The sequence below is a fragment of the Pseudoliparis swirei genome, chromosome 5, assembly GCF_029220125.1.
Source record: "Pseudoliparis swirei isolate HS2019 ecotype Mariana Trench chromosome 5, NWPU_hadal_v1, whole genome shotgun sequence".
Lineage (NCBI taxonomy): Eukaryota > Metazoa > Chordata > Actinopteri > Perciformes > Liparidae > Pseudoliparis > Pseudoliparis swirei.
In genome coordinates this window covers 18,878,502-19,022,680 of record NC_079392.1, presented here as the reverse complement: position 1 = coordinate 19,022,680, position 144,179 = coordinate 18,878,502, and the positions used below count along the sequence as shown (strand labels likewise).

The window sequence follows — 144,179 nt, the reverse complement described above, 5'->3', positions numbered from 1 at the left end:
TTCAAGTAGTGTTTCAAGTCCAACAATGTAAAACCCAAAGATATGCCATTTGCGTGTATCATATATGAATAGGTATATCAAATCCTCACATTTGAGACCATGGAAGCGTTTAATAGTGAAAATTATGCATGAAAAATCACACAAACAATTAATCAATAACAAAAATATTAATTTTCTGCTGATATACTAATTGAAACATTTCAGCTAAAGTGGTATGAAGACATTACCACAGGTCAGAGCAATGGCGTTTACTACCGTATCAGAAGGCCAGTTAGATTTCTATTATATGGTTCTGCCACACCGAACTTTATAACCTGACAAAGAATTATCACTTTGTGGAATCAAAGTGGCACACTGCTTCGCTCAGGACAAAATTACCAGCAATTGAGGAATCAAATTCAGAAATATACACCACAGGCAGCAGGACTCAAAGGCTCAGTTGTCAGGTATCAACATCGATGGGCTAAACTCACTGGTAAACACAAACTGGTCGAAGCAGGGGAAAGCTACACTGGCAAAATCCACTGGTGAGCTCTTTGGTAAGAAGCGAGACGCACTGGCACAGAACAAAGAGTCGACACAGACGAATGGAACAAGCAACGGGGCATAGGTGGAAACAATCAGGGCGAGGATTGCATCCACAGGAGGAAGGCACACAGAAAGACTAGGTGAGTGAGAGAAAACACAACAGAGCCTGACAGCGACAACAAAACTACAATGAAAGGTCTGGACGTTACAATAATACAGAGTCTGTATGAGGTTGATATTTAACGTGAAGATATCTGACTCACAGGATCCCGCTCAGCACAGTAGAGTTTGGGAACCGACGATAATAAAATCCTCCTTACAAAACCACACGAGATACAGAGCGAACAGAACGGAAGCTCCCACTTGGTTCGATGCATTTATGTTATGATAGAAATTGTAAAACAGGGTTCCGCTTAAAGTTGTTGCTTTTGAGTTCAAATGTTTATCAAATGTAGAATGTATGGGGAAAATGTGAAAAAGATTAGCGAACTTGTTCAACAAGTGCATGTTGAGTATCTTGCAAAGCCAGTAATAGTAATCAATCCATGAACCCAATGTACACTAGTATCTACTACTAGAAACTAGACTTAGCACTGAATCAATAAAAAACATGAGAGGTACAACCTTGTTGGAAAAGACATGTTGGCAAAGTCCATCCTCTTACAGTCTCTCCCATGGAATCAGCAGTGGAATTTGAAGTCATGGTCCATAGCGGCCAAACCGTGTAATTTCAACTTTCTGGTCTATCATGTGTCGCCATTAAGCCCAGTATTAGGAAACAGACACTTGTGTCAGCAGATAATATATATATATATATATATATATATTTCTTTTTTTAGGTCACTTGTCTTCCCAGCACAAACACATGAATAGCCCTTATTTAAACTTAGGTTCTAAAAATTGTAAGATGCACAAATTGGCGAATCCAGAATTAATTTCCGATAAGCCGAGACCGAGAGGCCTAGATGCATTGTGAAAAGAAACCGTACTTGCTTTGAAGATCCAGATACATTTATACTCGGCAGTCGAGACATTTAGACATGTCATTGCAGAGTAAAGGCAGGTGGGCCAGGGCCCTGGTATTGTGCATGCTCGCCCACTGGAATGGCTGTTACACACTGAATAGAACTAGGTTAGCTAGGTTAGTGCACCTTAGATAACAGCAAATAGCAAAGGAAAAGGTAGGTGCCAGTAGATATGAAGCAAGAATAAAAACAAGAATATAAGATATGATAAGATAAGATAAGATAATCCTTTATTAGTCCCACAGTCGGGAAATTTCAGGATCACAGCAGCGGGTGCACGTTAGAGCATTAATAAAAATAAAACACAAAACACAATAACAAGACTAAATACTAAATACTAAAACTAAAATACTAAATATACAGAGGAAACAAGGGGAAAACAAAGTAAAGTGCTGAGTAAAGTGTTGAGTTTGCCAGGATCTCCAGCGATCTACTGCAGTTTGTTGTGCAGCCTGATATCAACATGTGTTTGAGCACAAGCAGAAGATAATGTACTCACTTGGGTCAAATAAAGTAAAGTGAATCCCCAGGAACTCAATGAAGAAACCCTCCACAGACATCTTTGTATTAAAGAGACGTTTGAGGACGACCATTGATCTAAGATAGCTAATGACGTCATGAAGGGGTTCACTGACAGCTAGCTTCAAAGCAAAAGCAGCAAAGAGCACACGGTAAAGACAAATATTCGTGCAAAAAGCTATTTCCTCGCCACATTATCTGACCTTTGGTCGGTCAAGTTGATGAGATGGTCACGTTCATGAACAGTCGTCAGCGTAAAGAATGACGTCAAGAAGTGAAGCAAAAGTCAAGTCAGTTTCAATAAACGTTTGATATGTGCGGGTGTACCTGCCACAACAAGGTCAGACTTAATTCATAATGCAAAGACTTCAACTGTCATCAGGAATGATAACCCAATTCAACAATATTTCATAATTATTCTATTCAGTTTATTTTATAGTTTATATACAGACTATTTACTTCTAACTAAGGTATACAACCACATGGGGACATGTGTGGGCACATAAAGAAGTAACCAGGAGAGGGTTAACTCTCGCCTCCTTCAGAGAGTTAAGGAAACAGCAGTTGAGAGGGAGCTATTAATAAGATGGGTGAGAAAGGGAAGAAGGTCAGGAGCAATAGCCTGGAGAATGTGAGACGGGATGGGGTTAAGGAGGCAAGTTGGGCGGACATGTATGTCGACGTGTACATGCATGTTGACGTGTACATGTATAGCATATAATGTAAAACACCAACAAACAAGTGAAGGTCAAGGAATTGTTCATACCTCACACTTGTTTTCTTCACAGTGACTGCAGACAGAGAAGGATGTAGGTGTGACTTGACAATGAAGGATTGTATGACGTCCATTCTCTGAATGGGAAAGGTATCTAGGCCACGAGAGACAGGGATGAGGGACAAGTGGGCTAATAGATCGGACGAGGACACAGAAATGGTACTCCATATACACAAATACAATTCTATCAGTTTCTATTGTTACTGTTGTGGACCACAAACAAATGTAATCAGAGAAAGTAATGACTTGTCTCTCTTCTTCTTTTCTATTCAGCTTGATGTTTAATGCGTTTATCGGTGTACACAAGGAGTAATCAAATATTATTAACGAGTAGATGACAACCCTGGTCATGGTAAACAAGTCCCACTGACCATAAATGTTGCAGGCAAAGGTGCATGGATGCACTTTATGTTGTCTATGCACTTTATGTTGTCTATATGTTCACAAGTTTTTTACTATTTTTGCACTCTATGTTGTCTATATGTTGCACAATTCACTTTATGTTGGACAGAAGAGAAACGCAATTTCGATCTTCTGTATGTTTGCACATATGGAAAATTGACAAATAAAACTGACTTTGACTTTGACTTTGATGAGATATTCTAAGGCCCATTAGGAGTTCATCCGTAAATGTAGATTTCATAATACAAAATATACAAATGGCCACCATTGTTTTTTAAACTAAATCATTGCTTTCCTTATCCAGTCCGGTATTAAAGTGAAAGGATGCATTACCCTGCATATCTTGTCGGAATTTAACATGTCATGTCATAGTTTAAAATGTTTGCCCAGGACATTTTATTTTCAAATATAATCGGATTTATGGGGGGTAGAATATAAAAAGCTAAATATTAACAATACATCCATTCCACACTGACCTACATTTTCTCTGTCATAATATATCTTTCTCATTCACCTGCACATCTGTGACGGCAGAAGCCCATTTGATAACCCAGATAAAAAGTGTCCTCTTGTTTACTGACCCACAATAAGAATAAAACAGGATTATTTGAAATGTCTTTCTGAAAAGAAAAGATGACTTCCATTAACAAAAGCTAATATGTTGTGGTGTAACAAGGTGGATTACTTGTGATTGTAAACCACACTACCATGTTCAATAATATACACACACAGAACAATGAATTACAATAGTTGGTGGTTCTCTGAAAGAAAAAAAATAGAAAGAAAGTGTCCGCAATCTGATTTGGTAAAGTATCAAGATGAAAAAAAAGAAGATTTTATGAGTCATCCTTCATGTGTGGAAATTTCCCTATGTGCTGTTGACCCTCTCTGCAGATGTTTTCCCTCTCTGTTGTTGTTGTTGTTGTTGGTGGTGGTGTTGTGCAGAGCTGTATCTTTATAAATGTTTTTTTTTTTTAAAGGAATCAGGTGACTATGACTTTTATATGTAAGTGTTTTCCAAATCTGTATTTCACAACATGGCTGGCATATGAGCCATCTCCTCCAAGCTGGTACAAGGGGTTACTGTCCAAACACCGGCTGCTGGTTTCCTAAGTAGGTACCGTTACTGTTTTACCGGGCAGAAAAAGTGATGAAGTTATGTTGTGAGTATCGTTTTTAGCCAATGGAGAATAGTATCACAAACATGAAGCACTCGGCAGGAGGGTTGTCTTGTGACAAACTGGGCTGCGATAACAAGGATCTGAATGTGAACCACCAACTACACCTGTTTCTGTGGAGGTAAATCGACACCAGCTTCAGATATTGATAGGACTCAAGGGTTCCCTGACTGTTTGACGAACAAGAAGCTGTTGAATGTCTGCAATTTATAAATGCAGACTTAGAAATCACATGTTCTTGTATTTGATGCTGCGATTCAGTTTCACATCAATTGCAGCTTAATGAAAACAAACTCTCATCTAAAATAAAAGGGTACTTTGTATCTGCAAATATCAAGCACAGAAACCAGCTTTCTCCAGAGTTTCTTCTTAATCTTTTCCTTTTGCAGCATAATCCAAGTGCATTGTGAGAACACAAGTCCAATATGTACTTTCTAACAAATTAATTGTTGCCCTATTCACCCAATGAAAAATCTATCAGAAGAGGGAAATATATTAAGATATAGTCTGAAGAGCATACTGTAAGTAATGGAAAAAAAAAAAAAAATTTAGAGCAAAGCCTACTTTTTCTTAACTTGATGTGTGCTTTACCTTTTCTTAATGTGCTATACTTCATCGAAAAATAACTCCTGAAGTAAACAACATCATTTGATAATGTAGACTGAGGTTGACTTCTCTCTCAAATCCAGATTTTAAAAGCATTATTGTGACGTAAAATTAACATCAGATGGTTTGATATTCATGGGCTTCTTCTTCCAGGAAGGGATGTCCGCGTGCACAGCGAGGTTTCTTTGGACACAGCAGGAAGTGAACAGATCAATAGAAAGCTCCTCGAAGCCGTATCGTCTGACGCATGTCTCAGCACATCTTCCAAACTGAAAGATTCCTGGAAAAGCTCTTAAAGCCAATACGAAGTGAATCAGACCTTGTTGATGCTGAAGAATTATGTCCAAATTAAATATAATTCTGCAGGGCATTGTTTTCAACAGATCAGAAAAGAATTGATGAAATAATAAATTAAGAAGAAATTCGTGCTGGCTGTTACGATGAGATTAAATTGGACAGAAGAGAGTCTAGCATTTCTGCCAGCAATAGTTTTCCATTGAAAAACTGTCAGCCTGTGTGTATGGATGTGTGTGATGATTGATCGTGTTTAGAATAACAGCTTAAGTCAGTGGGAGCTGAAAGTGGTGAGAATTTTCTGGATTTCTAATAGTTTGTGTTGTGTGCAATAGTGAATGTCAACGAGATGCTAAAACAGGCCTCAGTACTCACATGCTATTAATGTTTTAACAGATTCTTTGTTTAATGTTACTGATGTTCAAACAAAAGAGAATGGTAGACAAACTACATCCGAAATGGAGGCTCATGATTTATTTAAAATTGTGTCGAAGGCACTGGATGCAAAACTGAAGACAAGGTGATACACCTGTAAATAAAACAAAAACATTCTTAACCCTTGTGTTGCCTTCGGGTCAATTTGACCCGATTCAATGTTTCACCCTCCTGTCGCCTTCGGGTCAATATGACCCGATTCAATGTTTAACCCTCCTGTTACCTTTATATTTACTAACATATTTTACCCTTGAGGTCAATATGACCCCAGCTATTAAAATCTCCAGAAAATTATTAGAATTAATATTGTTTTCCAAGTTTAAGTGTGAGGTACTTTATGTTTGTTTGTTGACTCCCGAAAGAACACCGACATTAAACATTGAATCGGGTCAAATTGACCCGAAGGCGACAGGAGGGTTAAATATTGAATCGGGTCAAAATGACCCGAAGGCAACACAAGGGTTAAACATACCTTTCTTTAAGGTGTGATATTTGTGATCGGCAAAAAGTCAAATCAGATCATAAAGGAAAGATTCTGCCACTTTTATGTGAATGATGAATCGGTGTTGAAAGTATCTGCTGAGTAAAAGCTGAGTTTTACTGGTTGTGGAGCCGTGCTGCATATCCAAGTCAGCCAAAACCCTGTAAAATGTATCCACAATCATAATATCCTGTGCACTCATATATTTGGAAAGTCATTTTTGTTGGAACCATATCGAGTTTACAATACAAGCACACAGAACAAGGAAGTTGTGTTTGTGAGCCGCCTCTAGAGCACGAGCACCTTCAGAGCGGTGGCTAGAACTACAATTCAATTCAATTCAATTCAGTTTATTTGTATAGCCCAATTTCACAAATTACAAATTTGTCTCGGAGTGCTTTACAATCTGTACACATAGACATCCCTGCCCCAAAACCTCGTATCGGATCAGGAAAAACTCCCAAATAACCCTTCAGGGGGGAAAAAAGGGAAGAAACCTTCAGGAGAGCAACAGAGGAGGATCCCTCTCCAGGATGGACAGGTGCAATAGATGTCATGTGTACAGAAGGACAGATATAGCTGATATAGCTTGTAGTTCTTTCTTTCTTCCAACTAAATCACTGTCACGTCAAACCGTTGGATACAGGAAGAACAGCAGCTTTTGCAGATGTGAACTCGGCTTTCGAGGTCAACATAGCACGCCCTGGGTCATTTATTACTTTAATCGATTACATTTTCCAACAACAGTGATTGGAATGTGGCACATTTTCTTTTGTGAGGAAAGAAATGATGATATATTGTGATTGCAATTAGAGAATCAAATGAATTAACAAACAAATAAACGAAATCAACTCATTTAAAATGTATTTGTGATACATCAAACGCAAACATCAAGACAAATCACGATGCAATTTCGGTGTACAACATGGGAACCTAATTTTTAGGAGACAGGGCTAAATAAGAGAATATTAATGTAGACAGGTGAAGGTTAAACGATTCAAAATTGTCTTTGTTGTTTTGTTTCTTTTATCTCTCTGTAGTATGTGGATGGAAACAAACTTGAGTGTTCATACAAAGCATTGTCACAACCCATTGCTTATAACCAGCACATTATCTACTCTCCATGTTCTCCGAGTGGACCGTTGGGACGGTTTGCTTGAGCCAGAAACATGTTCATGCAGCACCCTTCCACTCAACCTCACCTGCATCCCAGCAGGCGGAAGTAGCTGGAGGTTTAGAGTGGCCCGTTTACCTTGAAAGTGAAGGATTTATACACTTTGTCAGAACATCTCTCTACAAGGGAAGATACAAAGAAAGCATGAAAACCGAGAATACAAAAATGTGCACAAAGTATATAGAAATAGTATGGTATTGGTCTAGTCGTGTGTATGCTGGCTGTCACACTGCCATGACCTCCTGGGACACTTGAAGAGAGCAGATCCATTGTTCCAGTTTAATTAGTAACACCTGTCCTGTATACTTAAGTGGCCGTAACCTTATTTCAAGGCTTCTTTAATTAATGCACCTTTCTTCATTGAATCTTCGCTCCTGCCTATGAGCAAGGCATTTCTCCACAGCGAGTGGAGCTGCTTTGCTGGATAGCTTAATGAAAATGAAGCTAGGTAGTGAAGATACAGAAAAATGATCTAAACATATTGCAAATCTTGGAGAGACGGTTCCATGCAGGTAGTCTGGTTTGACGTGTATTGACACAGAGTTATTGATATTGACATTTTTTTGGCAAAGAGCGTTCACTTATGGTTTTAACAAGATTAGACTGATGAGGTCATACATAATCTATAAATGTAGAAGTGGAAGGTTTGATGATCAATAAAGTCCTGAAATGGAAAGTCATCCTATTGGCCCAACAGTCCGAATAATCTGCTGGGACGTCGCTGGTTTGGATCTCAGATCCAGTTTGGCTCCTTCAAACGCACTGGTATATACAACATGACACAGAGACAATCCCTATTCTATGTGTTTCGCCAAATTGTGCTCAGTTAGAGATTTGGCAAGGCATTTAACTTCCTGCAGAGTCTGAGCTATTCTTTCTCACCGTATATTTATCTCTGGGTTCGATTTTTCTACAGCTGTGTGTTTAGATTTAAGGTCACCAAACTGCTGAACTCCGAGCAGTGAGATGAACAAACTTGTTCTGTATTAGTTGTTAACTTGTTCACACATAAATACCATCAGGGGACTTGTGTAGTTAAAGTGCTCAACTGATGTTTTGATGGGAGATCTTGATCTGAGCACAGTTTGTCACACAGATGGAGATTGTGACCTTTCTTTTTTCACTTAAAGTTTCGGGAGTAGTTTCATAGTTATCTTTCTTATCTTTTACTTTTCTCTTCTTATTTTACATGTCTTGAAAGACGCATAAAGTTAGATAAAAATGCAGTTTTTTATCATCTTCAGATTAGTCTTTTTCTTTCACATCTCAGCTGTCCAACAAATCCATACATCTGACTTTTGTCTTAATTTCACAAAACCTTTCCTTGTTTTTATGAACTTGTCTCTCATGATGGTTATGCTCAGACAGTATTGTTGTGAAAGTCTGTGCATTGCCAAACCCGACCTGGGTATCGGGACCTTCTCCATGGCTGCCCCCTCCCTACCTCTTTTTTCACCATGTAAAGTGTCTTTAAGAACCTTTTTAAGCGATATACAAATAAAATTTATTATTATTATTATTAAGTTGGTCAAATCTTTTTTATTTACTTTTTAAAGGCTTCTACCTCTGTAATCTTTCCCGGAGTTAATGTCTCCTTCCTTTGAGTAAACATCTGCTGACTGTTCATCAAGTCTGTTGGCTTTGGCTGGAGATGGACCTCTGCTTATCAGAGACAACAAGATATGGGTGATTACACTTTCCTGGTGGTAGATTAACCAAAGCCTTGCTATTATCGCTGCCTATACCCCACCAAGCTTACCTCCAAAATGAGCTTTCCACTGAATGGTGTAGTGGGTAGAGCAGACATTAGTGTGTGTATCTTTTACAAGATGACCCTTCTCTTACAGTCTGTGAACACTCAAGGTCACAGTGTCCTCCAAACAAACTCAACTGTAATGTTGTTTCAAATGCTGCTGAACAGATTAATGCTTGCGGAGCCATCTTGTATGCATCAAACACTAATTTCCATGCCGACCTTAGAGGTGCAGTTTACGTCTTTGCAGAGTTCAGCAGCTGTAATCAGCTTGGTTTCAGTTACAATAGAACAGTGAGCCAACTTCACGGAGGAAAAACACATTAACCCTCCTGTAATGTTGCGGGTCAAATTGACCCGTTTCAAAGTTTGAAAATCTAGGAAAAATACTTCTAAGTACTCTTTCTGTATAAAACTTCTTCTGCTTACCTTATTTAGTGTAATCAACGTAAAATAAATACAAAAAAAATCATGTATTTGCAACCCCCCCCTGCAGGTATATATAACAGAGATGATGTTCCCGGGTCAATTTGACCCGGCTGTGAAAGTGAAGGCTAAAAGTCATCAGAAGAGTCACATTTAGACTATTTCTTTCTTTGTAAATGTAGGACAGTCTTTCTTACTCCCTCCCACCAAGTTTCAACACACACACTCACACCAACACACACACACACCAAGACACACACACACACACACACTAACACACGTGCGCACAGACACCAACACACACACAAACACACATATCAGCACAAACACACATATCAGCACACACACACCCCGTTCACAACCCCATATATAAAGTTGTACACATTTCAAACTTCAAACAAAAGAATCAGGTGGTTGTTATGGGAACCATCTCTATCCTGCTGTGTGCCCATCACCCTACATGAGAAGCACACTTTACAGACTAAACAATGTTTAACTTCCCCCTAAATACACCTTTATTGGACATGGGACACTAATGTGAGGGTTTCTTTCATGTCACAACTAATACATATGTAGTAGGCCTATAGTACTTCTAATATACTGTCTGTCTGACTGGGAGAGACACACACCCTGTCTCATCCCAATCTCAGACCCACACACATTCTCTTTCTAACGACCCCAGCTGTGCGAGAAATACAGATACTATTTTGACGGGAACCTTTATTTTTCCCTGCGGGAAAACTCCACGCACGCCTTAGCAGGGGAGGGCCAAACATACAAAATGGTTGCTGAGCAGTCCTACAACATTACACTCTGCAGATACATACGACTGCACCAAGAGGATGACTGTGTGCTGGCCTTTGGTCATCTTTTATCATATAATTTATGCATCTTAACACTAAAAATAAACATAACTAAAGTTTACTTTCAATACAAATCCTTTATGACTCATTTGGCTTGATTTTTAGAGGGCGGGTCATTATGACCCTGAACAGCACAGGTGTCTCATCTCTATTTATCTACATCATCCCATGAAAAAAATTACAAAATGCAAATAAAATTTAGGAGAAAATACATGTTATGGTAGACTAATGCAATTTAGATTTAGATCCTTTCAATGTTCCTAAAAAATTGTTTGAACATGTATTTTTCATTAAAACGAGTGAGTGCTCCTGATTGAACTCTGATCTATGGAGGGGTAAATAACTCAATTCCACTAAAAACTGATTTAATTGTTAGTAATGTTGTTGGTGATGATGTACAAACTATAGTTTTTAGAATTTTTTGGTTTCTGACCACTTTTGGATGATTCAACATTAACCGGGTCAAATTAACCCGGGAACATCACGACTGTATGTAAGAAATGAACATAACAGGAGGGTTAACACATCCAAAGAAACATTGGAAGAAACTCTGCCTGTTAGGGTTCCTGTCTGCTCCTAGTGTGTGATTCCCTGTCTTGTTTCCCTTCTGTCTGTGTTGTGTTGTCTGTCTACTCTACAGTATCCACCCCCGGTTTCCGCCCACTGCCACGCCCATAGACGGATTAAGAAACCACGGGCCCCTGGGCCTGGACATGACAAGGGCCCCCCCCCCCCCCCGTCCGTATTTTTTACAAATACAATAAAGGTTTAAAAAAAAAAAAAAAAAAAAAACCTTATCGTGAACTTGCCTGTCTCCAGTTTACTAACTTTAAATATTCGATAGTTGTAACTAGTGTTGTCAGTTTAACGGTGTTAACGCAAACCCATTTTAACGCCGTTCATTTTTTTATCGCGAGTTTACCGCAAGATTTTTTTTTTAATAAACTGTTCAAAATAGTTTTTTTAAGCTCATGTAAGGAATCTCACTTGTCCCAGTTAAGGCCTACCAGTAAAACCTATTTAAAGGAGCATACAGTGAAATGTTATGATGTGTTATGATTGAGGGGCTCCATTCAGACAGATCAGGGGTGGATAACATCATAATGGGGTCTTCATGAAGAACAACTTTACAGAAATACATAAACAGCGCATTTGTGTGTGTTGGGGGTGCTTAGACAGAGCTCTACTGCTATTGTTTTGCACTTGCTTTTTGGATTTCTCCCTACAGAGTTGAAGGGCCCATATTGCATGGAGTACTCAGCTCCTCTAAAGTCCTCTAGATAAACTGAGGGGATAAACACTCACTTGAAAGGTATCATGATGGTTTCTTTCTTGTGACATCTTCAAAGTGAATGTTTAGGCTATTCTTTAGTTTCTCAGTAGGACAATTGGGGCCCTGTTACTGACATGAATGACTTAAGCCTGGCATATACCGGCTACGGCGCATCGTGTCATATCATCATATTCATATCAATACAATGTTAATAACAGCGACGTCACGCGCGGAGGTTCAGGCCCAGGGGCCCCCTGAGCTCAGGGCCCCCTGAGCTCACGGGCCCCCTGAACTCACGGGCCCCCTGAGCTCACAGGCCCCCTGAACTCACGGGCCCCTGAGCTCACGGGCCCCCTGAGCTCACGGGCCCCCTGAACTCATGGGCCCCCTGAGCTCACAGGCCCCCTGAACTCACGGGCCCCTGAGCTCATGGGCCCCCTGAGCTCATGGGCCCCTGGTGCCGGTAGTCTCGTTGGGTAATCCATCCCTCAGTAGGACTATTGGGGCCCTGTTACTGACATGAATGACTTAAGCCCAGCATATACCGGCATACGGCGCATCGTGTCATATCATCATATTCATATCAATACAATGTTAATCACAGCGACGTTACGCGCGGAGGCTCAGGCCCAGGGGCCCCCTGAGCTCATGGGCCCCTGGGCCTGGGCCCGGTAGGCCCGTTGGTTAATCCATCCCTGGCCACGCCTGCTTCCGTTGGACCAGCTGTGATGAGTTTCTGGTAATCACCAGCAGTGGTTATAGGGACCATGTCTTTCTCTGGCGCGCTGTCAGGTCGTTCCGGTAAAACCAGTCAAGTGCCCCCTTGGTTCAGTAGCAGCACACAGGCCTCGATGCTAAACTAAAGAACAACATTTTGGCTCCAAAAGTTTAAAAAAATTAATTAAAAAAAACTTGATGTTACAGCCAATATAAAACATATTAAAATGAGGGGTAAAATATATTGTTCCAGCCACTTTGTTACAGTAATTATCCACTTCTACTGCATATTTTATTGAAAATATAATCTAAATATATCATATATTTGGATTGTATGTTGTTACCCTAACAAGTTTTAAGTAGACTTAATAAAACTTAAAAAGACTTAAAAAATACATTTTGCTGATTTTCTATGTTTGTGCCAATAAATGAAACCAGTGTGCTCATTAAAAACACACACATGCAACCACACACATTACAAATACATTATTAAAAGGTCTTCACTTCACGGAGAGATGACACCAACCCCTGTTGTATAATTTTCATTATGTGGCTCAGCTTCACCCGTAAAGTGACACCAGTTCTTTGTAAGGCCTAAGGATGAACAGCAGCTTTAAAAGCCCAGTGAAAAAGATGATATGTGTTGTTTTCATCCAGTGTTACATAATCATATAACAAATGTAGCACTGAATGGACACTGGCAGTGAGGCCAGTTAGTGCCTTGTTTTCATGAATTCTGCATCAGATTTGGACAAAATAAAGATATTATTTCTAGGAAACTAAGAAACATGTTGACAGCTGGACTATTTTAAAAAAGTATAAAAGTAAGGATGATTTAACCATATTAATTGATATCAAAGAAATGTGTTTGCAAATGAATAATGCATATTAGTGGAGAGAAATTATTAGTGTGATCAAATAAACCATTGTAGTAATAACATGCATATTAGTGGAGAGAAATTATTAGTGTGATCAAATAAACCATTGTAGTAATATTGGTCACTTCCTGTTTCTGTATTTGCTGCCAACTTTGTCCAGTTTTTACATTAGAATTGTTCATTATATCCTCACCACTCCAGGAAACTGATAAGTGAACTGTTTGTAAGACAAGATCATAATTCATCACTCAGTGTGATGTACTAAATTATTGTAAATGTTTTGTACGCTGATTTATAGAGCACAGTGTGTGAACCTGTCAGTGTTCTGTAAAATAATGATGAATTGGCCATAACAAATGTATGTAATAAATGGTACAGTAGGCCTATATCTCAATTAAAAAATGTTAACCGATACATCATGAATGTGTTACTGAGAACATTGAAGTTTTAACTTGAAGTTCTTAAGTTTAGTGTGTTACTTCACTAATGCCGCCCCAAATGAAGGCAACAGTATTGTCCTGTCTACAAAGACAGAAGACAATATATGTAGGGAGTGACTGATGAGCTCAGAGTTCAGTTCAGGTCCTCTCCCTGTGTATACTCTCGTATATTTTGATAAACTCATGTCCCTCTCTGTTGATAATACACATACCAGGCACCTTAGCTGGCCTCATTACATGAAAAACCTTTACCCCATCAGTTGTTAATAGTAAAATATCCACTATGATGTCTCAAAGTGTGATGTGACCAAAAGTGCAACATGCTGCAAAGTACCAACAATAGTGACATGTTTGGATGTTACTGAAGTCAGAACCACCTGTTCTCACAGGTTTGGTTTAGTTAAGAGCACTGCAGGCGTTTCCCAACATGTTTTTAAATATTGAGAAAGCCTCATTCATGAAGTTCGCATCACCAATATCCATCGTATCCAGAAAATAAAACAGGAAGTGAATCAAAATATCAGTAAAAGAGTTGCTAATACCATAGAACACTCCTCACTGGGCTGTTTCTCTAAGACGTACAACAGGAGGAGAGACTTGGCACAAATACTGAAGAAACTAAAAGACCAGCAACAATAACACAGTCAAGGCAAAAGTTGGGGTACTGATGCAAGGAGAATATGACGTTACAAGAACAATGATTGTGTTTATCAGAGGTCGCAAAGTTCTGAAGCTCTCCAGACAAACAGGTGGATGTTCAGAGTCATGGATCCATTCTCTTTATGTGATTTGTAGCCTTTAAAATAAACATGTGGTTTTCACAAGTGCAGTTTAAACACAGATGTGGTATGTTGAAGAAATGTCGAACTGATGTTAATGTCCAAAAATAGACGCAGCCAGAGAAATCCCACACATCATAAAGTGTCATCTGGTAAAAGGCAAGTTGGAATTTGTAGAAGAGACCTGCTCACTATCACAAGACAGCAGTGGTGTATAGTAACGAAGTAGAAGTACTTCGTTACTTTACTTAAGTAGTTTTTTTGGGTATCTGTACTTTATTTTACTACTTATATTTCTGTTTACTTTTACTTTTACTTCACTACATTTTGCAATGAAAACTTGTACTTTTACTCCGATACATTTCCCCTGAAACAGTATCGTTACTCGTTACTACGGAAAAAAATAATCATGAGAAACATCGGGGACTGTTGTGGAACACACCGCAGCGCACCTGAACGCAGCACATCGGGGACTGTTGTGGAACACGCCGCAGCGCACCTGAACGCAGCACATCGGGGACTGTTGTGGAACACACCGCAGCGCACCTGAACGCAGCACGAGCACCAGGTTGGGGATCAGGGTCCTTGCCGCGTGTTTTCTATTCCCAGTGATGCCCAGGATGCTAGCGAGCGAGCGGCTACAGATACGACTCATTTCATGTGGAGCAGCAATGGAAGCTACTCGAACAACCACGGTGACCAAGATCAACGTCCGTGGCCATATTTGGGCGAACTCTTTTCTTTTGTTGGACTGAAAGTTGCTTCCTACCGGATGAAGTGCCTCTTATGCCGACCGAAAGCTACGGAGATATTGGCCTTCAACAACTCACCAACCTCAGGAAACACATTGAGGTAAATTAAGATTAATCCCATGAGCCGCAACGTTAATGTTTAGTCATCATAAACCTGTTAAGATATCTAGCAGTGTTGTCCTCAGGATTGTAGTAAGTTATATCTTTGGCAGCAGAGGGGAAGACAGGTGTCTGATTGTCCTACGCATGTTGTACGTTAGGCTAACGTTCGCTAGCTATCGTCAATTAAATGAGACAATTAGCGTGAGTGGAGTAGACGGATCTCTAGCGAGTTAATGAGCTGAAGAAGTGTTGACAGTTGTGAGAATTTGTTGATTTGAGTCGTAGCTATAATATAATGCTAATCATTACAGCATTATTATAATTATTTGTATTAATATTATAAGAGTGACGGTCCAGTAATGGCGACGATATTTATTTGGGACTGTTGTTGTGTTTAACTACAGAGATACAAGTACATATTCACAAATCAACTCTGGATGCACGGACAGTGCATGAAACTAAATGTATAAACTTCAAATTAAAACAAACTATTTTGTACAAAACTTTAGGTTGGGGTCATGACATGTTAGGAAGTGTTATTAATTATATCATGTCTATAATACTCTCACTTTATTTCAGGAATGGACTACATCAAGCAGCACATGGAAGAACCCTCCCTGCAGCTATGTGATGCCACCAGGTCCAGTTCATCTGATGAAGAGGACTTCTTCTTCATCTCAAGCACGTGACAGCAGCAAACAGCTGGATGGAGACGTGGATCACGTTGACTTGCTGAAATGCTTCCCAACTGTGTGCTGCTGTCTGTGAAGCTAGACACACTCTACCTGCATCAGGGCCTGTGAAGCTAGACACACTCTACCTGCACCATCAGGGCCTGTGAAGCTAGACACACTCTACCTGCATCAGGGCCTGTGAAGCTAGACACACTCTACCTGCACCATGTGAACGGCTCTTCAGCATCGCAGGACTCGTCTTCAGCCCCAGAAGAGCGACACTGAAATCTGTCCATTTTGAAAATCAACTTCTTTTGAAGATGAACAATACATTTTTCACTTTAAAGTGATGATTCTGGTTGTTACTTTTGGTTCTTCTTTTTTCTGTGTTAATCGTGTTTTTATATTTTAGTAATTTCATAGTATTCATATATTGCAAGTTCATCCTAGCTCATACTCCTTGTTCATGGCGGCCACAGCACCCCAACAAATAAACTTCATAATTCTCAAAATTCTGACCCTTTGTTTTTTTTATTAACAGCATTTACTTTTACTTTTACTTTCAATACTTAAGTACATTTAATATCAGAAAATTACTTTTGATACTTAAGTTAAAAAAAAATCAGATACTTTAATACTTTTACTCAAGTAGTATTCTCATAGGTGACTTTTACTTTTACTTGAGTAATTTTCCAGTCAAGTATCTTTACTTTTACTCAAGTATGACTTTTGGGTACTTTATACACCACTGCAAGACAGCTTGAATCAAGGATTTACACAGAACCGAGAGGAAGACGTCATTGTCCATCTTTACTGGAAATTACTGGAACAAACACCAGGCTTCTGCAAGTCACTTCGTCTATGTTTTTAATGGTAATTCTTCCTGTAGCCGTGTTATGTATCTATTGTAGCGATGACTGTATTGGGAGGGACGCTATGTGAACCAGACAGCTTCCACTGTCATTGTGCAGAAACAAGTGTGTTGCTATGTGCAGCAAACATGCGGCACCCTGCGAGCCCGCTGGCGCCGAACCAATCCAGTCACACTGATTATCGAGTTTTCTTACAGTCAGCAGAACGTCCTGGTAGCCAGCAGGAGGTAAACGTATTTTATTCAGGCCTGCCAGAAATTTAAATTTCTGTTATAACAAACACAACAGCAGCCAGAGCTGATGGTATTATTCACATTGCAGACTGCCACCAGAGCCAGTCATGGTTGTCTGCTACCACTCTGTAGGAACAATACATGAGCAGGGAAATGACCAACAGCATGAACAAGTAAAGTGATGCCAAAGAGGAATTAATTTATTCCTCTGTGCTGTAGATCTCCATTGTTGTACAAAAACGGTGTCAATGAGCCTTGTTAGCATGTTGCCTCATCACGATGGACATCCTTATGAACCCCGCACTGTAAATACCAGTGTTCCTCATTGAGTAATGCTTAAGATGACGTGACCCAGGGGGATTAATAGAGGCCCGGTGGAACCCAAGCAGGTTCATTGCATGTTAGAACAACAAGCTGTGTTTGGGAATTTATTTTCTCGAAGGAATAAAACTATTGCAATGTTATGTTATTATATGCAGCACTTTCTCCATCAATAAAGTTATGTGTTGCTGTTTTCTGTCAATGCAATGAGTAATGTTGCCTATACTCGGTTGAGGAAAGCTTTTTAAATTACTAATCTGAGGCAATAATACTGCATCGGATGTGGTGTGTTTTTCCTGTAACAATTCCAAGTGCAAAGACTTTTTTTGCTTTTGATTTGATTGGATTAGACAGAAGAAGAACTGGGGCCATGGGCTACAGTCGCTGAACAGATGAGGAACAGCACGCTGAAAACACTATCAGCTGCCTGTGAAACAGAGATGATCTCTCACATGTGGCAATGTCAGTCGTCATGTTTCAAAGCATCACAAAACATACACACTGATGTTTCTTTTAAAAGTGTGAGGAACCATCGACCGTTATAGTGCACTCTATATTATTAGTATTAGTATTCAGGGGCTTGACTGCTTCTGACATCTTTAAAGGTTTATTCCTGGAGTGTGTTTTATACTAAGATAAGTCTGCTGTGATTATCTTTGACCCTTAGTCCTCTACTTAAAACTGGCAGCTGGTTAAAAAAAAATACCAAGTGCAACCTTTACAGATGCTTTAGGGACACAGCCCTAAAAGCCATGCAGCTGACCACACACACATATATTTCCTTGGAATGAGGGAAGGTTCTGGTAAACTTCTTGGTGACTGTGAATGCGTCTGAATGACACAGACATGATGCGATATGCCAGTGGACTGGAAGCTCGCCAGTTCCAAGTGGACGTAACTCAAAATTGTTTGGAAACCACTTCATCTGATTCTAATTCTCTACTGAGGAACGTTTGAAAGAATAAAAAATAGCTCGAAAGTTCAGTGAGGAGGGTGCAGTAGAAAAAGTCCTCTCCCAGGACAACGTCTGCTGAGGTGTCCTTGGGACCCTGTGTGTTTGTGTGTGTGGAAATGTCAAACACACTTACAAAGGAAAACAATTAGTCAACTTAAAAGTAAAAATCAAAAATACAAGAAACAAGAGGTTGAAGAGACCTCGTCCTTTTTATATTAGTTCAACAAGAAAAGAGGCCAATGCAGCTGTACTGCCAATGGCATCACAATGCCCAACATCCGGTGACATCAATGGCCTTTTGTGTTGAATTGAATCAAAAGGAGCGATCCATTCCTATCTTCTTTTGAACAACACTGAGGAATTCACGGCCAGGTTATTGTCTTTCAATTCAATTCAATTCAGTTTATTTGTATAGCCCAATTTCACAAATTACAAATTTGTCTTGGAGTGCTTTACAATCTGTACACATAGACATCCCTGCCCCAAAACCTCACATCGGACCAGGAAAAACTCCCAAATAACCCTTCAGGGGGAAAAAAAGGGAAGAAACCTTCAGGAGAGCAACAGAGGAGGATCCCTCTCCAGGATGGACAGATGCAATAGATGTAATGTGTACAGAAGGACAGATTTAGAGTTTAAATACATTCAATGAATATGACAGAGTGTATGAATAGTTCATAGTAGGCATAGTCCACGATGGAGACCTCCACGATCCATCAGGCAGATGGCGGTGGGGAGGAGGAGTGGGCGGAGTCTCAACAGTGGGCGGAGTCTCAACAGGACAGTGGCGTAGTCAGGAGCAGGAATTCCACGATCCAGACCTCGATGATCCATCAGGCAGATAGGATCTATGTCGTCTCATAGGGTCCGATGACCCCATGAGACGTGAAGTCAAAAGGACTCCGGGAGAAAGCAGAGTTAGTAACGTGTGATTGAGAGATGAAAATTCATCCTTAAGGAGAGAAAAAAGAGGAGATAGGTACTCAGTGCATCCTAAAACGTCCCCGGCAGCTATAAGCCTATAGCAGCATATCAAGGGGCTGGACCAGGGCAAACCTGATTCAGCCCTAACTATAAGCTCTGTCAAAGAGGAAAGTCTTAAGTCTACTCTTAAACGAGGTGACTGTGTCTGCCTCCCAGACTGAAATTGGAAGCTGGTTCCATAAAAGAGGAGCTTGATAACTAAAGGCTTTAGAGGGCGCTCTGATTTAAACACCTTTTTTCCCAGAGGACATGAGCCAGAGTCCAGGAGTAGAGTGGAGGCCGGATCCTCTGCTTTCTTTCGTCTTGCTCTGGGCTGCATCCTGAGGCCACGCAGGCGGCGGCTGGAAATAGCCCAGACATGCAGAGCACTGTTGGTGTCGTCTCCTCCTCCTCCTTCCTCAGCCGGGCTGCTAATCAGCGGAGACAAAGGAGGATGCAGGGCAGGAGCCAGACACAGATCAAGCTCCACTGGGTTGGGCAGGCGTCAGCGGTGTGCATGTGTGGACGCATGTGGGTGTATACCTGTGTATGCAAATGAGTGACTTTGGAAATGTGCGTAGATGTTGACAGGAGACATGGGAGTGGCACGATTCAACTGGGGTCCTTTCATCTTTAACACGCCTTCATCAATAAAGCAGTGTAATTATGCAACATTTGTTCCTTTTGTTCTTCAGAGGGAACACTTTTTACACCAATACATTTATTTTATGAACGTATGTATTTTTCTATATTACAGCAATGGTTCCAATGTTGGTAAAAATATTTCATTGGGACAAAACAGTCTAATTGGGGCCTCTTGTCACATGTTTACGTGTTGTTAGCTCAATTAATGAGTGATATCCCCTCTTAACTTCTTAGATGTTTTCATTTTGTCCGAGTCTCAGCGCTGATTAAAGAAAAGCAAAACAAAAGAACAAAAAGCAGCTATTTTTTTTCCATCAGATCTTCCTGCCCTGAACTCTTTACATAATACAATTTACACTTAGCCAGCCAGGAAAGATGCTGCATACACATGGATAACTCAGTGTTATTATTAATACATTATTAATGAACCCTTATTAAATAATACACAATCAATAACAATGTAATATAATAATAATAATAATAATAATACAGACAATTTTGTATGCACAGTAAGTACTTTTACTTTTGATACTTTAAGTACAATAACTGGTCATACTTCTGTACTTTTACTTCGGTAGGCATTTGAATGCAGGACTGGAGTATGTTTACACTGTTGTTGGTACTTTTACTTCAGTGAAGGATCGGAATTATTATTTTACCGCTGCCGTAATCAGTGAAGGACTTAGTCATCAATGCACGAGGCTGCCAGCATAAACGGACTCTGGCATGAAGATTTAATTACCCGTTTAATCATTGTCATAGCAACCCACAAACATTACTAACACTTACACTATGTACTTGTTCAATTATACTTGACTGTGTGTTTCCACACCCTACATGTAGACAACAACAAATTATTTCAAAGTTCAGCTTCCTTCTTCTTTTAACACCTGTAGTCAGTTGCCTGAGCTTTTAAACACTTAACTTTAAAAAAAGGGTCTGATCTTTTCCCCCCAGGCATCTCCTTCTAACATTGACATCTGAAGGTATTGGCTATTCTTCAGCTTTACTTCTCAATTCATGAAAATTGCAATTCATAATACTTTGGTTTTCTTTTCACTTGCTAATTTAACTGATGTGAATCTTAAAGGTTCCCGGTTGAGTTTTTGACCTCTAGCAGTGCTATCGAATAACTGTGGGTCTCCATTTGTTTGTCTCATAAACATGCAAGCAATACAGATTCAGGCCAAAGATCTTTCCCTATTCCCCTGATCAAGACGTGGTGTAAATGCACCAAGAAAGGCAGCAATATGCCAGCAAAGTACGAGAACAAGAAGCAAGCGAGTACACATCAAGGTAAACCATGCAGGATTTAAAATGCCGAAGAAAGATATCTTTGCAAATGTTTTATTCGGAAGAAAATCCCTTCAACACTTTTGTTAAACCTCAAGGATAAACACAATAGTGTAGTTTGCTGATTAACATTGAATGTAAACATAACGTTTTTATGTTGCAATGGTGTTCAGATATTGTTCGTCAGCTGACTAATTCATATTCATATTCTAGCTTCATATTCATCATACAATCATGAAAGTCATCTTCACATTTTTCACAAATGTTGCTATTCCTTTAAATGCTTCTGTTAGTTTAAACATAACTTGTTTACCAATAAGAAAACTCCATCGGACATCTTTGAGATTTAAAAAAAAACGTATGTAGCCTACACTGTGTTCGAGAGCTGAGGTCTGTCTCACTTTGTTCATTTCTTATCTCAGACATCACTCTAGATGTGATGGATTGTGGTATTTCAACACAGCATTATTACTAATTAGCCCAAGCCTTCAGAGTGTAGGTACACTGCATGATCTGTTCATTTGTTTATCTGCATGTCAGATATGATAACAGCACTGGAGTATATTCCATAACAGCACTCGATGTAAATCACTGATAAGACGAAGCCAAGTGAACAAAAGAAAACAAAGTGAGGCCGAGGCTTTGAACTCCTTTACTACTTCCTCGTTGGCTGCTCTCCAGGATTGCCAACTCTGTTTTTGCATTGGTGCAAATATTTTCAGAGGTCTTCTTTGTAATAATCCTGAAAATCCGTTCCCCGAGCCATTGTCTCATCTTGTTGACTGTTCCAAGACGGTGCAGCACAATGTACGAGTTGAAGTTCAAGTTTTAAATTTCCAAATAGTTGGTCGCCACATCAAGCTGACGCTGCAGCAGGGTGTATGAGGTCAGCGAAACCTCTTTGGAGGAAGGGAGGTCAAGACATACAAAAACACACACACATCCACACACACACACAGACACACACACACTTAGATACCAACACACATTCCGATTGGGCTTCTTTCTCTACACTTAGTGACAGCAGCGAATGTGTGAGAGATGACAAATGAACTGTGACATAACGTGAAGAAGAAAAACAGAGGTGGCCGGTGACAGGGCAGAGGAAGTTGAAAACACACACACACACTTACTTAAAACACACATAGTAAAACCTCTGTCCTGCATCCTGTTTACAGCGATGTGATGGCTATTGTTGTCCACTAGATCTATGAAGACAGGCGTTCAACTTTAACAATAAAACCCTTACCTGAACTGACATCTTGGGAAATACACTTATTTGCTTCCTTTTCAAGAGTTACATGAGTAGATTGATGCCACTCTGCTATGGTAGATATGTTAGCTTAGCTTCGCATAAAGACTGGAAGCAGGTGGAAACAGCTAACATGGCCGTCTGATAGAGTCTGTCACAATGTCTCCCTCACTTGTGCATATTGCTCCTCATCATCTTTTTCTCTCTCCTCATCCACATTATCAATATTCCATAGGCCCCTTTATTTGGCTTTTTACTTCCGTCCCCCAGATGCCCTCAGACCTCCCTCATCACCTGACTGGCCCACCCATCGACACACCTGTTCTCACTTCCCTCATCTGCTCTGCTGATCTAGCTGGCTTCCCCCCCCCCCCCCCCCACCTGCATCTCATTCCCTCACCAGCCCATCTTTTGTTCCGCTATCAGTTCATCAAGTTGCATTGTGGTTATCTGTTGCTGGTTGCCCGTCCACCTGTTACCTGTCTGGCGGGGCAACTGCTTACTTTAGATAATTGCCACTTGTAAGATATATTTTCAACAATAAAGTGAGTGAATCCTGCTGCCGCCTCAACTGTCTGTATCCACCAACCACCATCAGTTACCGGTATTCATCTTTTGGTACACTTACAAATGCAATATCCACCAGATTTAGATGTGCTGCTGGAATTTATTTTCTTTCGAAAGAACCAGACTAGCCATTTCATCCTGTTGCTAGTCTTTGTGCTCAGCGAAAGTACCTTTATTTATTTATTTATGTATATATAGATTTATACAGCAAAACAAAATCAAACATTTGAAAATGTGTTTCAGGTGTTTTTAATTTTAGACGATTCAAGTGATTTGTTTAATACCCTACTAGTATACTTTTTATGATATATATTTAGAGATAGGATATTTGAGTTTTGTAAAAGCTAAAAATTTTAGTTGAATTTCAATGAATCCAGAATGCTGATTTTTTTTTTTTTTTTAAATGCATTAAGAAAATAAAGAAGAACATAAAATAATTTTAATTTTCTGAGACAGTCCTGTAGACATAGACATATATAGACATGAAAGTGAATAATGTTTCACAAAAATATCTTTTAATTTTTCGATGTCTTTCTTCTAAAACCTAAAATACCTGTGCAGGTATGTGTGTCCTAAAGCCTGGTGGTATTTCCCATACAATTTGAACCACAGTTCTTATCTCAATCATATTGGGCCGTGTTTCTCTAATTTGAGAAACGCCAATGGTATGAAATGGGAACTATGGGAAGTAAGTGAGAATACATTCATGTATTATTCCTAAAATCATAATGTTACAGGTTTCAGGCTGTCACTAGTAGGTTTCCCCCCTAAGCACCAAAGGATCAGCAACAAGAGGGATATTTGGCAATATCTTTTATTATTTTCCCGCAGACTGTGTCTCTGCTCTCCACCTCTTTGCTCCTCAGTCCCGACTGCTCCATTATGGATACATACATATATGCACACAGATTGTTGTCAGCTTGTGGCTGATTACTAATCAGCCACGATCAGACATCGTTCCCTGACCCCCCCCCCCCCCGCTCCACCCACTCTGCAGCTGAGCCTAAACACACCTCGCTGTCACATACCCCCACTGCCGCCTGCATCCCTCCCGAGCTCCCAGGCTGTAGCCATCTGGTGGTGGTGTCATTCAGCTGGTGTGCTGGTGTCCTCGGGCCCCAGCGTTGCCTCGCAGAACCTCCGCTGGTGGTCATGCGGGGTCAGTCCCAGCCGATCTATGACGGCTTTACATAAGGCCGCGTAATCGTGGCGAGCTGTTGGAGGCAGCCCCACCGCCGATGTCTGCGCCTTCCCGGTGAGAAGAGGCAGCAGACGGATCGCCCACTCCACCGCCGGCCAGCCAAGCGCCTCCACCGTCACCTCAAACGTTTCCAGAATTCCAGAAATGATTGAACGTTGTCTGCCGCCGGCATCTTATGGACCTCCACCCCCGCCAAGGGTGAAGGGTTTGGGCGAGCCGTTCCAAGGCTTTTGTCTGCCTCTCTGTCTGGGCCAGGAGTGCCCCCCAGATCTGCCGGTTCACCTCCGCCTGGTCCGCTTGCATAGTTGCAATCCCCCCCAGTATCTGCAGAGGATTTATCCATGTTTGGCTCCAGTGTAACAGGTTTCAGGCCTGTTACACCAGTAGGTTTTCCCCCAAAGCACCAAAGAATTAGCAACAAGAGGGATATTTGACTATCTTTTATTATTATCCCACAAACTGCTCTCCACCACCTCACTCCTCAGTCCCTACTGCTCCATGATGGAGACGGACACACAGATTGCCCTCAGCTGGGCTGATTACCAATCAGCCACACACTGAGAACAATCAGACACCGTTCCCTGAACCACACTCCTGCTCCACCCACTCTGCAGCCGAGCCTAAACACACCCCGCTGCCACAAATAATATAATATCTTCAATTTTAAATGTCAGTTTGATCAAATTAATTTGATATTTAATATTTCTATTTACTAATGGTTTGATGTAAACTGTCGTAACACAAAATTGTTTGAAAACCACTACATCTGATTATAATTATCGAGTGCAACACCTGAGAAACATTTTAAAGAATGAGCCCTCATGGAGCGATCGACTGATGTTCTTATTTTCTTCTTCTTTGCAACAGAAATTGAAAACAGAAGAAAGGAAAACATTCTCACTTTATATTTGGGGGGGGGGGGGGGGGGGGTCAAAGGTGAAGGAGGTTGAAGAGCGCAGGTCACTGAATCAAGGAAAACATGTCAGTAAAGAGGTCTGTTCTGGCCCCACTGCCATCCGCCATGACGCCTTTTTATCCGTCACACTTCCTGTGTGGGAGTGTGTATTTGCGTGTGTTTGTGTGTGTGTCTGGGGGGGGGGAGTGTGTGTGTGTGCATGTGTGTGGGTGGGTGGGTGTGTGCGTACATGCTGTATGTGTGAGTGGGTGTGAGTGTACATGCTGTATGTGTAAGTGTGTGTGTGTACATGCTGTATGTGTGTGTGTACATGGGTCCATTTTTATCTAAATCTTTTTTTGTTTGCGAACATGTTGCCTTGTCTCTGCTCCCCCTTTCTGCATCTGTTCTATCCGTCTCAATCACACACTCAAACCCACCCACTCACACATACAGCATACACACACACACACATACAGCATGCACAAACACACACACACACACACACATTCCAACTGATAAATCACAGCTTTGTGAATGTGTTGGTTAAGACAGTTTAGACCTAGAAGGCTGCACAGTTCTAACATTTCTGAGAGGACAAATAATTTGAAATGACCCCCCCACACACACACCCACACACGCACACACACACACAAACACACACATGCACGCACACACACACACACACACACACTGAGACACAGATGTACTTTTAAAGAAACCTGAAAAAGACATCCAAACTTCTGTATCGACTGAAGTATAAACAAAGCACACACACAACACACACTCTCTCACACAGATGCAGGACAGTGCACACATACATGATACAACCAATAAAATGTATACATATCCAGTATTTGGGCGGTGGGGATTTATCTTGTTGCTGATCAGGGGCCATACACCATTCAATTACAAATCTTCCCATAGACTCCATGCGCCAAAGACTCTTCCAAGACTTCATCTTCACATATCACCTGTTCATAAGATAACTGGTCTCTCCTGATTGAAATGTTGCACATTTCTATTTGCTACCTGCAGGATAACTTTAATTTTCAAATTTTCCAAATGAGTTTTTATCTCAAATACAAGCAGAACTATGCTGGTTGTTGTTTGCAGCAAAATCCGTCGAGAAACATGCACTCTCCTTCACCCTCACTGTCTGCTGTGTTCTCTCCCTGTTGTAAATATTGTAGCAGCATCTCCGGCTGTTGCTCAGGAGGGCTGTTTCTATTGACCACCGCCTTGTTGAAGTGTCCTTGAGCAAGACAATGTTTCCGATAGTTGGTGGGTTCTATGTTAGCTCTGCCTCTGTAGGCCTGGGAGAGCTGGGTCTAGCGTGTACGGATGGCCATGAACACAGATTATGAATAAATCGATGCACATTTGCCTCCTTGTGTCAAAGGCTGGACCTTTTGAGACACAGCCAGAGAAAGCACCCGGGGGATCACCCGCACACTCAAAGAATCTTTATTAAACCCCCTTCAACCACTAACCCCACCCCATCATTCTTTTCCCACACAGCAGCCAGAAAAGGCTGTATCTCAGTGACAGGCTGCTTCAGATATCTTGTGTTGGGTATCTATTTTTAACCACACGCAAGTGTATTGGGCAGCGCGCTGAGCTCCGGCTTTTGAAACACAAATGCTCTAAACCACGTTTCCCATCCAGCCACAGAGATAAGAGGGTTTCTCTATTTGGGCAGACAAGGCAGCCTGTACACAACAATGAGCCGCGCTGGAGACACTCAGCATGACACACATGCAAAACAAACATGCACATTCTCACACACATTCTTTCTCTCGCTTTGTAGACGTGTGAAAGCACCTGTGCATATTTTGTTCTCTACGAAACACACACAAGCATAAATAAATGAATGCACTGAGAAGTGTGCATAAAAGGCTTCACATGTTTTGTTTTTTGGACCAAAGCTGCTGATTTAAAGTCCTCTTTAATTTGACCATTTAGAAAACAATTTAAATTGAACTGTTACATAACCTTTAACCTTTAATTATACTGATTAGCAGATTTATTCAACGACATAACAGTTTAGACATTTATTATATGAGTTTAAACAGTACAGACGGTGGCACAGGTATGAATAATACATGCATACCGGCATGCACAGGCATGCTTTGGAACTTCATTCTTCAGAATCAAAAATATTTATTAAAGGTGTGATGAGTGACACCCAAGCAGCAACAGAGCCAAAACCTCCGTTCTCAGGGGAGCACGCCCTCGTCGCTGAATCTCACCCCACCAGGTTGCTGTTGTTGGAGCTGCAGCTGTTTTTAATTGTCTCTATGCAAATGCTCCACATGACACAGGCTTTTCTGACCTACTTTTACCTCCAGTATTTTCTCATTTAATACATATCTGACTCTCATTCATCTTGCTCTCTCTCTCTTTCAGGTTCGATGAAGGATTAATGGCGGGGACAACAGAATTTGAAGAATTTGGCAAGTGACTAAAGCCATGCATTATGATTCAGGACATTCCTTGAAAACATAATCATGGCCATGCCATTTCTGTGTTTCAGGGTTAAATCTCAAGGGAGATGCCTTGATAGCTTGTGATCTAATGTGTCAACCCCCTGCAGATGTTCTCATTTGGAAAACATTGCAGCTCTACTGCAGTGCTGTTTGTATGGATAGTAAAGTTCATTCTGTTTCACTTTTCTATTGACTTATTCATCTTAATTTATGACCTCTTACGATCTTATCTCTACAATGTATCAATTATATCGGCTTATAGACCCACATTTCATTCATTGGTTCGATTTAAAGAATCGTGTCTTTTTCCTGTTTAACTGCAGCTTGCAAACACAACATGTTGGAGTCACATGTTCCATGTTGAGAGTCTCCCTTTATCTGAAGGGGCATTTCACTTTTCTGCTCCAGAGAAAGTCAGAAGTCCATCTGTGTGTAAATGAGCACTAGATTGGGTGCTCATTATATGGCAGCCTCTGCTATCAGTGTATCAATCGGTGTATGAGTGGTTGGACATTGGCTTGTAGTGTAAAGCGCTGTGAGTGGTCAGAAGACTAGAAAGGTGCTACACAAATGCCACATAAGTCCATTCATCATTTACCATTTCATACTTAGAATAAGTATTTGTAAAAAGTTTCGAAAACTACTGTAAATCAAATGTATGCTCTCAGACAACTGAAAGTATATATACTCAGACAAAAACATAGTGACAACTTTGACAGAAGTGTTACAAGAAGCCCAATATAATAATAATAATAATAATAATAATAATAATAATAATAATAATAATTTCCCAGTTTTCACCCTAGTGTTTCTATGCAGATGAAGGTAAGATCACAGTGTGGTTTGTGGATCACCAACAGAAACCAAAGCCAATCGTCACATAGAAAGTGTTGAAATCAAGCTTGAAGCTTGCATCACACTTGGCAGCTGCTGCACTTTCAAGTTTGGCAACGATGAATTCACATAAACAGACTACACAAGCCTTCTGTTGTCTTTCTACCGACCTCTCCTTGCTTCAGGGTGACAACTTGCAGGAAGTTGCATCTTGAAAAAACCTCACAGCTTCACAATTATATTGCTCTCTATTTCCACCTAAGTGAACCCCAGCAATCTATATAACTATTTGTTATGCAGAAAATACTAATATTTTGTCTGCGTCTCTAGTTTGACATTGTCATTTTTTGTGATTTACTTGTATAATCTGTCAGCATTATTCTTATGAACCCTGGGAATAAATGATTGTCCCCATCTGCCACTCAACCACATTGAAACATATCATGACAGTGTATGAATTCAGTGTTTTATTGCTTCCTTACAGTAAACTCTATACTGTATGGATTTCTGTAATATATCTAAACAGAGACTCCCTGAACTTGAATTTCTCTGTGGATCAGGCTCTGACTGTGTTTTGCTCCTCACCCCCTCCAGTCCCAACCTCTCTCTCCTCCCTCTCTTTGAACTACTCGCTCGTTCTTTTTTCTTTCATCTCCCTTTCTCTCATGCAATTGGAGGAATGCCTTCAGAGAGGCGATATGAGCGCTGTTGCATTCCTGTCTGCTCTGCTGTGTCGAGGTGGACAGGTTTGACAGGCGGGTCGAGGCACGTGATTCTTCTGGTGACAGATTGGAACAAGATCCAGAAGAATCCACCTCTGCCCCCACAACCTCCAGCCCAAGCTCATCTCACGGGAGGATTTCAATTTCTCCGTTTCTTATGCACCCGGTACTTATGGTTTCATTTTAAGGAGAGAAAGATGCAATATAGTTCCCTGGCTGGACTCAAATGTGTTGTGGTTCATGATAACCAGCTCATCCAAATCTCTTAACTGTGCTTTTTTCGCTCTCTGATCAGTTTTGAATATTACAAAGAAAATAATGTGAGACATGTCCTTTTTCGTAAGCATTTATTTTCATAAATATTTGACCGTGACATTAATCAAGTGCATTGAGTGGCCTAAACATCACCATAAAAACATGAATCATTCCTTAGTTTTAACATTTCCAATATATTGACATGAAGAGTGTCATGTCTCGTCGATTGTGTTAAGTTTTCGGTTGAAGTCCTGTTTTCCATGTCTGCTTTTATTTTGTAGTAACTGTCCTCTCTCATTTCAGAAACTTTATTTCCTGCACTGGTGTTTCCTCGTTAGTGTGATTGTCTGCTCCACCCCTGATTGTGTCCACCTGTTCCCCGTATCCTCATGTATTTAAGCCTGTGTCTACCTGTGTCTTGTGTCAGATCGTCTTGTCTCTTGTCTCGTCATGATCGGTATTTATAGTGTAGTTTTTTATCCTAGTTTGCTTTTCTAAAATAGTTGTGATTTTGTTTTGTACTTTGTTCAAAGTCATTTTCCAGCATAGCTGTGATTTTCTGTTTTTCTTATAAACCCTTTTTTATACCCCTGAACTTTGGAGTCGTGCTCTTGGGTCCTGCTTCTTGAGTCGTGACAGAGAGAACCCTTCTATGTGAATATTTTGTGTTGGTAGTAAACTCTTTGCACATATGTTCAATATACATTTATCCTTATGACACAAACACAATCTGAGTGGGGTTACACTTCCTAATTCTTTCATTTATTTGCAAATTACTTGTATGAACATCATTCTTAGGAGACTGGGTTGACACAAACTGTAGTATTTTAAAATAATACCTTGTTTGTTATTTGTTTTGTTTCTTTGTTATTGTTTTAGAAAAAGTTAAATCACAGTACCGTTTTTGTTGTGTTTTAAAGGGTTAATGCAGGTTGCTTTAAAATGAGGTTTGTGTGAGCTTCTTTTGAAAAAGCCCCTAAACACGCACAATACACGCACAAAGCTATGTCCCTTTCACCCTTCGGTTGTGAAGTATGCACACACACACACACACACACACACACACAGGGTCGTTTAGTGTACATTCCCATTTAATCACAAGAATCCCGAATGGGTCCATTCCTGTCACACAGAGTTAGTACGATTTGCTTATTAGAGCAAACAATGGTATCTGTCAATTTAATTTTCATAAACTGAAAGATTATAGAGCGATGTGCTTATCCTCTGTATCCAGTCCAGTGCACTCCTCTGTTTTCCCACGTCTGATAGACACCGTGTTTGATGTGAGTTCAGCAAACGGATTATCAGGTGGATTCAGATCTGCTGATGTTTCCCATCAAGGAGAGTTGGACACGTTCTAGAGTAAACTCTTTACCGACATATGCGACGGAAACATTCTATGCAGTTTTTAATAGTTTAGTGTAAAAGCCCAAAAGAGGGTGCTTTTTATTCTTCTAGGTCACCATGGTGCAACATTTCATATTAAACGACATCTTCTCAGGTGTTTTTGCTATTTTATTCAAAGAGAATGTTGAGACCTGCTGACTCCCTTTGTAATAAGCACCTGAAGGTCTGCAGTGCTGTGTCATTGACTACATGCTGATTCAGAGCATAGCAAACTATTGCGTTGCAATACTCCTGATAAATGATTACAGTCATGACACATGTGCTCAAAGTGTAATTATATGAACAGTTGTATATGCACTGAAGTGCTGACATATTTACAAACATGGACACTCATATTCTTAAATGTTGTCAATTTGTACTGCAAACCCTTAAAAATAATATCACATCCACATGTACATGACCATTATTTGCATGTAGAAACATATGAATGAATATGAATGAATGGAAACCATATTCATGCTGTGGACGTTTGCTGCGAGGCCGGATTTTGTTTTTCTGAAGATCCTGCACATGCACCTGCATTGCATAGTATTTGCATGTTCATGTAAATACTTTTGTGAGCTTGTTTGTGCGGTGTGTCAGATTCTTTGTGTGTGTGTGTGTGTGTGTGTGTGTGTGTGTGTTTGCAGGTGGAGGAAAGAGGGGGCAGTTTGCAGCAGGGGACCGGAGAATTAAATGAAGGAAACAGGAAGGAAATGCCGAAGGCTTTCTCTCTGAAACCGCAAAACTGCCACTCTCCCTTTGTCGTCCTTTATGGAAACTTGGACTCACACACACACACACACACGGTGCGTGTTGTTGTTGTGACTGTGATGAAAACTCGGGTACACAGGATCTGAGACACAGGATGGTAAACAATGAACTTGAATTGAGAGAGAACGAGGGGGAAGAAAAAAGACATGGGTTAGGTAGAAAAACTTTAAGTGGAAGAGAAATAAGGAAAGATGTGTGCAGACAAGGATGGGGGGAATACATATATATTTTAAATACTAACCTGACTGGTTGAATGCAGAGCAAAAGTAAAATCGCAACTGTCTCATACTTGTATAATTCAATCTGACTTTGCATTTACAAACGATGCAGTTCTTTCTAAGCAGAAACTTCATAACAGCAATCTCATAAATCATGCGCAAATAAAATAATTATTGCAAATGTGTTGCCTGAGCAGTGGCCAAATAAAGCTTTAATGCGCATTAATTGAGAGCGAGGCAGCGTAGGAGGTACTACTTCCACACCGATCGCTGATAACCGACAGGCTGGCGTGGCGACACAAACATCGCTGTTACAGCCACAACACGACCGGCCTGGATCGAACTGGACCGGGTTTCTTTTATTTGTTTTAACGGATGCCACATCAGCTGCATTAGCTGCTGAAATGAAAATCACAGAAATAATACATTGATTTCAGGATACTTCTCTTTAACGTTCAGGAGGTCAGGGACAAACATGGTACATCTGCAGGGGCTCGACACAAAAACAACCAAGGATCGTCAAAATAGGGTCAAAGGGCACTGCAAGAATGTCATTGTCATGTTCGTTATCACATATTTTCACACAAATGCGCATATGTCGGTGTATGTGCGAAGACTCCTGCGCACTCACACACACTTTTTAAGAAATCTGTGTCTTATCTTTCAGCTCAACAATGTTGTTTTGTTTTAGTTTGTCTGTTCTGGGAAACAATGGCATCCAGAATGAGTTTTTATCATTCCTGTAACAGAAAAACAATGGTCCCCCAAGGGCTTACAAGCATTTCAGATGTGACATCTTGTTTTACTTTGTGTGTATAAGTATGTTTTAAGGAGTGTGTGTGTGTGTGTGTGTGTTTTAGGTCATCACACTTTTAATCATGTGGGTGTGGCACTAATACAGAACATTACATTCTGTTGTACAATGATCACACTTTGTGCCACGTGGATATTTGGCTCCAGAGAAAAAACAAAGACAAATCAAATAAAGACATGAGCAGGGGTTATCCTGAGTTTGCAACAACGTAAAGAAATCATGTTTTGAAAAAGATAAATCTGTTTTCGGCTGATAGTTAAAACAACATAAAGTCCACTCGAAAACGTGGTCATCTCGTCACACAGTTTAAGGTTGCTCTTTCACATGAAAAATCCCCTGGTGAACAGGAAGTGATGTGTTTTATGTTCTTGGCAGCAACAGCAGCTGGATGAAATACAAACATTTAAAAACACTTTGTAGCAATAACAACCATCAACTGAACTCAAACTTATGTACAGTAACTGGGGATAATCTATAACATGTCTAACTAACAGCAAGGAACACCAATCAGAGCCTTCAGTCATATACTGTCACTTTAAGCTTCAGGTAAACTGGGCGACAAAGTGGGCATAGCAACAGCCAAGGGCACCGTGCATTTCCTAGACGGTGCGAGACCCGATGACATGCTATTTCCATGGAGACAGCGTTCAAGGGAGGCTGAGATTACAGCTTGGCAGTGGCAGTCCAGCGAGGTTGCTCTGTTGTTTCCTGGAGTTCCTGGCCTGTGTTTTAAGAGGCTTTAAAAAGCTTGGAAGAGATGAGCTGCCATATGGTGTAGTCCCAAACAGGCAGTCCCATGTGGTTGTGAGTTGGTTGATGTGGTGTAATGTGGTGACTGAAGACATGACTTCTGTTACCTGAGACAAGATTGTGATAGGCTGATGCAGGATGGTGAACCATGAAGGGTTTAAATCTGAAATAAGTCTAATATGCAAATGTGGTACTTTTGTTTTTGTTATAGCTATTTACATGTGCACATCACAAAATGTCAGTCTCTTTACCTTCAGAATATTATTCTTGTATTTATTTTTGGGTTTTAGCTTTGCAGCCTTGGCTTGTTCTAACCATAATTCAAGTTACATTATCTGAAATACTCCACAGAACAGGGAGCTCTCAGAGAGTAATACAATGTAACAATCAAATACAATTGTCATCATGATATAATTGGGGAAAAACTAAATAAACACTGTATAAAAGTAATTTCTGCAGACAGCAAGATATTTCCGTGCTGTGCTGGAAAACATGTAATTAGTAATAGTATTAGTATAACTGAATATTAAGCAGGAGCAGTAAACGTGCCATGTTGCAACATCGGTTTTACATACCTCAGCAGTGATTTGTTCTTGCAGCATGGTTGGAGGTGTCAGCATGTTCACACGCCATATCAGTGTCAGTCCCAACCTGCTGGCACTCATCACCACGCATGTCTTTAAAACCAACATCAGAGACAACACTCAAGTTGTTACACTTTTCATTTTTATATGGTTCTAAGAAGTGGTTCTTAGAAAGAGCAACACATGATAGATATTGCTGGCATTTTCGCAGGGAGACACACGCACAAACACACACACACACACACACACACACACTTTCTGCCTGGAGCAGAGACGCACAGTTACACAGCTGTTTTGCTCCTAAAATGCAGTTTATTTTTGGATCTTCAGTTCTGAAACCTCCTGATGAAGGGGAAGAGGTCAAGACGTGGTATCCTTAGCCTTTAACAATATCAGGTTGTGATGTCAAACGAACAAAGCAAGCATTTGAAGTAGCCATGAGAAAGGCATCCAGTCCACAGAAGGGTTGCTCTGTGGACGACAAGAGACGACTGTTCGTATGCTGCTGAAAAGGACACACATGTTCTCTCAAATGATCAAAGTCATTGAAAGAATCGTTGGTTTTAAGTCAAAAATATGTACAGTATGAGATGTCCGATACGTCAGGAATGATGCACTTACTGACCTTGTCATACCTAAAATGTATTATATATATAATTTTACCATACCTAATTCAACAAACTACAGCCTCCAAATTGGTCGTAAAGTTGAATAAAAAACAATGGTCATGAAGGAGGGATTTATTGCATGACTGTTGTGTGGGACTGGATTGGTTTTAGCTTGGTGTACCTTATAAACTGGTAATTGAGTGAAATTGGAAATAAAGTATTCATCAAATGTGTTACTTCACACCCATCGTGGTCATGAGCTGTATGGAGTCAGCCTTTTCCTGCTGATGTTTTTGTGTATAGTTATTTTGTCACATGAAAAGCAAATAACTTTTGCTTTTTTTCAACAGGCACTAAAGTACACAATCTACTTCAATCTTTTTAATACAATGTTAAAACTAGTTTTCACCTAACAGACTAATGGAAAGGTAAACTGTATAATATATACACACATTTGCAGGAAAATAACATGTAATCTCTCTTTTGACACTCTTATTTTGTCATCCAGTCCACTCTAAACATTTCACTAAACCAAAGTACTCATATGTGTTGAACTGGGATGTCAGCAAGTCACATAAGGATGGATATCGACGAGTGGCATGCTGGTAAAATGTAATGGATCTGACTCTGGCGGTCAGACACAGCGGACACGATGCCCTGATCAGCATTGATCTAAATGCAGTCGTCAGGACATATCGACCAGGTTTGTCTGTTGCAGGTCATGCGGTTCAGTGGAAAATTGAGATTTGATTAGTCCAATCAATGCCTCTGAGCTCTAGGAATCACTAACTGTGTTCCTAGATAAATAGATTGATAGATAGATGATAGATAATAATCTAAATCTCAAAACACAAATACCGTCAGCACATTGGTTGGATGGTAAAAGTGTACGTACATGTGTATTTTGTTCTTCAGTCTCTGGTGCCTCAAGTCCTCCTGTGAGCAGATAAAAGCACCTGCAAACACTCATGCACTCACTCGCACAAACACACACACACACACAGGTGAACACACACATGCACCGATACACACAGATGCATGTACATCCTATGGGACATGCCTGAGAACTGAGGGGTTGAACATTGCATCAGTTTCCTGTCTGTATTTGAAACAGCGACATTACACACGTGGATTTCACCATAGTTTCCTCAAACGTGGAGCGATCGGATAAGTAGGCCACAGTATCTATTGAATAAACTTGATGAAAACATGTGTTCACTTTGCTCTTGCCACTGAACAATAAAAGCAAAAGAGAGCGGGTGTTTTGGGGGCATGAATGCATCTTAAGTCTCCCACTTTCTAGAAACATACTGATGGGTATCTTGTTAAAAACACACAAAAGCCGTACAAATCCCAATTTCGATTACTGATACCTGCTCAGACAACAAGTCTGTCCGAGGGTCACCCATGATTTGTTTCCTCTCTCCTCTGTTATTATTCCATTTCCTCCCTGTGAACGGAAAGACCGAAATAACCCTGCTGAAATCTATGGCTCTCCAGGGGCAAAGCTTTTGTGTCGGAGCAAGTGGAAAACAAGAGCAGCGGTGGCTGAATGGGACACTACGATATCTAGAGTTTCAAGGCCTCATGGGGCACAGCCCATAGACACAGACACGGCTCATTACTGACAGACTGTATGGAGAACAACCGAGAAGTGTCTCCACTCAGCATGTATGATTCACGGGGGAAATTGTAGGCTGGACTCTAAATGCTGGCTGAGTGCGCAGTGATGGGATATTCTCTAAGTACATGCCACTGTGAACTGAGGAAGTAGAGGTTAGGATCCAAGCTGAGAAAAACTAAGGATGAGTCCCATAAAACCTTTTCTTCCATGCATCTGTTATGATTCTTGCGTCCTCCTTGATGTTCAACCACACTACCTATGATGCTCATAAGGATGTTGCCTGAGACTAAAATATAAAAAACAACTTTGGATGCATTGCCATCTTATGATGTTGATGACAACCTATCGATTCACTTAGCATCACAGGCAGGTCCACGTTTTAATTTATGATTTTTACATTTTAAAAACATTTTCTACAAAGATTCAAGTTCCCCAGATGATGAATCCCATTGATGTTGGTGATCTACTTACATTTACATTTTGGGTTTTATGAGAAATGATGTGTTGTCATGTAATTTGGTTGAGGTATTCATGTCCTCTCCTGGACACTTAAAAAAAACAATAATTATTATTTTGTGTCTTTAGAACTAAGAATACAACAGTGTAAACACACTGACAATGAAAGGGTTAACATTATTATCGTAAGGACTGATATTGATTGAAAAAACTGTACTGAATAATACAAAAATAAAGTATTTTATTGCAGTCTTAGTAAACTAACATTTTATATCGACAATAGCATTGTCAGTCAGAGCATGTTAGCATTTAGCTCAAAGGCTGAAGACTCCTATTCTTAATATTTATTTTTTCATCCAAGTTGTTCATTTTAAAACTTACATAACCCGAATTGCCAGCCACCGTGGCATAAAATCACTGACATTTATCGGAATGTTTTACAGACTGTGACTTTTAATGGATGCACATTCTCAATAATTCATTAAAGCATGCCTGTCTTTGCCCATTAATGCATCTGCTCTCCATTCCAGCCAGAACAGCACCTTAGAGGACGCAGCACATGAAATGAAAACAGTTGAGCATGAAAATGGCTTGTACCTACACACATAGTGGACACACACACACACACACACCATACACACATACACAGAGAACTCCTGGAGGACAGCTGTCAGATTGAAACTAATGAATGCTGAGGCCGGCACCATAATGAATTTTTTTCTCTCTTTCCGTCTCTGTCTGTCTGTCCTCCTCACTTTCACAGCATCCTGGTTAAGTGGACTCTGACTCTGACATTGTCTGACACTGTCTGCCTGTGAAACACGGGGACAAAGTTCATCACCCCGCCCCCTCCCCAAAAAAAGGGCCAACAAAGTTCATCTAAACTTTTCCTATATGGTCCGCTGCATATCTAATTCGGTGTTGCGTGTCAAATTACCCTCTATAGTCATTTCTGTGGTTGAGGAACGTGTTAATTACAAACCTTTATGTCACAAATAGTGGTGTTGCATTCAGCTCCTTCTCACCTGCCCCAAGTCCAGACATACTGTCTACCTAAAGCATATAATTGTGATCTGAGGGCAGGCTGGGACATGCAGCTCTCTGCTACTATTCCGAGAGATTTGTTTTGTATGTTTCCACAGTCAGGAGAAGGTCGCCATCCCTCTACGCTCTGATCTGATCCCCACTGACTGGTCCAGGTGCAGCTTGTGTAATCACACTAATTAGCGGCTCTGGTGCCCTCCTCCTGGATTTTCTGGCGTTGTTAAAAAATTAAACTGTGTGGCACTGTGATGTCTGGTACAGCCATGGCCCACAGCTGCGTTCCACTAGCAGATAATTAGGGAACTCTGCTCTTCTGCTTCTGGGTCAAGCCGGGCATTCGCTCTTTGTTTGAGTATAGTAATTGTAGTCAGACCAATTCTCTCATTTAATTCTAGTGTGATTCTTTATGATGAAGGGTTTTCAGGGCATCACTGCAGAGAACATGTGGCACCTAGCCAGAGAATACATTATGGTCATTGAACTGTGTATTCTTATAGTGGGAGGAAAAACATACACAATATTGTTCATGGTACTTGTTTTTGATTTTAATATTTTAAATTCATGCTACTTTCTTTTGACGTTATTATATTTATTTCACAGTAAGAGTTACATGTTATTGAGCTGATTACAATTGTTGTATTCAAAACAGATGATCATTAAAAATGATAATAATTTTAATAACTTCATTAAATTGTTAAGTAGCCTCAAAGTTGATACATTAATGTTAATAAACTAAAGTCACATAATAGTATATAGAATCATATACCACTCTGTGTATCTTGTAGATGGATATTTTTTTTTTAAATATTTGTAAGTAATATCTTGAATGCAGTACTTCCACTTCAAAGGCAACATTGTTTTCGTTAAGTAAACTACTGAATCCACCACCACTAGTTATGCGGTATAAAGCTAATTGTTATTGTCACAGAATAGCATTAGGGCTGAAACCATTTGTCCATGAATCAAGTTGTTTGACAGAAAATTGGTTGCATCTTTCTTATTGGTAGATTGATGTATTGGTCTTTTTCAAAGAAACAATGCTTAAAATGTCCAACTTCTCAATATTTAAGATTTGATGATCTTTTGGTTTCATCCATCACAAAAAAAAAAATCAAAATTCTTCTGTCCATTCACGGATTGCATTTTTAATAACAGCATGTAAGATGACCAAGGATTAAAAACCACAACATCTCACTTGGCTTCTCTGACTGTCGGGCAATGTTCTTGTTGCATATGTACTGAAGCCTCTTTCCCTGTGACTCATACATGCCTGACAATAGGTTAAGTAAACACCTGAGTATTTGCTTGAGGGAAAAGCAAAGGTGACATGTGAATATGAAAAATACATTTTATTCTCTCATCAGCCAGAAACTAGGCTTCACAGCTTGAAGCGTGCTCTACAACCACTTGTCCGCAAGACACACTTTCAGGACTGGGCTGGCTGCACCTGCAACTCATATGCAGGTAACACTGGAAGATTGCAAGACCATGATTCCCTTTGGAGAGGTGGGACACCAGACAGAAAATGCAGGTCAGGGAGAAATATTGAACGATAAATGTGTCTATCAGCTATAAAAAGCAGGAATGGTAGACAACTGGCCTTTTGCATGTCAATATGCTTATTTGGTAAGAGCACTGGCAGTCCTCTAATTACTTTGAGCTGGGCACATGCTGATGATGTCATACTATCTTCACAGTATGCAGCCGGAGCAAACAGGGTAACACAGCACATGAGGAAGAGGAACTGTGTGGGTTTCTGTTGCTATTTCAACTCACATGCACAAGAACCATTTGACAAGATACAAATAGAGCAACGATTTAGTGTGTGGTGTGTGTGTGTGTGTGTGTGTGTGTGTGTGTGTGTGTGTGTGTGTGTGTGTGTGTGTGTGTGTGCATGGGTGTGTGTGTGTGTGTGTGTGTGTGTCCTTTGAAAGCACATCAATTCATAATGAGCTGCTGTGAAGCTTTTTATAGATCTTACCAACCACTGGCTGAAATACATTAACCTTCTGTCTCTGGATCTCATTCTAAATCCAAGGTGCGAGTGTTTTTGTTTTTAGTGAATACCTCAGCATGACCAGTGGGATTGTGTCGGCTTGTGAAACACTGTCCGTACAGAAAGCAATCCCCATATACCTCCTCTGGTTTTCTCCCTGCCCATGTCTTATTCAGCCCTGTTAGTGTACAGTGTCAGTGCTGGTGGTATTTGTTTGAATATGCATGACTGTGGGCTTTGGGGCTTTGCAGCTCTGGCAGTCAGATAAATAACACTAATTGCTGACGTGCATCATCAATACATCAATATCTGCTGGTTCCATACTGCTCTGTCTGAGTTACTGGCAAGAATTGTGTGGCATGTACAAAGGCCTGTTGCTGCGAGAGAAAAGGAAGTGACAGGACCACATTTAGAGGAGCAAGAGAAGTGTTGTGGCTGCTAAATTACATTCCTCGCTGACCACTGGTCACATGCGCTGCCATGAGAGGTGATTCCTTGAGCAAGACACTTAACCCTGAATTGCTCCCCGTAGCTGTGTCTACGGTGTATGATTGTAAGTCATAAAAAAATAAAAGCGTCAGCTAAATGTAATGCAATGTAATGATTATGTCTCTTTGCCACTGTGGGTATTAGATACATATAAGGAAGTCCCCTAATCCTTTATCAGTGTCATTCCCCTTCCAATGCAGTTATTGTGATTTCAGTAAGTGGGGCAAAAGTGAATGAGATGTAGCCTCTGGTTCTGAATGTACGATTATTCTCACAACATTACAGAGAATAGATTCACAGCCTTAAGAGATAATCTGTAGTGTCTAATTAAAGGAGGCTAGACGTAATAGCAAATACAAAACAGTAGGTATGCTGTTATAAGACCGTTGGTGCTTCAGCCGCCTTGTCATTAAAGGACCCATGTGATGTTCTAACAGCTTGTGCTTGTGATGGTGTCCTCCTGAGGCCAGTCAGAATAAATGGGCCTTCAGTACCTTAATTGAATAACTTCTACAGCCTGTTCCCTGAAAAGTAATTTGGCGAAGGACACAGATCCAGCCAAGACTTTAAAATATGTCTCTCTGTTTCTCACCTCTATGTGACTTTTATTCACCACTGTAAATCTGAGTCTATCAAGGTAAATTCCTACTCACTAAAGAGCAGCGTGTACACACTTTTTTCCCACACAAATCTAGACACAAGCTTCAATAAATTCATATAATTTTCTTTTTTATTGATAATTCTATGAGGTTCACAAAACAAACCACATTTTCTTTCAAAAATAACATATTTTAAACATCTTATTTTACATCTTAATACAGGGTGGTTTTCATTTGCACAGCAAAGATAGGACATGTATGTTTCAGATAACATACCAACACACATTATGTACATGTAGTTGACATAATACTCAAATCAATTCAACAAGAGTGCAAAATAACATAAATGAACAGGCTGTTGCAAAAGCGCCCTGACAGGGAAATTAAGGATGCCTGTTAAAAATCCACTTAGGAAAAGAACAAAACGTTTTTAAACGGAACGTTTTTTTGGGATCATGATTAGCGTCTTTCAACAGGAAAACATCATTCGAGAGAGAGAGAGAGAGAGAGAGAGAGAGAGAGAGAGAGAGAGAGAGAGAGAGAGAGAGAGAGAGAGAGAGAGAGAGAGAGAGAGAGAGAGAGAGTGAGAGTTAGAGAGTTAGGTAAACAAGCTCGAGGATATAGCAAATCCTCTTATACGAAAGAGATGGAATTAGTGCAGTGTGTCCTGCGGCGCACTGGGATGCGCTCGGTTCGCATCGACATGCACTTGTTTTAGCGTTTACACAATCATCAAATATAATTCAGTAGCCTAATTGCGTGTCCATGCGCGGTAAATGTCTCGGAACCGCGAACCTTCTTTTTTTTCTGGACCCTCTCAATCAGTCGTGGAGGCACCAGATTACACAAACACTCTCCAACACAAGGTTGTAGACACAGGAAATGTTCCTTGTAAAGACGCCGTGGCTCAACAAAACAGAGGCACCAAATAAATGCTTCAAACTATTCAGGCGATTTCCTGCCCCTTTACCTCCTCAAACCCGTTAGTGAGCGGAGGGGGCTCCTGGCTGCTCTCTATGGAGGACTCGCTCCCCGTGCTCTCTCCAGACAGAAGTCTGGTGACTCTGAGGTCAGCTTTCAGTGTCTGCACGTCGTTTCCTATACTCATCTCTCCCAAATCATTAATAATCTGAGACAACTCCGGCTTGCCGTTGGCAACGCGATGTCCGTCCGTGTCCAGAATGTCCTCACACTCAAAGTGCATCGCTTTCTCCTCCTCCTCCTCGCCGACCAAGTCCTCAGTGATAGAGCCCAGTCTGGGCGCGCTGCGGCTGCGCTCCACCAGGGGTTTGTAGTAACACTGTCCGTTCAGCAGCTTCCTGATGGGGACCAACGGTATGGTTTGTTCCCCTATGAGCTGCTGCTGCTGGTGCCTGGCGTCGTCCCTCCGTTTTATTCTTTTGAACTCAGCCAGGGCCGTGGCCGAGGTCTGGTACAGCAGCAGCGCCATGGCTTTTGCCTTCTCCGGCTTGGACACCAGCACTGCGTGGCAGCGCAGCATCACCGCCTTGTGCTTCATTTCGTGCCTGTAAACCCAGGCGAAGATCTTGGGTAGCCTCGGGTCCGCCACGCAGTAGGTTATCCGGTGTAGCAAGTACAAGTGTCCCGGCCTCCTGGCCTTGTCGTCCACATGCACCATCCGAATGCCCTGCGAGCTGATGGTCAGCCTCATCTTGGTGCCGTTCTTGCCCATTTCACTTTTGCCCCAGATTTTGCTCACCGCCACGTCCGTGCAGCCGTCACCTTTGGACTGGATGGTGGTGGCATTCCCCAGGTAGAGCACCGTGTACGTGGGGTCCTCGCTGGTGATCTTCACCTTTTTCCTCTTTGACTTGAACATGCTGCCCACCCTGTTGAGTGCGCTCTCGGGGCAGGACTTGGCGAAAGAGGTGAGCGCAGAGTAGTTGAGGCTCACAGCATAGCCCTTCTGCTTGGACTGCCTGTCTTCCTCAATCAGGTCGAACTTATTCTTCTTCCAAGGCAGCATTTTATTGCTGATTACAATCAACAGAAGCAAAGTCTACGAAGAGAGGAAGGAACAAAAACGTGGTATTATTAATTAATCTTAGAGGTGTTTATATTGAGCCTGTCCGGTCATTTATGAGCTACACTACTGGAACAGAACGCAAAACACCATACTTCATATGTTCGTCCTCTAAAGCGCTCTTTTCCATTGTGCTGCCTTCCGCTCGGTCCCTTCGCAGTTCTGAACACAGACTGCTGTTGTTGGCTGAGTTTTGCCGAATATATGCAGGGAGAAACCATTTGAGTGAGAATGCAGGGAGGGAGGCGAAACCAAATGGCAATAGTCATTTATTGGGTTGTTATGAGTGTGTTCATTGAAACAAAGTTGATACAAAGAATTATATACCAATATTTAAAAAATTAAATATATATTTGTATAATCCAAATGTCCCACCTCCACACATTTTGATGTTGGTGGGGTGGGAATATGGTAGCCTAATTGTGCATATATGAATTGATTGATCAATTATTCAATTCAATTCAGTTTATTTTGTATTGCCTTTTATCACAAATTACACATTTGCTTCAGAGGGCTTTACAATCTGTATACATACGACATTCCTGTCACAGGACTTCACATCGGATCAGGAAAAACTCCCAAAAAATAGAAAAAAACCTTTCACAGGGAAAAAAGAGAAGCAACCTTCAGGAGAGCAACAGGCAGATCCTTCTCCCCGGATGGACAGATGCAATATATGTCATGTGTACAGAAGGAATCATTACAGAGTAACAACACATTCAATGAATATGACAGAGTGTAATCATTGGTAGTAGGCATATTATGTATACACATTGTATAACAATTGAATAATTAATTGTGTGTGTGTATATATATATATATATATATATATATATATATATATATATATATATATATATATATATATATAACATTGGTTTCATTAATATAAAATAAAATTAAGCCTACCAGATTCCACCACAAAATTAAGATTTTTATAAATATGTGTTGACAGTCTCTCACAAGTTAGATTTAAGATATGTAGCTCATTTCCCTTCAATATATATATATATATATATATATAGGCTATATATATATACAATTTTATTTGAAGTGTGTTATCTCCTCCTTAGATGAAACCGACACGGTCTGCTTCAACAATCTCTTCCCTTCTCACGTAAACGTAATATTAACAGTGAAAACACAAGCTGCGTAATAGTTATCTAACACTGCGGTTTCATGCTGCCATCCTTTGGTCAACATCAGAAGTGCCTTCTTTAATTACGTGTAGAGATTGAAGAGGAATTAATCGTAGTAATTTGCCATTAATAACTTTTAATTCGTAGATGTAATTTACCTTAGTGCTATATCTATGAAGTCTGTATTTAAGTGTATTTTATTGTAAAACTTGAGACGATTAGGCATCAGGAACAAATGTTAGTAGTGCCCGATTTTCTTCAGGGCACCTTTGATTGCTGGACAAACGAATAGACTGTACCATAGTTACGCTACTATACATTCTCATAATAAAGCATATATTATCCTGGGTATTTAGTCGTTGTTTTTGCAGAAGTGATATGAAAATTCGTAACTACTAAATTAAGATACATCAAATGAATAACTCCAAGGAGTTGAGGTCGATTCGTCCAGATCAGAGGCTCGATTGGTTTGTCCCACTTCCGGTCCTACGAAAACAACGTCGTGCACATGGGGTACGTTAGCGCGTGACATATAGCCTGTTTCTAACCTTTAAATATACTATATTACAGAGTGGTGTGTGGGTTATACTATATATATTGCAATATAAGTGTCAACATCATACGCAAGTATGAGTAAGAAGAAAGCGGGTGGACTGGGTCGATCTTTGATCAAGGAGAGACTCCAGGCAAGCCGAGGAAACAGGAGGGGCGACACCTGGGTATGGCATTGCAAACACAAGCGTATAATACACATATTTATTCTTATCATAAAGGAGAGTTATTTCACTGTTTATGCTTCTGTTGTAAGTTCGGCAAGTATACAGGAGCAATGTTGTTACCATACAATCACAACATTATCACAACTGGTTCTGTGTGGCCTTATTTGGTATTTGTTCCCCCATTTTCAGCGCCACACGTGTGAGCTGAATGATGGCTACGACTGGGGACGGCTGAACCTGCAGTCAGTGACGGAACAGAGTTCCATGGATGACTTTCTAGCCACTGCCGAAATGGCAGGAACAGAGTTTGTTGCAGGTAACTAATACCTAACACGTGTAGTTCCTCGGTTGAATGTTGTGGTCAAAGATTGTCGATCGTTTTTACTTACCAAGGTGCACTCATTACCCCAAAACATGTCATTTTATTACACAGCTGTAAAAAAAATAAAAAATATCGAACTGAATGCAAACCAAAATAACACTGGTTGTAGTGCAACCCATTTGGGTTTGTACCTGTTGATACTGTGCAATGTAATAGTCGTATTATTGAGCAGGTGAACTGGTAGGTCACAATGTGCCCCACCCTCACTGCTGAGAGGATCATAGATCAATTGTGCTCAAGGGTAAAGGGGGCAGATATATTCAGCCTTTTAGTGTTCCTGTGTTATCCTCTACTCATCTGACCTTTTATTCTACTGCTGTCTCTGACTGTTGCATACTTTTTTTAATTAGAGAAACTCAACATCAAGTTTGTGGCAGCTGAAGCCAGAGCAGGCTTATTAACAGCTGAAGAGCGAAACAGGCTGAAGAAGCTGCATGAAGAAAACCAGCATTTACTCAGAATTCCAAGACGGTAAATACAACAGATCTAATTTATTATATAGATGGCCCCGACTGCATTTTCTGCATTTAAAATTTTTGTGATGTGTCTCTCTTTAGCCCCCACTGGGACGAAACCACAAGTGCAGATGTGCTGAAGCAAACAGAGAAAGACAGCTTCTTGGAGTGGAGAAGAGCGCTTGCACAGTGTGTAATATTCTGTATACTCGTTCACCTTTTTTCTTTCAAAGATGGTTTTCTTAGAAGCATTAGTGTTGTTGTATGTTGTAATACATTTACATCGGTGTAGGATTATTGGTGTCCGAAATATAACTCCAAGTGTTACCCTTATAGACTAGAAGAGGAACAGAAGTTAATCCTCACCCCATTTGAGAGAAACTTGGAGTTCTGGAGACAACTGTGGAGAGTGATCGAGAGGAGGTAAAATAAAACGTTGTATAAAACTGTCAGCTTATACTTTATTGAGGAATGTGTTCTCTTTATGTAATACTTAAGGCAAAACTGTGCGTGTTTTCCTGTAGTGATGTCGTCGTTCAAATTGTTGATGGCAGAAATCCTTTGCTGTTCAGATGTGCTGACCTGGTAAGTACATTTGGCATAGTTGTTAAAGTGGAAAAAAGAAGATGTATACACTGTTTGAGGATCTAACTAAACTGTGACTTAGGTTCCATTGTTTTTCCACCCTGTATTAGGATACATACAGTACATATTATAAATGCTGCTTTTGTCTCCTTCAACTGTTTGTTCACTCTTTAAAACATTTTTTAGTCTTGACTTTTTTTCTCAAAGCTTTCTAACATCTGTAGTTATTATTAAATATTTAAATTAAATAAACCAATAAAACAGCAGACATTTTGTACCCAGGTAAACCGAACATTTGACACTTTTCTGTTGTGTGCTGCCAGGAATTGTACGTAAATGAAGTGTCGGCGCATAAGGTTAACATGGTGCTGGTGAATAAGGCCGACCTGCTGACCAAGGAGCAGAGGCGAGCATGGGCCAGACACTTCCAGAAACAGGGGCTGAGGGCAGTTTTCTGGTCCGCGTTGGCAGAGAGCGAAAGGCTGGATGCAGAGGAGAAGGTGAATTTAAGAAGCTGTCCGTCACTGGGGAATTTGAATATATGCGAATACATTTATATTCATGTGTTAGGAGCAAATAAAAGTATATATTTACATTCCCTCAGCATGGATGTTATCAGTTCGTGATTTCAGATTGTTTTCCTACTGCTGCCTTTTTAAAGCCAGTATCAGAGTGCAACACATGTCTCTTCTCACAGGGCATGGAAGTAGAGGAGCCAGAGTGTGTAGAGAGTGACCCAGAAGAAGAAGAAGAAGAAGAAGAACAGCCAGACAATGACATCTTGATCCAAAAAGGAGCAGCTGGAGAGGAGGAGATGAAGGCAGCGGAGCAGGACGATGATGATAAAGACAGTGGCACAGATGAAGAGCAACAGGTAAAGATAACTGTAAATGAAGAGGACTGGCACTCCTCCTCAGAAGATGAAGAAGAAGAAGAAGGGGAGTTGGTTCATCCAATAAATCCTCCTTCCACAACTCAAGCCGGCTGCTGCATAAGGATGAGCTGCTTGACGTGTTTAAGGCGTGTCACAACGGGCCCAGGTGTAGAGAAGGACAACTTACAGTGGGAATGGTGGGTGAAAAGCTTACACGATACAATCGACTGCAAAATGCATACTTTATGAGTGTTCTGATTGGCTTTGTGAATTAATTCAACAGGTCGGGTATCCTAACGTGGGGAAGAGTTCCACGATCAACACTATCTTCAGGAACAAGAAGGTGTCTGTTTCAGCTACTCCTGGACACACAAAGCATTTTCAGGTACTGTACAACTCTTCCAGCCTCTCGATGGGAATTAAAGTCTCTCTCCTTCACAGAAAGCCTCGTGTGATTAATCTTGTTTCCTTTTCTTGATGTATATAACAGACTCTGTATGTGGAGCCAGGCCTGTGCCTCTGTGACTGCCCAGGTCTGGTCATGCCCTCCTTTGTTGCTACCAAAGCTGAGATGATCTGCTCCGGGATCCTGCCCATTGACCATATGAGAGATCACGTACCTGCAGTCTCCCATATATCCTTTGTATGCTGTTAGCGCTGCACCTGGTGAATCCTGCAGCATTGTTTTTCATCCAATTATAGCAATGTGATCATTTGCCCCCCTCTGTCACTATACTCTGCATCATAATTAATTAAAATAACCAACATTTTATTTTAAATAGTATACCTAGAATCTTGAATTTGGACTTTGTAAAGCTGATAGCCCCTTTGACATTAATACTTTATTGGCTCTTGGTTAAGTCTTTAACAGATTGGTTACATATGTCAAGTGATCCCTCGACATGTCTTAGAAGGCACCTATGGCTTCAACATCATCAGACCACGAGAAGATGAAGACCCCGATAGGCCTCCCTCCTCTGAGGAGATGCTGATGGCTTATGGATGTGAGATTAACAGTTATTTATTGTTTCAAAAGAGAATGTATTAACAATAGGCAAAACATTTGTTGTTGCTGTTTTAAATGGAGATGAGCTGAACTTTTATATTAAATAATAAAGTCTCTCATACACTTGTATGTATTATTACCCCACTTCATAAGCTTCTGTTTCCTAGAACAAAGTTTATTTTGAATGTGTGCTTTTTATCTAATAATTTCTTTAAAGCATTGAGTGAACTCTGCTTTTAGATAAGAGCAGCATGAAGTGTATTATTGTTTCCCTCTATTTTCAGACATGAGAGGCTTTATGACATCGCACGGCCAGCCTGATCAATCCAGATCAGCCCGATACATCCTGAAGGATTTCGTCTGCGTAAGTTCCACACCTGAGCCAGAACTGAAAAATGACAGTTGCTTGTGCATTTTGTTGTTGGTTTTAAATACATATTTGTCGTAGCTAACATTGAATAAGACGTCAGGGAACCGTCCAAAATGGGAAGACAGTCTTTAAAGTCATCATATATTGTTGCTATTTGAACTCGACACAAAAAAGAGTAATACATTTAGATTTAGTAATTAATTTTGATTTACTTGTTGCCACAAGTATGTTAATTAACTTGTAGCATCACCTATGTCAATTGTAAATTCACTGTGCTTTGTGTTTGAAAGAACAACAGGGATATGTGGCTATCTAGCTGCACATTGGAGTATCATGAAATAGTTTTCTATCATTGATTAAAGATGTATTCAGATATGTACATCCAGAATAGAAGGTGCTCTCCCTGACACATGCAACCTAACGATGGTGACTCCTTACAGGGAAAGCTTCTGTACTGCCATCCTCCTCCGCATATCAACGTGCAGGACTTCCAGCCGCAGCACAACAATTTCCTGAAAATAGACTCTGACTTCTGTGACCTCTCCTCCACAACGACAAGCAAACAACGGAAAATCAGGAGAATTGAAAATGTGGTTGACAAGAACTTCTTCCATCAGGTACTATAGATATGCCGTTTTCTTATTAGTAAGACAAATAAGTGCCTTAATAGTAGTTATTGGTTGTCGTAGAATACAAAAATATGTGAAATGAAATGTTTGAGTATTAATGGGATCTCAATCTTCAGGAAAATGTGCGGGCACTCTCCAAGGGGGTTCAGTCCGTTATGGGCTACAAGCTGGGCAGCGGACCTGTCGGCCCAGTACAAACTGCATCAGAGATGGTGGGGAAACCCTGGAAAAAACACGGCAACACGAACAAGAAGGAGAAAGTACGCCGTCTGAACAAGCACCTGGATGTCTGGTGAAGATTTGAAATCAAAGCAATTTCAATTCCATATAATGTCAGCAAGAATGGAAAAAGTACATGTTGACATATGATTTCAGAGGATTTAATGCTGATTAGTATCCAGATATATATAGTCCCTTTAATCTTGTGAGTAATGTCTGGCTGTCTGATGATAATAAATGAGGTGCTTAATCTGTCATATACTGCTCTGGTTACAAGATCATATTGGTGCAATGCATTCCATCAACTAGCTCACCAGTTGTACACCAGATATCACCACAGTGTTCGGAAATGGACTCGGCATCCAGAGGGTGTGAATTTTGCATTAAGCAGGACCTTTTTCAATTTGTATTTTGAAAGAGTTTCAAACATCACATTACACAGTCTAAATTACCTAGAGAAATTGCTATGTTTGATACAGATTTTATTCATAAAATGTGATTAATGCAACAAAGCTGTATTATACAATAAATGTGTAATCATGTTAGTGCATTCTTGACTTTCTTTAATCCTTTTCCACGAGGTATCATCAGCAAAACAACGTTGGAAAGAAAGATCATCTGTATTGGCAATTCTTTTTATCTAGGGGTATATGTATTCATGTAAGGTTCATCTAAACAAGGTGCTGCAGTTTGCTGACTAACAATTTAAATGCATCAATGTTAAAACGTGGTTAGAATGAAGGTTAATTAACTAAACCCCATGACATCTGAAGATTACAAAAAAATCAAGAGATCGACATCTAGATTTGATCTGAACGTTTTCCTGTTGTTGGTTTTTGTTTAGACCTTTCTGTTTAGTGGGGAATTTGGTTCCCGGGCTAGCATATTAAAATTGACTTGATTTATTATCTGCGCTATATTGATTGCAAAATATTGCCTGCAAATGTCTATGAAAGCTCTGCTTTGATACAGTTTGCTCTCGAACTAAATGACCAAAGCATGGATGCATTACCTTCCATTTAGCCTTTGTAGAGGCCCTACCATGTTTCCACTGCAAATATTGAAGACACTAGGGGGCGAACGGGGAAACATGTTCGGACGCGTGTTCTGCCGCAAACTAATGAATTGTCCAATGCGCTCTTTTTTATTCAATAGCGTAACATCTTGACCTAACATTTATCAACGTCCTATACAATTGCAATACATTATGTTAAGAACAGCAAAACACAGGATCACCTTGATATTAACCCCTTGACAGGACCTCGGTCAACAACTATTTGCTCTCCATCCACGCACCTGTCCACTCACCTGTCCACATTAGCAGGCACTTGCCTGTATGCCCTTTAATGGTAGGCTACTGTTCGGCCCTCTGTTCCAATGCACTAAGTGCATGTCCCAATTCACCCGGTGTTTCCCTCAAAGATATTAGAAAGCATAATAACTACATTTAGGCTCCAACAGCCTTCTAAAGTGGGACTTCTCGATGTTCTGTCCAACAACGTCCAGTCTTCCGGATCAGGTCCATCCCATGAGCTCCTCCCTAACGCATGCAGCCGGCGTCTCCATTGGGCTTTTGAGCGGCTGCACAGGTGCTGCATAGAAGAGTTAGTCCGAGGACAAGGACATGTGAGCCTGTTTGCAGGTGGAATGGGGGCACGTGCATCGACCCGGGAGGGTCAGACGAGAGGACATGCGAACTCGTTCCCCTTCGGTCTGGAGGAGTTTTGCGTAGACGCGGTCTCGACCTGTTTCTCTCGGAACGCAGACACGCGTTGCGTCCCCATCGGCCTCAGCACTCTAGCTGCGCTGCTTTTAATGCTGTCATGCTGTCTGTAAGTATGTCTCTTGATTCAGCATTAGTTCCAGTCGTTTTCTTTTGTTGGAAAAAAAAGGTTCTAACATCAAACCCGTTTTAACTCGTGAAGCTCCGTGTACCAGAGGTGCAGGTTTCGAGGAGAAACTCCAGGAGGAAGCATTTCTTTCCTCTACTGCTTCCTCGGTAACTTGTGCGCCACAATTGGAGCTGTTCTGTCCAGGCAGCTGCATATTCTGGTAATGTTGTTTTAATCACAGCACCAACAGAATGCAAATTAAATTGTATACAACAATAAATAACTCTGCTTCCTGCTCTTTAGGTTTTGATGGGTGCTTTTGCTGCTGCTATGGATGCTGTGAGTTGTGTTTCTTGCTGCTGCCATGTGCTCCTGTACTGGAACTCAAAAGCAGGTATGTGTAGACAAACTTCATATCTCAAGAATAATGCAAACCATATCATTCTCAATCAAACTGTACCTTGTTCAAACAAAGTGGAGAAGGTGTTTTTATCATTGGTGTCCAACTGGCCAAATGTTTTAGGCAAAACGGCCAAGAAATGCATCAGAGACGCTGTACAGATAACCAACCGCATGAATAGAGGGTGTGTTCAGTGTACAACTGCAAACATCTCTGTGTGTGTGCGCATGTGTGTGCTTTCTCAGGCAGGAGGCTGAGGACCATGAGAGGGCGGAGGAGGCAGCACCTCCTTGCAGTGTGTGTACTGATGGTCGTTACAGGAGGCTTTCTGAAATCCAGGGCGAGCCACCTCCCAGCAGTCGGGCCTCTCCTTGGCAGGAGGAGACTGCTGCTGCATGCCGCCCTCCAAGTAAGCACACACCACCGCTGTAGCTGTTGTCCTTTAACTGTATGAATTGGTGTAGTTCCATGAAGGACAACATTTTCAGTTCATGTGTTTGTACATCTCCAGCTTTCACTCATTTATGTGGCGACCTGTAGTTTCAAATACTCTGTATTTCACAGCGTCTTCAATTCCTGCAGTGTGGGTTGATCATGTTCTTCAACACAATCTACTTTGACTTGCCTCGTCTCCTTGTATTGTGTATTAGACCTTCTAATAACTTAAAGATGTTCTAACAGGACAACACTGAAGTCCTGGGTTACATACTCGGCCTGCTGTCCTGTGTCATCGCCTGTACCTCCAGGTTCCCAGCTCTCTGCCGAGCCGTAAGTGACATGAGTGTGTTGGTGTCACAGCAACTTCTTATTGCTTTCCCAAAATAGTTCGCAGTGTTATTAATTGCTTTTAAACGGATTACATTTGTTTTTATTAGTACAGAGGACCGATGCTGGCCCGGGCCTCAATGTTCTCTGGACTGCTGTGCTCACTGGCTGGTGCCCTCTATGCCGCTGCCATAGTCCTTTACGACACTCGGTTTGGGTTTCTTTTAGGAGTCATGCCGTGGCTGCTGTCGGCAATATGCTGTGCCACCATGGACCTTCTTGTATCCTTGCATGGCAAAAAGTGACCGCATCTTACTCGTTTGTCAGGCTCAGGGCTTCATACCCAACGCCTTTAACAAAAGAACTCATTCACAACACAACGATCATTCAGCTTTACCAAGTTCTGAACTCTCTTTGGTAACTGTCTAGTAATAGAGAGAGAGCAGAAACTCCAAAGTCACCAATACGAGAGAAGGACTTCACATCTGAGCAATTGCCTGTAGTACAAGTAGATTAAATGATGTCTTGAATTGTTTGAATGTATGGGAATTGTACTGCCTTTCAGCCAGGTGTCAACCTTTAATTCAACATCTTGAGATACTTGTCATCCACGGGTGGAGGAGAGGGACCGCACGGAAGCTGATCAGTTTTTCTCCAGACAAAGAGAGGCTTTTATGTAGCTCCCGCATCCTCACTGAGGACAATGACGTCATGAAGAGAAAAATAAAACAGCAAGTTCTTTCATCAGCAGGAACCAAAGTACGGTTTGATACTTCATGGTCCTATTTGTTTTATTAATCTAGGAAATTGTACAGCAATTATCCCAACAAACCTGAGTAAATAAAGTACTAACTAACCAACTCTTTTATATTTAACATTGACAGTATTTGAATATTACCTACTGTGTCAATTCCCGAACAGTATGCAGGCATTCCTCTGCACGGTTTGAGTCATTTTCATAAATGAATGCCAATGATGCATCTACAGTTTCTTTTGATCATAATTCTATTTAACCTTGTCTTCAAAGACAAAAGATGGCCAGAAGATGACTGAGGTGGGTGGTTACATGGATGTCGCTGTTCAACCTGCAGGAAAAGTAAGTGAAGAATCTGTGGAGAAACGGACTGCATACTCGCTTCATATTTTCTTCAGCTCAATCAGTGGTCATCCTTGCAGTTGAATACTTTTTTTTAATTTTTTTTGCAGATATGCTTTGAGAAGGTGGAGGACCGGTCTCTCAACCAAACGCTGCGAATGATCAGAGTCGACAGTTTCTGCTGCTCAGAAACATCCTGTGACTCTTCACTAGTCAGCTCTGACCTGGAGGTGGGTTAGAGGCCTGTTTAGCCCCATTGGTGAGCAGTGTGACCCTTTCTTACAAATTTGAGTACACTCAACAATCAGAGCACAAATCCAGAGTTACTGCTTCATTAATACATTAAACATTTTTCTTTTTCAATCAACAACTTTATGACCTTAACCTCTTCTGATTTAATGTTGAGTAAGTAAATAACCTGTAGTAAATAATATTTCACATTTTTATTTCAATCGGTACTGCAACAATATTGCTTCTACAAATATCTACCTCTGTTTCTTTTCCTGCTGTCTAAAAATGGTGTAAAAACATCTCAAATGTACACTGTTGCCACATCTCAGACTGAACCCTGTCAATAAATGTAGCTCCATGTTCTTCTCTTAGTGGACCTACCACTAGGTGGCGACAGCATGTTGGCGTAATGCCTGTTTCATGACGACTGTAAATGTCTGAGAGGGGGTTTGACCGCTGTGAACTTGTGTAAAATAGCCTTGTGTGAACTGGTTGAATCTGTTTTAATTTATTTGGGCTTATGTAACTGCACTGTTTGTTAGTTTATGAAGAGGTTAAAGTCGAGACACTGCAACTGACCTACTTAAAGGGTTGAAATGTCACTATCTGTTCTTCATTCCATTTACCTCACATTATATGCACGCACATGTTATCTGTTTGATTATATTAAGAAATTATGGGCAAATTAAAATCCAAAACTTTGAGGAAGTCACAAGAAGAAGTAACAGTCAGGATGGGTCAGCAGTTTGATCTGCTGCACTTTGAAATGTGTGCTTTTTACATGTGACCCTGAGGGAAGTAAGTCAGACAGTCGTCGGAGGTTTTTGCAAGAAGCCAAAAGTCATCATCATCTCTTGGGATTCATGAGTCACACTCTATAGAGGGACCAATGTGTGCTTGTGGGTAAAACGGTATGGAGAATATTTGTGAGAAGCATGATTTTTTTTCTTGACTGGTGATTTGAAGTAAAGTGAAACGTGGCTTCACTATGGAGTGTACAATTGTGCGCAGAACTAGATCACATTTATATAAACTTCACTCTGAAAAGGCATAGTTTGAGTGTGCAGGGAGAGTGAAATTACAAGCTGGTCCTTTTGTCAGGCGCTCACAGCCACAAGAGAAACTCCCTTAATGTTCTGCTGTAGAAAGTCAAGCTCTGGAGGATGTCATCTAACCCAAGAAACAAAGGCAAATGGCGTGAGCACAAACAATTGCAGCTTGATACTGTTGAACAAACAGGAAAAAGCAAATCACTAGAATGCCCCTCGTATTATTGTTGGTGTGATGGAGAAGTAAAAGGGCTCAAAGTGTTCAATGTGGACTGTGCGTTCAAGTTGTATGTGGTAAAGTATGCAATTGTATCTGGTTGTGTGAATACTCTTCAATTTAATATAATATCATCTCGCACTGGTTAGTAAAGGTTTGTTTTGCCCACGAGCACTGGAGCTTCCACATATTCAGTGTTTTGGGGGCAGCACCAATTAGTCTGAGTCTGTAAAACAAAATCTGTAAACTCCTAATAAAAGCTAATCTTTTCTCACCATCAACAATGTGTTGGTCTGAACTCTTTGTCTATACAAAGACGACAACGAGGTAAATTCCTAGATTAGTCCACGTACGGAGGGGTACAGCCAGGGTTGGGATTGGCCTTTTGGCCCAATTGTTCTCCTGTAAAGGATCTTTGATTAAAGACCTGGGCTGGGTCTGTCTGCCTCGGAAGTAGTGCAAAATGCTTGCCTTGTCTAAGGGAACAGTGTTACCCTCTGCTATTTTAGGAGATGTTTATGGTCTGTTGTACGATGCCTGCTGGTCAGGGCGTTCGAGTGTGTGCGTGTGTGTCTAAGCCTTTTGCATTCTAGACATTTAGCCGAGTCTGTTACACAACATGAATCATAAAAATGTGTTTAATTTCAGGATCTCATATTGAAAATAATCTGTTAAATGGGATCAGGGTCTAAAAACGAATATCCCTGTGCTCTGAGGAAAAAGTGCTAGATGAAGGTTATTTGAAAGTTGGATACTTGTAAGACGGTTTAAGCAATCTACAACCACTATGACACATTGTTCATACATACCCCGAAACACAACCCTTTTGATGCCTTAATGTCTACAGGGATCGTTAGTAAGCTATGGTTTCTCTTATATACATTGTAAAATATGACATAATTCTTCAGCTGTTATTCTAGATCTATAATAATATTAACCTGTTCATATTTTCCAGTTGGATTTTGAAGCGGCAAATTCCCAGTGGCTTGAACCAACGGCAAAACAATGGGAGGGGGATAACTTTCCACCGCAAGAGTTGCCCACAAACCCCAAACTTGATAACATCTGCACCTGTGCCATGTTTGTTTAAATCTTTATAAGTAATGTGATACACATCTGGTGCATTAATTTCTGGGGAAATAAAAAGTAACACTGAACTGTTATCTGCCTGGTTTTACTTTACAGTTTAGCTAATGTGTGAGTACTATGCTGCATCTTTCTCCTCAACAGCCCTCTGCTGGTAAACTGATGGTGAAACGGCACATCTTTTGGTTGGGGATGTTGGATGTTGCACTATGGTTACTGCGTGCAGCTTTGCCCTTAAATTAATGTCAACGGTTTTAATTATAAGAAATGGCTATTCATTCCTTATCTACTGCTGAATTGGGTAACACAATGCTGATTGTGCCAATGCCCTACTGACACACCCGCAAGTACTGCTTATAGGTATGGGGGCTGTCAAAGAAGACAAAACCGAGATCTTTAATTTACGTCTTTCTCAGTGAACGAAGGCACTTGTCAAACCTCTGACCGCATTCATCAAAACCACTGAGATCTGTTGACAGTTTCCAGAAAAGACCTCTCCTAATAAAACAATATTGCGACCCTGCTTGCTTGCAGGGTTATTGGGTCATATCCTGTATTTTGCTAGTCGACCTGGGTTATCAGGGCTGGACTGGAAAAAGTTCCGCGGCGCAGATAAGAACCAGACCAGACGGCCAGGGCTCCTCCGCCCTCTCCATCATCCCTCAGACCTCATGTCCATCTGCCTGTTCGGGGGCTTTAAACGATAATGCTGGAGCAACAGCACAGGGCATTTTTAACTGAAGGGACTTCCTCGAACCTGATAATGAAACAATACACAGATTAGAGCAAAGTTATGGAGCACATTTTACTCCTCCCTATTACATTTCCTCAAGCCATCTGAGACAAGTGACTGGGAAATGGTTAATGAAATGTAGCAAAGCAATAGTGATATCAGCAGTATCAATTGATGTCGAACACAAGGGCCAGGAGATAATTCCGTTTTTATTGAATATAATCAACATCAGATGGAGATTGTATTTTCCTGGCTCACTGATGGTGGACATACTTTTGACATCCTTGACTCAGTCCTTCATATATATTTCTAATTCTGTAACAGTTTTGTCTTTAATACATTTGGGATGTGGTTATTCGACTGACAATGGAAAGCCATGCAGTGCTTCTTGTTTTATTGTTGCTGTTCGATAGGAATGTATCCCATGTGTATAGCTTAGTAAATCTGAGACGCTGAGTTGGATCAATCATTACATAATGGCTGTTTAACTAAAGTTCTCATTGCATAACATGTCTCCTCAACTCAAAGGCCATTATTGTTTTTATCATACTTTTGGTTTAGTACACCGGATAACTTATTCTGTTTAAAATGGACCTAAACACAAGCTGTTTTTCTAAACTCATCCAATAAACTAAAGAAGACAATGGTCTGTTTGTACTTCGTAAAAGCTGTCTGATGTGATTAAGTGCTGAGCTAGCATTGCTCCATGGGCCTCATCGCTGTCCCTTCTGAGACTGGGCCAAAGGAAAACAAACTGTGTCCCATATGAAAAGGTGGAATTTTTTTTGCAGAAGCGATGAAGAGCACGGATTAGCACATCTGAAGCGGCAGTGGGGAATGAGACTTTTTGTTTTTCTTGGCTGTGCATCACAGATCGCTCCAATGCAGAGGACATGGAAGACGCTGGATGATTCGAGCCTGCAGGACATTCGGTTCACCTTGCGGGGGGGATTGTTTCGCAGTAATACAAAATCCTAAATGGTTGCAGTGAATGAATGTCAGAAACTGAATGTTGACTAATGAATACCAGACGTTACTGAATAACTCAGAATAAAGGTTTATGTGTGTTGCTTGGGAACTTTGTTAGTTATCCACTGGTTTGCCACAAAGATCAGTGTTCTTGTAACGGTCTGGGAAAATGTATAATATCTAGCTCTGAAAGACATTTCTTAAGAGTAAATAAAAGAAATTCACCCAACAATGTCTCAACTTGGGCACGAGACATTTAAATTCTTGCAGAATACAGAGACATGGAGTTTTAAACTTGCAGGCACCAGGCATTTTTGGTTGCATCGTGGGGAATATTGTCTCGGATCTATAATGTATTTATAGGCGTCCTCCGCTTCGATGTTGAGCCCCATTTGATTACTTGCAAATCCTTCAAAGTCCATTTGATACACGTGTGCATATTTTTCCAATTTAAAAACTCATAACTAGATGGTTTGTCTTTTATACTATACACTAAAATGCTATGGTTCTTAAATTTGAACACAAGTTCTCTCCACACGGCAGGGCCACATAATCTGCTAACAATGCGTGCTCATAAACTGATATTGTACATTATTGGTGTAATATTAGTGTAACATTTTTTAAATGTCCAATTAACCCCTCCCTCTCCCCAAAAACATGCAGTGAACCTGGGGGCTTTTGTGACCACTGGAAGTCTGGGGACCAAGAACTGGTGCCTGCTTTCACCATGTGCCAATCAAGTCAGCCTTGATAATTACCACTTTCTTCAGAAATCGTTCATGAAATGGTAAACCAATACGAATCACTACATGCTTATCATATATCTGTGTCCCTGCATCACTGAGAATGGATCATTGCTTCACTATTACCTTCCCGACATGGTACTTTTCCTGTGGTAAGCCGTGACACATGGGACTTTAACGAACTCTCTTTCATCGCCGAGATAGTATTTCGGTTACCTCAGGATGGCGGGCGCGCGCGCCTCACCTTCGCGTGGTCTCCTCCTGTGATGTCACACAGCGTGTCACTTCCTGCCGTCAGACAGCTAGTTCAGGCCAGTTCACTACCGCTGTAGTACTCACTGTCCCTCTGAGCTGTCAACACAGAGCAACCAGCCACTCTGCCTGCGACAACATTTTTCTCTCACCATTAGTCCATTCTTTTCTTCAACGACGTTTCCCTTCAGATAACAGCTGCTCCCGTCTCACCATGACTCGGAGGTGATCTTCAGCGTGTCCAGGTGGTTCTGGGTGAGCGTGTATTTCATACGTTTTACCTCGCTGTCATCACCCATGTGTCAGTTGCTACCTAGCTGGAGATGAAGCTAACGGGTAAGCTAGCTGATGCGCGTCCGACACAACCTGGCCAGGGTTGTCTTCGAAACGCGGTTTGGCTCCGACAGTTCAGCCGAAAGCAAGGTCGGCATTGAGCGACACGCGCACGTTATTGTTAAAGTAGTCACCAAGTAGCGGGCTAACAATGGAGCGTGGCTAACGTTAGCCAGCTAGCCACCATCCAGAAGCACTTCCTGAGGCTCAAAGGCATTAGTCGTTGACAAAAAGTAGGCATTTATCAACAGAGGAATGCCATGAGCGATGTTGGCAACATTAGCTGGTGAGAGATGAACTCTCATGCTCATTGTGTTACATTGTAGACCTTTAACAGTTGAGTGTGGACGTGTCTTTGGTCCCTAATTGGCTTTGTACTGAATTGTGATTCAGTTATTCCAATTATAGTTGTAGCTTAGTTGTTCATATTATATACTCATGAAGTCATTTAGTCACACTATATATATACTACCGTTCAAAAGTTTGGGGTCATCCAGACAATTTCGTGTCTTCCATGAAAACTCAATTTTATTTATCAAATGAATTGAAAATTGAATAGAAAATATAGTCAAGACATTGACAAGGTTAGAAATAATGATTAATATTTGAAGTATTAATTTTGTACTTCAAGCTCAAAGGAAGGCCAGTTGTATAGCTTATATCACCAGCATAACTGTTTTCAGCTGTGCTAACATAATTGCACAAGGGTTTTCTAAAGAGATATGTCTTCTAAGGCGATTAGCAAACACAATGTACCATGAGAACACTGGAGTGATAGTTGATGGAAATGGGCCTCTATACACCTATGGAGATATTTCATGAGAAACCAGACGTTTCCACCTAGAATAGTCATTTACCACATTAACAATGTATAGTGTGTATTTGATTAATGTTATCTTTATTGAAAACATTTCTAAGTGACCCCAAACTTTTTAACGGTAGTGTGTGTATATATATACACGACCGTTCAAAAGTTTGGGATCACTTAGAAATGTCCTTATTTTTCAAAGAAAAGCATTGTTTTTTCCAATGAAGTTAACATTAAATCAATCAGAAATACACTCTATACATTGTTAATGTGGTAAATGACTATTCTAGGTGGAAACGTCTGGTTTCTAATGAAATATCTCCAGAGGTGTATAGAGGCCCATTTCCAGCAACTATCACTCCAGTGTTCTAATGGTACATTGTGTTTGCTAATCACCTTAGAAGACTAATGGATGATTAGAAAACCCTTGTGCAATTATGTTAGCACAGCTGAAAACTGTTTTGCTGATGAGAGAAGCTATAAAACTGGCCTTCCTTTGAGCTAGTTGATCATCTGGAGCATCACATTTGGTGGGTTCGATAACTCTCAAAATGGCCAGAAAAAAAAAACTTTCATGTGAAATTCGCCAGTCTATTCTTGTTCTTAGAAATGAAGGCTATTCCATGCGAGAAATTGCAAAGAAATTGAAAATTTCCTACAGCGGTGTGTACTACTCCCTTCAGACAACAGCACAAACGGGCTCTAACCAGAGCAGAAAGAGAAGTGGGAGGCCCCGGTGCACAACTCAGCAAGAAGACAAGTACATTAGAGTCTCTAGTTTGAGAAATAGACGCCTCACAGGTCCTCAACTGGCAGCTTCTTTAAATGGTACCATAACGCCAGTGTCAACGTCGACAGTGAAGAGGCGACTCCGGGATGCTGGCCTTCTAGGCAGAGTGGCAAAGAAAAAGCCATATCTGAGACTGGCCAATAAAAAGATTGGTATGGGCAAAAGAACACAGGCATTGGACAGAGGAAGATTGGAAAAAGGTGTTATGGACAGATGAATCCAAGTTTGAGGTGTTTGGATCACACAGAAGAACATTTGTGAGATGCAGAACAGGTGAAAAGATGCTGGAAGAGTGCCTGACACCATCTGTCAAGCATGGTGGAGGTAATGTGATGGTCTGGGGCTGCTTTGGTGCTGGTAAAGTGGGAGATTTGTACCAGGTAAAAGGGATTTTAAATAAGGAAGGCTATCACTCCATTTTGCAACGCCATGCCATACCCTGTGGGCAGCGCTTGATTGGAGCCAATTTCCTCCTCCAACAGGACAATGACCCAAAGCACACCTCCAAATTGTGCAAGAACTATTGAGGGAAGAAGCAGGCAGCTGGTTTGCTGTCTGTAATGGAGTGGCCAGCAGTCACCAGATCTCAACCCCATTGAGCTGTTGTGGGAGCAGCTTGACCGTATGGTCCGCAAGAAGTGCCCATCAAGCCAATCCAACTTGTGGCAGGTGCTTCAGGAAGCGTGGGGTGACATTTCAACAGATTACCTCAACAAATTAACAGCTAGAATGCCAAAGGTCTGCAATGCTGTAATTGCTGCAAAAGGAGCATTCTTTGACGAAAGCAAAGTTTGAAGAAAAAAATTAATACTTCAAATACAAATCATTATTTCTAACCTTGTCAATGTCTTGACTATATTTTCTATACATTTTGCAACTCATTTGATAAATAAAAGTGTGAGTTTTCATGGAAAACACGAAATTGTCTGGGTGATCCCAAACTTTTGAACGGTAGTGTATATATATATTTTAGTTGAGACTATTTGGACAACACCTTTCTATTGCCCACTAGCTTTGTCTCGTTGCTATTAAACACAGGTCTTCTTTCCGAGTCAAGCATTTGAATGACCTGATACAAACACATGCATGTATGAATTATATCCTCATTGTTAAATATGTGTTGTTATTGACAGTTAATTTAATTAATTTATCCCAGGATATACTTCAACAGTAGTGTGTTCAACCGCCAACACCCAGAATGTATTGATGATGCACGTCGCTCCAAATCTGAATTAAAACTGTCTTGAAGTGACTCCTTTTTGCATTACTGGTCCGTGTGGATATCATTTTTATGTATTTGCTTTTGCTGCCGTGTACCTGGACCACAAAAGGTTTAAGTATACGAGGGATCAGACATAGATTGAGCTTTATATATTGTCGACACCTATCAATTATAACATTTACTGATCGAGTTCAAGTGTATTTGTTTTACACAATTACCAATCATCCAGTGAAGCTCAGGACAAATGTATTCACTTTATTCATTGTTATTCACTTTCATAAGATATTAACAGAAACGGTTCTTTGCTGCCTCAACAAGGCCGAGTAGATAATTAGTTTGTGTGCTTTTATTGAGGATGTGACCTTTGAGATCAGAGGAGTCGTATCCACACGTAGCAAGCAGTAAGACATGCTCAACATATCCTCACATTTCAAAATGTGTGTAAAAGCACTGAGCAGACTATTGAATTTTGTTTTTCAATTTAATTACTAATAATTTCAGCGCTACAATTTATATTGAGTGGCTCCATTTAAATTAATCAAGTTTACTAAGATCAGCCAAACTGGACCAGGTAATTAAAAAAAATTATTCATGCTTTGGCTTAGTTGTAATACTTAATTAGAAATTTGGGCTAGGGTAAGCTGTAAGGGTACGGAGTAAAACCCAATAATTTGCAGTGTTGTATCCTTTTTAAAAGGGCCTTCTGGCTAAATGATCACACCCTTTTGGTATTACATACCTGCAAACTTGTCACTTTTCGGCGAAATTCGCCGTTTTGAAATCAATAGGTCATCCACGTGAATAGTGTAGATCCGAAGAGTTTTTGTTTTGTGTTGGGGGGGGGGTAAATTAGACGGCCGGCGTTTATGAGATTGGCGTGAGACACGGAGAACATGTGATGTGGTGATCTTCGCAATAAAACATCTTTGATGGGACACGTCGAAGGAACAGGCTCCTCGAACAGTCATGGAACGGGAACAGAATCATGGAACAGATTCATGGAACAGGTTCATGGAACAGGCTCAAAGCTCAGCAGAGCACACAAGTAAAAACAAAAAGGAAGTTGGTTCATGAATGACTTTAACCATATTATAAATAATGATAATGTAAAGTTATTACTATTATTAGGGCCCAATCACTGAATTATTCAGAGGACCTTTTTTCTTAAAATGTTTGTTATTATTTAGATTTGCGGTCAGAACAATCAAAAGACTGTAGTAATAAAAGCTTTGAGGTGTCATCAAACAACATGAATGTGGTGTGGAGACGACAACAAAAAAGTCACCTGCACCCCCCGTTGTCACCTTTTTCACCCCTCATGAGTTTGCAGGTATGGTATTAAGTGAGGCTGCCACATTTATGTAGGTATCATGGATGGGCAAGCTTTACGAGCTCAGTCCATGTTACACATCTGGATTCCAGCAATCAAGAAAGTTAACTTGCCCTTTTCACCTTTTGAACTTTTGTTTCTGAGAGAGCTTGTGGTTGTTTCCAAACTGCAAATGTTCAAGCGGTTTACACTTCAATATATGTTTCACCTTTTCTTTGAGCCAATGCCTCAAAACTTTTCACGGGTGAGCTTTAAGACAGCACCATGTGACGGGAGGCCTGCCAGTGTTGATTGAGAATGGAGATGAGAAATATCCTGACATAGTAAAAGTCCTGTCGGCAGCCAAGCGCTGTTTGGTGTGGAAGCCCCACAGCAGTGTGTCAGAAACATATCTTTCTTGTGGCGGTTTAGCAGTTTGCTTCCAACAAGTAGAGGACAAACCAGCGTCCTGCATCAGTGAGAGTTGAACTTGAAAATAGAAACGTTGGGAAATTTAACACAAACATGGGAATAGACTTGTGCAATTAGATGAGTATATCAGGCGTTGCTGATTGAAAGAGCCTTGCTGATTTCAATCATGGTTTAAATCAGGAGGACTCAGATATATTTTACTTGGAGTTTATAAGGCTTTGCATGTCCTGGCCACACAGTTTTTCCTTTAAAGATATGTTTGTCCTCAGACAAGGACGTCTTGACCGTCGGGACATGAGGACCATCATTTGTAGTCGTGATGTGTCCCGCACTATTTGCTCGAGCTCGCAATCAACAGCAGCTTCTCTGGCAATTTGTGACAGAAAGCTCAGGACAGAGCTGTTGATGGATCCTTCTTTAAAATGCTACTCGTGGTGGTGATGATGGTTATGAAGCAGCGCAAGAGATGGTTTGATATCAGAGCAGCAGTTTCTTCATTGCTTTCTCAGATCTGGTTAAACTGTTAAACTGGAAAAGGAGATGACAACTCCACAGTTTCCGCTGACGCCACTAATCCATCTTGTATTACAACGGTCACACAGCCACACACTTGTTGCATCACAGTGGATCATTTCAATCAAAAGCAACTCCTGAAATAGGACTATTATGATCTGTGGACATATACAACTCTAATGCATAAAATAAATGTCATCAAAAGCACACTGTCTTGAAAAAATAACTTGGAGAAAATTGCTATGTTGAACTTGCAGCTTGATATCACAATAGCCCACCAGTCTAACTACCGTATTTTTTGCACTATAGGGCGCACTAGATTATAAGGCGCACTGTCAATGAATGGTCTATTTTCGATCTTTTTTCATATATAAAGCGCACCGGACTATATAAGGCGCATTAAGCGGAAAAAAAACAGTCAGATAAGTCAGTCGATCAAACTTTATTAAACGCGTTCACAATAATTCTCAACATTATTCAAACGTTAATGAGCGTATTCACAATAACTACCAACCTTATTCCGTTGTAACACGTAAAATACAACACAATACACTCACTTTTTCAGTTTATTCCTCGTCCACAAATCCTTCAAATTCTTCATCTTCAGTGTCCGAGTTTAACAGTTGGGCGATTACGGCATCCAACATGCCCGAATTCCCCTCGTCATTATCCGAGTCAGTGTCGTTGCTGTTAGCTGGCAGTTCAGTGATGATTCCGGCCTTTGTGAAAGCTCGCACCACAGTTGAGACTGATACCTTAGCCCAGGCATCCACGATCCATTGGCATATAGTGGCGTAAATCGCCCGGCGCTGTCTCCCTGTCTTGGTGAATGTGTTTTCGCCTTCTGTCATCCACTGCTCCCACGCAGCTCGCAGTTTAACTTTGAACGCCCTGTTCTACTGCGTGATTGATAGCCTTGAGTTTGAAGTCCGCGTCGTAAGCGTGTCTTTTGACAGGTGCCATTTTGGGATCCTTATACACACACTGTAATATTATGGTGAAGCACAGTATGTATTACTCCGCGACGCTCCTGGCTACGGTAGCCGTAATGCTGCAAGCGGTGCGGCTTTGTAGTTTACCAAAGTCGTACTAAAACATTTTGACTTAGCGCCGTGAGCGCCTTGTACCACACAAAATCGCTTAGAGGTCAGTAAACAAAACCAGAATTAATCCATATATACGGCGCTTCGGATTATAAGGCGCACTGTCGATTTTTGAGAAAATTAAAGGCTTTTAAGTGCGCCCTATAGTGCAAAAAATACGGTACATCTCAAGTTTCTGTGGGGTTAAACGGGAACATTAAATATGATAGTAAAAGGGGTGTGTTTGATTGAGGCAGTGGGGATATTATTTGAATGATGGTATATTGCGGGGTTTTTTCTCATGTCTGACTGAAAAATAAATCTCGGTTTGCCCGAATAAAGTGTAGACATTTCCGACTTAATTTTTCTCATGAAAGGAAACTAATTCAATAATCGGTTACATCTATATATATATACAGGACTGTCTCAGAAAATTAGAATATTGTGATAAAGTTCTTTATTTTCTGTAATGCAATTAAAAAAACAAATGTCATGCATTCTGGATTCATTACAAATCAACTGAAATATTGCAAGCCTTTTATTCTTTTAATATTGCTGATTATGGCTTACAGCTTAAGAAAACTCTAAAATCATATCTCATAAAATTTTAATATTTCCTCAGACCAAGTAAAAAAAAAGATTTATAACAGCTGAGTGTTTGTCAAGGCTCAGGAAACCCTTGCAGGTGTTTCGAGTTAATTAGACAATTCAAGTGATTTGTTTAATACCCTACTAGTATACTTTTTCATGATATTCTAATATTTAGAGATAGGATATTTGAGTTTTCTTAAGCTGTAAGCCATAATCAGCAATAAATCAGAATAAAAGGCTTGCAATATTTCAGTTGATTTGTAATGAATCCAGAATGCATGACATTTTTGTTTTTTTAATTGCATTACAGAAAATAAAGAACTTCATCACAATATTCTAATTTTCTGAGACGGTCCTGTATATATAATTTCTCACCTCGGGTCATATAAGCCGCTCAATCAAGTAAAACGTGTTTTAATCTCTTTCACATTGTTATATGCAGTTTTTCATAGACCGTTAGACAATGCTGCGGTTAATCCAAGAGCATGTGGTCTGTTTTAAAATAACAACACACTTTTGATCTGTAGGATTATTTAATTTTTCTCTCTGCTCTTTCCCGCCATATTCTTCCCCCCAAGGAATGGAGCTCTGATAAAGACTCCTATTTTGGGAGTAATTTGTTGTCTGATCCACTTTATGCATTAATTATTATAGTCTGGAATGTCAGAAATTCTTCTCACTTTGTTGTGATCTTATGTATATGTTTTCTCTTTTGGCAAATTGTTAAAACGGAATTGTTGCATTAATTATATTATCGGTGGTGGTGGACTCTTAAAACTGTCTGTTTTAAGAGTTCACAGCAGAGGAAATGCAGAGAGTCATGGAGTTTTTTGAGGCCAGTGGTCCCAGTGATAAACGGCTTGATTGGCTAATGATGGGGAACAAAGCTTGGGTCCAAGGAGGGGAAGTGATAAAGAAAGCACATTGAGTGCAGAGCATGAGGGCAACACAACACATTTTCCTCCAAATGCTTCCATGACTTATATTCTTCTGTCATTAGGTCATTGGTCATTGTTCACTTTTTCCTTTCAGCCTGTGTTGAAGGACAGGACAGAAAGGGAACGGAGAATATGTCTCGTCTTGGCTGTCCTGGATGGATTTATTTGTCTACTTTTGTCATGCTCATGTTCAGGTTCTTGGACAATATGTGTCTCTGAGCTGCTCGGCTCAGCCTTGCCCAAAAGTGAACTTTGTCCTGATAATAGTTAGCAAATGATGATGATATGGAGACACATGGGCCTTGAAGCATAACTGTCAGCGTATGTTTCAGTTGACATGCATGTCAATGAACTTTTTAAATCTGAACTGATTAAAGGCATAATGTGACATTTTGTATCATCATACTAAATTATAATTTATTAATCACATTTTTCAAGATGCATTTTTAAAGTCTGTATTCAGCTTCTCTAATTCATACACAATACACTAAATATGTTTTTTCCTTGGACTATTTGGGAAATGTAAAAACAAAACCTTGGGTTTCTGAGTTGTGATGGTCATTTTTATGAATGTTTACCAATTTTATAGACCAAATGATGTATTGATTGAGTAAATATTCAGCAGATTAAACACCAAAGAAACTTGTAGTAGCATTGTTCAAACTTTGGCAAAGGTCCATTTGCTAAGAATAATGAATGTATTACTGATAGTACAGTCAAATAGGTTAATAATCAATCTTGCCTTGAAAAAACCTTTGCTTAATCATAGAACAAGATATGCTTTTCCAGTTTAAATATTTGTAATAATTAGTGCCTTGCATTGAGTGGTTAAAGTTACACAACTACATCAATATCCAATGAACATGTTATATCCGTTATTTACTGTCAGTTGCAGTGAAGGCGCGACATGGCTAACTGTTCCCAGTTTAACCGTGCGGGAAAGTTGGCAGCCAGGAGGTTGTCCTGGGGACATGCAGCCACTCGCCCAGTACGCTTCTCAGTTCATCTTTGAGGTTGTCAGCTGTGTCTGCCTGGTGTCCTCTGTCAGGGTTTCTGCCAGTGTATCCCAAGCATGGAGTAACAATACAAGTGTTCAGTCGCGAGACCGCGCGCATGTGTGTGTGTGAGCTGATGGGTATGAATCTAGTAGCAGTTTATGTTGGAGGGAACTATTACAATTCCGCAAAGTATTATGACAACTTTTTACTGCATATCAGTCGCCATCCATTTAAGCAAGCTACTATCCCTTTTTATCTTGTGTCGTTTGCTGTTCTCCTTAACGGAGCAGCTTTAAGTAGCACGCTGCTCCCTCAGAGTTTTGCTCCGTTCCTTTAAAAAGAAAAAAAGTTACATTTGTATTTGCAGTTAAATGATTAATTATTAACTTCACTAACATCGATGATTGTCATGTTTAATCTTATAGTTTGAAATAAGATCAACAGCTGCCTTGTGTTTTATTTTCCCACGCCTGCATTGCTTATTAATACAATAGCAGACTAATCAAATGAGGGACAACAATGTGGCTTTAGGCAGGGCTGGAGAAATCTATAAATATCTCTAAAGTCATGCTGACACTCAGAGGCCCTATAAGGGTCCTCTGTATTCTAGAAAAAAAAGTGTTTCCTTCTATTGCCATTATATGTATTATATTATTGCATTGGCATAGTGACAGAAAAACCAAGCCTCATGGGTGGATGGGAGTCGGGTGGAATCACCTGACAGTTCTTCCATATTCTGCAGCCATTTTAGCATGAGGTCATGAAAGGTTTCTAAAGGCATGCATTTCTTATTCGATTAGATATTACTGTATTCATTCCCAGGGGAGAATTTTGTGAAGCAGCAGCAAACATATTTACAAATATACAATACAATAAAATAGCAGGGCATCTTGCATTTAAGAATTAAAATAATAAAGGAAATGTAAAATTAAAGTGTATAAAGTGACATCAATTTGAAAAGGAGCTGGCCAAAGGTGATGTATTGCACAGTCTTATTGCAGTGGGCAGGAATGTTCTCCTGTATCTGTCCTTGTGACAGCGGAGCCTGCAGTATCTAGGTTCTTTAGTCACTTTAGGAAATAGTTACTGAGCATAAAACAAACTGTCTGAATGGGATAGGAATGGCAATGACAGAAGTCTGCAGGAGCTGATAGGAAACCGAAAGAAGTGAATCTGAATTTGAGATGATGGGAAAACCTTTCACTTACACTCCAATGTGGTCTAGTGCTCCATGATATTCTGGACTAAAACCTGCATTAGTGTGGACATCGTCTCTGTTCAGAAACTTCCCTCATTTCCATTTAGTTTCTCAACATCTTAACTGCAGAAATGTGTTACGAGAAAGAACAACTAAATTAATGTCAGTTGATCCTTACTTAAAGGGCATCCAACAATGTGCACCAGTGAACAGCTTGGCATGTGCTTTCACATTCCCCTGTAACTCTTCTGCTGCAGCGCAGTACACATTAACCATTATTGTTTTTCCCTTTGGCTGATAAGTTACTGTTTAGTGAAAGTCTCTCTTTCCAGTTTACCATCAGTCAATTTAGTGGAAAAGCAAGATGAAGTTTTGGAAAGCGGGGTTCATAATGTTAATAGTATTTTTTATTTTGTTCTATCTCCGCCAGGATAATCATGCTTGAATTTGTTGATTTGTGATTGTGTGAGTATGTGCTTCCGTGTCTGACCACCGCTAACCTCGCATTCTGCTGCACCAAACTGCATCACATTTTAGGTGCCGAGTTATGGCTGCATGCTCAAGGACCTCTCATGGTTGCTTTGACTCCCACTTTCTCAAAACATATTTGATTGCCTTTTCATACTGCCAGCTGACTCCTCACTCTTTCTCAGCGCAACCCTATCCAATTATCTGGTTTTTGCCCAGTTTATAACTGGCCGTAGAGACTGTGCCTATGCGAAAAACAGTTTGCCCACTTTTATTGTTTTGAACGAAGTGTTTGGCTAACAGCTAACTACACACAACGCTGACTGCAACACGTGTTATTGTAAAATATTTTGACTGAACAGCCTAGAATTACCATTTAAAGTCCCGCTTACCCCCGTGAGACGGAGCTGAGACGTATACTTGCACTGAGCCAGTGCAGACATGTACATAGAATAAAATGAGTGTTTGTTTTGTGAGGCATGGGAGTGCAAAACATTTGATACACTTGCGTTGTAGGTTAGCCAATAGCCCGGTGGTGTTCATTCAATCGCACATTACAGCAGTGGTCGTTGTAGACACACCTGGTGGAGATCTGTCTTCCACGAAGCCCCTTTCTAAATTAGTTTTTTTTCCTCCCAGGGTTCCAGGTTGGTGTGGTGAGAGAGCAAACTAACTGTGGGGAGGAGGACTGCCTGGGGCATTGTGTCCCTGGCTCTCAAGGTAGGAGCTAGTACTATAATGTCGTTGTTGATCCCCCACCCCAGGGTTTGGCACATATGTGAACCGCGGATCAATTACACAGTTTATCTTAACCATCACATTGTGAAATCAAGTTTGACTGATTATCGTCATCTGATGATATTCAGTAAAATATGCAATCAGGTCATCAGCATTCCTGCTTTCTGTTTGCCAATCCATGATAATGTTACATTGTAAACAACCAGTGTGCGTTAAAATTGACCGGAGAAGAGCTGGGAAAGTGCTGATGCGTTTAGGCTAGGGCTGCAACTAACGATTATTTTGATAATCGATTAATCGGTTGATTATTTTATCGATTAATCGGATAAAAAAACAAAAAAACTTTAATTTTCAACCCTTTATTCAAAACAGGGTCCGTACGGTCAAGGAAAACCTGGAAAAGTCATGGAATTATTAAATGGCTATTAGCAGGCCTATAAAAGTAATTGAAAAAAATAAAATCCAAAAATATTTGGAAAAGTAATGCAAATTTGTTTTATTCAAATGTTAATTTACACGGTATATATACGGTATGCTTTGGAATTCTCATTGTTATTTTAAATACTACATCTTCTCACGTTGTCACGTATAGAAAGTTCACAAAATGTTTAATCATGGAAAGTCATGGAAAGGTCCTGGAGACCCACTGGTCAGCATGTGGATGAACCGTCACAAACAGACTGACAGCTTTCCTCTCCTGAGCAGTGGTCCCCATGTGGCCCCGCCCCCTGAACAATATCAGAGACGTGTTCCGATTTATTATTTTTTTCACCTGGCCCGCTGCCGTTGAGATTGCAGTGAGACGCGGAAAAAATGTGAAGTGGTGCTCTTCGCAATAAAACATCTTTGATGGGACGTGTCGCGTCTCGGCCAATCAGCGTTCAGATGTCCACGGCGTTTGGGAAGTTAGGTTAGCTTGAATGTTAGTCCGCTACATCTGCTGCTGTCACGCTGCACGGTGTAGCGATACTAACGAAGTACCCGTACGTTAAAAACGATGTGATTTAGCATATTTTTAGTATCGATACTTCATTAAAAGAGCGATCAGAGCGCACGCGCTGCTCCGCTTCGTTAAATGCTGTCTGCACGCGCAGCGCTCACAGCGTCGTGGCTTATCTCCGTTGCCTTTCTCCATGGAAAAATATTTCCCGCTATCCGCCATGGAATAAATAACCACGTTTTCTACGTTATACTCTTGTGGAAATGCCACACACGTCGTGACATGTAGCGCCCTGGTGTCTGGGTTCATAACGTCACCCGTAGGCGCACTTAGCTCCGTGAATGTCTCCGACGACGTGAATGACTTCCGCATCCAGCGCCACGTGAGCAGCAGCAGCCAATTAGATTCATCAACAGAGGAGCAGCTCAGCGCTGATTGGCTCTCACAACGCAGCATTCCGTCTCTCCCTCCGCTCTTGTTTCCCCTGCGCCGCTCTGCGCTCAACTCAACTTTGTGACTTATTGAGCGCCGTAATAATCGCGCGACACAACGAATCGATAATGAAATTCGTTGCCAACTATTTTAATAATCGATTTTTATCGATTTTATCGATTAGTTGTTGCAGCCCTAGTTTAGGCTCTGTTCGGTGAAAATGGGTAATGGGCGAAGGTAAGTTATAATGTTATCATGATATGTTCACAAATCCAGTTGTTTGAAGGAGATGTTCTCACAACAAAATTAATTGATATTTGAGAGAATTATTACCATTAGCAGCTTATAATTATACTATATTTTATATCTTAATAATTTGAATTTTGCCTTTTTTATGGGAGAAACCCCCCCCCCAATATAGATGACCATAACAAAGTAAAAGAATAACATTTAAAATGTGTTAAGGTATACTCTGACTTGGTTGAAATTATGTTTGGGACGGAAGTAAAATAAGCTGCACGCCTTGTAGACCAGCTGCTATAATCAAACAACAAAGGGTTCTGTATCTGCCAATATGGATAATCAATCATCTGCAATTAATATCTGTAGCCCAAAAAAACATGTTGATGGAGCTCTAAAAGTTATAATGATCTTCACTCACTGAATACCCACATTGTTGAAATTTAGATGTGTAACAAATTAGAGTGGGTCATTCAGGAATCTACCCCAAATTGGGAATTTTTTTCTGTTGCGAGGTATTTCTTTCTTTTATTCTTACTCTGATGTACACTACGTTCATATTGCTTATTAGATATATCTGTGTACAAATGATGCATCCTGCTCTTCACCAAAATGAAAGTTTAACTCAACTTGTTTCCAGCCTGAGTTAACATGTAACATATTGGTACCCGAGCCGTAATCAGGATTATGTGTGGCTTCTGAGCAACCATGTTTTAACTGTGACCTCTTGCCCTTTTCATTTTGGGAGCCTGTGTGTTTTCTGTGGTGACAACCCTGTGTGCCCCTACATAACAAACTATGTAACAATCTTACTATTTCATTCTTACTGACTGCCAGAGGCAGTGCTTAACACCGGCACGGCGTCTGGAAGGTCAGTAAGCATTCATAGAATTGTAGTTGCATCATAGCTGGTTACAGTAACCACATAAGCTCCATACTTTAAATCCTTTTTGGGTGACACTTTCATTGGTGAGTCGCCAGGACTGGAATTTTGTAAAAGACTGTTTGCATGATGCACTGGTGTTGGTATTTCCAGTCATAGCAGAGTTAGAGGAGGGATTGTTGTTGTTGCACTGCACCCACTGCCCAGCGCCGGCCAGGGGGCTGCCATTGTAAAATACAAGGAAGGGCTTGGTCCTAAGCAAAATATCCCGCTGTATGCCAGAGAAAAAGTCCACACTGGTGCAGCTGCCAGATAAAATCAGTGTGTGGGGCACTGATACAGGACCAGAGGGTGTTCCAGGGTGGGGGGGGGGGGTGGGGGGCAGTAGCAGGGTGGCTCGATCGGCGCCCTGATGCACCTTGCCAGGGCCCCCTTGAGATGGTGTTTTAACTCTACCTGTTGGTTTCACTTCATGTTTGTATGCGTGCACTGCCTTCCCACCAAAGACGGTCACTGCACAGAAGCAAGCCATTGTTTTTCAATGGAGAATGCGGTTATGCTCTCAGAGATGGTTGCGTTTGGAAAACTTGTGCTCACTGTTTTGGCTTTCTGTCCATTATACCCAAAGTGAACTTTGACCCCACATGCTTACCTGTGCATGCCATTCTAGCAGACAGGGTTGAACTTAATCAGTTAGAAGTTTGGATATAACCAGGTATAACATATTCCACGTTTTGATTTGGATGAATCTTAGCAGCTGGTAGTTAAGTTAATAGATGTATCATTGCATGATTCCATGATGTTTAACATATGAATGCTTTCAACATTATTTGTATTACCAGTACATTTATTTAGATTTTTTTTGATGAATATTCATACTGAATTTTACAGCAATGTATACACTCGAAGCCACGACACTTGAGTGAAGTTTGAAAAGAATCTTAAAACTATCACTCATTCATCCTCTGTCATCCTCACATTGCTAATATGGACTCCCTGCCTGACACGCAATCCAGGTTGGCAGAGGTACTTTTCCTGCGGAAATAACAGTGAAACATATTACTTCTCTGAAAGTGTTTGATATGTGTTTGGAGGAGTTGAGCCTTGCCTCCAGTCAAACACGGCAGAGGAGAAACCGACAAAGAGGAGAGACTGCATGTGCCACCATAAATTACACCAAATCACATTTTCCACTCAGCTATTCTCACTCTTCTTTCAGTACCGATTTCAAGAACCACCCTAAAAGTGAATTACCCTAAACACCTATTCAGAACTGGCTATAATTCAGAACCAGGGTCCCGGGGGCATCCTTCGTCAGAACTCCAAGTCATATTCAGTGCTGCATCCAAATAATAATGTTTCACATCTGCACATTTTAATTTTCACTGGAAGATGCAAGCAAAATGCTTGCACTGTAGAGCCCTGGATGGGATGTCATCAGTTCCCCCAGAAGTGAAAGCCACAGTGTACCCGATAACCGACGACTGATCTTGAAGCCCTAATGTACCTCTCGTACTACTTCATCAGTTTGACTCCACGTGAACTCGGCTTTCCTGTTTCTCTCTGTAACTCAAAACCAAAAAATGAGCAACACAATGGCAAACTAGCCAGCTGGAGCTACTTTTAGCCACATAGACGCAGATCCATCTGCAGCGCAACTAGTATTTACAAAAGCCTGTTCATCTTTTGATCGGGATGCCCTTCCCTCTCAATAGCAATGCACACATTTACTCAAAGTGACTGTGCAGTCCTTGGCAGCTGGCCGAACCTCTGAGACAACTGAGAGGGAATAGGATCGAGCTTGATATTGGGTAACACTCATAGATTACTCGGTTAGTCTGTATGTGGGAGGGATGACGCTCTTCAGAGATTGGTGATCTGAGATAAAGCAGCTGTTTTGGAAGTGCTGCGCATTCTTGGAGTGTGTATGTCCCAGGTGCTCAAATGATTAACATGCCTCTAATAACGCTCCTGCACTTTTTACCTCATATTGTAAAATCTTCTCTTAAATATATAAAAGGTGACTCTCCTGTAACATATCAAAGTAGAGGATGTTTGGTATTCATTCTAATTTTCCTTAAAGAAAAAGTGATTTTTTTTTATTACAGAAATCTATACCAAATGTTTTATTTGTAGAATATTATGTGGAGGCCATGTGTTTGCAGCATGACACTTTTTTAATTTATACTCTTGTTGCATCGCATCACTAGTTCGCATCTTGTGACCCTCTGGTGTCTAGTCCCGGTTTTGATTTGCTGTTGTGCCGCTGAAATGTTTTCCCTCACGCTCACAATTTGCCTCTTGTGTTTGCAGTGACTAAGGGAGGAGCTTGGTACATTGTTCTGCAGCATGGAGATGGACGACCCAAAGGTCCTCAACAAAGGGGAAGAGGAGGAGATGGTGCGTTTACTTTTAATTTTACATCAAGGCCAATGTGGGAATTCATGCTTTCTGCCTTAATAGACTGCATCCCCTTTTCTGCTCCCACCCTTTAGGAGCTGCAAGGCTACCGTCTGTGTCGTTGGCGGATGGCCCTCGTGGGCCTCGGGGTGCTGTGTACGGGGGGCTTCCTCCTCCTGCTGCTCTACTGGATGCCTGAGTGGTGCGTCAAATCCATGTGCACCCGTACCACAGCGTGTGATGCCGAAGTGGTATTGATGCGCTCCACGGTAGGTAGCAACTAAAGCTGCAATAATGAATCAGTTAGTCAACAGACAATTGGATAATTCATGAAATGTTTTAGTCCTTTGTCTTTGTCATATATGACGGTATATTGATTATCTTACAGTTTCAGTTATTGGTTCCACAAAACAAGCTAATTGAAGAAACCACTGAGGTTTTTAAATTTACATTTAAAATGTAAACTTTTAACAAATGGGAAAGGTAGCTGAATGTTAAATGAATGAACACAGGGGATATACATTTACTTCCCACCTGGTTAATTTAAAAGAGGTTCATCTGTTGCCCAATGTAGGAGTATACTGGATGGTGTGCGAGCCTGCATTTGTCTGTCTTTGCATTCCTTTCGCTCTGTATTGGTCTCATGCTCGTGTACATGTGCTTGCATTCTTCATAACCATTTGTGTATGAATCCATGTGTTTGATTGTGGGTTATTTTAAATACCCTCATTAGCAACCTTCAAGTGTAAACATTTGGCTGCAGCTCACTTCTCAAAGAGGCTTGTTCAGACATAGGAATTTGATTGAGGGTTGTGATTAGAACGGCTAAATCAGAATCTGAAAATAACACCTGTGAAGCACCAAATGCAGTTCAACATTTTGTGGTGGATACTTGAGAGATATATGCCCTCCATATCCAGCCACCTAATATGTTTTGACAGAGTTGTACTAAAGACGGAAGTCTAAGTGTTAAGGTTAGTTACTGAAGTGAGGGAGTTAATGAATACCTCACCTACAAAATCACCATTTGTATATCAATTACTCTTCCATTGAGATTGTAAAATCTTATAAGTACCTGGGTGTTCACCTGAACAACAAACTGGACTGGGCTGACCATGCACTTTATAAAAGGGGACAGAGCAGACTCTTTCTGCTGAGGAGACTGAGGTCATTAGTGTGCAGGGAGCACTCCTGAAGACCTTCTTTGACTCTGTGGTGGCATCAGCCATCTTTTATGGAGTGGTCTTCTGGAGCAGCAGCATGGCAGCGGCTGACAGGAAGAGGCTGAACAAGCTGCTAAATAAGGCCAGCAGCGTGCCGGGGTGTCCTCTGGATACTGTGGAGGTGGTGGGGGACGGGAGGATGATGGCAAAGCTCTCGTCCCTGATGAACCACACCTCCCACCCCATGCAGGACACTCTCGCAGCTCTGCACAGCTCCTTGCAACATGCAAGAAAAGTTTTGAGCTACAACTTTGTGTTTTTCTTTGTCTAGGATGAGTTCCGCCGCTGGTTCTTGGCCAGGGTACGAGTGATGCTCGCCCCAGGGAGCAACCCCTTTCACAGCCTGGAGACCCAGACCACCTCCCCCTCCCCTTCCTCTCCCTCCTGCTCCTTCTCCTCACCACATCTGGCCAACGGACATAACACCCACCCCTCTGATGGCAGCCCTGATCAGGAGCTCTTTGGAATATATGGCGACTACCAGCCCACAAAGGTAAGTACCCATCTCCACAATATTTAGACTTTACGCAGGGAAACCATGTTTTGGTTCAGAAGTTGATAGAAGGGTAAGTTGTACTCAAGTTTTATTGTACTTTCATATTTAGCAGTACTCTTACTGTAAAATGTATTTCACATAAAAACGGAGTGCTGCCTCGGCCCTTCTCTATTTGAAGGACAGATGCTTACACTATACTCATTTACCTTTGCTGTCCTTGTGGGTATTCTCCATTGACCACGTTCATTCCACAACACCTTAAACCAACAAAGTCAATAATATAAAGAGTGTAATTGTATGTTTACACTTTGTGAAACTGCTTCAGTTTTATTTTAAATGTAGCGTTTCTTGACTTCAAATATGTATGTACATTAATGCTGACATAAGTTTCTTCCCTCTGCCCCTTCCCTATTGTATTTTCCCCAGATTCGTTATTTTACCTTCCATAGCACAAAGTATTATTGGAACGACGGTGTGCAGAACTTTGAAGTTTTAACGTAAGAATTATTTGGCTCTCTACAGACACAGCTTTTTTTTTAATACCACTTTGCAGGAACCGTTGCTGCAGAAAATTCTTCACTCAGTCAGCTAAATTGGTTTAGTGTTTTATCTGGCAGTGTGTGCACAGTACACAGCAGTAAAGCTAACTAAATATCCACATCCCATTTCTTAACTAAAAATTAGCTGTAAAGAAAAATGTGAAAAACAAGCTGTAGTAAAGTCTGAATTACACTAAACCGTGCCAGCAGCACAGGTCTAAGTATTGCCTTGACCAATATCTCCCCCACAGCGGCCTGGATGATCTGCAGGTCAGCTGCTCTACCCTCCACTTGGAGCACAGTGCAGGTCTGACCAGGAACCAGCAGAAGTACAGGTAACATCTTACCGGTCTGAAGGAAAGTTTGCACAACTCCTCGACAGCCAGAGGAGGGTACTCGCGCCTATTGGTCAGATTATTCTGTTGTGTGAGTTACACTAGCTGCAGCTGTGTAACTCACACAGATTATTCTGGTTGAGTTACACTAGCTGCTGTTTATACTCTCGGAAGTGGTCAGGGGAATTCAGTGCAGAGATGTTAAAATGGTAATTTATTCTGTGCAGAGAATGGATCATTTAAAGGAGAGAAGAAAGCAATTAAATATGTTCTAAAGAATAAAAACATGCATACTCCTAACCTTAATGGTACATTGCTGTATAGTATGTGTGCATGTGTATGTGTGTTTAGATATGAAGGTCTGGTTCAAACTTGGCTCACAAATGTCTCTTCCACCTCTTGTCAGGAGACTGTTCTTCGGAGTGAATGAAATTGCAGTGAAAGTGCCTTCTGTTTTCAAGCTGCTTATCAAAGAGGTAGGGCCCAGTTTGAATTAAAACAGGCAGTCTTCTCTTGTCTCAAAAGTTTGAATTATACCTAAATGAAAGACACCTTTTAACATGTGTGCTCATCTATTACAAGTAACAGACTTGTTTGTTTTTGACACCAGTTCCTGCTAAAGCCAACATTGTAAAACCCACGCTAATTAACCAATCCAACTTGTTCTTATTCCCATTGAGTAGATGGAGCACAGTTAAGTGCATACTTGTTTAGGAACGTTTTTGGGATCGGAGTGCATGTACAATACTACACTATTGCCCCTTGCAGACCAATTCAGTGATGTGGGTCCCAACTCTCATTCAAACAACTTTGGTACAATTTCCCAATGCATCTCATACCCTTACACCTCAAACACTGCTAAAGCATGGGAACTTGATCATTTGTATTAAGTTGTTTTTTTACCCTGGTAGCATATTTGTTATGCGCTCAAGTAGACGTCTCTGTTTTCAAACTAATTGTAGTGGTTCCTTGATGCTCTTACCTCTGTGATTACCACACTAATATGACTCTTTGTCTCCTCTTGCAGGTCCTAAACCCTTTCTACATCTTCCAGCTCTTCAGTGTGATTCTGTGGAGTGCCGATGAGTATTACTATTATGCCGTGGCCATTCTTTTCATGTCGGTCATATCCATAGCTACCTCTCTGTACACCATCAAAAAGGTGAGCTTCACAATAGGTTGAGTCATTTATCTGACCTTTATAGTTATGGCAAAACCTGGTTGAATTGGAAGAGAAAGTAAATCTCCTTTGCACTCACAGGTTGTCATGGGGATCAAGAAGCTGTCTAAAGTTTATCATCTGTTTTCTTTTTTTCCCAGCAATACATCATGCTTCATGATATGGTGGCAACTCACAGTATTGTTCGTGTGTCTGTATGCCAAGCCAATAATGGTTTGTTAATTATTGTTTTTTTATGTGGCCTCTAGTCATTTTTAATTGAAGTGCATGGCATGTTTTATTCTATGAAGTCGCTTGCCATTTCTGAAGAGTGCATTCCAAACCAAACCTGACGATAGCCTAAGCAGTGTAACAATGTCTGTCCTCCAGATGGCTTCTAGGGTGGGGAAATGCAGACTTGGAAAGAGACATGGCATATGTTTGATAGTGGGCATAGCGCATGTGTGAATTTAAAAAAGCACTCAAATAGTTATGCACATTCTTTTGTAAGTCTTAACTCATTTTTAAATGAGTGATGGTGTCTTCAGAGATGATGCGTGACAGTGCCAGCGGGTGTCTTTTAAGCTGGAACCAATTAAAATGAATTTCACAACTTCAGAAATAGTTCGCAACATTGCTTTGGAAGCTGTGGCTCTCACACAAAACATATCTCACCCCCACATGCACTACCTGCTACTCCTCTGGCTCTGCTACAAATACAGTCTGTATTTGTGACCCATTTACCATCTCCACTCATCCTTTGCACCCCCCTTCCTGGCAGAAATCGAAGAGATGTTGTCAACTGATCTGGTGCCCGGTGATGTGATGGTCATCCCCAGCAATGGGACCATCATGCCATGTGACGCCGTGCTGGTCAGCGGCACCTGCATCGTCAATGAAAGCATGCTCACAGGTTAGAGGAGACATCGTGTAATATGTGTACAGAAACTTAACAAACGACCACACGAGACTCTAAAATGCTTTATCTGTTAATCTCACAGCAGCCATTCCAAATGTCAATTTAACCCCCATCAGGTGAGAGCGTTCCTGTGACAAAGACTAATCTCCCCAACCCATTGCCTGAGGAGAGGGGGGAGGAGGCTGACGCTGCCTACAACTCAGAGGAACATAAGAGACACACTCTCTTCTGTGGCACCCACGTCATCCAGACCCGCTACTACACAGGAGACCTGGTCAAGGCTGTGGTGGTCAGCACAGGTAAGTGTGTCTGGGGATATGTATTCAGAACATCTGTGGATGTTTCCTTGATGTCTGGTATAGAAATGTGAGTTCTAAAACAAATGTTGTGAAGTGACATATTCAAATGTGATTTATATTTAAGTTTTACTGAGACACACAACTCCCTTTTATGAGAATTGCATCTCCAAAACTTTTCACAACAACCTCTTCCCGCAGGTTTCAGCACAGCCAAAGGCCAGCTGGTGCGCTCTATTCTTTACCCAAAACCCACCGACTTCAAACTGTACCGTGATGCCTACCTCTTCCTGTTGTGTCTGGTGGCTGTGGCTGGAATTGGCTTTGTCTACTCCATTGTTCTCAGTGTTTTGCACAAGGTAAATTTGCAAGTGACGAGCAGATTGAACAAATGCCAATGTTCTGATTTTGTGTTGCATGGGTTCAGAGTTTCAGAAGTAAAAGGGGTGGAAATAAGAGTGCTACTGTAAGAAAGTCAAATATTGTACTGTTCCGCCTGAGCATTGACAGATGGTGTTTTTCTGTTGATTTACTTAATTGTGAGCTGCCCAATACAACCACAGTTTTAGCTGTTGACCAGATCGCTGTGGCTGAAGCTTGAAACTAAACTGAATGAAGTGTTTGACATTGTTTTTCTCTTTAGAACCCTGTTGTATGTAGGGTTGTTGTGGGATTATAGGGTCTTCATAGAGAGACTTTCCTCTACCACACTTATCAGTTAAAAGCTGACTCGCATATTTGACACGAGGCATGATTTTAGTAGTCTCTTCAATTTATGAGTGAGTGGGAACTGACTAATTAGTTTTAGGAGTGCTGAAGACAAGTGATGATCAAATATTCAAACATTTCCTGACTTTCCTCTCTATTTGCTCCAGGTGCCAGCTAAGACCATCATCATTGAGTCTCTGGACATTATCACAATCACTGTGCCACCGGCGCTGCCAGCCGCCATGACGGCTGGCATTGTGTATGCCCAACGACGCCTTAAACGCCTTGGCATTTTCTGCATCAGTCCACAGAGAATCAATATCTGCGGTCAAATCAATCTGGTCTGCTTTGACAAGGCGAGTACTGGTGGTTTTATTACTGCTGTTTTTGCTCCTAATGTAGTCAGAACAAACTTTTAGATATTGCTGAAGAAGTGTCCAAACAAGTACTGCGCTGAAATTTTACAACATGTGTAGACATGTACAACTTTTGATTAATTGAGAAATTAGATTTGTACCTAATGTACTTTTTTCTGCTTAAAGACTGGAACTCTGACAGAAGATGGATTAGACCTATGGGGAGTCCAGAGGGTTGAGAATGGCAGGTAAGCTGGTCTGGCTGCATCCCGAAGAAATGTCAAGTCATTGTTTTAGTTTAGCTATTACTCAGCTGCTATAGTTTAGCTACATTTTTTAGAAGCTGAAATCTCACTGATAAACTAAGATGATTGTTTATGACAAACAGGCTCATTATTATTTAGGTATCAGATCAACAACATCTTCAACCAGCCAGTCTCTACTTGTGAAATGTGTTATTCAATAATGTTGGCAAGAATTAGTGATAGTAATAATCATGCACTGTTACTGTACTATTCTTTCATGCATGTAATTGAAATCCATTGCTTCTGGAAGTATTTTATTCACATGAAATATGTTTTTACATCGTAAAAATAAAAGCTAGATCTTTTTACTTGAGCCTCTCCCAATCAGTAAAACTTATTTCCTCATTCACCTGATGTTTCTTCAGTTTCCATCTGTCAGAGGAAAACGCATATAAGGAAAGTCTTGTCAAGTCCCAGTTTGTGGCTTGTATGGCCACCTGCCACTCTCTTACCAAAATAGAAGGCCAGCTGTCTGGAGATCCACTGGACCTCAAAATGTTTGAGGCTATCGGCTGGGTGAGTTTTTTTTTTATCTATCCAAAAGAATAATGTTGGTCAAAGCTGCATTGGGGGAATGTAATTAGCCAGACTGTGGGGACAAATAACCTTTCAAAATAATGGTATGTGCAGGCAAGCCTGGAAGAGCGAGAGATGATATCTAAAATATATTTACTATGGCTAATATTCTTTATCTCTTGCTGTTCTTGTATCAATATTTTTTCTGAACCTTATTTTCTCTAAACTTGTCTGGCCAGATCCTGGAGGAGGCTACTGAGGAGGAAACATCTCTCCACAACCGTATCATGCCCACTGTTGTTCGACCCCCAAAACAGCTGTTGCCCCCACAGCCTGCAGTATCACCAGAGCAAGACATGGTCGGAATAGCAACCCAGTCGCTGGGTCCCAAAAAAGTCAAAGTCTGGGTTAAAACCCTGTCTTTTCTGTACAATTTAGATTTATAGATCTGAATATATTTAAATTTGTAATAATACAATATTAGATTTTGAGTGTGGTTTTGGACATCGTACTATTCTTCCTCTGACTTTTTTATTATGCAATAGTTGTGCAGTAGTGTATTGGCTTTATTTAAAACCAACATACTCTTGTACCAGCAAATGTATTAATGGTGTGAATGATAAGTTTATTTGTTTTGACATTTAGTTTTCTCATAGACTCATCCCACTCTGCTCTTTTTCTCATTCTAGGAACTCTATGACCTCTCGGTAAGTCGTCCTTTTGGGGAGTAATGTAAATGTAATTTTCTACAAAAGAAAAGTTTTGAATTTTAATGGTAGTGAAATTGATACTAGTAGCCTTCTATTTACTAATCTTGGACAGTTAATATAAGGCGGTTTAAGATGCGTATTGTTCATTATATTTATAAGTTGACAAATTGATGTCTTCATTTTGTTGATTATACAATATAAAAAAATATTGTAGGTGTCATGATTTTGTTACCTGACATTAAATTAAGCCAATATCCCAAGATGTTGTAGTCATTAACTAGCATTGTCAATGATGGAATTTAATTAAAATATGTAATCTCCTTGACATAAATAATGAAGACTGTTATTTTGTTTTTGTGTATGTCTGCATGGGCGTGGATGTATAGACAGCGTATGAGGTAGGAATCGTGCGGCAGTTTCCTTTTTCTTCAGCACTCCAGAGGATGTGTGTGGTAGCTCGTCTGCTGGGGGAGAAACGTATGGATGCCTATATGAAGGGAGCCCCAGAAGTGGTGGCTAGCCTCTGCAAGAAAGAGACTGGTGAGTCGTCTCATTACGGTTTGTGCTATGGTACTGTTTCGCACGAAAAGTATTATTATTATTATTTGGGATGTAGGATACATCGGTGGCCGATATGTTATTGGCCAATAAGTAAGAACATTTGATTATTGTTCAAAGAATGGAATTTCACCCAGTAATTGTGTCCAGCGCCACTCTAGTAATTGATTGAAAACACAGTCCTGAATATGGATTTCTGCCTCTGTTCCAATGTTTCCATAGAAGTTAAATCCTCTTTATTTTCTCTCTCTCTCTCTTTACTAATTTCTTCAATGTCTCGCTGTCTCTTTGCAGTGCCAGAAAACTTTACCGAGGTTTTGGAGGGCTACACCAAACAGGGTTTCAGGGTGATCGCTCTGGCTCATCGTCGACTTGAATCCAAACTCACCTGGCACAAAGTACAAAATATCAGCAGGTAGTGTGTTCTGTGTATTATTGATATTGTTGCAGTTGCCCTTCACTTTAAACCTATTCCTCTAATCTGTGACATGTTGTGTGTGTACGTATTTTCTCTTAAATTAGGGATCCCATTGAGGCAAACATGGAGTTCCTTGGTCTGATCATCATGCAGAACAAGCTGAAGGCAGAAACTCCAGCGGTGCTGCAGGACCTCCACCAAGCCAGCATTCGCACAGTCATGGTTACTGGTGAGAGCATGCACACACACACGCCCTTAAATAAACTACTAATATCATGAACACTAAAGAGGACACACAAACACGCAGATATGCAAATTATTGTATAAAGTGAACATGACACACAATCTTTCATGTCTTTCACAGTCTTTAGTAATAATGCAGGAAGCATAATTAGTTTGGTAATGTGTTTTGGCACACAGGAGATGTAATCCCTCTGTAATTTACTCAACTGCATCTGTAATCTCAACCAATAACTTGTAACACTGCTCAGTGTAACTGGCACAAACTAACTCCAATATCCTGCAGAGGATTTCATTTGACTTCCTTGAAAAATAGAAACGCAAATGAATATGTGTGTGCTGTCTTCACAATCCAGGTGACAACATGCTGACAGCCATCTCTGTGGCCCGGGACTGTGGAATGATCCCTCCCCAAGACACAGTCATCATTGCTGAAGCCTTCTCCCCCCATGATGGACAAGCTGCAAAGATCACCTGGAGATACGCTGACAAGCCGAGCGACACATCTCGCCTGGAGGTGAGGCGATGGGGCTCATGCTAACACGAATCCTAGCACAAACGCACATGTGGAGATAAAGCGCCAATGATAAATAGCCTTGCACAATAAATAGACATATATTCTCGTCTCAACGGTCTCTGTAACCAAACAAGTAAAAATGTTTGTCAATTGGTTGTTCTTAATGCCTAGGAGGTAGAGAATCCTATTTCGAAAGAGCCAAGATTTTTTTTTAGATATATATTTTGCACTAAGGCTTTAAGCAAAACTAAATAACAACTAAATACATTTGTTTTCATTGTGCAATCCTATACAACAGGTGATACAGGATAACTATTCATTATAAGTAAGTATCTAATAATGGATAGGCTCTAATCCACACCATCATTCATTTAACAGGCCATAAACATCAGTCTGGAGGATGTCGGTCACGTCGATGAGCCCAAAGCACAAGAGCTGTACCATTTTGCTATGAACGGAAAATCGTTTGCCGTCATCTCGGAGCATTTCCCTGACATGCTTCAAAGGGTATGAAGTCATCTCAAATTGCTCCTACTGTTTTTTGGGTACAACGTTCTACACGATACCTAAAGTTTCTGTTATCATTGTTTGTATGTTCAGCTGGTGCTGCAAGGCACAGTGTTTGCCAGAATGGCCCCGGACCAGAAAACTCAACTCATTGAAGCGTTGCAAGGCGTAGAGTGAGTATTAATGTCTAAATCATGATGTAGTCCAAAGTGTATTGAAGTGTTACAGTATATGCTGCCTGCCACTGAATCTGTTGAATAATCGGCAGCAATAGAATCTGCGTTCAGTCAGAACTGAGTCTATACAGTATATATTTCATGGTAGCAATGAGCACTGATCTTTTTATTTGCACAGTTACTTTGTGGGAATGTGCGGTGATGGAGCTAACGACTGTGGGGTATGTACAGGCACTTCAACATGAACGATCAATATGAGAATATCAGGAGGACATTGACTGATTGTAGTTGAGACATACTTTATATTTCTCACTTTCCTCACCCAGGCTCTGAAAAGGGCACATGGTGGCATCTCTCTGTCAGAGCTCGAGGCCTCTGTAGCCTCTCCCTTCACCTCCAAGACCCCCAACATCTCCTGTGTCCCCAACCTCATCAGGTAAGTCTTAATTTATTCTTATTTGTGTACCACACAGTTTATAAATAAGTGGCAGAGAAAATATGAATGGTGAAAGTGATCAGATCAAAAGGAAGCATCTCACCTCAAAAGCACCAGGATAGAAAACGTTGTCATTACTTGTTTACTATTTTTTGTCAAGTTTTGAGCTTTAAAATTAGTTTAAAAGAAATACACTTAAACCACCACATGCTTTTTATATTCACCGACAAACTCATCGTGCTTAAATGTCAAGTGTGTCTGTATAGCTTCATGACATAATGTAACTTTATGTGCTTTTACAGGGAGGGGCGTGCTGCTCTCATCACTTCCTTCTGTGTGTTCAAGTTCATGGCGCTCTACAGCATCATCCAGTACATCAGTGTCACTCTCCTCTATTCTGTATGTAACGCTGCTTCAAAAGCAATAGGAGCTGAGGAATTAATGAGAAATCCAGACTGTAATCTGTATTGTTTGTTTGTTTTTCAGATCCTTAGTAACCTTGGAGACTTCCAGTTCCTCTTCATCGATATTGCCATCATCCTTCTTATTGTCTTTACCAGTAAGTAGAAGAAAAGGGTCATGGATAAAGCGATGTGTTTTTTGTTTTTGTTTTAATCATCGTGATTTGTCTAGCTTTTATGTTTACTGCAGGTTTCTTCGTCTCACCCATAATGTCCGTTTTTTCCCTTCTTTCCTATTGCTCCTCCTCAGTGAGTCTGAATCCAGCTTGGAAAGAACTGGTGTCACGTCGTCCCCCATCAGGTCTGATCTCAGGGCCTCTGTTGTTCTCTGTGCTGACCCAGATCCTCATCTGCTTGGGCTTCCAGACCTTTACATTCCTTTGGGTCCGTCAGCAGTCCTGGTACACTGTCTGGACACCACTTACAGAGTGGGTACCTGCTATAATTTTCAATGTACCGCTTCTAAACTAAAATAATGTAAAGTTACTATAAAATCATATCTAGTTAACCGATTTCAGCCACAACTTATTAGGGCAATTGTAGTTTTTTGTCAAGGAAGCACATCACTTTAATTTGCAAGGTTGGATCAACCTCATCGTACCACAGACACCATTTTAAAACCCTACAGTAACAATTCTTTTATTAATATACCTATTAAGTTTAAAAAAGAACCCCCGTATCTTAAAGCTCTTGCCTCGCTCAGAGGCTGTCCGTTAGAGAGGATTTTGAAAACGGCTATCTTTATGATTTATCTGATTATCCAATGGTCCAAAGGGTCTAACGAGGAAAATGTTCATGCATACCGATGTTAGCAATATGTTCATAAAAAAATAACATGAAACTGAAAGGACCTTTTCTTCACTCACAGGGCACCTTGACTATCTGAACACTTTTAACGCAATGACATTTAGTCTGTGGCTAAATGGCACTTTAATCTTCGTGAATTTCTGAGTTTCTTTTTTATCACAACTTCATGGCTTTTATCTCAGAGAATATAATAATAATAATAACATTTTATATCTAATCTCAGACTAAATTAAGTTGGCAAAGGCCCCAATACGCTGTTGTAGATGTCTGTATTTGGTCCACAGACTGAAATGTGTTATTTGATTGTTCTTGAATCAAACTCTCCTTTCACCTAGTGTCTGCAACCTGACATCACATACTAATGTGTCTGACCACAATGACACAGAAGTGGACGACCACAACATCCAAAACTTCGAGAACACCAGCCTCTTCTATGTCTCCTCCTTCCAGTATCTCGTTGTTGCTGTCGTTTTCTCAAAGGGAAAACCTTTCAGGCAGCCTAGCTATAAGAATTGTAAGAAACTTGCTTCCTCATTAATCTTTCCTAAAATAGTTATAAAGTTACATCTATGTAATCTGTTGTGTGTTTTTGTGCTTGCTTGTTTCCTCTCCAGGGCCTTTTGTGCTGTCGGCCCTGGTTTTGTATGTTTTCCTGTTGTTCATCATGTTCCACCCTGTCAAAGGCATTGATGATTTCCTAGAGGTAAGAAGACGTCGACACACGTCTAGTGTAGACTATAGCTTGATTTATCAAGCTGAGGTATACTCTTCTAATTTTTTGATTTTAATATAAAGTCAGACTGTCATTTTAATTTAGATGGGCACAACTCAAGTGTTGCAGGCACATAAAGCCTTAAAACAAGGCTATCTTTTAAATAATCTCTGAAGGTCAGCATTGGAGTATCTCTTTCTCTCTCTCTCTGTACAGATTGTTTGTGTCCCGTTTGAATGGAGGATAAAACTCTTGATCATCATCTTGGTCAATGCTGCTGTGGCCGTTATTGTAGAGGTGAGACACACACTAAGCACATGGTAACAGTATATGTTTTGCTCATATCCAGCATTTCATGCAGTGTGTGCTGATTGGTGTCCTGTTTAGCTGGACAGCAGGATCAATCTTGTGTTGTGAGAACAAATTATTTTATGAAGTGAAAATTCCGTATTTGTAATAGTTAAGACTTTAAGTTGTTTTTTTCAGAAATGTACAATTGTTTGGGCTTTAGAAAATCATCAAAACGGCAAAAAGAAAATAATTTTATTGCAGGTCAATGGCCTTTGTTGGCATGCCCCTAGTGGAGCAGTATGCTAATGTCTCTGACTTCCTTTTAGATGACTGCCTGTGCATTGATGCTCTTGGTAGCATCCAAGACGTGGTCCTTTACTAAACTAACAGGGAAATCTCTTTTTTAATGTTTTTATTGAATAAAATACAAATGATAATATTTTGCTCATAATCAAAGATTTCACTATTTAGATATGCCATGCACTTCTGATGGATTGTTTCACTTTAACCGTAACCTCACATGTTTGATGATTTACACGCAACTTACAGAAAGTGCTTACATGATTGCTGAAAGCTTTGATGTATTGCGGCTCTGCAAAAACCTCCTATGCAAAACAAACAAACAATGCATACGCAATGAGAAATCAAATTTTCCACTGTACTTCTTTCTCCTGCCTGCTGCGCTATTCCATAGACCTTCATCCTTGACATCATCTTATGGAAGCTTGTGTTCAGCCGAGACAAACAGAGCAGCCTCGGCAACACTCCTGTTGCCCCGACACCACAGGTTTGAAAAATCTGCCACATTCTTCTTTCGCCCTTTCATTTTCCTCGTGTGGTGTTCCCTCTTTCTGACCTCACTTCTTTCTCTTATGTTTCGCAGCTAGCTTTTTATTGTAATGTCTAATCAAGAAATGGATGTTTAATTCTTACTTGTCCCCCTCCTTCTCGTGTCCCTCTGATGGGCCTTTTGTTCAGGGCTTGAAAAAAGTCGCAGTTTAACTTCAAACCATTGAATTTTGAGAACTGCTTAAGTGTTTTAATTTAATTACATTCTTGCTAGAACTGAAATCTATCAAACACCGTATAATAAGTATCAAAGCATGGTTAAGGAGAAATTTGTACTTGTTTTTTCCCTTTGTTTAGTGTTTGACAAGTCTGAAATTTCTCATCATTCAATTTGGTTTAAAATGTCTTTCATTGACCATTGTTATAACTCACCTGTTTAAAGAAATGTTTGCCTCTCCAGTTGTATCAGCATACTACTGTCCGATCTGCATTGGTCAGTAAAAGTGTTTCAGAAACTCCTCCAAAAACATGACACCAGTTAATGGAAACGTTCCCTCCTTTTTCTCCTGTCGCTGATATTTTTACCTTCGCATTGAAAATGCGGAAGGTTATGTTTTGATCGCCATTTATTTATTTGTATGCGTGTTACTCGCATAACACAAAAAGTATTGAACCGAATCGCATGAAATTTGGTGGGATGATTGGTTATTATCCGGGGACCATTTGATTAGATTTTGGGATGGATCGGGTCAAGGTCATAAAAAGGTCAAAATCTTCTTGAATCGCATGAAATTTGGTGGGATGATTGGTTATTATCCGGGGACCATTTGATTACATTTTGGGATCAATCGGGTCAAGGTCATGAAAAGGTCAAAATCTTCTTTTTACCATAGTGCGGTCAATTTTTATCCAATTGGCATGCAACTAATGCCAAAATGTTCATAATCCAATGCCCAATCTTGTGATATGCGAAGGTAAGTGCTCTACAGAGTGCCCGTTTTAGTTATTAAATGTATTTTTTTTATTTTTGTGTTTGTGATATTTTCAGAGGGCCATTGACCTTCGAGCATACAAGTGTCTGTCCCGGCTGTGCTGCCCAAGCAAGATTCCACCCAAGGCTCGCTACATGCATCTGGCCCAGGAGCTCAGTGTGGACCCCGAATGGCCTCCAAAGCCAACCACCACCACTGAAGCCAAGTCCTGCCCAGAAAATGGCTCCACCTATCAAATCATGATAAACTCCTAGCACCCCCCCACAGCACCTCACACACATCTAATCTATCCCTCCGATATAGGAGACATGTATGCAAATGCCGAGTGCTCAGTGAACGCACCTTCAATCTATTCAAATTCAATTGTCATAGGATAATTGCCTGTCGTTACGAATCACACAGACTTGTGGCTAATATTGTAGTTCCAGAGAGTCTTTTGCAAAAACCATAAGATTACACAGGATTACCAAATATAGTACCGTTTCAAATCGCTCAACACTATTGTTCTCTCCGGCGCAACCACTCACGCGGTCTCAGGTCTCTCTTGCTTGTCTTTAAATGTAATTCATCAGTATCATTTATTGTAATTCCTGTTCCTTATTGCAATGTCTGTTCCCAAAAGCTGAGGATAGTTCAACCCAGTCTGGGAGGTGGGGTGATAAGCCAGGTCGAATATATGCACACTCACCTCTTCAAATCAACTGCCAATGCGGTTTTAGTTTGTCTGTGTTAAGGGTATAAAAGAGAGCCGAGGTCGCACTCTACAGAGCTTTCTTCTGACATGCATGTGCTGTCAGAAATTTCATTTAACGGCGCCTTCACATGTCATTAGCAACCACAGTGCTGGATTTCAGTTTTCCATGTAAAATAGCCTCATAGGTTGGAGGCTTTAAGACTGGTCCCTGAGGAAATAGAATAAAGAGTATAGGATGAAACCAATGGTAGTTTAGAAGAAGGGTTGGTCTTTTACCCTCAAAGGTATGACCCTTACTCTTACTTCAACAGAAAGATAGCTAATTGGTTAATAGAGAAATGTTTTTACTGTTTGGGGAAGAGGAAGGAAGTAAAATGTATTATTGACCAACACTGTATGATCTGATCCTGTCATATACAGTTTTTAAAGGAGCACGTCCTGTTTGTATTTCTGAGCAGCCCACACCTCACTAGTTTGTTTACACAGTAAACCAGATCCAACTGGTTGCAGGCTCCGATTGCTACTATGTAGTGGTCTTATAAGTCTAATGTAAATGTATAGAGTAATTTTAACGAGCTAGCATTAGCACTCGTTGGAGAGAATCATAACCAAAAACCAAAGCTTTAAAGCTTACCATGGATCCCCATGAATGAAAAATCATTTGAGACCAGCATTTATATAATGTTTAAAGCACAGAGTTGTAGAAGATTAGTTGTTTAATTGCACACCTCGGGAAGAATTTGTATTTGCAATTAAACACACAAATATACTGATTGGCTTTCGAGAGCAAATGATAGACAATGAAATGCGGTATTTCCACATTTTAAGATTTAACAGGAGACATTAAAAGGTGTTTTGTAAATCTGCTGTCATCTGCCATAATATGACATGGCCTCTCTGAAAATCGTACTGTTGTCCCGGGCCACATTTAATTCAAGCCCTTGGACATTTTGAAAATGTTATATATATATATAACATTTTATATATATATGTGTGTGTATATATATATATATACACACACATACACATATGTATATATATATACATATATATATATATCTTACGTTATAAGTAGGCTAGTTAGGTTAAATAAATCACAAAATACAGTACATTATACATCAGATTGATGATTGAAGCTACAAAGTGATAAACCACCTAAACCTTTGGCCAAATGATGAGGAAAATGTAACCTCAAATTACTTCTTTATAGTCCAAACATTACTGGGTGTAGAAAGTAACGGACAGTGAGGATGACATATCCTCATCCTCTCAACCACAAGCTGGGACCTCTGGCAGGATCTCATTGTGATCATCAGAGTTTACCTTTTAGGGTTTTTAATAAAGATAACGGAAACCAAACAACAAAATGTCCGCATGCTAGTTGATTCGTTGGTCTGACGGTCGACCGACGGCTCAAAAATACTCCAGGAGACCTCGGAAACGACTAACTGAATTCTCTTCAACTTCCGTTGTACTTTGATATTAATCCTAGCATATTATGCTAACATGTTAAATGCTAGCATGTTACCCTGACATGATCAATATTAACATATGCTAACAATTATGACCTGGGAACAACATGGCTTTTCCTCTGTTGCTCACCTCAGGCCAAACATGAAGTGATTGATCCCATTTCGTGGGAAAGATCGACCAGCAAATGTGTCTCTACTTTACTTCCATCAAGAGATGTGTAATTTTCTCGTGTGTAATGAGTTTCACACTCTCCTGGGCCACAAGTGTGACTATTATGAATTATAACCTTGTGTTTGTGCATTCATGAGCCATCTGAAAACCACCCAAGACTTGCATGAAGCCAGCTCCCTAATTGACTTGATGGCTGCAATACCAGACATATTACTTCAAATAATGCATTACTGTAGAATGAAAGGGTGTTTGGATTAAAATCTCCGTATTAAGAATAGTCTGAACAATGAATGGCATTATTCTGTTTGTTTAGCGTGGACATTTAATCACACACATGAGACCATAAAAGTCAAAGCATTCTACATTTACAATCTCATGTCAGATTTGCTCCCAAGAGCCCTCAGAACTACTTAAATTTATTTTCTAAAACCAACATTTCTTCCTGTGGAAGACTGATTAAAAGCGTGATGGTATATTAAGCCGAGGCATCGTGCATCTCATCAGCTGGCTGCACATTTCAAAATATCCATGCTGCAGATGATGGATGCTGATGACCTTTTACACTCGTGTTCATGTCGGCTCCCTGCATAGAGGGTTAAGGGCTATATGTTATGTTTGCTGCTTTTTCTTTGAAGTTGAAAGTGATGCTCCACACAAATCTATTTAAGTATCAAACACTTGCTGTAAACGTTCAAGATGGCTATAAAAGTGTGTTGTTTCCCTCGACAAAATCATGAACTGGATTTCCGTGTCAAACTTTAAAGGATTACAATAATACTAAGCTAACTACTTAGAAAAACGTTTTCGAGCCACCAGTGATTGATCCTCAAAGGAAGGGTTCGGATGGAGTATCACCTTAAAGCAAAGGCACCAACACAATGCAGCCGGTTCTCAATGTCGGTATAACTGCTTAATCTGCCCAGGAGTCTGTCTTTCATGAATTGTACGGTTTAATATTGATTTAAAATAGTCTGAGTGGTTAGGAGTTACCATGTCGGAACGAAATGTAATGTTGCTCTTTCTCCCCGACTAAATTTATCAAATCATTTCGCAAACATCTTGTAGCAGTACTGTATTCAACACGTAATCCTTTTTGATACGTGACATTGCATTTTGCATGTCCATTCATTATTAATTATTTGATTTTTATATGAATTACATTGCAACAGATTTCCACTGTTATAACGAGTCTAAAGTTGCTTCCTAAAATTAATTGTCCATTGAGATGCTTGTGATAATGTAAATACATATGAAACTGTTGATCCATAATGTTTTATAAGGAGCTCAAATGTGATATGTGACCATAGTTTTAAAGGATATAGTGTTTATTTGATGAGCAAAGTATAGTATTTTGTTATTGTATTTTGTGGGTAAATTGTCAGTGTGCGAAGAAGGAAATATATAGTACTATAGATATTTAAAAATAGATTCTGATATATTGTCAAAAACATGGGCCACATGGGTTTCTGTGCCTATGAATACTTGGTGGCATCTTTTCATTTTGTATTTGCTTTCAGGGTTTAATTTTAGTTTTTATTTCTAGATTTCTGTGTAAAGAACAGAGTTTAACACAATGCAATACAATGGTTGGTGATTATTATGTTTTCCCCCCAAAGACTTCTTGTCACATTTTAATTTGAAAAAAACAAACAAATGTTTGGTTTTAGCCTTTGTTCGGTTCTCTCCAAACTGATTTGTCTCTGCAGAATTAACTTAAAGGTGATAATAATATTAGATGTTGGATTCTTCTTGTTTATATAACATGTACATCACTATTGTGTGCATAAAAGTCAAAAAAGATTTAGGATAAAAATGTATGGCTTTTGGATTATCAAAGGGCTGGTGTGTCTTTTTCTACTATTTTGGTACTGTGTTACAAATGGTTGTCTGTCTACCTTCTGCTTTGTACTGTCTATTGAATTCATTTGTACTTTCACTTCTGTTATGGAGTTTCATTAGCTTGGAGCTTCCTAATTTGGGCATTAATCCTGAGCATTTATTTGTATAGTTTGAATTAGTTATTGTGACATGTGATTGGGTGTCTGGGGCAATATTTGTTCGATCTTGGGTGAACGCAATGCAGTCTACTTAAGAGTTCGAAGAAAGTTGAACTGAGTCCTGTGTGGAAACATTTGTCTCTGCAGATTCCTAAAATTGGTTTTGACATCTCAGCTTTTCTTTTGCTTCTCTTTTGTCTCACTGCTTTGTAAAATATCAAAGACCTGACACAAGAAGGGAATACAACTGGTCTAGTAAATACTGTATGTGTCCTCTTAGCAAACAAAGAATCTAAAAAACATATGACAATCTTGTTGCTTTTCTGTTCAATCATCTGATGTGCATATTTTACTTTCTTTGTCTAGAATTGTTTTGAAGATAGTTTGCATCCACATAAAATTGTAATTGGCAAAAAAGAATGCATTGCTGCTTGATAGCAACGGTCTATTGTAGAAGTGACGATACATGTAGCTGCTAAGGGCAAATCGAATCAGTCGCAGCTGTGTCATAACTGCGCTTTGATTCAGAGGTTATTAATTTAATGACGTGCAAAGTGTAAATACATCTATTGCCTGTCTTCTACGCTACAGTTTTGCCTTTATATTCAAACACAGCATCACAACAATGGCTTTTCTGCTGACACCTATGCTCCTTTGCAGGTACAAAATATACTGACTTTTGACGGTTAATATATACAGGCTTTTGACGGTTAGCATTGGCCTCTTCTTCACGTGTATTTAAAAAAACATCGAATGGCATTTAGATTGAGTCAGCCATTAAGTTTATCAAGTCTCATGTGGATGTTGTTTCCTCAGGGAAATGTATCTATTTGTAATGAATAAAGAAAATTATACAAGTTGACACCAAACTGAATGAAAATACAATGTTGGTCAAACTTTTTATGATCACTCAATCTGTATGAATTGAATCAATAAAGATATCTGGTGTGCTTTTTCTTTGCAGCTCCAACACCTCAGCAAGAGGCACAGTTGGGGTATATGTGTTTTTATTGGCAGAGATGTACATTTTGGTAATTCTTTTGTACTTTATAATTTATTTTCTATTTATTTTCATTTCTTTCTCGCTGAGGATTGTATTTCAGATTTATCTATTTTTTTTTTCTTTTCAATAAATGTTCTCAAAATTGTCTGCAAGTCTCAGTATATTTTGTCCATTGAACATAAATGGGATGCCGGATTTGCTCAAGCAAAGTATAATGTACTATGGAGAGAATGGTGGGACTCAAAATAATGTGAATAGAGTTTACCGGTTTACAATATTAGCACATTGTGCACTTGGGAGGATCTATGATTCTCGGCCCTGAATTGGGACATAAAGCTTGCAGTTTCTCCTCATTGGTGTTGGCGCTCCCCCTTAAGTACACATAGGTAGCTTACATGAATTCCGGTGTACATCGGGAAGCAGATGAACAGTTGCAACAATTGTATTTCTTGTAAATCTTATAAAAGTGAGAATAGACTGTTTGACAACAATCAAAATATGTGAGATGCTAAATATTTCCGAAGCAAGTACGTACATCATTTAGCTAAAGTCACAACTAACCGCAGACGATATATTTGCACCACATGACTGCCAATGCTCAATTTAATCTTTAACTAGTCTAAACTGCACCCTTTTTATTTAAATGACACCGTTAACAATCATTTTATGACTGTCCATGTAAATGTCGCAACATTTATTCCTCAATGTTTCTTTTTTACCCATCTGCTTTGCTAGAGAATTACTCACAATGTATACCATTTACAAGGCTATTGAACCAAGTACTGTCTAGTGCAGAGGTACTCAACTTCGGAGGCCAAGAGGGCCACATTTAAACCACAACAGGTGCAAAGGGCCACACATTATTATTAACATATATTTGTACTATTTTATTCACTATTTACTACTGCTGTTTAATATGCTGTCTTGCTAGTCATTTTTAATGCATTCCAAAGCATCATGGAATATTTAACAAATATTCTCAATTTCAGGAACAAATGTAGTGTAGCGACTGCGTTTCCAAGGATGACAAGTGTTGGTCAAGCTGATGTTTTATTAACACTGGAGTGAATAGCTTTGCATTGATGACATTGATAAAGTTTGCAATTGCTACTTTTCCTTTTGAGAGCTCTGAGTCTGCATTTCACAAATATTAATAACAATAACAATATAACAAACAACTGTTTACTTATTCCTAGTGAGAGCTCTGAGTCTGCATTTCACAAATATTAATAACAATATAACAAACAACTGTTTTTTTATTCCTAGTGAGAGCTCTGAGTGCATTTCACAAATATTAATAACAATAACAATAAAACAAACAACTGTTTACTTATTCCTAGTGAGAGCTCTGAGTGTGCATTCTTTTCACAAGTCCTTTCAGATCTGGTTGTTGCTCAGTTGTAGCTGCTCTGAGATAGTCTGCCAAATGTCTGTCAGTTAGACGGGAACGCTGCTTTGATTTTATTATTCCTATGGCAGAGAAGGAGCTTTCACACATAAGTAGATCCAAAGCAGGTCAGGATTTTCTGAGCACACAGGATTAATGCAGGGTATGTGTTCCTCAGAACACAGGATATCCAGAATGTGTCAATGCTCTCCTCCTTGTGTCTTTCTTTGAGGATGTTGTTGTGCTGCAGCTCTATGAGTTGTTACTCAAACGCAGCCCTTTCGACTCCAAATTGCCCAGATGTGACGGAGACTGAAGTAGCCTGTACGTCACAAGCAAAGGGATTCTCTGTGAATGCCAGCACGGGTTCCAAGGATTTAACGTCCGCGAACCGGGAGGAAAACTCCTCTTTCAATTCCATGAGGTAGGCGCAGTAAGGGGTGGGTGAAAATGAACCTGGTTGTGACACTTGGGCCTGTAGAACAGTAAAGTGTGTGACATTTCCTACCTCAAGCTGCTGCGCAAACAGGCTCAGTTTGGTTTCAAATGCAGCCACATCATTCATCATCATCGGCAGAACCTTTTGTTTTCCTTGAAGCTTAAGATTGAGTGAATTCAAGTGACGCGTTATATCAGTCAGAAAAGCGGTGTTGTGCATGAATGTGTCATCTTCCAGGGGTGCCAGTAAATCACGTCGGCCCCTCTCTTCCAAAAATATGCGCACAGCTGGTAGCAGCTCCATGAAGCGATCGAGGACCTCTCCGCGACTAAGCCACCTGACCTCCGCATGCATCGCCAAGTCAGTGTATGCACTTTCAAACTCTTGGACCGAGGAACGGAACTGTCTGTGTTTCAATGCGTGTGCAAGAATAAAATTGACTGTTCGTGTCACAGAGTCCATTGTCACTTTGAGCTCTCCACCTCTCAGCTTGCTGCACAATTGCTCTTGATGCAAAATGCAGTGATATGAGAAGAAGTCCGGCGTTTCAGGATCTTTTCTGAGCAAAGCAATTAATCCTTTCTCCTTTCCTACCATGGAAGGAGCCCCATCAGTAGTCAGAGAAACCAGCTTTTTGAAGTTGATGTTTTGCCTGGTCCGTGAAAAAAGCTCATCATTGCAGAATACATATCCTCTCCCGTGTTTGCCCTGTTAGCGGTAGCAAAGCCAGCATTTCCTCGGCAAATGTGTCCCTTTGAGAAAGCGCACCCAGACTATAAGCTGCGCGATGTCTGTGCGGTCGGTGGATTCATCGAATGCTAGACTAAAGTACTCGGCACTTTCAATGTCTTTTAGCAACTTTGATAAAAGATCGTCTGAAATGACTTCCACTCTCCTGGTCACGGTAGAATCAGACAACTGCAGCTTTGAGATTTGTCTGATGATGTCGTCCTTGTTGTTAATTTCCGAAAACAGTGATTCCGCACAGTCCGCAAATGTATTTTTAAGAAATTCTCCCTCTGTAGCTGGCTTCTTGGCTTTCGCAATATTCCAGGCGATGTTGAGCGAGGCCTCTGTAACGTTGTCGCTGCTTTTAACAACGCTGCAGAACATGGATTGCTGGGCTTGAAACCCACTGAGCAACGTTTGTATTTTGTTTCTCCTCAGGTCGCTGCCAGGTGGATAGGCATCTTTAAACTCCGGGTGAAGCTGTTCGTGATGGCGTTGTAAATTCGCTCGCTTTGAGACAGAGATTGTTTTTTGACAGAGGAGACACATTGGTTTCCCGTGTATCTCCGCAAAAGCAAATTCACTTTTCCATGCAGAGTTGAAAACCCTGTTTTTGTCATCCACTTTCCTTTTCTTTGTCGCCATCATTAATTAAGGTGCAAAATATTTTAACAGATGAGCTGGCGCGATAAAAAGGCGGGAACTTAAATTAAAGGCGCACTACCTAATTTTCACACGATTTTGGTTGACTAATTATAATTATTATGCATTTATTTTAAGAGGGCCACTGCTCCTTAATAACTAAGGATGGGTTAAATGCAGAGAACTAATTTCCCCTTGGGGATTAATAAAAGTATTTTTTTTTTAAAGTTAAAATTAAAAAAAAAATTACAAAATTAAACAAAATAACCAGGCATGTCGGGGGCCACAAAATAAGCGTCCGCGGGCCGCCTGTTGAGTAAGTCTGGTCTAGTGGTAAAATGTGATTATTGTATTATCACCAGGTGGCATGACGATGATCCCACTATCTCACGCAAGCAAGTCATTTCTAAGCGATGTTGCATGGAGAGAGCCCCTGTACCATATACAAAGAGGAACTATTTAACCGATTTGTTTCTCTCAGTTCCTATTTGAATGTAGCACCGCTCACAGGAAGTGGACTGTCAGTCTGCGCTGTGTCCTTGTTAGCAAACGAGCTAGTTAGCTTCCATAACAGGCGAGCGAATATGTATCATATGGAAATATGAATTACCGGTGCTTGAAGATTGAATTTGAGCGATTTGTGTGAACCCGCTGTTGATAACAGCACCATGTTGCGTGTCGGGAGTAAATCTGCCTGGTAAGTGGCCATTTTATAAAGGTAACGACAGCAAGAGCTCGTTGTGTTGTGTTTGGTAAAAGGAAAGCACACCGTTCTCTGGTCAGTTTGACAGCTGAGGACAGCGAAGCTAACGTCAGCTAATATTACCTACTCTATGTAAATAGCAGTCGTCCTATAACTTATTTAGCTAATTAGCCTGAGTAAGCGTCCTCCACAAACTGCCACTGACAGCTAGTGCACCCTTTAAATCGACCTGTGATGCTGTGCTAGATTGTGGCGTTATTTTGACGTCAGCCAGGTAACGTCGCAAGCTAGCTCATCAGGAGTTAGCTGAGGTGAATGTGGTTTATCTCATATGGTCTGAGTTGACATGTCTTCTTCTTCAATATTGTCTGCTGAGCTAAGCATGTGATAGATAGATATCTTAACATTGATGGATTTACTTACATAATTAACATGTTGAACGTATTTTGCTGTCAGGTAACGCCAACGTCGTTAGCATTAGATGACGTTATCTTTCAGATGTTCTCTTCGTCCGCATCTTATATAATAAGGAAATAAAGCCATTTTAGTTCGATTTACTTTTTCTTAATTATTCTACGGCTACCACTTTTTTTTTTTTTTTACAACAACCACCAGTATTACTGATACAAGCAATATATTCCAAAGTGTCTAATTTGTATCTTCTAACATATAATCTCCTAATACACAATAATGGTGTTCCTCTTTGTACATATCCTGTACCAGCATCATCAGATAGAACTAGGGGTGAGGGGAACATGACCACAAACTTTTACTGAGATTATATATTCTGGGGTTATGGTGTATAATGGCAAAAGAAGAAGGTGAGCTTGTGTAATTAATTGTCCAACTCCTCTGTCCTCTCAGCATGGCCTGCAGGAATCTGGTCTCCACCAACATGGGTGTGAGATTTCGGGTACCACTGCAGAAGCTGCATCCTTTATCACGAGCCATCCACCATCGCTACTCTGGAAACACCAACCCGCAGCGACCCCCTCACCGCACGGCAGCCCGCTACTTTACCTCCATGTCACGGTTGCCCATGCGGCCGCCCAAGTCTCGGCCAGGGTCAGGGGGCCGTGGCCACCAGCAGCAGCGCAATTTCTGGGTGGCCCAACTCGCTGCCCGACTGCTAAAGCTTCGATACATTCTGCTGGGATCGGCAGTGGGAGGAGGGTACACCGCTAAAAAGGTCTGTTAAAAGTGTCTCTTATTCAGGTTTTCTGAACTACTCCGATCCATTAACTATTTTCTAGTTGTTAGTTAGATATTAGACGATATTGGATTTTATCCTGGATTGTAATGTATATAACTCGCAATCGTGGTGAATTCCATTATCGAAATAATTATGAGTATTTTCACGTGAATGACTTGGACAAAGCTGTCTAGCTCGCTGTAAAGATGGATAACAAATATGGAGCCTAATTTATAAAATAGAGGTTGTAAGTAAGAACAGAATCATACAATATTTCTAAAAAAGATGTGTTTAAAACTGTATTCTTTATTTATGCAGGGGGGCCTTATGATTTATGATATCCTTATTCAACATCATTTTAAATAAGTACAGTGAAGTGATTCCCGTATATTTTAGTTTCATTTAAAGCGTTTCAAGCATATTTTGGTGATCAATGGACAATCATTTGGCCAGGATGGCTTCATCGAAAAGAGAGCTGTAAACTTGTCATATGAGTTGAGAGGTAAACAGAAAATGATGCCTACATAAGTGGTCAACAACCATCTTAGTTTCTAAACCTTTCTTGGGCATTTAACAGCTGTCCCCTCCCTCTTTTTATTTATATTTTGTTAGCTGCTATAGCATGCTGGTACTTATTGAAAACATTCGACGATTCATTCATGTGAAGATAACATAAACCTGTTATTTTGTCTCCAGACCTATGATGAGTGGAAGGACATGCTGCCTGATTTTAGCGAATACAACTGGGTCATACCGGATTTTGTCTGGGAACTGAGTGAACAAATAGATCTTGGTAAGTGTTTACATTTTCATGTAATGACTAAAATGTGCTAATACTTGGTGTTGTCTTCCTTGTAAAGGAATTGATTTCAGTAAGCAGGGGCATTTATTCTTAGGTTATACTTTAAAATATGGCTGCACCATCAGATAAGACTCCTGGCCTTTCTGTCTTCTCCACTGGACCCGTTTTCTTTTGTATCCACAGATAAACTGGCCAAAGCTCTACCAGAGATAGAGGAAATAGCCAAACTACTACCTGACCTCAACAAGATAGGCGAGAACTTCACTTTCCTCAAAAGCTTCCTGTCCTCTGGTGAGTGACCCAAATCCCAACTATGTTTTATAAAGGTACTGCATCATAACAAAAAAATATTCAGCGTTTACTATTTAAATGAAGATAAAAAGGTATTGTCTTCCACATCTGCATCGGTCTCTGTTTTTATAGAATATATCCAACAGTTCAGTTAAGTTTCTTATCATACTTAAAGTGGGGTATCTGTGGAAAAGATAAGATAACCTACATTTAGAGTCATGAACAAATTTGAGGAAATAGCCTGCTTTATGCTCTAAGTTGCTGCTTTTTCTGAAACTCTTCTGTTTCTGGCTGAGGATGCTAAATGATTCTATTTCATGTGTTTTGGATCACTGGTTTTGTATGCAATGCTAAAACACCTCTAGAAACACACCGGAAACATTCATTTATTCAGATTGTACCAGGGCCACATTGCTGTGCAGTCCTGGTATGTAATTTAACTGTATTTATTTAAAAAACACAAATTGCTTTGTCTGGCATCATCGTTGTGGTTTCATTAGGTGCACATATCCCAACTGTATGGAAGAATGTTTCACAACATGGACAGCTCACCCTAGAATAAAGTTATCTCTCACCATAAATAATAAATAATTTTTCAATCAAGTCACAAGTTAAAAGAAGTGATGTCATAATAAAATATTTTCAAAGATCTCTTACTCTGCCTAAAAGTCAGTAGCCAATAAGAAGATGCCTATAAATAGATTAACTTCTTGATTGGGATAAGGCCCAGTTTGATGTGTGCTTATCTCTTTTAACAGTTTCTCAATAAGTGACTACTTCAGTCGAAGCTCCAGCACAGCACAGACGTTGTTTTAATACTCATCATTTAGCTGTGTCCCTGCTTTGAGCACCATCCCTCTGCTTCTGTCTGTTATGATTTTTTTATCTTGTGTTGTTCTGCCTTTCTCCTCCTCCACGTTCTTCACAGGTGTGAGTTTGGGTAGTGAAGTCAAAGGAGCTTCTGGTCTGCATCTGTTGTTAGGTGTGTAAACCCCACACTCAGTAGCGCTGCCTTCTCCCCTCTATCCCACTGCCGCTGTTTGACTATGGCCACGATGTTGGTATGGTTGTGGTTTCCTGCTTGCCATGGTTCGGCCCTAAGGCAGTAGCAGGGCACCTTCCTAGGACTTTGGCTTCCGAGTTGCTGACCAGTGATGCTGTCAACAATGGCAGTGTTCCTTGTCAATGCAGGTTCTGTATTCAGTGAACCGTGTGACCTAGGACGAGGCTGGTGACAAAGTTTATTCTTGGACTGGATATCCAGAAGACTATGCTTATTTATCCAGACTTCCAATGTTACGCTGTGGCTGGCATATCTTCTCTGGAGTAAACTCCAACCTCATTCTTCAAGTTGCTCTTCTTCTTCCTGAAATATTTGAGAAAATCCTTTGAGAACTTGAATGGTTGCTATTCCCTAGTTTATATATAAATATACACGCTCAAGTGCATTAAAAGAAAAAGTGTTAAAAATTGGGCAAAACCAGAGATAATTTCAAATGTTTCGTTCCTGATCTGAAAAGCAGATCCAGTGTGTTCGCCTTTTAGTTTGTCCTCTTCCCCTTTGAGTCTCTTTAACCTGACTGTGCGTGGCTGGACTTTGTCTGTGTGGTTTTTGCCTCCTTTGACTTCCACCTTTTCTCTCCCCTGGCCTGTGGAGTGCTTTCTTTATTGACTAATGTGTGGGATGATGTCAGTCTGCTTTTCGTTATTTTCAATGAAATGTTTGGAAAACGCACAGAAAATAATTTTGTGTTACAAATGTACTGCAAATAGTCCCATCTTGGAATTTGCCAAATAGCGGTCAAATAATTGATAAATAATAATATAACCATAATTAGGGTCAATCACACTGGTCTATGGACTGTAGCTTTCAAAATACTTTGTACAGACACTTTGCCAAGCCAGACGGGACCACACCCCTCATGTGAGTCATGAATCTAGCAAAGGAGTGTTTCTGGCTCTTCTCAACTTCACACCCTCGGAAAATATGTTTCCCGTATTTATTTATTTAGTGTCCTTTGATACTACATTTGACCATTCACGTCACATTGCAGTGGAGTGCCTTTGTTAACATCTACCTCACTGAAATGGCAGAGCAGACTTTGCTTGGTGCTTGGCAATAAGTTTACGTCATAGAAATGGAAGTTAGACACTTGAGACCCATTTGATCACTGAATATTAGGAACTGTTTTGATTTGTTTTAGAGATCATGATTCTTTATTACATTACTTTCAGCATTCAGTGTTACAGTAACAACTGTATCACCAAGTTCAGCAATTAAAATGTCAGTGTCCAACAGTTTATCTCAATGGTATCATCCAAAACTATTTTCTGAACCGTGATGGCATATTTTTTTATTTAGCTCGAAGAACTAAGCCTACGAAATGTTGTGAAGATACTTTTTACTCTTACTGGAACTAATTACGCAATGCTTTCTTAAAACAATCACTGTACATGTGTTCAGTTATTTAAGTCAATATAATGAGCCGAAAAAAGTCCATTGGGCTTTTTGGTCAATTGAGGTTGGTGATCAATGTGTTTACAGCGTATACAGGACTGTCTCAGAAAATTAGAATATTGTGATAAAGTTCTTTATTTTCTGTAATGCAATTAAAAAACAAAAATGTCATGCATTCTGGATTCATTACAAATCAACTGAAATATTGTAAGCCTTTTATTCTTTTAATATTGCTGATTATGGCTTACAGCTTAAGAAAACTCAAATATCCTATTTCTAAATATTAGAATATCATGAAAAATTATACTAGCAGGGTATTAAACAAATCACTTGAATAGTCTAATTAACTCGAAACACCTGGAAACACATTTTCAAATGTTTGATTTTGTTTTGCTGTTATAAATCTTTTTTTTTTACTTGGTCTGAGGAAATATTCAAATTTTATGAGATAGGATTTTAGAGTTTTCTTAAGCTGTAAGCCATAATCAGCAATATTAAAAGAATAAAAGGCTTGCAATATTTCAGTTGATTTGTAATGAATCCAGAATGCATGACATTTTTGTTTTTTTAATTGCATTACAGAAAATAAAGAACTTTATCACAATATTCTAATTTTCTGAGACAGTCCTGTATGTGTACCTGTTTGCACTGTATATGTTCAAGACGGTGCAAGATTTTCCAAACATTTGAAAGTTAATCATTCTCCTAATTTCTCTAATCATATGCATGCTTTAAATGTTGTTTATCTGGCATTATCTTCGCTATCCCCATCACTGTCTCCCTAAGGTTCTTGTTATTCAGTACTCAATAGTCCAAGATGCAGTATTACAAGGAATATTATTCTCTGTCCTTTTATCTCCACTGCTAGAAACTGCAGGCGATCCTCCACTCAAAGCCACAGATTCTTCGAATGCAGCGACACAAGATGGCAGCGACAAGCAATACAAAAAGGTAAGTTAGTAAAACCTGCTGACACCCCTCAGCTTTGTCCTCTCTGCAGCTTGGCTAACTTTCACTTCAGCAGCAAGAATTGGGTTGAATCAAAAAACTACTTAACCCTTGTGTTGCCTTAGGGTCATTTTGACCCGAATCAATATTACACCCTCCCCCCGCCTTTGGGTCATTTTGACCCGATTCAATGTTTCACCCTCCTGTTACCTTTATATTTACTAACATATTTTACCCTTTGGGTTCAATTTGATGCCAGCAATTAAAACCTCCAGAAAATTATTAGAATTAATATTGTTTTCCAAGTTTAAGTGTGAGGCACTTTATGTTTGTTTGTTGACTACCGAAAGAATACCGACATTAAACATTGAATGGGGTCAAATTAATCCTAAGGCGGGGGGAGGGTGTAATATTGATTCGGGTCAAAATGACCCTAAGGCAACACAAGGGTTAAAGAAACGGATATAATTTGATATTGCTCAAGACATTAAACCATAAGGGCCCTGAGGATCCACCTTTTGTGGTCCCACATAAGTTGTTAAAAGTTTATCCTAAACAAGGTCCTAATTATTATAAAATATGCACTCACAAAGCACCTTGAATAAAAGTGGCCCCTAAATGCCACATATTTTGAAATATAGGGAAATGTCATATTTTTAAGTGCATTTTGATTCAATCCGTTCATCTGTATGTGAAGGTTGAGTCTCATGTGATTCGCCTACAGTATGTTCAAGATCTTATCCCGTTTTATGGCAGTAACGGTACGATACAAATGTGTACGGTTGTTCCATCACATGTATGAAGCTTATTCTGTGCAGTGTACGCTGAGAGTCGATGCACACTGCCTTAAATACTTGTCATGCTTCTTAACTGTTCCAGAAATTCATTTGATGGAGAATATTCATTTTGCTAGCTTTACATTACACAGCAGTCTCTGGCAGAACATTTCATATCCACATTTCTTTTCATTGCTGTTGTCCTCTGTGTTATGTGTTCATTTTGAGTTTTGTTCTTTTTTGCAAAGTTATCCATTTAAGTGTCCCCCTCTTCTATTTGTGTGGTTATATTACTGTACGGACTTCAAGTCGAAAACAATTTTCACATGATGTGAAGCATTGACAACAAATATTAAGAAGAGCAGCATTTAAACAATAATGATGTTGGCTATTTCCTGCTTTTATTCTGCAATCGTGGTTTCCAACATGAATGAGCACATGAAACACAAGACAATCCTTATATGTTGATGTTTCACTATATTCAACAAATATAGTGTGTGCATTTCAAGGAGCAGAAATAAGCCAAAAAACATCACAAAGTTAAATTATGTCATGTTGGGGACCCCTGAACCTAAGCAGAATTCACCTGCAATAATGTATGCTTTGTGCTTTGCCTCTGATAGAGCAATACCCCAGTGCTGGCTTTGCTTATTTTAATCATAATCATCATCATTCTTTTAAGCATCCTTAAACCGATGATGTTCAAACCCGCTGAACATTATTGTGTTTCCACACATTGTCATCTGTATTTTATATTGCTAGGTTTAAGTATGAAAATGAGTTATGGCGCTGTCTGGTAAACACAAGTCATTAACCCACAGCGGTGGATGATGGCGAGGAAAGAGAACACAGTCCCTGTTGTTGCCGCGTGCTGAGAGGTGCTGGTTGTGTATTAGTCACCTCCTCTGCCTTCAGGCTGGCCAAGTTTGGCATCTTCCTTTTATGTTTGAGAGACTGACTTTGTTGGGTAGCTCTGATAATGGTGGCAAGATTAACAAAGCCAAAGACCTTGATTCTGTTAAACTTGAGCCTTGGTTGAATCATCCTGCTCAAGCACCAATGCCAGTGACTGAGACACAGGTCATGTTTCCTCTGTTGTCGCCCTGTGTTCGGATGCAGCGTTTGCCTGTATGGCTGAGCCCAGTGGCTGGTCGATGTCTTTGTTGCTGCTCCTACCTGTCTCTCATTATGACGTACCCCAGCAGGGTCTGCTTGGCGAGCTCATTCTTATTCAGCAGCAGATCCAGCAGCACGAGGAGGAGGTCCGGAGGGCCGCAGCAGCCAATAGTGCGCGCCCCCCGGCGCGTCCCCCGCCGCCAGAGCCTGCTCCCAGTCCGCCTCCGAACCCCAGTCCCCCTCAACAGAAACGCAAGGTGAAGGTCCCACCCCGCTTAGATCCGCCCTATCCCACCAAAATCTCTTCAAAAGTCACAGCTGCAGAGAAGAAACGGTTATGGAGTATATTTATATTCTAGGGCGAATACATTGCTACCAGCCGTCTTGTCAAATAATAGAGACATTTACTACCAGGCGGTGAATTCTGTTTTCTGTTGCACCTCTGACCTCAACCTGCATCCCTGATGGGTGTGGTTGGATGTGCTCGGTGCTCAATTGTGGTCCTTCGCAACTGTAACACACCCACCAGTGACGTCACAGTGGACTGACGTACTCAAAATCATGTCACAGAACATTAGAAGCCACCACTGGAGGTCAGCAAAAACATGGTTTTCACTTGATGTTAAGTTATTCTTTAACTAACTTAATTTGTAAGAAGCAATTTAATTTGTCACTTGAAGATCAAAAGCAATTTTAGAACAACAACACCACCATCCATTCAACAACTCCCCTTGACTGAATGTATTTATTGCATTGCTCATGCTTTGGATGGCAACATATTTTACAGGTGTTTTTGTCGAGCCCTCTACATTAATTCAACGTTTTAAGCTGCTTTTATAATATGTGAAGAGCATACAAATTAGTCAATACTTTAGTATGTCCCTGAGGATATCCAACAGTAGCCTCCATGTATCACCCCATAGTCTGTCAGGCTCAGCTTCGGTTGTGGAGAAGGCATGCATGGACCTTCATAGCCTGGTTCCAGAAGCACAGGGACGTAGCTCAGTCTCACTCTCTCATGCAACTGGATGGATAATCATCATCATCAGCAGCTCGCCAGTAATGTACGGAAACACTGCATGGAGTGGAGTGGCACCAGCTGCATGGCCTGAGTTGAAGTTACCGTGAATGGACCCAGCTATATAATGATTGGAGAGTTCACTGTGTTGGCAACAACAAAGACCATTACTTCCAGCACACTGCTTGTTTTACAGTACAGAGTTTTTTATCTAAACTAGTTTGGAGTGTCTTTTTAAATGACTTTTCCTCTGTTGCCAATCTCATTTGTTCATGTTTGCGCTGTCTCCTGCCTCTCATCTTGACAAACCTAGTGTACAACATCTTTAATCGAATGAGGTTTGCCCAATCATGAAAAATAATTTGCACTTTAATTAAGCTGTGTTTTTCATGGCTCACTGTGATTTGTGCCTGTTAATGAATTACAGCTCGTTGATCGAAGCAGAGTGATACCAGAATGCGTGGTGTCTGCCTGACATTCGATTTTTGTTCCACTCTTTATGCATTACTCTGTCAAATCTAGTTCTCTCTGGAATACAGTGTGCACGTAATGAACCTTTGTGGTGCTGGGGGGATTTCGTGCTTGTGAAGTAACAAGAAGCCCTTGTTTTCAAAACGGAGAGGAAGCATTGACTAAATTGGTTTCTGCTGTTCTTTTTCTATTTTTCTACGTCAACCTGTAGTCATCCGACAAAGAAAGGCTTGACCAGCTCCAAGAAGAACTGCTCCGTACACAGGTACAGTAGATTGTGTGTTTCCTTTCAATTGAAGCTATTTCTAAGGGGAACAGAAGATTCTTAGTATCAAGCAGCTCATCTAAATCGACTAAATCTTATAGAGTTTTTATTTTCAAATGTTATATACTCTATGCCTTACATCTGCCTTTTATAAACTGCCCAAAAAGTCCAATAGGATCTTTGTTATACCTAAATGTGTTGTACTACACTAAAAACATGGTAAATCACACGAGTTTACCACTCGATCAAATACTGCCACCAGGTTTGTGGCAAACACATTATATTAGATGTTAAGTCTTAATGATGCTAGTTGATTTATTGATTGAATTATACTGTTCATCCCACAGCTAAAATATCAGCGCATGCTGGAAAGAGTGGAGAAGGAGAATAAAGAGTTGAGGAAAGTGGTGCTGCAAAAAGATGATAAAGGGATTCACCAAAGAAAAGTCAAGGTGGGTTAAACACTTCAGCACAAAAAAACACGCTGATACACATGAGGCTTGGATTTGCCTTATGTGATATTAGTTTAATTATTCTTCTATTCTTGTAATTATACCTTGCTTTCATTGCCACTCTGGACCAATTACAATGTTAATGTACATTATCATTCAAATGAAATGCTGTTGTCATCCAATCTAGAAATCCCTTATCGACTTGTATTCGGAAGTCCTGGACATCTTGTCAGACTATGATGCAAACTACAACACCCAGGACCACCTACCCAGGGTAAGGATCACTCAAATAGATGGATTGCAGCCAGATATTATATAGATATCAACTTTTTGTTCATATTAATATTTAACTTTGATTTTGGTTTGAGATACAAATGATGCAAGAAACATGCTAATATATGATGTCTTAATTCAAAGAAATTTGTAAACATGTATGTACTGTTGCTTGGATTCTAATTGTTTAGTGCCCTGTGTTTCATATTCTACTTCATGCTGTGGTCTTTTTTGGTCTTTTGTCTGTATTTCTTCTAACCTCTCACCCGGTTTCAGGTGGTTGTGGTTGGGGATCAGAGCGCTGGGAAGACTAGTGTGCTGGAGATGATAGCTCAGGCCAGGATCTTCCCCAGGGGCTCAGGAGAGATGATGACCCGCTCTCCTGTCAAGGTATGTGAGACCACACCGCCTGAGATTTGGTAATCTTTCCTTTTACAAGGACCACTAATATTCTTTGAATTATTCATGAAATGATAGCATTGGCAGCCAGTGTTAGCCAGAATCAATTAAGTATTGTGTGAGAGGTAAATGTGTCGGATCCCAGTGCTGATGTATTTCTGTTTGGGCCTTCGACAATTCTCATCTTCTCTCTGCAGGTAACACTCAGCGAAGGCCCCCACCACGTGGCCATGTTTAAGGACAGTGGCCGTGAGTTTGACCTTGGCAAGGAGGAGGACGTAAGTTACGCACTCCATCACCAAAGATACATTTTAGCACTCGCTGTGTTTTTTCTGCCTTTTTACCTGCTAACATGTACCTGGCATCTCATTATTTGTCCTGCAGCTCGCTGCTCTGAGGCATGAGATTGAGCTGAGGATGAGGAAGAGTGTGAAAGAGGGACAGACCGTCAGCTGTGAGGTTGGACATAGTGCTTCCATTCAGATTGTTGACAAAGCAGCTTCTTGCTGATTTGTAATGCATCTGTAATGTTTTATAGAATAATAATATTACATTTTTGCTCATCAGACAATATCCTTGAGTGTCAAAGGCCCCGGCATCCAGAGGATGGTTCTTGTTGACTTACCAGGAGTCATCAGTGTAAGTATACATTCTTAAATGAACAAGGGTGGAAATGTTTACAAATGTATTTGACAACTCAATAGTTGGATACTATCTGTCATTACATGTACATTATTGCTAAAAGTGTATTATTTGCAGGATATTTGTTTTAGATTATAAATGTTCTGTTTGAGAGTTTTACTTTAGCCAATAGACAAAACTTGTCTTTTTCAATGTGTGTCTCTCAGACTGTGACTGCAGGCATGGCGTCAGACACGAAGGAAACCATCTTCAGCATCAGCAGGGCTTACATGCAGAACCCCAATGCAATCATCCTCTGTATTCAGGGTGAGGCGGCCGGCGTTTATGAGATTGGAGTGGGACACAGAGAAAATGTGAAGTGGTGATCTTCACAATAAAACATCTTTGATGGGACGTGTCGAGTCTTGGCCAATCAGCGTTAAGACGTCGACAGCGTTTGGGGGGTTCGCATTAGCTTGAATGTCAGCCCGCTACATCTACTGCTGTAATATAGCGCGGTTTATCGATACTAACAAGTTATCCGTACGTTAAAAACGATATGATTTAGCATATTTTTAGTATCAATACTTCATTAAAAGAGCGTGTCAAGCTGTCTGCACGCACTGTGCTGCGCAGCGCTCACAGCGAGTGGCGTTAAGTGGCGGAGCTTTTGCCGACTGTCTTCGGCTTTAAAAAAAATAAATAATAATGTTTAAGTTCTTTGTCTACAATGCAGACAGTCTGCAAAGTTATGCAACTCTACAGTTGCTCATACTGAAGGAACTCTGTATCATCTGGTCAGATACAGATACAGGGCTCTCAAGTGTCACGCATTGAGCGTGACAGTCACGCATTTCGGTCTTAAGTCACGCACTCCCGCCACACATCGTATTTCTCACGCTGGGGGGGGGGGGGATGATGATGATGATGATGGATATGTCACTCTTGCCTGTCTTCAAAACTTGAGAGCCCTGCAGATAAAAGGCCACATAGTGTATAATCAATGCTATGATGGCACCATGTAGTTTCATTAATATCTTGCTGTGGGCTAATACTAATATTACTGCTATTTATTAAGTGTTGAAAAAGTTGAACAATACAGATATTTAATTTATTACTATTATAGATAAATATACCAGTATCGTATTTATGGTAGCATATTGTTTTTATGGTATTGTATCGGGTATCATGATATTTATGGTAGGTATGGTATAGAAGATCGTGACAACCAGGTAGAGGCAGGACAGACTCAAGGAACAGACAACAGACTCCTCCCCCCCCCCCTGTCACCTTTTTCACCCCTCATGAGTTTGCAGGTATGTGTTATGATATCCACACCATTGTCATATCTCCTGTGCCCTCCTTATCTCCCTTCAGATGGCAGTGTGGATGCAGAGAGGAGCATTGTAACAGACTTGGTTAGTCAGATGGACCCCCAGGGGAAGAGGACCATCTTTGTTCTGACCAAGGTGGACTTGGCTGAGAAAAACCTGGCCAGCCCAAACAGAGTAAGATGGCTTAAATGTCCCAAAAATCCAATACAACAAAATGTTACTTAGTATGAAGGATTTCACTGACTAATCATGCCTTGATACTTATTCACATATGTCATCAAAATGATCTCAAGCAAGGAAACTCTCTGTCTGTCTGTGTATACGTCCTTTCCATCTCGAGAACTGTTCATCTAATCTACTTCACACTTGGCAGGTGTATTGCTTGGGACACAAGAGAGTACGCTGTCAAATGTTTTGCAATGTGCATAGCCGACATGTAGAATATAAATAAACTGAATGAACAAGAGAGCTGCAGCCGGCAGACTGCGGCTCTCTCTTTTTCACTTCCCCGGAGTCGACATGAACGGATAGCTGCTGGAGGCAGAGTTGTGTATCTCAACAGTGTTTTGCTGCTTAGTGTGTTTCTCCCCCTTGAGTAGAATAGTATTTTTCAGTGTATGACTTTTGCAGGGCAACACACAAAAATTTACAGATTAATACCTCTGAAAATAGTATTTCATTGATGTTTCTGATTGCGAGTAACGGAGACTTGGATATGTTTTTCAGGGTCAGAGTTATAGATTTTTCGGGGCCCCAGGCAAACACGTTTTAGCTTTACTTTTCATCTTTCTCTAACCAGGAATGTTGGTATTGACAGTGGTAGAGGAAGAAGGCTTCTCAATACCTTTTTTCTGAGGTAAAACTACACAATAAAACTCCTGCTCATGTTTACTTCAAGTGAAGAATGAAAGAGCCATTATCAGCACATTGTACTTGAATATACTTCACGTCTGTTCAATGTGAAGCTTTTAATTCTAATATGATGCTGGAAGTTACCGTGAGAAACTTTGAACTGGTTATGAAACGGTCTCAATTGAATAATGATGCCTCCATATGACCTTTTATTAGTTACCAAGACTATCAGTGTTAAGATTGGCGATAGTTATTCTTAGTGCTCGTCATTGGTGCCACCGAGTTGGATTCTGCTTAAAATCCGATGTAATATGGAATCGGGTACTGCACTAGTTGTAATAAAAGCATGGATTGCTCTACAGGCTTTTTTATTGTTGATAATCAAAAGCGACAGCAATGCCACATTTAAAACTAGAATGGGCACTCGGTAGAGCGCATACCTTCGCATATCACAAGATTTGGCATTGAATTATGAACATTTTGGCATTAGTTGCATGCCAATTGGACAAAAATTTATCGTGCTATGGTAAAAAAAAGATGTTGACCTTTCCATGACCTTGATCTTTGACCCGATTGATCCCAACATCTATCAAATGGTCCCCGGATAATAACCAATCCCACCAAATTTCATGCGATTCAAGACGATTTTGACCTGTTAATGACCTTTGACCTTGACCGTTGACCCGATCGATCCCAAAATCTAATCAACTGGTCCCCGGATAATAACCAATCATCCCACCAAATTTCATGTGATTCGGTTCAATACTTTTTGAGTTCTGCAAATAACACGCATACAAATAAATAAATAAATACACGGCGATCAAAACATAACCTTCCGCATTTTCAATGCGAAGGTAATTAGGATTGTTCGTCAAAATGTTCTCGACTATCAATTCAGGCAATGAAGTGATGAAGTCGATCATAATCATCACTAGTTGAATGGCATTAATATTGCAGAAATAGGGAGCATAGATGGCCTCAAGCTGAATTTGATTCACAAAACGGCTGCATTTTTAACTTGTCAGCCCCTGTGTGTGTGTGAGTGAGTGAAGCTATAGGCAGCTGCTCCACAAGAGGGAGCTCCTTTATCTCAGTGGTCTCTCAATAAGCTGATGTTGGGGAAGCTCACAGAGTGGACTGCTGTCAGAATTTCAGAAAGTTCTTGTTTTTGTCTTTTAGATCCAGCAAATAGTGGAAGGAAAGCTGTTTCCCATGAAGGCCCTGGGCTACTTTGCAGTTGTGACAGGAAAAGGTAACATCTACTTGTAATCTAATTTTTTTTTTTTAAGGGAAGTATTTACTTTGTGTAACCTTAATTATATGGCATCATTCTGTGATTAGAAGCGTATAGTCGGTATTATTATGTATTTCATCTAAAATGTACTGAACTTACTTGCATCTTGTTCTGCTGTCTTCTTGTGAGCAGGGAGCAGTGGTGAAAGCATAGACTCCATTAAAGAATATGAGGAAGACTTTTTCCAGAACTCTAGATTACTAAAGCAAGTTCAACGAGATTAACCAAACATGAATGCTTCGTCAAATTAATTAATTGATAACCGACAATGAATGTATGTATGTAACTAGGGATGGCATGCTGAAGGCCCACCAAGTGACAACAAAGAACTTGAGTCTGGCTGTCTCCGACTGCTTCTGGAAGATGGTTAGGGAGTCTGTGGAGCAGCAAGCGGATGTCTTCAAAGGTATGACTGCATATGTGGGACTAACTATTATCCCAGGCATCATCCCACTGATTTATATGCCTTGTTATTTTTGTCATTGATTGAATGTTTATATCCAATGCCTTTTACAGTCCACGGCATGTCTTAATAGTGTGAATGAGCATGATAGGATTTGATTTATTTATAGTACAAGGAACAGGTGCTACTACGGCTTCTACTCTCCCGCCTCCCTGTATTGGCGTTACTCAGCTCACCCTGCCACACTTTTCCACTCTCAGTCCTGCTTTCCAACTACAACTAGTCTAGACAATCTCAGGCCCATTGCTATCGGCACAGGAGATTTATCGCCATGAGACTGTAGTTCCCATAGGCCCATTGTGTGGCATATCGATCCATTTCCCATGAAATCGCACACAGCCTGCCTCCATCCTCCATGCTTGGTGCCGCTGTAGCCCCACAAACCAGCAATTAGCCTAATCTCCACTGTGGATAGGGAACTGTGGAAAGGGACAGCAGGCTTGGTGTGTGCGTCCTAGCTGTGTCAGTGTGTGCATGAGTGAGTGTGTGTGTGTGCATATATAAGACCTCAAACTACTACTATAAAGAGTGTGTGATTGGCTCCATCCCGTCTCCTCCGAGTGGACCAGTTAAGAGAGCGAGTTTGGAAAGTCCTCACCAATATTTATTCAAACAGAGGCACCGTTTTTGGTCTGGAAGCTGTATTTTTATCATCAAGTTCAAATAAAGCAGGCTTTGTCTCTATATGGTCATTGACTGTTTGCTCCAGATCATTATTGTTTGATGAAACGTAACATCAAAGGTAAAAAAAACGCGATACAGGAGAAGTTTCGTCCAGGCATGAGAATGATCACATGACACATTTTAAGGTTGATTTATTTAAACCTTTTAAGATCCCAGGTTATGATGATATCATTCATATTCAATTTTGTTAGATATTTTTCATTCAGATGTTGAAATACTCATTTTGACTGTCCCTACTCGCCACAGCATCTCGCTTCAACCTGGAGACAGAGTGGAAGAACAACTACCCTCGCCTGAGAGAGCTGGACAGGGTAAGAAACACAAACGGCATGTGCATACAAATTACACACTAATGCTCTTTAACAAATGCTCGCCATAAAAAAGCTAAAATGATTGGAAGTTCATTGGTAGCACTGTTAGGAATTACACACCATTTAAGGTCTTCCAAAGACATTTAGTTACAATACAGATGTGTTTTTTTCAGAACGAACTCTTCGAAAAGGCCAAAAATGAAATCTTGGATGAAGTCATTAGTTTAAGTCAAGTGACCCCACAACACTGGTAAGTTAACAAAAAGCTAATTTTCATTATTCTTAAACAATTGTATCAGTGTTAATTGTTAAAAGACACAAATACACACACAACTCTAAATCATACAGAAATGTAGGTTTTGATTTTCTATCAAATATCTAGATTGTAATACCATTAGCAGCACAAACATTTTAGACTGCAGATAAAACAATGTAAGTTATTTTTAATGTTTTGTTGGTTTATACTTTTTGAGTGAAGGCGTGTCCTGCACACTCCCACCTGTAGTTCTGTCAAATGTGTAATGTTGCATCCACTCTATGAAGGGTATTGGTCCTATTGAGATGCCCCCTTATGAGGACGGGACTATGTTGTCTCTGCCTTTTTAAAGTAATTCAATGATGCGTTTGCACCGTTCCAGCACTCAACCAGACATGAGTTGAAAGCTATTTTTAGAGCCAACTGCATGTCAATGTCTTGCTGTATTTGTCTGTGAATGAATTTAAAGTTAGACCTCGCCCCCAATGAGGAAAACCTTGCTAAATGAGATGTATGGACGGTGTTGTGGCCATCCCCAGTGTGCGTGCCGTCAGTTCTCCCAGATCAATATTTTGATGAATGGCCCATGGATGGTAACGGGGGTGGCCCTGTTAGCCAGTGAGCAGCCAGACAGCAATATTGGAGATAGCGCTTATTGACAGTGAGGAGTACTTCCCTGAACAAAAGGGGAGCATAATGAAATATGAGTGTGTTTATGATAAATGAGGAAGGCACAACACCAGTCTGGTCTTAAGGGGACTTGGGTAAGGTTTTGTTCCATTGTCATTTGTCACACTGCCCTGGAGAGGTGGCGCCAGAGTGTGGAGGCTGTTAGCTGCTAACAGGGTCAGACTGAAGCTGTATTGGAATCTACAGCCAAGTGCAATTGAAGCACTGACTACAAAAGTGAAAGAAGCTCAGCCATGAACGATCCCTCTTCACTCATTGTTTTCTTACCCCACCGGGTGACTTAACTGGACACCTGGAAAAATAACTTTGTTACAAACACTCTTGCTTGTTCAATCCATCTTTAAAATGAATTTAAAAAATATTATCAGAATAAAAAAAATATATAAAAGTACATGCATCTACAATATGGTAGAAAGACCTTCAGCGTCTTACTACAAGTCAGCACCTGGAACACCAAAATCACAACGGCCAGAGGTGCCGGTCAAAAGATATCTTCTTCCCTCTCGCTAATGAGGAAGTTTGCATGACATATCTTTTACTCCTCCAGGGAGGCCATCTTGCAGAAAAAGCTGTGGGAACGCGTTTCCACCCATGTGATTGAAAACATCTACCTGCCTGCTGCTCAAACAACGGACTCTGGTACCTTTAACACCACCGTAGACATCAAGCTCAAGCAGTGGACCGACAAGCAGCTTCCACACAAAGCACTGGAGGTAACATTCAACGTTAACGTCTTCATACACCTGGTCATTATGTAATACAGATTGTTTAAAGGGAGATGATGACTAGCACTTGATATCCAATCAAACTTTGGTTTTATCGGATCTTATAAATTGACGTCGACGAGGACAGTTTATGAATATAAATTGCTTTGTGAGTTTGTCCCTGTTTAAATTCATTCAGAAATAAATTATATTATTTTGAATAAATATATACTACAGGCTGATTGTAATATCCTCATATTTCTTTACTACTTATATTTAGTTCAACTTTTGTGCCACAGACTGTAGAAATGTGACAAATATTCAATCATAAAATGGCCTTTTGCTAATATGAGCCTCCTCTTTCCACACTATACTTGGCCTCCCGTTAGGTTGCCTGGGAGACCCTGCAGGAAGAGTTTGCTCGCTTCATGGCTGAATACAAAGGCAAAGACCAGGACGACATTTTTGACAAGTTGAAGGAGGCTGTGAAGGACGAAAGCATCAAGAGGCACAAGTGGAATGACAGGGCCAAGGACAGCCTGGTAAACACACAGTAAATCCACTCACCCTGTGTGCAAGGGTCCAGAGAGCCCACAAACTAGTTGATTTAACACTTCCCGAAGCGGACACATTTTCATGATCATGTGCTGTGAATCTAAAGAAACTGGTCTCGCTAACATTGATGCAAATACTTCTTGATGCTAACTTGATTTGGCACATCTGGTAGAAGACTCGATATGTATTGCAATTACTCTGCAGCACAACTAATTGTTTTCTTATATCGCTGTGTGTGTGTGTGTCAGAGGGTGATCCAGCACAATGCCCTAGAAGACCGCTCCATCACAGACAAGCCCCAGTGGGATGCAGCCATCCAGTTCATGGAGGAAACCCTGCAGTCACGCCTCAAAGACAGTACGTTAGCCAAAATAGTCTGTGCTAGACTCACTTCCCAATCTTAATGATGTGATTATTAAGTCCGATGTAGATTTGTAGTTCAGACTAAGTACGACAAACACAGCTGCACAGTTACAGTTGTAACGCAGATTTCACATCTCCTGGCCTTATGTCTCCTCCACATTTGGATAGTGTTCAAACCGTCATGTCAGATATATTTCACAGAATTCTACCAAATAAATTCTTAAATTTCTTTTAGTGGCAAATTTGTCACATTTGGATTTGAATTGATAAACAAGTTGCATTCACATATTAGGAAGAGGAGAAGTGTTCATGCTTCCTTGCTATCTTGTCTCGGCTGCTCGTCGTTACCAGCTCTGTTTCTGTGGTGCCATGAATGCTCTTGACTTCTGCTCTTCTTTCCTTGTAGCTGATTCAGTCATCAGAGATATGGTGGGTCCAGGCTGGAGGCAGAGGTGGCTGAGCTGGATGAATCGCACACCAGATCAGGTCAGAGTTCAAGGGGTCTCTCCAAAATCCTGCGGATAACTGCTGGTTTTAAGAGGCACCTCACAATGTTTTGAAGTGGAAGGATTATTCGTAAGACTGATGTTATACCAGTTGGTCCATTAGTGCCGATCCCCATGCGTACTGTGCAATACATGACATAGCCATCTACTGTACACCCACCATGAGGACAGTGCTCACTCCCTTTTCTTTGACCTTGTAGCACATTCGTAATGAAACAAAAAATGAGCTGGAGCGCTTGCTGAAGCTACACGATGAGCACACAGCCTACTTGGCGAATGACGAGGTCACCACAGTCAGGAAGAATCTGGAGGGACGAGGGGTTGAAGTTGACCCTGTGCTGGTGAGTTTAAAATACTGGCGTGCCTGATTCATTACCTTTTTTGGGAGAGCCCGTTTGAATCGTCTGGGTCTTGGCTCACATAAAACACATGCTTGCTATATTTTTAGCTGGTTACAGTGCTTCATTATGCTGCCATCCAATAACTACAGATCAAGGACACGTGGCATCAGCTGTATCGTCGACACTTCTTGCAGAAGGCGCTGTCTCACTGTAACCTCTGCAAGAGAGGCTTCTACTACTACCAGAGGCACTTTGTCGACTCTGAGGTAAGAAGAAATGATGAGTTGGCTTTCATTTACAATTTATTTTCCTCGATATTTAAAGTGAGTGTGTGAAAAGCTAAGCTGTGTGCCTGCATATATTTCTAGTTGGAGTGCAATGATGTGGTACTGTTCTGGAGGATCCAGAGGATGCTGGTCATCACAGGCAACACTCTCCGACAGCAGCTCACCAACACTGAGGGTAAGGAGAGGGGATACGAAATACGGTATCATCATGTAAATAGGACAAAAAGGACGAGTCACATAAAATCACATTTTGATTATATATCAAACTCTATGCCTTGCATTGCTTCTCAGGTTTGGATTTATTGTGTAATTATCATGGGTTTGGTTGTTTTGTACCGGTACTTGTCTTGTGAGCTGTTTTGTAATGTTAACAAGTTATCGCAGCAATGTTTACAGTTTGCCATACAACACTTGCAACTGTAGTCCTTTTGTTCATTCAGGAGGGAAATCCAACATCGAAATCAAAATTGGTATTACTATCAGTGGATTTATATATGGGTCACCTAAAGTGAAAATGGGCGATTCCACTCGCAACCAATTTAAGAATAAAGAGAACAATCTGAAGTGTGTGTGTGCGTTTGTGTCTTCTCAGTGCGCCGGCTGGAGAAAAATGTAAAGGAGGTGCTGGATGACTTTGGGGAAGACATGGAGAAGAAAACCCACCTCATCACTGGCCGCCGAGTTCAGCTGGCCGAGGATCTCAGTAAGACGCACAAAGACTTACAGCAGAATAATATGACTGTTAACTACAATACAATGCAACTCATACACTTGCTTCCATAACTAAATGTGTGGTATGTTAGGTAAATGGTTACTTTATTGTAAATGTCAGTAGGTGGCAGTAGTGCTAAAGGAAATGGTGTTGACCAGTTTGATACAGCACTATTTCATTGAGGAAGTTTAGAATGTCGACTGGCAATTTAAGCTTAAAAAACAGATTGACTGTTGCTTTTCTCGCAGACAGATATGAACACACTGAACAAATGGTTCTGTGCACTAGTCTTGTGAGGTGTTGGATTGGCTTCTAAATTTAAAAATAAGGACATTTGTTAATCGTCTCCACCTACTTTTAGGTCCAAACCCACAATGTTCGTCACTATTTGTGTGTACCGCGCATGTATGACTGATCCCATGGGAACATATTTGACATACCTGTTCATGATGAACTCCCTCATACATAGTTTTTTTTACTTTATATTTTGAGTCTTTGCTGTGCGTCTGTCCGATCAGTAGCAGCAGTGTGCTGGCTGTCGACCTGTCAGTTCCCGCCGCCAGCCCAGCTCTCTGTTAACACAACCCTGTTGATTAAACGCAGCAGACTTTGCGGAGTGCCCACATGCCTAAAAGACGAGCTCAGACTTGATCTCTCTCTGTGTGTCCATCAGACTCTCTTTCTGACACATACACATCGGAATACGGTGACGAGTAGTTACTCAGCGACTAATGCGTATAATATAATCACACCCACAGGGATTTTGCCAAATGGCATTTCTCTGAACTTTTGAAAGTGTTAAATTGGGGCTCTAGAAGTTTGAGGTGTTCCTGCATACTTTTCAATGTGTGAAACCCACTTTCAAGAAGAGCCTGCTGGCCACCTTTTATTGGTCGCATCAAACATTATGTTGGATATATATCTTTGTGTTAAGAATTTAGCAACTAAACAGAAGAGTGAAATCATTTTTGGGGGGGGTTGGGTATTCTCAGGAACATATTGTCGCTCATTTGTTTAGAGAAACTGAATTATCATTTGGAAAATCCAAAGGTCATTGAACAGACCAGGTTCATTTGTTGTGTGTTCGGCTGGGATGAGTCTTTTATGAGTCACTACGAGTATGGCCCTGGTCTGTTTGAGCCTGGCCTTAATAGTAACCAGAGACGGATGGAGAAAGTTTATTTGTTTTTGGCACAAACAGCGACCCCTCTAGTTGTTGACAGTTAGTCATGTTCTGGACTGTTCCACCAGTGACATGACCGGACATGTAGATATTGTCCGGTGTGTCCATGGATATGTCACTGGACACAAAAAGGGGTTGATTGACCAACACTGCCGGTTAGCACCCCCTGAGAATAGTTGTTGAAGTGCATTACTCGAGAATTCCTTGCCTGATTTTGTTCCTGCCTGTACAGGAATTAATCCATGAACCGTCCGTAAGAGGGCTGTTAAAGCAGAAGACCAATCTTCTCTGTAGGAGAACTTGTAGTTATTGTCTATGTGCAAACATACCGTTCCATAATAGATAATGAACCAGTAAATGTAAAGGAATTGCTCTCATTTACGTTGGTTAAAAAGCATGTTGGTGTTGAATGTGGTGTTTGCACAACGGCACTGTGCACATGTAATATTTCTGCGCTGTTGGTAAATTTTGAAAGAAGTTTGTTGGGGGAGGGTCCTACATATCCGCTAATTTTTACCTGTCTGAAGGCTCCTATTTACAGCGAGTACAATAAGGGTTGTGCCGTCTCCTGCTTATGTCTGATTCAGCAAAACTCTGCTTGCTAAGCAAAGTCTGTATTCACAAAGCAGAATGCAAGGCTTGCTGCCATATCTGAACTTTCTGTATGACACACACACACACGCGCACTCACACTCCTAATCATAGTTCCTGTCACCACAACGGCACACAAACAGGCAAGCATGATTTACACACATCTTCCTCAAAGTACGTGTTGCACACCACCCCCATTCTCTCATTTACACCAACAAATGCTAAAACCCTAAATTGTAGGGATTGAAAAACATAAAAATGTCTAACATTGAAAAAAAAAAATATATATATATCCTATATCATATATTCATTTTTTCAATATATCTTTTGACTACAAAAATATTAGTATTCAGTCATTGGATTCTACAATAATCTTTTTCAGGAGACGACAGATTGTTGCTTGATAATGCAATTTCTGTTGTTTAAAGTAATTTTACATAAATACGTGTGAGTATCTTGAAACAAGAACAATGCAGATCTGTGCCATCATATTGAACAAGAATGACGCTTAATTCAAGAAAAATACACTCAAGTATGTCTGTGTTGGAATGGGCATCAGTAATCTTGTTTAATTTTTTTTCTTCATGAATTCTGTTTCATAAACTTGGCTTAAGTCAAGGCTCAAGGGCTTTTTTTGGGTTGTTCTCAAACTCATAGTTAAAAGATTTTCATCTAAAGTCAATGTTTACTTAAAATGTTAAGGGATTGTAAAAGGTGTTTTTAAATGATACCCTGACCATATTACTTTATTATTAGCTATATTTCTGGCTAACTACTGACAGCATTTAGTTTCTGGTGCTTTGCCCTCTGGCATCAGGAAAAGACAACCGGATGACATTTTTCAGGGCCAGATATTCTTGGCTATTTCCCGAATCTAATTGAATGTTAGAGGCCTCAGTAATCCCAATCAAACATTAACCCTGTCAGTTTTCTACATTTATTTAGGCTCTTAGAGGCGCACACAGTCTCTATTGTTTCCCTTCTTCATGGACTTCCTGACTACTGATAGGGGAGTCGTGTTGTAAAGGCCCACAGATGAATGAGGCAAGACTTTTAGTGGTTGGTCTATCTGTGTATGTTTGGTTTGGTTGACTCAATTATCGCCTTGAGAAAACACACACACACGCCTCTTCACTGACCTTTCCCCTCTGTTACTACCCTTGGAAACCCTCACGTTTACAAATCATATAGGAACAGGATACATACAGTGTTGGGCATTCAAGTAGAAAAACATGCACGAACACACACACACACACACACCAATAATACTTATACAGTACTTATAGTGACAGTCAAACATAGAGCGACAAATGGAAAAGAGATACCAATACACACATACTCAGTCATTTTTGTAGGGGGCTGTTTTCGTTCCCTCTGCAGAAGAATCAGCTTTTCCGTGACACTAGTCGGGGAAAGAGTGCACACACACACACACACACACACACACACACACAGAGTCCTTGCTCCATTAGATACTGTCTGGAATGCCCAGACCTGCCTGGCCTTGCAAATCCTACAAGGGAAGTAAATCCCAGAATTTTCCCAAACGGGCATGTCATTTCCACTTCCCACCACCAAAGACTCACTGATAGATGTGGGAAAGGGGTTGGAATCTCTCCTGGGATCTAGAGGGGAGAAACAAACCTGTGCATGCACACCATATCCTCTCACAGGCGCATGGGGAACCTGTACAATTTATTTCCCAGTAAAAATAATTTGAAATAGTCCTAATCATTTTACATTTTTTGAAATGTAAACTTTTTCAGAAAAAAAGCTTCAGAGCAAATGTTGATACATCTCTATTGCGAGGGTGCTTTTTGGGCTGATGAAGTTCATGCTTTATATTTGTCTGCAGTCAGTTGTTGAATCTTATTCCCCTTGTTTCTCTTAGTTTTCTGTCCCTATGTCTACTCGCCAATAGATACTGCATTGTTACATCAATAAGCCCTAATTTTACGGTTTATGGCAGATATTTCTTTTGCTCTGACCAAAAACATGAATGTTTTAAACTTTATCAATCTGTCTGGTTGAGTTGGTGGGTGAGTGGAGGATCTGGGTCATTAGATGTCTGACACTTTGCACAGACCATTTTATGTATTACAGCCTAGACCCGTTTGCGTGGGCGTAAGTATGTGGGTCCCTCAGTCTAAACTGAACTGCATTGCCTTGGCCAATAAGGCTGACTCTGTGGCACGCCTCAAAGGACAAAGTAAATGAGCTTTTGAGGGCAAAAAGTCTTTTAAACAAAAGTTCATACTGAAAAGTTTTTCACTTGTGCCCCTAAAATATCTTTAAAAGTCTTGCTTTGATCCTTAATTAATCATGCGTTGGCCAACTTGGCTACTGTAAAGGTCTAGCTTTATTGGGAAAGTGCATCACTCAGTCATTGTATTTTACTTGTACATTACACAACGCAGCCACTTAAAAACCATACTTTGCAATAGTATTGGATGAACCATCTGTCACTCCAACTCTTGCTAAAGCCAGTCTGGAGAATAGCGAAAGTGTAGTTTCCCTCAAGCAAAGCCTTTAGCGCTATTCTTTGCTCTTCTTTCATTGAAGAAATACCTTTTTCTACTAGTTCTGATACATCCTATGCACTTGAAACACCTACGCTAACTTCTTCAGTGGCGGCCATCTTTGTTTTGAACAAACCTAAACCACGCCCGAAGCTGTGTGATCTCGTGGCATCGCAGTAAGGTCATATTTTTGCAACTTCAACTGTAAATGTTAGTGGAGTGACTCAAATCAGGGGTTTAGGGCACTTGATGGAAGCCACACACACCTGTTTCAAGCCATGCAATGTTCTACAAGGAAAGGGACTTTGTATGTCTGTCTATGAAGCAACCTTTCTCAATGCATGATGACATCTTCGTTCCTTATTTCATCACCCCCTTCCCCCCCATTATTCAGCCCTTTAAAAGACAGAAGGTCCGATTGCCTCAAACCCAAACTATGACCTGACCCCACAGGTCAGCCAGCTAATATACCACAGGGTACTTGATCCAGCTAGCTTTCTTTCCCATCTCTCTGGATCTCTCATGTCAAATTCAGTCCAGCTGACCCTGTCCCTCTCTCCCTTGACAGAAGTGGAGAGAAAGATTGAGAAATAGTTTGAGACCTCACAACCTCTATTATGGCAAAAGGAGGGAAGATGGGAGGGAGAAGAGGGACTGATCGGAGGCCAGAGGAAGGATGAACGCACTTAACAAAGGCAGAAATATGCTCCCAAGGGCAGTTTGTTGTGAGGTTGTATTTGCCCCTACTCGCAGGCAGGCTCAGCATTGCTCAGGTTACAAATACGGGTCAGGTGTGTGCGCCTCAGTGAGCAAGAGTGTGAAAGCACTGTTAATGAGTGGTACAATGTACACTACAAAGAGGTGTGTGCGCGTGCGCGCGTGTGTGTGTGTAGTTGCTAGTCAGTGTGTGTGCGCCTGTCAGCGTGTGTGTGCGCGCTTGTCAGCGTGTGCCAGACCAGCTGTATGGCACAGTGCCGTCTCTGGAGCACAGCCCAGGCCTAATGTTCAAGTAAAGGCCTCTCAGGAGTCCACTGGGATGCTGCTTCATTGCCCCTCATAGAACTTGTGCGTTGTTTGTGTGTGTGTGTGTGTGTGTGTGCCGTACTGTAAAAGGTACTACGGTGCCTGTTTTGAGAAAGTGCACTTTAATTCAGTTTCAATTCAGTTTATTTGTATAGCCCAATTTCACAAATTACAAATTTGTCTCGGAGTGCTTTACAATCTGTACACATAGACATCCCTGCCCCAAAACCTCACATCGGATCAGGAAAAACTCCCAAATAACCCTTCAGGGGGAAAAAAAGGGAAGAAACCTTCAGGAGAGCAACAGAGGAGGATCCCTCTCCAGGATGGACAGATGCAATAGATGTAATGTGTACAGAAGGACAGATTTAGAGTTTAAATACATTCAATGAATATGACAGAGTGTATGAATAGTTCATAGTAGGCATAGTCCACGATGGAGACCTCCACGATCCATCAGGCAGATGGCGGTGGGGAGGAGGAGTGGGCGGAGTCTCAACAGTGGGCGGAGTCTCAACAGGACAGTGGCGTAGTCAGGAGCAGGAACTCCACGACCCAGACCTCGATGATCCATCAGGCAGATAGGATCTATGCCGTCTCATAGGGTCCGATGACCCCATGAGACGTGAAGTCAAAAGGACTCCGGGGAGAAAGCAGAGTTAGTAACGTGTGTTACCAGAATGTTTCCAGAACTACTCCTTTATTATGTCATATTTAATATTGTGAGCTTCCTGACACTTAACACTAGTGAACATAAATTATAATTGCACCATTTTACTCGTGTAATTTGGTACATTTGTCATTCATAACATACAGACCTTTTCAAAGGAGCCCTTGGTCTAATTTAAGTCACATGCCATTTTTAAAAACTCTTTTTTAATACCCCAAACAATAATTGAATTTGCCTTTTTATCACCTTGATTGTCCTTATTTCTCAGTCTTCCAGTGACCTATAGCCTTTCAATCCACTTGCAGTTTTGGAAAATGGTGGTGTAAATTGCAGTTATAGTTCCTTTTTTATTCCTCTGCTCCACCTCCTCCTTTCACATTAATTGGCTGCCCGTGAAGGAGAAGAATCAGTTCCCAACTGTCCCTCCCCGAGTCGTGGCTCTTCACCTCTGCTTGATAAAGAGAATGTGTACATTGCACTGGCACGAGCACATGCTGTCAAACACTCACACACACACACACACCGTCTCTTATTGACACATTATTTCTTTTGCGGACATGTGTGTGACCACTTATGAGTGTGTCATTTACTTGTACTTATACTTATTGTTCTTATTCTCATGGCAACATGTTTTTTTACACTATGCAAATGTGACAATATTGTTAGGTGTTGCCACTTTGGCAGTTTCTCACTTTTTTTTAGGCCTACTTTAGTGTCGCCTGGCTCACAATGTGAGTGCCTCTCCCTGCGAGTGGCTAGCCCACAGGGTGGCTGCTTCATGTCGACTTGTCTAGGCTGTGCCAGGCTGAGCCCCATGCGTTATGGCCCTGGCGCTGGCCTGGCGAGCGCCCTCCTCCGTCTGGCTACAGGACAGGGCCCTGGTTGTGCTTCTCTGGGCAGGGTGCTATAACCGTTTCCTGGCAGATTCATATCGGGGCAATTAATTGATCTTGCTCTGTTCCCTCCCCTGGGACCACTTTGTCTTGAGATGACCCAACCAGGAGCTATTCTCCTCAACCACGTTAGATTGGGGTCTCAGTGGGGATCAAAATAAATCTGAGCAGATTATTTGGGATTTTTCTCTTGCACTTTAATTGAGCCAGAAGCCATGGTATTTATAGTCTGCAATCCTCACAAAAATACATCTGGTTACCGTGGAGGTTACTATCATCATGGGATCGATGTCTTTAATGGGAAAAGAGCCTCTTAACGGCTCTCAACTTCTCGACAGTGAGCCGGTAGCAGGTGTTGGCTCTGTCACTGAGGGGAGGAACCGGAGGGTGGGTGCTGCTACACTTGCGCTCCGATGCCGTCAGCTGAAACGGCCTTATCACTTGTGACTGACCTTAGAGAAGCGGGTGTGAGCTAGCCAGTGGGTCATGCTCACATGCACTAACATGCACTAAAGGACTGTGCGTCCGGCCCGGCCGGCTATGTCAACAAAGCACACACAAACTCAGAGAGTGAATGTATCCTCAGATAGACATTACTCCATTATAGTTTTACTTGGATACTACTTGTTTGCTGCTCTATTAATGTTCAGAAGGTTAAATACAGCTCCTTTCAAGATATATGTCTCTATATCAAAAGTATTCGAACACCCCCATGTTTCCAGTTTGTATTGAAATGTAAGCAGTTCAAGTCCAGTGAATAAACTGAAATGCTACGAAGGTCAGTGGCAAACTGCCAGAGGTTAAACAAAAAAGTTTAGGTTACCAAATCCGAAAAAATAATGCACATTTCAGAGTTATACAAAAAGGCCTATTTTAGGAAACAAGTAATGGGTTAACAACTTGCAGCTGTTCTGCAACAGTGTTGGGAAGAACTTTCTGAACATTTGATTTCCACTGGAGAAAGAATGGCATGAGTGTGTTCGGCTGTTATATCTGCAAAAGGTGGCTACATTGATGAGTCAAAAATGTTGATTACATTTTGTTAAACAAAACGATTCTCCAATTGTTTATTTGTTCTATGCTTTAATTTCAGACTACATTGAAAAACTGTGTACATTTCAATAAAAACTGGAGAAATGTAGATGTTTTTAAACTTTTTACCGGGAGTGTATATCTTAAAAGTTAACATGTCTTGCAGTGCATCAAAGAAGAATTAGAATTGCTCATTGAAAATCAGAAACATAATTAGTAGCTTCCATTTAAAGACAGTCAGTCAGTCGAGGTTGAGGATAAGTGATGAAGAGTCAGTGAGTTTCTTGTTTTATAATTATTATTTAGCAAACAGCCTGGACAGTACATTACTTCCCTTAAGCTGGAAGTAAATCATTTCACTGTGTGTGCATTTTTTGAATGTAAAATCAGCCTCAGACTTTGCTGGTTGCTGGCATATTTTGGAAAAGCAGATTGAAATGAACAGCGTGCCACCACACAGCCTTTTACATTACGATTGCCATCTTCACTGTATGTTTATTGCAACTGATGAATGGGACGAGCGTGCCAAAGAGTATGGATTTATTAGGAATTAAAGGTGTCAACAGAAGGTGCTCTTGAAAATAGAGATAATGTGTGAAGGGTTTTCATGTTTGCACATGCAGTCACTTTCTCCTCGTCTTTCTCTTGTGTGGAAGCAGAATACAATAAAACGCTGGTTGTCTGAGCTTGCTCCCTGGAATGCCTGTTCAGCCTCACGCTCACTTTGTTTCCTTTCATCTCCTCCCCCTCCTCCTCCTTTGAGCAGCTTCCTCCAGAGTGATTAGCGAGTGCTCCCCTGTAAGGGATGACATCGTTCGAAGGTGTTGTGTGCACATGTGCCGGCATGATCACAGTGTGCGAATGTTTTACCAATGTCGGTACCACTTGTTTTAGCCTGCTGCATTGACGCCACCGACGGCTGTTTGGCTTCATTGACATATAAACTGAGACATTTAGCTGTTTCCTTTTGCTCCAAGATATTAGTACCTGAGCATCTTTGTGTAATTGAAGGTTTACAAACGCACACACCTGTACTTTACTTTCCACGTACACACACTCCAACGCGTTCCTACATAATACCTCTCAACTGTGGACTGTTTTTCAAAGCCACTTTGTTATGGATGGAAAGCCAAAACAAACAAAAGAGATACCATTTCATAAGTATCCACATTATTGTAGACATGATCGGAGTCAACTGGTCTGGTTTTTGGAACGTGGGGGTGGTTTTGTGCAGGCTGGATGCTCTTTGGCACGTTTGGGACTATTGCCCTTACATACACTTGAACTTCAGTATGACCTTTTATGAGTTTGAATTACTTCCTCTTTTTTACAGTTCTGTTGATTCAACTCTCCACATCACTCCCTCGAACACACTGCCTTGCTTTAATGTCTGTCACTGCTGTCTTTTGCTCCCTTTTTCCACCTTTTTTGCTCTTTCTTTAGCTCTCAATCCCACTCTTCCTGCCACGATTTAGTTCAGTCTCTGAATAGACTCTCTGTGAGACAACAGTGGTGCTTCGTAAAGTAAGGAGGCTTAGTGGTGATACAATATAAGTTAGTTTTTTTTCTCATGGAGGAGGAAACCTCCGGGCTGCAGAGTTGCTGCCAAATGATCAATTTTCTCCCCGGGAGCTACAAGTACACAAACGGTAGATCCACAGTTGTCATAACATTGTTACAGTTAAAGCTGCCCCTCCTGCATTTTATCTAATCTTATCTTGTTAATAATGTGTGAAGTGACGTTTCTATCACAATACACCCCAAAAACATCAGTAACTAACTATGTTGAATATTTTATTCCACATTTTTATGACTGTTTACTTTTTACTGTGGCTGTCAACTGATAGATAAGTGAAAAGAACAAGGCTAAAACTATGATTTGTAATTTCTGGTTTACTACATTTGCTTCATTTCTATATTATAACTGATTTTCTCATGACCTTCTTCTGATACTTCATATAGTTTTAATTCAGTTACAATTTGATCAATTCCTGTTTTCTTTGGAACATATAACCACTTTTCTGTCAATTATAGTCCAAGCAACAAGCCAGCTAGTTTAATTATACAGTTTGTCTTTTTTTTTTAAACAGTATAAATTCTGTGACTCCTGCTTCTTAAATGTAAACATTTCCTTGTTTCTTTACGCCCCTATGACATTACACTTAATATCTTAAACTAAAGACATTTGATGATGTAATCATTGGCATTTAAAAACATTGATCAATATTTTTCAAAATGTGCTGATATTCTACAGACCAAGAAACTAAGTTATTCATCAAGAAGATTAGAAACGGATTAATTGGCAATGAAAATCATTAGTTTCAGCCCAAATAAACCGTCAATACTGTAAAATACAGGAGTCTCTCTCACCTCACCTTCCTTATTCCTCTCCCTCCAACAAGACTTCACCCAGCCACCTGCCCCCATTTACAAAGTCGTGACCTCGTCTCTTTACACTTTCCCATCGTTCAACACTTTCCCCTTATTCCCTCTGCGTCACTGTCTCACTTCCTCTCTTCATTCCTACACATCCTTCTTCTCATGTCAACAACCAGGGGTGCCTTTCTAAGACATTTTGCACAGATGCATTGTACGCAGCGATCCAGCCTCCAGACTCTTGATAAGACAGCTGTTGATTGGTTCCAAGGGTGAAGTACAGTACTACAACAGCGGGTTTTACACAGGCTAAGTGTTTGTACCATCTGCAGGTCGGCTGCTTCTGAACATCCTCCCTAGATGCAGATAAATCCACTGGCCTAAGGAAACGAGAGAAAAGAGCTGTGTGTTTTAGATGACAACAAGAGGCGATAATATAAGTGGTGATAAAGAAGTAAAACTATGAAGGAGAATGGGAAGCCATCGTTCATTCTCCTCAGGGGAGACAGAAAGTTTGGGAAAATAGGAAGAGAAGGAGGTGTGTGCTTCTGTTCCTATGTTTCAGCACAGTGTAGCCACCGGGGACCCATTCTCCCTGATCCTCCTGTCACTCAAACACAAGCAAAGGTCTGACATCAGATGCAGGTTGAGATGAGGTACTAGGAAAACTATATACTTCCTCTCGTGAAAATATGCTACCGTTAGGTTGGAATTTTCTCAAATCATGACCACACTGCCCGAGGATAGCCTTACCCTGTTTTTGATTTACTGCTGCCTATTTAACAACATACATTTGGGTCTTGTTTGTTGGACAGTTGTGTGGTTGAGAAAATGTAGAAGAATATTTTGGACAAACACTGGAAAATACTGTAACGGGTGTTTTGTGTGTGATTTTATGAAGGCAATGCAGTCTCACTCTGGCTTGCTTTGTCCAGTCATACTAAGCTAGCATATGTGAAATCATCAGTTGACCAGACGATCTTTCAAGATATGATGCCTGTAAATGTAGTGTGTGTGTGTGTGTGTGTGGGGAGGCGATGTTTGGAGTGTGAATTTAGTTGAAACTTGCTTTCAAGAAAGAGACAAACTGATGAACCTTTCTGAGGCTTCAGTACTACTTTGTTGGCATGAAAACATCTGCAGTCCAGCATCCCCAGCATATGAGCCTGAACAGGCCTAACGGCTCAAAGGAATTCCAGGTGCGTTTGCCGTCTGTGTTACATGGATGTGCCGGTGTGTGGGGTCCAGAGCAGCTGGAAACGTGTATTTACCCGAGGGCAGCGGAGAGAAGAGGAGACCCGTTCCGTCTTATCTTTCTCTGTTGTCTTGTTTGATTGGCTGGTTTAGGGTCAGTGCCATGTCAAGAAGGGACTGGGAGAAAGTGTTTAACAACAAATCCTTTACATTTAAGCCCAGGTACCGACCGGGCTGGAAGTATGCATGCCTCTTTTTTTTAATTTTCTTACTTGAGTTCAGCTTTAGTTAACTTGGTCAACGCACCTGTGGCCGATGCAGCAGAGAGGAGTTTCTCTGGGATTTATTTTTGACAGGATCTCAGTTTAAACCAGACTTGTCAGCCTCACATCCTCGGGTCCATGTGGCTATCCATACCAGATTGCAGTTATAGTTCCTGAACACCTCTTTCCTCAGCACACGGCTCCATTTGATTCTAGAAATGTGAGTTTTGGAAAACTTTATACTCCTGACTTTCTGTGATTTACACCACGAGTCATAAGTAGACCTGTTGATTGAAAGAATATGGAAAGTGATGGTGACTGTTAACAGCGATATTTGAATGAAGCGTTTAGTTGTTCATAATCATTTACATTTGCTGTTGTAGCTCTTCCCTCAGTTAAACCCATCAGGCCTGGAGCTAAATCCACCACTATCTTCATCTTTATAACCCCCTGTACTAAAATCAACTCAAATCTACGGCCTCTCAAATAAAACCTGCGCCACACAGCTCAACGACAGTCGTCACCTGGCTCTTTCCAAGGATTTCCCTGCATTCCCCCGTTTTTGTTTAATCTGCCCCCTAGCTGACCCCACGCGTTGACCTGTTTAGACCTATGCATGTCTTTCCCCAGGTTGGGCTGCTCTTCTCCAGGCATCTGTTTTCTAGATAAGAGCTGTGACTGCAAGGGGTGATTCATAGCTCTGTCACTGACATGGCGTTTGGGCCGTCGACATCTCGGCTCTCCCTGTGTCCATGTCACCGATGGCCCGGGGTTTTATAGCATGACAATCCAGATTTAGTGACAAATCAAGCAGCATGCTGAGAGAGAAAAAATGACTTTTCTGTTTGTTACATTAAGAGATCGGCTTTCAAAGAAAGAAACGGCACAGCGTTAAAATGTTCCGTGTCCCCACCAACACCGTGACCCTGGCAGTCATATGATATAAACATTAAAAAAAAGTTCCTTCATGTACGACGACAGGTTGGGACAGGAACCAAACCCTTCGCCCACTTTCTCTCGTGACCGTACTCTGGATTGCTGCTTGGTTTTCAGTGGAAAACGTTCAGAGTGGCGACTAAAGTAGCCTCAACTTTGGCACCAAACTGTATCTACTGAAATCGCTCTGTTGACACTTTTTCACAACAACCACCCTTTCTATACAGGAGAGTGGCCATCTCTCACAGAAAGAGGATTATTTTTCGATCTCACAGTAAGTTGCAGGCCTTTCTGTCCTCTCTCTCTCTCACCGTTCTCTCTCCTCTGTTCTCCCGCTCTTCTGTGTTGGCTACTCGTCCAGCAGGGCCACGCAGTTTCACACTCTAATTACAGGTCAATTAATGCCTTTGTGGCTCAGCTCTCCTTCTGCCAGCGCTTCGGCTGTGGCAGGCTTATGGGACTCGACAGAGTGAGAGTGAATGAGATATCATTTCATGTGGAGATCAGCCGAGAGAAGGTCTTGAAAGAGGGAATTTGGGGGGAAAAGGCTCCCCTCTCTTTCTCTCAATGGGCGAGAGTCCCTCCATCCTTACCAACCCACACACACAGCATCTTATAGACGCTCTGGGATAGAGGCCAGAGGATTATGGGAATATTCATGACCAGATAAAGGGGTGCGCGGTTGAATGACTGTGTTTTGGGGCTCATCTCTTAGGTAAACAGGAGCCTAAATGGAGTTTTAGATCGCTACTCCCACTGCTCAGCGAGGAACCGGCAATGGTGACTCTGGCCACTGCTTTTTTGTGTGTGTTGCATTTCCACAGGACGGAGAAAAGAAAGCCTTGTTGTGGCCTTATCTTCCTCTTGCTGCTGTCTTTAGGTGGCAAACAGATGGTGTGGGGGAAATAAATATCTGTTTCTCACAGTTTTATTCACAGAATATTGGCTTTCTGAAAGACGCCATTCACACTCACCAGTGGCCTCCTGGGCTCCTGAAAGCTGCTGAGGGCTCATTTTAAAGTCATTAATCATCCCGCCGTGAGGGAATCGTTGATGTGTTTTGTACTGGATCGGACCTGGAAGTTGCTGCACATCTTGTGACTGAACTGATTGATATTAGTGAAATTTACTTCACACTTTCTTTTCAAACTTTAAAAATGGCAACGTGGTAGCTGATCCATAAAACAGCCCCACGTTCAATGTATTCTAATGGATCAGGGAGCTGCATTTTTTCATGCGGTACTGAAGTCAACCATAATACGGCCCGAGGATAATGGGTGTCACATCTTGTAGAAGTGTACAGCCTTCTGAAGCCAATAAGTGCCTTGTAAGTGTGAGTGTATCAAATTGTGTTTTTATTATAAGAGCTGCCCAGTACAACCAGTGTTGTGCTCCACTGAAGCACTGGATCAGCCGTTGAGTGTGTAGGACAATGTGTAAAGATTGTAAAGCCCTCTGAGGCAAATTTCAGATGTTGAGCTGGTCAAAATATATTTCATTTAATTGAATAGTGGGTTTCAGCTGCGTTAGCAGAGTGATTTTCAACTTTCCATGGGCAACTTTTCCAGCCGATCTGGGGAAACAAACCTGTGTCTTCTCATATCACAAGCCCTCTTATCTAACCCCTCCCTACCCCACTGATTTAGAGGAGCATGGTATCTTTGCCCAACAATTGTCAGGATGCGTAATGTTTGACCCGTGTGAAACGGTCTGCATGTGAAGCGCCGAGGCTCCGGAGAGCACCTTATCATCAGCCACATCTAAACCCGCTTTGAAGCTTGAGCCGGGGGATTTCCCATGTTCTGATGATCTGACAGTCGGTAACCTCCTCTCCTCGCACCAACTAAAACTCCACACCCCCGTACGTCACATCTCTTCTTCTTCAGGTCGAACAGATGTTGGTAATCCTACTCTGATTGGCTTGGATTGAGCTGTGTTGTTCTGTGGTCAGGGCACGCAGCCCACACGGATGAACTCTGTCAGTTGCCTTTGAGCCGTGCCCTGCGGTGGGCTGCGTGCTGGAATGGCGTACCGCAGGGTCATGTTTCATTCAACCCCACACCTGCTGCAGTGACTTGTCGGCGTGCCCCTCGACAGGCCCCCTTAATGCCTCCATTAGGTGTTGTAATCTCCACCTAACGCCCTGCCATTTTGCCGGAGTGTGTTAACAGAGTATCAAAGGCCAGGGTTTTTTTTCTTTTTTTGCCACCTGCCCAGTGTTGAGTGTGTAGGAAGGTGGAAAAAGGTGGAGGAAGCATGACTGTACAGCTGGAGCTGGTTTTCAAGACGTTCGGGTGCTTTTTCTCCGTGTTAACTTTCAGGGCAAAGCTTCATTTGCGTGTGCGCGCGTGTGTGTGTGTGTGTGTGTGTGTGTTAGTTATCCAGAACTCCTCAGCTCTGCTAGTATTTCTGGATGTGTGTGTGGGGGAGGGGGGGATGCCTGCATCTCTCTTAACAACCGTGTGCTTTTCATCCGTCCGGAAAAGGATACCTCGGCAGCCGTGCTCCCATCAAAAGGGGGCTGCACACAAGCCCCCCGAGTACAATATTTAGTTTCACTCCAAAGCACACACACTTATAATCACCTTTGTGCCGACCTGAAACGGACACTTACAACACTGTTGCTCTGAGGTCCAAACCACAATGATTTATCGCCCAGAAAACGGGGCACGTCTCCTTAAAGTTTGTTTTCATTGGGCCTTCTTTTGGTAAAATAATCGACAATAGGTTGCCTATGGATCTCGTGCGGCTGATTGATCAAGACGGAGCAGTGCTAGTTTGTTTTTCAGAGCCGGTGTTTGAGTTTGTGCTTGGGGGAGATCCAGACAGATTAGCGAGGGTGACAGGGAAGCTGGAGAGCCAGCCAGGCCTGGAGGTGCAGCTGGCATTGCGAGCACAGCTTCCTTTTCTCTGTGTTGGCCCACAGACTTCCTTCAGCCACTGTTGAATCAGTGATTAAGACGGCTTGAGATGGCTCGCTCATCTCGTGTGACGGTACATGTCGGGGGGGGAAGGATTGCTCCTCTAATGCGGTCTCCGGACAAAAGGAGTGTAATCATGAGAAGAAGTGACTGATTGTTTTCCAGTAGATTCCCCCTTTCATGTGAAATGTTGTTGTTATGGTATCTCCCTCTGTCCATTAGCAATGTGCCCGTGAGGTCCGTACCACGAAGAGGGGAGGGGGAGAGCTTTGATGTGGTCTTTGCTTACCGGGAAAGGGTATACAGGTCTTCATCATCAGATGCGTGAAGGAGGTCGGCCGTGAGGTTTGGCTGTGGTGAAAAATGTGAGGGAATTTCTGCTGCAACTGAGAATTAGATCCATTATTAATTAATCTTCCAGTTATTAGAAAAAAGTACATTGACGGAAAAACGGTTCAAAAGCCGATGACATTTAGCACACTGTCCTTAACCCTTGTGTCGCCTTAGGGTCATTTTGACCCGAATCAATATTACACCCTCCCCCCGCCTTTGGGTCATTTTGACCCGATTCAATGTTTCACCCTCCTGTTACCTTTATATTTACTAACATATTTTACCCTTTGGGTTCAATTTGACGCCAGCAATTAAAACCTCCAGAAAATTATTAGAATTAATATTGTTTTCCAAGTTTAAGTGTGAGGCACTTTATGTTTGTTTGTTGACTACCGAAAGAACACCGACATTAAACATTGAATGGGGTCAAATTAATCCTAAGGCGGGGGGAGGGTGTAATATTGATTCGGGTCAAAATGACCCTAAGGCAACACAAGGGTTAAACAATGTAGTTTCATCCGACCAACAGTCCAAAAACTATTTATATCAACACATGAATAAAAATACAATTAATCGAAGTTGAGACTAAAGAATATTTGGCTTTTCTATAATAAAAAAAGAGACTAAAAGATGACTTCATTAAAGTTGTTGCTGACCCAACATTGTTTCTGTTCTATAACCGTGTTTCTGTTTGTTTAGTGTTGTGACTAACCAACCTACTTGTTGTGCTTTTCTGTAGAGAAAGTTCGTGAGATTCAGGAGAAGCTTGAAGCTTTCATAGAAGCTCTTCACAAGGAAAAATAAGACAACCAGGTATTTGCCTCTGCTGTACTGTCCAACTTACCAGTTCCCGAATTGAATCATCAAATGTTTAAATTCTAAATCGCAATTGTGCACTGTATGTAAATATGATCTATTGTTCCTTCTCCCCTTTTCATTACAGAACTATTGAAAGTAAATAAATGGATAACATCGGAGAAATACACTGAAAAAAAGACAAATCTGTAAATGACCGTCATCTCATCCTGACCTTGGCCTCACCGCTCCTCATCTGATTTTAATATCCACAGCTTGGATACCTGTCCCCCCTTTGAAACTGATGATGAAAAGATGGACCTGAACTGAAGGACACAGTTTTCAAGCTTTATCTTTTGGTTTTCCTTTCTTTTTTTCTTGCAAACTGTCCTGGGTAAAGAGGGGGGGGGGGGGCTTCTGCACAGGAGCCCAATCACAGAGAGATCACAAGGAAAATGAGAAGCATGCACGCCCTTATCGGACATCTCACTTCTCATTTTCATTAAAGGAGGATTGTGTACATGTTAATCTCCCCAGTTATGTTTTTCTTTTCCAGCTGATGGTGTTTGTGAGAGTGTGTTCACTGATGTCAGCTTTGGCGCTGTTCCTGATTAGTGAAACTTATAGCTTTTACCTCGCCTGGTACTTCTAAAATACGCCACGACACACAAGAATTTGCCTATATTTAACATTAACCCGTTCCTTTTAGTTGCACTTGGCATCCAAAGCACTTCAGTTATCCCTCTGAGCAGCAGCTAAGCTCTACATATATGCTCCATGTACCGCTAAAGAGGAGCAGCAGATGCCCTCACTTAAACTATAAGAGTAGAAAGTAGCTGCCTACTTCAATATTCAGCTTCCTTCTCATCAACGCTCCGCATTGTAACTCCACAACAACTCACTCACTGACGGAATAAGACCAGCTCTGAAGGTGTCTGATACGATAGCATGTATAGCTTTATTTCTTTTCTTTTTTTGATCGAATGGGGTTTTATTTGACTGGTGTGTAAATAGGTCTGCCAAATGCACACGCTGTCCTGGTCATGCCATCTTTTTGTTTCAGTATTCGTCTAGTGTTTGTGATGTTTGCACTTTCACCATTGGACTTTAACATTTCATCCATACTCTCCCCATGTCGGAATAAGGGAGCATATGTTTCCAAACGAAAGAAAAATCGGACATCCTCTTGATAGATTAACAAATGTAATCAAACACCATTTCAGGATGCTTATAAATTGTTTAGACACATTATTAAACTAGCATGTACATTTGATTTGATTTTGAAAAGCTATGACGCTGTCAGTTCCACTTTATGTCTCAACTTCAGACCTGGTTTTCGTCTTTAGCGCACTAATGTCCAGTCCTTCTTGATCAAATGGTCTGGTCGCACAGGGGAAGGTGGGTTATCCCAATGTTTGCCATCTGCACCAGCTGTGATGGTTTGACAGAACAGTTATGGCCATGTACATGTTTACAGCACAGGTGCACGGCCTTTCTGTGATGATAGTATTAAGACCGTCGGCCTCTTGCTGCTTGGCTGGAGGGATGAGATCAAACACCTGAAAACCAAGGGAATGAAAATATCCCTGTAAATGAACAGAAGTTATCCTCAAAATTAAGAAAAAAAGTAAATATCTAACGTGCTTGGTGGGTAATTTTAACCTGAAAGCGTCTCACTGATTCTTCTCACTGTCCAGGGCTGCATGTTTCTGCACTGCTCCCAATGTTTTGCTTTTTACTCATTCTTGTCTCGAACTCCTTATTTCACATCCACCACCATCGTTTGGACTATTCGGACTCTTTCAATCTCCCAGAGACATCCACTCGCTCTTCCCTTGCTTGAAAAACTGTCTGTTGTACCCAAAGTGGGGTTCTAGACTGCGTACAACCTATTCACTCATTCATGTGTATATTGGTGTGTGTATACATGCATACTGTACATACAAACAATAGATGGTGCATTCTGTACAGCTTAAGTTAACACAAAGTCATGGAGCTGCTATGATGTACAGCACATGTATGCAGAGTGAACAACTTGTGTCACAATATCTGTGAGTTTGTTCAAAAAAATGTTTTACGTTGTAGAAAGTAATGTTTGCATGGTATACCCCATCAGATGTGCTTTATTTATTGCATTTGTGTTTAAAAGAGAAAAATAAAATTGACAAATAAAGATGACCTTTTTCATGTTGTGTCATCTTGTCCAGTCAGTGTTGCACCTATTATTATGTCAGCAGCGGTTAACAATGTCATTTACCTGAAGCTTTAGCCAATGAGAACACTCAAATATTATGAAGAAAGTTGACCAACAATCTCATCTCAAACTCTATTTAGTAGCTTTCAACCATCTATGAACGGAGTTTGCCCTCATCGACATGTTTTCTGCTCCTTAATAATTAAGGATGGGTGAATTTGCCCACGGGAACAAATAAGTGTACATTTCTTTTCTTTCTTTAAAGTTCCTTCTGACCTCATGATGCCTGAACTCTGAAGTGATCACCAAATCTGGCAGAAGTCATCACCTGGGGACGGTGAATGTCTGCAACATGTCATGGCAATCCATCCAATAAATGCTTAGTTTAAATTTTAAAAAAACAGCAAGTGAAAGGGAAATCACCTTTGATGCATTGTTTCACTTTCATCCGTGGAGAATTGTATTGCTTGAATGTGTGTTTCCATAATACTGTCTGCTGTTGTCCTACAGCTGGTTGCATCTGGATCCAGTGGCCCGTGTGCTGATGTGATGAGGCCTCTGGTTCAGGCCTGGGCAAACCTTCAGAGTATTTAACTCTGCAGGCTGTTATCTCAACCCTGAGCCGGCTGAAGACACGATGCAGCCTGAGGCAGCTGAGGGCCTGACTGATTAATAAGTCAGAGTCCAGAGGTCCTCTCTTCTTTCACAAGGGCCCGGTTGTTACTTCAGCTCCACATTGCTCAAAGGGAAGAGCAGTGGGGAGGGGTGGATGTAGAGGGGGAAGGCCTCTTCCTCACTACCATCACCTGAGGCTTTACACATGGAGATAACTGCCCCACGTCAACTTTCTATTTTCTTTGTGGCTAATATATTCCCCTGTTTTCTCAAAAACAAGGGAAAGGGAGGTAAAAAAAAAGCGCCTAATGACTTTGTAGCAGCCATGAAAAGAAAGGGGGAAAAGTCAACCTCCAGCAAAAGGCCTTTGTGCTATCAGATAGCCACGTTCTGGGAGGAGGGAGGCCGGCCGGGACACACTATACACCATTAGCATCTGCAAAGGCCATCACGTTGACTAATAGCCAGTGCCACAACGGCACAGTGGTTCAGTTTGTGTTTTCCCTCAATCCCCATTATGTTGGTGACACAAAAGCAGCCGGGCCAGACTTTTCAAATGTGCCGCAGCAGCGGACGTGCACAAAGCTTCACTTCTAGTCTTTCTTCAGAAAAAGAAAGGGCAGATCTCGTTGCTTCGATTTTTTTAATCCTTCACCTCATCACACAGACACATTCTGGATCTTTTGGCAGGGGGGTGTGGCGGGTCGGTATATGATGAAAACGTTGAATAAGTCTTAGAAAAGGGCAATACATTGGGGATGGGCGTTATTTGGCAGTAGCAGCAGTGTTAGCATTTGTCTGCCTTCTTGTTGGCGGCACTGGCTTTGTTCTCGTCTTTCTGTCCCCTCGGTTATCGAGCTGTTTGTTGAGGTTGTGGGAGAAGCAGAGAATCTGGCAACCAGGTTAACATACGTGTCCGTCCACTGACGGATAAATCGACTGGTTGGCCCTGCACAGCTGCTTTAATGCATCCTCAGGTGGAGATTTACCAAAGTGCAGGGGTTAAGAATATAGTGTGTGAGTGATGTGTCAACTTTACAACAATCCGAATATATTTAACTCTAAAAGCACATCAGCCAATTGTTTGGGAATTCCGATTTTCTGATATTTTAATTAAACACATGCATTTGCGTCCCACATTTCTGAATTTTTGGGAGATTCTTTCTGTTTTTTGCATTTTGTCTGAATGGGTGGGACTCAGGTGGATAAAGGTGATGTCACGCCAGTCATTCATCAGTTTAGCACGGTAGCTGGAGCAGCAAGGTTTGTTTGTGTTTTCATAAATAATGAGAATGTTATTTTCCTAAATTGAATTATTATCGCTGCATATTTAGTATATTTCAAGGACCAGTGTGTCAGATTTTGTGGCACCTAGATTGCAATCAACTAAATATGTCTCCGCTCACTCCTCTCTTTTTAAGTGTGTCGGAGATCTACGGTGGCCCCTAACGTAGAAGTTTAGAAAAGAGCCTAATAAATTGATAATCAGAAAAAAATAGCTTAATATGCTTCCAACAAAGCTTTTGAGGCAATGTTATAATGCCATTTATATCACGTAATATCTCCATGTTTCAGGAGCTTTTAAGACTTTTTTCCTGCTTTCCTTTCTAAATATTGTTTTTGATGCTACCTGTGGTGCTGTTTTTAATTTTTGTTTGGTATGATCACTGATGCACTTTGTTCTTATTTTTGACAAAACAATCAAATAGCCCAGTTCTGTCCACTGCACTGGCAATAACACATGTTGGGAGTACATGAGGGGCTTGAGGGCTCGATGGTGTTTTGAGCCCTCACCGGAGCCTTCCAGGCAGCCGCTGCCTGGAAGGCGCCGGAAGGTGGTCCCGCCCCAAAACTCTGATGCAAGCAATGCGCTACGCCCACGTGGAGCGGAGCGCATATACAAACCCACTTTTTGTAGCGCATGGGATATTCAAACCGCGCATTTGGAGCCAAACCCACTTGGGCGCATTTGGGCGCATTTAACCCACTTGGTTCAACAATTCCAAAGGTACGTAGCTATTTTTGGGCCGGCTAATGTTGTGGTAATGTTATTTCAACCTGCTAGCTAGCAGATAGATTATGCTAATCTTAGCTGTGGTAATGTCATTTCTACCTGCTAGCGAGCTAAATCTGGTTAAAATATTAGGTAACAAAGTAAGATTAATTACTGCAGATTAATCACTGTATTTGAGTGATTGTTAATGGTTAGTGGTTATCTTTCAAATGATGCCTGTGAGGCACTTGACGTTGAGACTGGTTGACTTCCAGGCTGCTTTGGAATAAGGATACCTCTGAGGCAGCCACCAGTCTTTGGATAACTCTGAGGCATCATAGGTAGTGTTGACTGCCAGGCTGCCTAGTCGTTGGTATACAGGTTAACTCACAGGCATCCAGTTGGTTTTAGATACCTGTAAGGCATCTAGACGGACATTAAGAGGGGCTGACTCCCAGGCTGCTTACTAACACTGGTTAGCTCTCAGGCAGCCAATTAGCTTTGGATGCCTGTGAGGCACCTGACGTTGAGACTGGTTGACTGTAGACTGATATCCCTTAGTTAAATTGTCCTCATGCCTCCTCATACAGATAGGCCTATTGAATAAATCTGCCAGATTATTTTTAACATTGCATATGCCTAACATTATGTGATAATACTAATCACACTCATATTGCCTTTCTCTTTCAGTTCATGAAGAAATGGTGCCCAGGAAGGGTAAGGTTCAACCTAGACCTACTTTAATGACTAAAAAAAAGTCTCTTTCACACACTGACATTTAACAATGACTTCAATAATTCCCCAAAAAATACTTATTAGTTCCTTGCAATGTCTTTATACAGTAGGACGGAAGCGGAAGGCCCTGCAGGTGTCAAAAGGTGGTAAGTTATTCTTTATCTTGCCATCTGGACTCGAGTACTACAACACTAGTTCATCTCCTCATATAGCAAATTTGGTTACTTCTTGTTACTTTATAGGACCATCTGCAAAGATCGCAATTTTCCACCAGTCACCACTGGTTGGTGGAGCCTCCGCCCCAGCCCCAACCCCATCTAGCCCTGCTGCTCCATCCACCCTTCCTGCCCCATCCGGCCCTGCTGCTCCACCAAGCCCTACTGCCCCATCCCAGCCGGCATTTCAGAATGTCCACAGCCTTGTGAGGACATGCTCAGGGCATCGGAGCAAAAGGTGAAGTGCACAGCTAGGCATAGGTTTCTTCAAGACAGGTTTATATTTTTAGTGGTAGTGTGGTAGTAACAGTGCTGAGACCATTTGTGATGGGATCTGGGAAAACCAGTCACATGGTGAAATTTGACCTTTTGGAAGCTGACTTCAAGCTTGTTTCAAATATGTTTTCATTATTTGTCTGTTTCAAATGTTATGATTGCCCAAAGTCAGCTGATCAGTTAGATTTCATGGAATAGAATTTTGACAAAACAACTTTAAAGAGAGGGTTCTAAATAGACTGGCTGGTTGAATAAAGCACATTTTAACACATTCAATTAATGAAAAACAAGTAGATATGTTTAGGGATGATAGACATGTTATAGAATAATAATTGAATCAAAACCCAATTTCACCAAAATACTGAGTTTCGACCTACTAGTATTTTCACTCTAATCTCAAAAATGTCCCTTTTCACCATGTGACTGGTTTCAGAGCCCATCACAGTTTTGGGTTATAGGAACATCTGTTGGGATGGCAGTAAAGACAGAAGGGCTATGTACAGACATTACATGTGTACAATACTGTACTGTATGTAAAGAAGATGAAATCCTAATATGAAAACGAATAATATTGTTGAAACATTGAAACCTTCTTTGAGTGTGACTCAGAAATTATTTTACAAAGATACCAGATAACGGTGGAGGAGATCAGGAGGAGGACTGCTCCACCTGATTGCAAACTATTCAAAGACAGACCACAACAAGCGGCAGATACAAACTGTCCATCACGGCGGGCATTTAAGCGCAGGCGAAGACAGCGAACCCGTAACTAGTCTTTCCCCAGTTTTCCGACCTGTCCCACACTGCCCCAATAAAATATTTAGATAATATTTATAGTGTATTAAATTCTGCCATCCTTAGTGCTTATGGCCATGTACATGTTTACAGCACAGGTGCACGGCCTTTCTGTGATGATAGTATTAAGACCGTCGGCCTCTTGCTGCTTGGCTGGAGGGATGAGATCAAACACCTGAAAACCAAGGGAATGAAAATATCCCTGTAAATGAACAGAAGTTATCCTCAAAATTAAGAAAAAAAGTAAATATCTAACGTGCTTGGTGGGTAATTTTAACCTGAAAGCGTCTCACTGATTCTTCTCACTGTCCAGGGCTGCATGTTTCTGCTCCCAATGTTTTGCTTTTTACTCATTCTTGTCTCGAACTCCTTATTTCACATCCACCACCATCGTTTGGACTATTCGGACTCTTTCAATCTCCCAGAGACATCCACTCGCTCTTCCCTTGCTTGAAAAACTGTCTGTTGTACCCAAAGTGGGGTTCTAGACTGCGTACAACCTATTCACTCATTCATGTGTATATTGGTGTGTGTATACATGCATACTGTACATACAAACAATAGATGGTGCATTCTGTACAGCTTAAGTTAACGCAAAGTCATGGAGCTGCTATGATGTACAGCACATGTATGCAGAGTGAACAACTTGTGTCACAATATCTGTGAGTTTGTTCAAAAAAATGTTTTACGTTGTAGAAAGTAATGTTTGCATGGTATACCCCATCAGATGTGCTTTATTTATTGCATTTGTGTTTAAAAGAGAAAAATAAAATTGACAAATAAAGATGACCTTTTTCATGTTGTGTCATCTTGTCCAGTCAGTGTTGCACCTATTATTATGTCAGCAGCGGTTAACAATGTCATTTACCTGAAGCTTTAGCCAATGAGAACACTCAAATATTATGAAGAAAGTTGACCAACAATCTCATCTCAAACTCTATTTAGTAGCTTTCAACCATCTATGAACGGAGTTTGCCCTCATCGACATGTTTTCTGCTCCTTAATAATTAAGGATGGGTGAATTTGCCCACGGGAACAAATAAAAGTGTACATTTCTTTTCTTTCTTTAAAGTTCCTTCTGACCTCATGATGCCTGAACTCTGAAGTGATCACCAAATCTGGCAGAAGTCATCACCTGGGGACGGTGAATGTCTGCAACATGTCATGGCAATCCATCCAATAAATGCTTAGTTTAAATTTTAAAAAAACAGCAAGTGAAAGGGAAATCACCTTTGATGCATTGTTTCACTTTCATCCGTGGAGAATTGTATTGCTTGAATGTGTGTTTCCATAATACTGTCTGCTGTTGTCCTACAGCTGGTTGCATCTGGATCCAGTGGCCCGTGTGCTGATGTGATGAGGCCTCTGGTTCAGGCCTGGGCAAACCTTCAGAGTATTTAACTCTGCAGGCTGTTATCTCAACCCTGAGCCGGCTGAAGACACGATGCAGCCTGAGGCAGCTGAGG

The 144,179-nt window shown here is 40.8% G+C and overlaps 5 protein-coding genes and 1 long non-coding RNA gene across 10 annotated transcripts; 5 read left to right on the top strand and 1 right to left on the bottom strand.

Moving 5' to 3' along the window:
* Positions 1 to 41,022: 41,022 nt before the first annotated feature.
* On the bottom strand, positions 41,023 to 43,264 carry fam43a (family with sequence similarity 43 member A). Its single transcript, XM_056414841.1, has 2 exons — positions 43,053 to 43,264; positions 41,023 to 42,933 (listed from the first exon to the last, which is right to left on the bottom strand). The coding sequence occupies exons 1-2, from the start codon at positions 43,224 to 43,226 to the stop codon at positions 41,860 to 41,862; spliced, it is 1,248 nt and encodes a 415-aa protein (XP_056270816.1). The 5' UTR covers positions 43,227 to 43,264; the 3' UTR covers positions 41,023 to 41,859.
* Positions 43,265 to 44,439: 1,175 nt separating this feature from the next.
* Positions 44,440 to 49,877, top strand: lsg1 (large 60S subunit nuclear export GTPase 1). The gene is given in 15 exon segments (XM_056414501.1): positions 44,440 to 44,815; positions 45,005 to 45,131; positions 45,548 to 45,668; positions 45,755 to 45,841; positions 45,989 to 46,075; positions 46,177 to 46,237; positions 46,561 to 46,737; positions 46,935 to 47,175; positions 47,178 to 47,308; positions 47,395 to 47,496; positions 47,602 to 47,745; positions 47,992 to 48,115; positions 48,402 to 48,481; positions 48,928 to 49,104; positions 49,233 to 49,877. Coding segments are annotated over 15 exon segments (1,929 nt in total). The 5' UTR covers positions 44,440 to 44,725; the 3' UTR covers positions 49,413 to 49,877.
* tmem44 (transmembrane protein 44) lies at positions 49,685 to 56,015 on the top strand. Its single transcript, XM_056415139.1, has 11 exons — positions 49,685 to 49,704; positions 50,889 to 51,167; positions 51,261 to 51,387; positions 51,471 to 51,561; positions 51,813 to 51,976; positions 52,249 to 52,335; positions 52,443 to 52,613; positions 52,930 to 53,091; positions 53,360 to 53,443; positions 53,554 to 53,658; positions 55,881 to 56,015. The coding sequence occupies exons 1-11, from the start codon at positions 49,685 to 49,687 to the stop codon at positions 56,013 to 56,015; spliced, it is 1,425 nt and encodes a 474-aa protein (XP_056271114.1).
* A 2,786-nt stretch (positions 56,016 to 58,801) lies between these two features.
* On the top strand, positions 58,802 to 94,974 carry atp13a3 (ATPase 13A3). Its single transcript, XM_056414368.1, has 34 exons — positions 58,802 to 58,963; positions 70,030 to 70,110; positions 74,937 to 75,023; positions 75,119 to 75,292; positions 76,518 to 76,739; positions 77,169 to 77,239; positions 77,533 to 77,616; positions 78,023 to 78,092; positions 78,644 to 78,778; positions 78,937 to 79,009; positions 79,557 to 79,688; positions 79,811 to 79,993; positions 80,192 to 80,349; positions 80,866 to 81,054; positions 81,241 to 81,302; positions 81,725 to 81,875; positions 82,115 to 82,234; positions 82,565 to 82,582; positions 82,972 to 83,125; positions 83,438 to 83,558; positions 83,666 to 83,790; positions 84,158 to 84,318; positions 84,697 to 84,825; positions 84,919 to 84,998; positions 85,180 to 85,222; positions 85,328 to 85,437; positions 85,740 to 85,836; positions 85,924 to 85,996; positions 86,149 to 86,326; positions 87,041 to 87,219; positions 87,320 to 87,408; positions 87,634 to 87,714; positions 88,403 to 88,495; positions 89,546 to 94,974. The coding sequence occupies exons 3-34, from the start codon at positions 74,973 to 74,975 to the stop codon at positions 89,741 to 89,743; spliced, it is 3,804 nt and encodes a 1,267-aa protein (XP_056270343.1). The 5' UTR covers positions 58,802 to 58,963; positions 70,030 to 70,110; positions 74,937 to 74,972; the 3' UTR covers positions 89,744 to 94,974.
* A 3,576-nt stretch (positions 94,975 to 98,550) lies between these two features.
* On the top strand, positions 98,551 to 138,077 carry opa1 (OPA1 mitochondrial dynamin like GTPase). Of its 5 annotated transcripts, none has more exons than XM_056414493.1 (31): positions 98,551 to 98,721; positions 99,592 to 99,916; positions 100,616 to 100,712; positions 100,905 to 101,012; positions 101,941 to 101,994; positions 104,339 to 104,421; positions 106,400 to 106,567; positions 108,011 to 108,064; positions 108,412 to 108,516; positions 108,704 to 108,790; positions 109,066 to 109,179; positions 109,386 to 109,466; positions 109,573 to 109,647; positions 109,756 to 109,827; positions 110,037 to 110,136; positions 111,187 to 111,317; positions 113,175 to 113,247; positions 113,422 to 113,494; positions 113,580 to 113,695; positions 114,683 to 114,747; positions 114,921 to 114,997; positions 116,241 to 116,406; positions 116,787 to 116,939; positions 117,201 to 117,309; positions 117,722 to 117,801; positions 118,022 to 118,162; positions 118,312 to 118,428; positions 118,531 to 118,624; positions 119,042 to 119,152; positions 135,835 to 135,908; positions 136,039 to 138,077. In XM_056414493.1, exons 1-30 carry the CDS (start codon positions 98,693 to 98,695, stop codon positions 135,897 to 135,899), a joined length of 3,123 nt encoding a protein of 1,040 aa, XP_056270468.1. In that variant the 5' UTR covers positions 98,551 to 98,692; the 3' UTR covers positions 135,900 to 135,908; positions 136,039 to 138,077. The 5 variants fall into 5 exon arrangements, with proteins under 5 accessions (XP_056270468.1, XP_056270467.1, XP_056270471.1 ...); XM_056414492.1 differs by having other exon boundaries at positions 106,397 to 106,567; XM_056414496.1 differs by lacking the exon at positions 101,941 to 101,994 and having other exon boundaries at positions 106,397 to 106,567.
* Positions 138,078 to 141,415: 3,338 nt separating this feature from the next.
* On the top strand, positions 141,416 to 142,637 carry LOC130194326 (uncharacterized). Its single transcript, XR_008831817.1, has 3 exons — positions 141,416 to 141,573; positions 141,670 to 141,880; positions 142,544 to 142,637. It is a non-coding gene; the product is annotated as an uncharacterized LOC130194326 (long non-coding RNA).
* The last annotated feature ends 1,542 nt before the right edge of the window (positions 142,638 to 144,179 follow it).

Bases quoted from the DNA above. Each gene is read 5' to 3' on its own strand.
- fam43a (XM_056414841.1), bottom strand. From the start codon at position 43,226: ATGACTATTGCCATTTGGTTTCGCCTCCCTCCCTGCATTCTCACTCAA. The intron at 42,934-43,052 runs GTATGGTGTTTT...CTCTCTTCGTAG, and splicing joins TTAGAGGACGAACATATGAA to ACTTTGCTTCTGTTGATTGT.
- tmem44 (XM_056415139.1), top strand. From the start codon at position 49,685: ATGGACTCGGCATCCAGAGG. The intron at 51,168-51,260 runs GTAAGTATGTCT...TAACTCGTGAAG, and splicing joins TTAATGCTGTCATGCTGTCT to CTCCGTGTACCAGAGGTGCA. The intron at 52,614-52,929 runs GTATCCTTGCAT...CAACATCTTGAG, and splicing joins GTGCCACCATGGACCTTCTT to ATACTTGTCATCCACGGGTG.
- atp13a3 (XM_056414368.1), top strand. From the start codon at position 74,973: ATGGAGATGGACGACCCAAAGGTCCTCAACAAAGGGGAAGAGGAGGAG. The intron at 79,689-79,810 runs GTTAGAGGAGAC...AACCCCCATCAG, and splicing joins CAATGAAAGCATGCTCACAG to GTGAGAGCGTTCCTGTGACA. The intron at 84,826-84,918 runs GTATGAAGTCAT...TTGTATGTTCAG, and splicing joins TCCCTGACATGCTTCAAAGG to CTGGTGCTGCAAGGCACAGT.
- opa1 (XM_056414492.1), top strand. From the start codon at position 98,693: ATGTTGCGTGTCGGGAGTAAATCTGCCTG. The intron at 101,995-104,338 runs GTGTGTAAACCC...CTCCACTGCTAG, and splicing joins TGGTCTGCATCTGTTGTTAG to AAACTGCAGGCGATCCTCCA. The intron at 118,163-118,311 runs GTGAGTTTAAAA...CAATAACTACAG, and splicing joins TTGAAGTTGACCCTGTGCTG to ATCAAGGACACGTGGCATCA.